Source organism: Vipera ursinii, assembly GCF_947247035.1.
Source record: "Vipera ursinii genome assembly, chromosome: W".
Taxonomy (NCBI): Eukaryota; Metazoa; Chordata; class Lepidosauria; order Squamata; family Viperidae; genus Vipera; species Vipera ursinii.
In genome coordinates, this window is record NC_139522.1 from 33,931,162 (window position 1) to 34,075,340 (window position 144,179).

The 144,179-nt window shown below is 44.1% G+C and overlaps 1 protein-coding gene across 1 annotated transcript; it reads left to right on the forward strand.

Moving 5' to 3' along the window:
* Positions 1-22,528: 22,528 nt before the first annotated feature.
* Positions 22,529-112,123, forward strand: LOC310648271 (GTP-binding protein Rheb-like). The gene is made up of 8 exons (XM_083376022.1): positions 22,529-22,725; positions 55,657-55,728; positions 68,364-68,431; positions 95,655-95,737; positions 99,790-99,846; positions 99,963-100,010; positions 108,555-108,636; positions 111,644-112,123. The coding sequence occupies exons 1-8, from the start codon at positions 22,674-22,676 to the stop codon at positions 111,734-111,736; spliced, it is 555 nt and encodes a 184-aa protein (XP_083232148.1). The 5' UTR covers positions 22,529-22,673; the 3' UTR covers positions 111,737-112,123.
* Positions 112,124-144,179: the final 32,056 nt, after the last annotated feature.

The window sequence follows — 144,179 nt, forward strand, 5'->3', positions numbered from 1 at the left end:
ATATAATGTAAGACAAATTGTTAATTTAATTGAGTATTTGGAGAAGAACAACCAAGTCCCTGCGGCATTGATATTTTTGGATGCTGAAAAAGCTTTTGATCAGTTGAATTGGCAATTTTTATTGAGGGTTGTTGACAAAATGAATTTTGGGAATAAATTTTTACATTCTCTTAGGGCTATATATCAACAACAATCGGCACAAATTATAATTAATGGAGGATTATCAGAGGCATTTAAAATTGAAAAAGGCACAAGACAGGGATGTCCCCTATCACCATTGTTGTTTGTTTTAACATTGGAGATTTTATTGATTAAAAATCGTGAATCAACTATAATAAGGGGAATAAAAATAAAACAGAATGATTATAGGTTAAGAGCTTTTGTGGATGACTTGGTTGTGACATTATCTCAACCGACTCAATCGGTTATAGACTTGATGGAAATTATAACTCAATATGGAAAAGTTTCTGGTTTTAAGGTAAATAATAATAAGACTAAAATATTATCAAAAAATATGACTATGAATGAAAAGGAAACGTTAGTAAAATTGACAGGTTATGAAATAGTGAAAAAGGTTAAATATTTGGGAGTATATATTACAGCCTCTAATGTGAAATTATATAAGAATAACTATGAGACATTATGGCTAAAAGTACAAAAGGATTTAAATAATTGGAAAAAACTACAATTATCTTTGCTGGGGAAAATTGCAGCTTTTAAAATGAATGTTTTACCAAAGTTTCTCTTTTTGTTTCAAATGATACCTATATTGAAAAAGGATGCTAATTTGGATGAATGGCAGAAGGGTATTAATAAATTTATCTGGGCGGGGAAAAAACCAAGAGTTAAACTTAAAATTTTACAAGACGCACGGGAAAGAGGAGGACTTAAGGTGCCTAATTTGAAATTATACTATGATGTGGTGGTTTTGACACTGGTTAGTGATTGGCTTAACTTAACAAATAAAAGAATACTTTATCTTGAGGGATGGGACTTATTATATGGGTGGCATGCATATTTAATTTATGATAAAAAAAGTTGACAAGGCTTTTAAATCTCATATTTTAAGAAGTGCTTTATTGCGTGTCTGGAAAAAGTATTATTATAAGTTAAATTATAAAATACCAATTTGGGGGATTCCTAGACACGTGATAGAGGGTGTATCTATGGGTGTGAGTTTGGATATGATTTCTTATAAGGAATTACTTAGATTGGTAGGGAATGATTGGCAATTAAAGTCGTTAGGTGAGCTAAAATAAGAAAATATTGTACAGTCCTGGTTCCAGTATACTCAATTGCAAGCTAGGTGGAAGTTAGATCAGAAGGTTGGCATTACATTAACGGATGAAAATTTGGTAAAACAGATTAAAGATCAAAACCGAGCGCATATAAAGAGAATTTGCAATGCTTTAATAGAATTGGATTCGGAAATGGAATTAGTTAAAGATTGTATGGTAAAGTGGGCTCAAAATATTCAAGAACCGATCCCATTGGATATATGGGAGGTAATTTGGGTTAGAAATGTAAAATTTACCCAGGCCCAAAAATTAACAGAAAATTTTTATAAAATGTTTTATAGATGGCATTTGGATCCTAAAAAGTTGTCTTGTATGTATCCTAATTTACAGCCCAAATGTTGGAGATGTGGCAGTTTGGATGCTACTTATTTTCATATGTGGTGGACTTGTAGAAATATAAAAGCTTTTTGGATTAAAATTTGGTGGAATATTCAAGATTTTTAAGAGAAAGATAAAGTTTACTCCACAACTATTTTTATTGGGTGTTATTACAGATTGTGATACTAAAGAAATTAACTTGATGTTGAACTTGATAACAGCTGCAAGGTTATTGGTAGGGCAATATTGGAAGAAGGATAGTTTGCCTACTATAGAGGAATGGACGTTTAAAGTGTCAAATTTAGCAGAAATGTCTAAGATTTCTGCTTATCTGAAGGATCATTCTCAAGAAAGATACATTTCGGTCTGGAGAAGATGGATAGATTATATTCAGAATAAATATGGGACTAAAAATTTCCATCTAGCTTATGAATAGATTTTAGATTGTTATTATTACTAGTAGATTATTATAGTGGAATTTTTATTAACTTTTATTAATTTTTATTATTTTTAGGATTAGTATTGTTTAATAACTTGGATATTAACTTGTTTATGTTTTTATTATTATTATGTCTACTTTTATTTTGCGTGTATTTATGTTAAAGGGGAGTTAAAGCGCATTATGAACTTGGTTATCTATATAGTTTGTTAATGTTAGTTAGATTATGATTATTATATTTGTAACCCTGTACTCAGCTCTAGGAAGTAGGGGAGGGAGAGGGGGGTGGTTTTGGGTGGGTTGGTTTTGGGGATTATATTGTAACTTTTATAAAACTTTTTAATAAAAAAAAAGAATGGGCTGCCATGGGTGGGGAAGAAGTTATAGATACCAGCCACCCAGAGGGTCAATTTCATGCAGCTGTGCCATGATACAAAATCAGCAGGGCATTTTGGATTTGTAAAAACTTTACATTTAATTAATTTAATTTAATTTAATTTAATTTAATAATATTTATATACCGCCCTTCTCCCTGAGGACTCAGGGTGGTTCACAGGGCAGAATAAAATACTAAATACAAACATTAAAAAGAGATTAAATGATTGCCCAAGTTAAAACAATTGGAATACAATTCTAAAAACCCCAAGATAAAATTAAGACACCAAAAGTAAAACAACCCCACCAATCCCCATCAGGCTAGGCCGGCTTGTACAAACAGAAACGTCTTGAGATCGCGACGAAAGGAGCGAAGATCGGGCGCCATCCGGAGCTCTACCGGTAGCTGATTCCACAGCTCCGGAGCGCCCACAGAGAAGGATCTCCCCCTGGGGGCCACCAATCTACATTCTCTGATCGGTGGCACCCTAAGGAGGCCCTCTCTGTGGGAACGCACAGGGCGCAGGGAGCTTGATGCCGGCAGCAGAAGTTCCCTAAGGTACTCCGGCCCCATGCCATGGAGGGCTTTGAACACCGTTACCAGTACCTTGAATCTCACCCGGAAGACAACTGGCAACCAATGCAGCTCACGGAGCAGAGGTGTAACGTGGGAGTATCGGGAGACTCCCAACACAACTCTCGCGGCTGCATTCTGTACCAGTTGGAGCTTCCGGGTGGTCCTCAAGGGCAGCCCCATGTAGAGAGCGTTGCAGTAGTCCAGACGAGAGGACACGAGCGCATGAGTGACCGTGCACAAATCATCCCGGCTAAGATAGGGCCGCACCAGGCGAACCTGGGCGAAGGCCCCCCTAGTCACAGCTCCTATATGGTCTTCCAAGGTGAGCCGTGAATCTAGGAGGACTCCCAAGTTGCGAGCCCTATCTACGGGGGGTAATAGTTCACCCCCCATAGCCAGAGGTGGAATGTCCGAATAAACCCGGGATGAAGGTATGCAAAGCCACTCAGTCTTGTCGGGGTTGAGTTGAAGTCTGTTCCTCCCCATCCAGACCCGAACCGCCTCCAGGCAACGGGACATCACGTTGAGGGCATCACTGGGGTGGTTTGGGGTCGAAAGGAAAAGTTGGGTATCATCAGCGTACTGATGATACCCAACTCCAAAGCCACGAATGATCTCACCCAGCGGTTTCATGTAGATGTTGAACAGGAGAGGCGAGAGGACCGACCCCTGAGGAACTCCACAAATGAGAGACCTCGCGGTCGACCTCTGCCCTCCTGCCAACACCGACTGCGAACGTCCCTGGAGATAGGAGGAGAACCACTGTAAGACTGTGCCTCCCACTCCCAGCCCCCTGAGACGCCGCAGCAAGATACCATGGTCGATGGTATCGAAAGCCGCTGAGAGGTCTAATAGGACTAGAACAGAGGAATATCCCCTGTCCCGAGCCCTCCAGAGATCATTCACCAGCGCGACCAATGCCGTCTCCGTGCTGTGCCCGGGCCTGAAACCCGATTGGTACGGGTCTAGATAATCCGCTTCATCCAGGACCAGAGGGAGCTGATGCGCCACCACACTCTCAACAACCTTCGCAAGAAAGCGAAGGTTGGAGACAGGACGAAAGTTGTTCAATACAGCTGGGTCCAAGGCAGGCTTCTTGAGGAGAGGCCTCACCACCGCCTCCTTCAAGACGGCGGGGAAGCTACCCTCACTCAGAGAAGCCGATATAACTGCCTGGAACCAGCTGCGTGTCCTCTCCCGGGCTGCATAGACCAGCCAGGAAGGGCACGGGTCCAATAAACATGTGGTGGTGCTCAGCCTCCCCATGATCCTGTCCACTTCCTCCGGAGTCACAGAATCAAACTCCTCCCAGGTGATATCGACAAGACCGCCCGTGTCCTGATCGTCAGACTCTGCCCAGTCAGAGTCCAGACCGGTCCGAATCCGAGCGATTTTGTCCGACAGATGTTGGTTAAACTCCTCGGCACGACCCTGCAAGGGATCCTCCCTCACCTCCTGATTTAGGAGGGAGCGAGTCACCCTAAACAGGGCGGCCGGGCGATTATCTGCGGACGCGATAAGGGTGGCGAAGTGGTTAGACCTCGCCTCCCTTATCGCAGCGAGATAAGACCTAATGTAGGCTCTTAGTCGCAATCGGTCGGATTCAGATCGGCTGGACCTCCAACCGCTCTCTAGGCCCCGTCTCCGACGCTTCATCTCCCGGAGCTCCGCAGAGAACCATGGAGCTCGACGGGATCTGCACCGGGTCAGGGGCCGCAGGGGTACAACTCGGTCAAGAGCCTCAGTGGCTGTCCTTTCCCAGGCTTCCACTAAGGCCTCTGCCGAGCTGTGAGCAAGGGAGGCAGGTGGGGACCCCAGCGCCGCCTGGAACCTCTGGGGATCCATTAAGCGTCTGGGGCGGTACCATTTAATTGGTTCCAAACACCCATGGCGGGGGGTGGCAAAACGGAAGACCAGCCGCAGGAGATGATGATCGGTCCATGACAGGGGCATAATAATTGGAGAGCCCCCACCAAGATCATATAACCACCGTCCAGATAAGAAAACTAGGTCAAGGGTGTGGCCTCCCTCATGAGTCGGTCCCGAAATTACTTGCATCAGGTCCATGGCCGTCATGGAAGCCATGAACTCCCGAGCCAACTCAGATGATCCTCCCAGCGATGGTAGATTGAAGTCCCCCAAAACTATAAGTTTCGGGAACTCAACCACCAGCCCAGAGAGGACATCGAGCAGCTCAGGCAGGGCTGCTGCTGCGTGACTAGGCGAAAGGTACACCAGCAGCAAGCCCAACTGCGCACCAGGGCCGCATCTCAAAAAGAGAGACTCACACCCGACTATCTGGGGAACGGTGGCCTCCCGTGGACACAAGGTCTCCCTCATAACAACAGCCACTCCCCCACCCCTACCCTGAGCCCGAGGCCGGTGCAGCACCCGGAAACCTGGTGGGCAAAGATCAGCCAGAGGAATACCGCCCTCTGGGCCCAGCCAAGTTTCCGTGATGCAAGCCAGGTCCGCCTGCTCACCCTCGACCAAGTCACGGATGAGAGGAGCCTTGTTGACGACCGACCTGGCATTCAAGTACACCAGCCGGAGCTCAGGGGGCTGCACATCCTCACTCCCGGGACCTCGGGGCGGAACCAGAGGGTCGGAGTGCCCCACCGCTTGTAAGCAGCGGAGAGGCCTTCCCTGAGATCGATACGGCCCTCTGTTCCTACACCTGCTGCCATTCCCTATCGTCGTGGGGATGGATAGTCCCACGACTGGCCCTGGAGCCCCAGAAGCGACCGACCCCCGCTCCTCCCCCCCGCGATCTGCCTCAGCACTGGCCTGAACAGAGGTTGTTGGACTGTCCCCCTCGTCCGAACAACCAAGAGAAAAACCCTCCCTCCTCCCTAACCCCCAAAAAAATTTCGACAAAAAGCAAACCAGGGACCTCTTGTTAGGTTTACGTCGGAGGCCCATACCCGTGCCCAGCCATCTCTCAGGATCCCAATAAATGGGCCCTTCCTCGAGATTGTACTCGGCTGGAAAGGCGGGCCGCCTCCAGGAAGGGGGAGCACCCCTGAGGGCGAGCAAGTCCGTAGAGGAGTACCTAAAACAAGGCATAAGAGCAGTCCAGATATAAGCAGTCCATAGTCAATTAATTAAGGAGGGTCCAAACAGAGAACAAATAGGTGTCCCGAGCTTCCACCCAGCCACTGCCACTCAGCTGGGTGCCACCCCAGGACAGGCCAACCACCGTCCTCTCACGACAGTTGGAAAGCCTATTCCTGGGGGAATGGTCCGAAACATCCATCCTGGGTACAGCATGTCCCCTAGAGCTCTCACCTCTAGGGGCAGCAGATGTAAGTTCAAGCCACCCTCTCACGGTGGCTAGTACCCAGGGAACTCTGAATCCTTTGGGGACGATATGTGGATGACAATAAGCAACAGTCCGAAGGCAGAGATGTGATAGTATATTACACCATCAAAGTCTGCACTACTAAATAGCCGAATCCTCCGTTGCTCTGTCTTTCTAGAAGATTGATCATGGCCAGTTCTGCAGTCATTGGGGCCTTCAAATTATCTAATTCTTTTAGGTCCAAAAATCCAATGGCACCAACCAAAGTCACAACTGGTGCCACGGAAAGCATAGATCTTTCAAGGGACCACTGGGCTCCACTGGGATCCACCGGAGTTAACTGGCTAGCCCAGGAACCTTCGAGGCCACCAACAGCAGTGAGAGTACCAGGCCATCTGGAAAGAGCAAAGCAAGCAGAGGAAAAGACAAGTTGAGTGCAGCGTCGCCGTTGAGCCGCCAGGGCCGCTGCCACCACCGGAGCGCTGCTGCAGACGCCGCCGCCATTGCTGCCGCCGCCAGGACGCTGATGGAACCAAGAATAATCCAGCCCTTCCCGCCGCCGATGGAAAACGGGCCAAAAAGGCTCAGGCGGGAACGGGCAAACGGTCAGGCAGACGACCCAGCAAACAATCGATGATAAGGAAGGCCTAGAGCGGCCCTGGAGCAACGCTGCCGCCGCCGTCACCGTCGCCATCGGAACGAGCCAAGAACGCCGCCGCCGCCACAGCCGAGGCAGACCAAGCCGACCACAGAAGCGGCCCGAAGTGGCCCGAAGCGCCTCCGCCGAGACCGCTAGCAGCCAGGGACCATCCGAGGACGCCGGCTCCGCCACCGCCGAAAACGCCGCTGCCGAAACCGCCGGCCGCCGAAACTGCCAGGTACCACGAAAACGGCCCGGAAAACGCCCGAGGCAGCGGGAAGGCGCCGCAAACATCCAGTCCGGGAAAGCAGCCGAACCGGCAGCAAACCAGCAGTCCAACACCCTTCAACTGCCAAATCGTTGCCCTCACTATCCCCCCAACCCAGAGGGTATAAACACCCCTGGGGGGCTCCTAGGACGCCTATTTTCTGAGACTTGCAGAGTCTCAGGCAATCTTGTTGGCAATCTTGTTGGCCATCCATGAAAAAGGACATAGAAAGTTACGTGGCCAGCTGCCCAATTTGTGTAGCTGCCAAGAGATTGCAAGGGAAATCGCCCAAACTGCTACAACCAGTGGCGAATCCCTCAGCCCCATGGAAGGAAATATCCATGGATTTTATAGTGGAATTACCAGAAAGCAACGGAAACACTGTCATATGGGTGATTGCGGATCTGTTCTCAAAACAAGTGCATTTTATCCCTTGCCAAAAGATCCTCACACCAAGAACTTTAGCGAAACTATTCGTGCAGCACATCTACAGACTGCATGGGGCACCCCAACGCATCATATCAGATAGGGGAGTGCAATTTACATCAAAATTCTGGAAAGAGTTTTTATCCCTCTTAGGGACCACTCAGGGGCTGTCATCTAGTCATCATCAATGTAACAGTCAGATGGAATGTTCGAACTCAGTACTTGAACAATACTTGAGATGCTTTCTTAATTTCCAGCAAACGAACTGCACAGACCAACTCCCTTTTGCAGAAGTTGCTTACAATAACGCAGTCCACTCTAGCACAGGCTACACTCCCTTTCAAGTAGCCACCGGTCAAAGTTTCAACCCTATGCCAGAACTAACCCCAAATGAACCGGCAATCCCATCACTGAAAGAATGGATAGCACAATTACAAAACACCTGGCCAGTGGTTAGGAAAGCCCTGGACAAAGCTAGACAAGCATACAAAGCACAAGTGGATAAAAAAAGAGTCGAACCTAAACCATTCATTGTAGTAGAAATGATATATTTCTCTACAAAATACCTAAAATCCCTACAGCCCTGTAAAAAACTTGGTCCAAAATACATAGGACCTTTTCCAATTAAAAGAATCATAAACCCAGTAACAGTAGAATTAGAACTACCCATGGGGCAACTCAATACCTAGTAGCCTGGGCTTCCGGTTCTGGATTTTAGTGCAGCCAGACGCGCTAGGAAATCGCTCCTCACGTCACCTGGATTTCTTCTTCAGGGGCCCCCTGTAAAGGGGTCAAAAGTCGCCCTGGAGGGGTGACAAGCGGGGGAGAGATCTCTCCAGTCAGCGGTAGAAGGGTGGCGGCCCTCCCGTTGGCTTAGAACTACTCTCCAAACTGAAGAAGAAAGGATTGGCCACTCCCATGGCCCATCATTTAGCCGTTTCCTGCCGAAGCCAAAAGCACAACACAGCACTTGAAAATTGGGTGAGAATTGCCTTCTTCTTTTCCTAATCGTATAATTTGCCTGTCAAAAGCTTTCTGAATTTGCTTCCCGTTGCAAGGAGAGAGGGAAGGGATCTTTGCTTTTTTCCCCACCCTCCTTAATAGCGGCCTTTGTCTACATTGGGAGAGAAAAGAAAAAACCCTGTACTAAATGATACTGATTAATTGGATTTACTGCCTTTTTATTTTTGGCCCCAAGTTCCTATATTCACAGAAATGGACTATTCTACCTATTAGTCTATAAATAAATAAATAAATAAATAAATAAATAAATAAATAAATAAATAAAAAAAATAAACAAAAAGACTCTGTCTGAAAAGGATTTGAAGTACTCTGGGGAAATCTAGTGGCTAAGCCTGTTACAGCAAGTGTTTACATTTTGGACTAACCTTGGCTTTGAGATAAAAACCTGAAACACCTGGAGATGAATTTGGCTTAGACTTGTGGAGGTGGACACTTACTCCACTAAGAACTATTTATAAATACTACAAAATGGAGAAGGATCAGCCACAAACCTCGCTTGACTATAACCTTATATTTGAAACAATCTATAGAGTCACTGAGATGTCTATCTCCAGATTTAATAATTTACATGCCAACCTTAATTTACAAATTGAAACCCAGACTGCAACTAAAGAATTTTCACTTCAGAATATAATAAAATTGGAAGATACTACTATTGAGACAGAGGAATATAAGGAACAACAACAAAGTACTGAAAAAACTAATATCCAAAAGCTGACTATACTCAAAGAACCTACAATTTTTAAAGTACAAGGAACTACTACTATGACAGACAATCTTAAAGACCAACAACAAACTAGGGAAAAACTTAATACTCAACTTCTGACTCTCTCTAAGGAGCCTACAATTTCAGAAGTACACTACATGCAAGATAGGGATGCCAACATAGAAGACGCCGAAGACCAAGAAAGACAACCTGTGGAAAGCTGGGACAGTCAATTACTAACTATAAAACTGGATAAGATTTTCTACTCAAAACAGATCAACCCAGATGGAAGAAGAATCCAGATTGAACTACAGACAGAGATGTTAGAGCAAATAGAGTGAAATTAACATGGCAACAATATAATGACTATAAATGGTTCAACCTTTGTATATTGCTGATGGTTGGATGGCCTCCTCTGGTGCAAATAATATGCATGCGAGTAAATGAAGACCTACTTGGCAATTTAAAGCCCTGACTGGCAAAAAAAGAAACCAAGAGTTAGATTTAAAAATTGAATTCCTAGAGAATTATTGTAGGTCATTTTGTTAGCAATTACTGACTTATTAGGACCTGAAATAGAAAATATTCGTGAGATAGAATTAAAATGTGTTTAAGTATTTATTAAGCTTATTCCAAATACTATAAATTTATATATTGATATAATGGAAATCTGGCTTATGGATCCTATGTTTGATGTTAAAATTTTGGTTATGTATAAGGATAGGGACACGGTGGCTCAGTGGGTTAGGACGCTGAGCTTGTCGATCAGAAGGTCGGCAGTTTGGCGGGTCGAATCCCGAGTGCCGCATAACAGAGTGAGCGCCAGTTACTCGTCCCAGCTTCTGCCAACCTAGCAGTTTGAAAGCACATAAAAATGCAAGTAGAAAAATAGGGACCACTACGGTGGGAAGGTAACAGCGTTCCGTGCGCCTTTGGCGTCTAGTCATGCCGGCCACATGACCACGGAGACGTCCTCGGACAAGCGCTGGCTCTTCGGCTTTGAAACGGAGATGAGCACGGGCCCCTAGAGTCGGAAACGACTAGCACGCATGTGCGGGGGAACCATTACCTTTACCTTATAAGTAGAAGTAGATGGATAAATACAGACTCTCCAATTGGTAACTTGAGATGTATTAGGATATGAAATAAACTATGTTTATTAGGTAGGAGCTGGCTATTTAACTATTGTTGTATGTTAGATGATACAATCTTTGGTGTAATAAGATAAGGGAACTTTGGGTTGTGAATACTACTTGGGATGTTAAAGGTTAAACTTGGATACTATAATTAACTTCAAAATTAGATAAAATTTAATAACAGTATATAGAGATACCCTATCGAAATTGGATTGACAAAATCTTCTCTAATCGACCATGCTATTCCTAGAAATTTTTTAGTTTAAATACGTTGTATTGAATGTTGAGGGAAATAGAGAAGGATGTTATGATAATGTAACCCAAACTATGTATTGAAAACTCTGTTACTCAATTCATGACTACCCAGGTATCATGATGCTTTCTAAATATATAGGTTGTAAATTGAAAAACTAATAAAACTTGTTTAAATACCTACAGGTGAAACTCAAAAAATTAGAATATTGTGCAAAAGTTCAAGCTGTGATTTATCATAATTGTGATGATTATGGCTTAAAGCTCATGAAAACCCCCAATCCACAATCTCAGAAAATTAGAATATTGTGAAAAGGTGCAATAGTCTAGGCTCAAAGTGTCCCACTCTAATCAGCTAATTAAGCCATAACACCTGCAAAGGCTTCCTGAGCCTTTAAATGGTCTCTCAGTCTGCTTCAGTAGGAATCACAATCATGGGGAAGACTGCTGACCTGACAGTTGTGCAGAAAACCATCATTGACACCCTCCATAAGGAGGGAAAGCCTCAAAAGGTAATTGCAAAAGAAGTCGGATGTTCCCCAAGTGCTGTATCAAAGCACATTAATAGAAAGTTACGTGGAAGGGAAAAGTGTGGAAGAAAAGGTTGCACAAGCAGCAGGGATGACCGCAGCCTGGAGAGGATTGTCAGGAAAAGGCCATTCAAAAGTGTTGGGGACTTTCACAAGGAGTGGACTGAGGCTGGAGTCAGTGCATCAAGAGCCACCACACACAGACGGATCCTGGACATGGGCTTCAAATGTCGTATTCCTCTTGTCAAGCCGCTCCTGAACAACAAACAAGGTCAGAAGCGTCTTACCTGGGCTAAAGAAAAACAGACCTGGTCTGTTGCTCAGTGGTCCAAAGTCCTCTTTTCTGATGAGAGCAACTTTTACATCTCATTTGGAAACCAAGGACCCAGAGTCTGGAGGAAGAATGGAGAGGCACACACTGCAAGATGCTTGAAGTCCAGTGTGAAGTTTCCACAGTCTGTGTTGATGTGGGGAGCCATGTCATCTGCTGGTGTTGGTCCACTGTGCTTCATTAAGTCCAGGGTCAACACAGCCGTCTACCAGGAGATTTTGGAGCACTTCATGCTTCCTTCCGCAGACGAGCTTTATGGGGATGCTGACTTCATTTTCCAGCAGGACGTGGCACCTGCCCACACTGCCAAAAGCACCAAAACCTGGTTCAATGACCGTGGGATTACTGTGCTTGATTGGCCAGCAAACTCGCCTGACCTGAACCCCATAGAGAATCTATGGGGATTGCCAAGAGAAAGATGAGAGACATGAGACCGAACAATGCAGAAGAGCTGAAGGCCGCTATTGAAGCATCCTGGTCTTCCATAACACCTCAGCAGTGCCACAGGCTGATAGCTTCCATGCCACGCCGCATTGAGGCAGTAATTGCTGCAAAAGGGGCCCAAACCAACTACTGAGTACATATGCATGCTTATACTTTTCAGAGGTCCAATATTGTTCTATGTACACTCCTTGTTTTATTGATTACATGTAATATTCTAATTTTCTGAGATTGTGGATTTGGGGTTTTCATGAGCTGTACGCCATAATCATCACAATTATGACAAATCACAGCTTGAACTATCTTGCTTTCATTCCGTGTTTAGTTTTTAAAATTTTTCTATTGTTTTATTCCCCGTGTATTCACTTCTACTCTGAAAGTAGTTGTATGTTTTTTCTTCCACAGGATTCCCATTACATTGGTTGGAAATAAGAAAGACCTGCATATGGAACGGTATTGAATATTTTCCTTAAAACAATGAAGGTTCTGCTGCAGTCCTGTTAAAATTAAAATGTTTAGTAAAGTATTAGTTTAAAGTAAAGTACAGGTGAAACTTGAAAAATTAGAATATCGTGCAAAAGTTCATTTATTTCAGTAATGCAACTTCAAAGGGGAAACTAATATATGAGATAGACTCATTACATGCAAAGCAAGATAGTTCAAGCCGTGATTTGTCATAATTGTGATGATTATGGCGTACAGCTCATGAAAACCCCAAATCCACAATCTCAGAAAATTAGAATATTACATGCAATCAATAAAACAAGGAGTGTACATAGAACAATATTGGACCTCTGAAAAGTATAAGCATGCATATGTACTCAGTAGTTGGTTTGGGCCCCTTTTGCAGCAATTACTGCCTCAATGCGGCGTGGCATGGAAGCTATCAGCCTGTGGCACTGCTGAGGTGTTATGGAAGACCAGGATGCTTCAATAGCGGCCTTCAGCTCTTCTGCATTGTTCGGTCTCATGTCTCTCATCTTTCTCTTGGCAATGCCCCATAGATTCTCTATGGGGTTCAGGTCAGGCGAGTTTGCTGGCCAATCAAGCACAGTAATCCCACGGTCATTGAACCAGGTTTTGGTGCTTTTGGCAGTGTGGGCAGGTGCCAGGTCCTGCTGGAAAATGAAGTCAGCATCCCCATAAAGCTCGTCTGCGGAAGGAAGCATGAAGTGCTCCAAAATCTCCTGGTAGACGGCTGCGTTGACCCTGGACTTAATGAAGCATAGTGGACCAACACCAGCAGATGACATGGCTCCCCAAATCAACACAGACTGTGGAAACTTCACACTGGACTTCAAGTATCTTGCAGTGTGTGCCTCTCAATTCTTCCTCCAGACTCTGGGTCCTTGGTTTCCAAATGAGATGCAAAAGTTGCTCTCATCAGAAAAGAGGACTTTGGACCACTGAGCAACAGACCAGGTCTGTTTTTCTTTAGCCCAGGTAAGACGCTTCTGACGTTGTTTGTTGTTCAGGAGCGGCTTGACAAGAGGAATACGAGATTTGAAGCCCATGTCCAGGATCCGTCTGTGTGTGGTGACTCTTGATGCACTGACTCCAGCCTCAGTCCACTCCTTGTGAAAGTCCCCAACACTTTTGAATGGCCTTTTCCTGACAATCCTCTCTAGGCTGCGGTCATCCCTGCTGCTTGTGCACCTTTTTCTTCCACACTTTTCCCTTCCACATAACTTTCTATTAATGTTAGGGAGGGGGAGGGATAGTAGGGTGGGGAGGGAATTTTTAACCGGTACTCAGTCTGGGCCTGATAGGGGTCCCGGCGGGATGGGTTTGGGGGTGGAGGCTGCTGGTTCTTGAGCTGTACGCCATAATCATCACAATTATGACAAATCACGGCTTGAACTATCTTGCTTTGCATATAATGAGTCTATCTCATATATTAGTTTCCCCTTTGAAGTTGTATTACTGAAATAAATGAACTTTTGCACGATATTCTAATTTTTCGAGTTTCACCTGTACATTTATGGCTGGAGAAAATGACCAAAAAACAAATAGACTTTAAACCAGAATTATTTTTGTTAGGAATAATAGGAGCAAATTATGAGAAAATTTGTATATATTTAATTTTACACGTACTAACTGCAGCAAGAATTGTATATGCCCAACATTGGAAAAATGAAAATTTACCAACTGAAGAAGTATGAAGAAAATTTTAGTGTGCGCAGAAATGGACAGATTGACTTTAAAGATAAAAGAGAAAGACGACTCAGTGTATTTTAGAACATGGGATAAATTCTATCAATGTCTAGAAACATGAGTTAGAGAGACAGTAATGTGATATGTAACCTGGAATATATATTATTATTAAGACTATCAAGCAATTAACATATTGTTTATGATAATTAACTATTATCTATTATTTCGGATCTTTGGTTATTCGGGTTTTTCCCCGCGTAGAACTAAAGGTGTAGGAGCGACGTTTCGACGGAATCCCATCCGTCATCATCAGGCTGGTGGCTTCTGCTTCCTTCTTCTGGGAGAAGCATGTGGCTGTTTGTTCCTCTTTTTTTAAACTGCCAGTGGGTGGAGGTGTGCTCTGATTGGGTGGGAGTTTAAGTGTGTTCTGATTGGGTGGGAGTGTGTTTTGAATGGTGGGTGTGTTCTGATTGGGTGGAGGTATGTTTTGAGTGTATGGGCTGGTCTCAGCTGCCAGCCTTAGACCTGAGCTGGTGAGTTGTGCTGCTTTTGTTTGGCTTCGTGTTTGTGGTGGTGCCATGTTTTTATAGTGGGTGTCAGTTTGCTTATTGTGTGGTTTGGAGGGGTTTAAAGTGGCTGATGTTGCAGCTGTAGTTAGGTTTCTGTTTTGTGGTTGTGCCTCGTTATCATTGTGGGTTCGGATTTGCTTTTTGAATGGTTGTGTGGTGGTGATGTCATGTGGTGTTATCATGAGTTTGGGTCTGGTATCATTCTTGGTGGTTGGGACTCGTCTGTCAATCAAGGTGGGTTTCCAAATGGTTGGTAGGCGAGAGGTGTCATCTCGTTTGTTTATGCTGTGGGGGCGTTTTTCTATCTCAATGGCTTCTCTGATTATTCTGTTGTTAAAATGTTCAATTTTGGCGATAGTTTTGGTTTTTTTAAAATCAATTTCATGTCCCGTGGGGCAGGTGGTGCATGGGATTTCGTATACTCCTTGGTTTTCTAAGCCAATTATGTCCTTGGGGTTTCTTAGGATGGTGGATATTTTTCTGTCTGTGTAGAATGCTGTTTTGATGTTGTGTTTTTGGAGGACCTTGCTGATTCTGTCTGTGGTCCCTTTTAAGTATGGGAGGAGGGCTTTGCCATTTTCTTGTTCTCTGTCTTGGGTTTTTGTGGGTGTCTCTCTTCAGATTAAGTTGGTAATCGTGTTTCTTTGGAATCCATTGGCTGTTAGTACATTAGTGAGAGTGTGTAGTTCGGTTTTTTGGTGTTGTTCGTCAGCTAGGTGTTTTGTTCTGGAGATGAGTGTCTTGGCTACGGAGTTGATCTGTGCTGGGTGGTGGTGTGAGAGTGCGTTCAGATAGCGGTTTGTGTGTGTTTTTTTATGGTAGATAGTGTGTCCTAGGGAGCCGTTGGATTTCTTGTAGACTAAGACATCAAGGAAGGGAAGTTGATTGTTAGCTTCTGTTTCCATGGTGAATTGTATTTTGGGGTGTAGGCTATTGAGGTGTGTGAGGAAGTCATCCAGTTTTTCTTTGCCGTGTGGCCAGATTACGAAGGTGTCATCTACGTATCTGAGCCAGAGTTTGGGTTTGTGGTTGGATTTTTCTAGAGCGAGGGTTTCAAAGTGTTCCATGTAGAGGTTTGCGATGACAGGTGAAAGGGGTGATCCCATGGGTGCTCCTTCCATTTGTTTGTATCTTTGTCCATTGTAGATGAAGTATGTGTTAGATAGGCAGTGGTTGGTCAGATCTAGGATGTGTTTTGGGGGATTGTATTTATTTAGGATAGCTGTCAAGGCTTCTTTGATTGGTACTTGGGTGAAGAGGGATACGACATCGAAGCTCACAAGTAGGTCGCAGGGCTGTAAGTTTAGTTTACTTATGATCTCTATGAATTGGAATGAATCTTGTACGTGTGAGGTGATGGAATTTGCGTAAGGCTGTAGTTGTTTGGCAAGAAATTTGGCTAGATTTTGTAGAGGTGAGCCTATGGAGCTGACTATGGGTCTGAGTGGGGTTCCTTCTTTGTGTATCTTGGGCAGACCATAAAGCTTAGGACATCTGGATGATTTTTCTCTGGGAATGATTGTTTTCTGGATCTCTTCACTGATGGGGGTGGCTTTTATTTTGGATTTTGTGGTTTTTTCCAGGTAGGTGGTGGGATCTGTCTTGAGGAGTTTGTATGTGGAGTCTCGGAGTAGGTTGGATAATTTGGTATGGTAGTCAGATGAGTTCATTACCACCGTGGCGTTGCCTTTGTCTGCTGGCAGAATGATTATGCTGGTGTCATTTTTTAGGTTAAGTAGTGCTGTCTGTTCCTCTTTGGGTAAGTTGCTTTTGGGTGGTTTGCTGGTGCAGAGGATGTTGGTAACTTCGAGTCTGATTTTGTTGGCGTCATCAGGGTTAATTTTGGTCAGGCTGGATTCGACTCCGCATATAATGGTTTCCGTGGGAATGTGTTTGGGAACGACTGCAAAATTAAATCCTTTAGACAGGACGTTGGTTTCGGCTTTGGTGAGAATCCTATCTGAGATGTTGTGCACAGTTTGTTTCATGTGTTGCTGTGAGAGAGGAGGGGTTTGTTTCTGGCGTTCCTTTAGTCTTCGGAGTTTATTGGTGTGTGTGTCTGTTTTGTAGGCAGTCTCTGTTTCAGCTCTCCAGGCAGCGATTTGTTTGAATTTGTCCCAAAGTGTGGGGTGGATCTTGTTGCTGAGTTTGAGGTGAAGTGTGAGGAGGTCTCTGTTGATTCGGTCCAGGAGGAATCTTTTTGTGTGGAGTTCATTTCTGATTAGGGCCAGTTCAGTTCTTATCAGGATGCGTTTGATGGCTGCAGAGTTGGAGTGGAATTTCAATTGGAAGGATGTGGGGATTAAATTTTGATCTCGGCAGTTGCGTAGGAATGTGAGGTCACACAGAATGGAAGCTCTTCGTACTTCGAGTTTTTCGTAGGTCCTAGTTAGCTGGTGGATTTCCTCCCCGTAGAGGTAAGATATTTGTTTTCTGAGGTTTTCGCGGGTGTTCATATGTGGATCTTTGGTTATTCGGGTTTTTCCCCGCGTAGAACTAAAGGTGTAGGAGCGACGTTTCGACGGAATCCCATCCGTCATCATCAGGCTGGTAGCTTCTGCTTCCTTCTTCTGGGAGAAGCATGTGGCTGTTTGTTCCTCTTTTTTAAACTGCCAGTGGGTGGAGGTGTGCTCTGATTGGGTGGGAGTTTAAGTGTGTTCTGATTGGGTGGGAGTGTGTTTTGAATGGTGGGTGTGTTCTGATTGGGTGGAGGTGTGTTTTGAGTGTATGGGCTGGTCTCAGCTGCCAGCCTTAGACCTGAGCTGGTGAGTTGTGCTGCTTTTGTTTGGCTTCGTGTTTGTGGTGGTGCCATGTTTTTATAGTGGGTGTCAGTTTGCTTATTGTGTGGTTTGGAGGGGTTTAAAGTGGCTGATGTTGCAGCTGTAGTTAGGTTTCTGTTTTGTGGTTGTGCCTCGTTATCATTGTGGGTTCGGATTTGCTTTTTGAATGGTTGTGTGGTGGTGATGTCATGTGGTGTTATCATGAGTTTGGGTCTGGTATCATTCTTGGTGGTTGGGACTCGTCTGTCAATCAAGGCGGGTTTCCAAATGGTTGGTAGGCGAGAGGTGTCATCTCGTTTGTTTATGCTGTGGGGGCGTTTTTCTATCTCAATGGCTTCTCTGATTATTCTGTTGTTAAAATGTTCAATTTTGGCGATAGTTTTGGTTTTTTTAAAATCAATTTCATGTCCCGTGGCTTCAAAGTGTTGGACCAGGGATGAAGTTTGTTCTCCCTTTCTGAGTGAGTTTTTGTGCTCTGAGTGAGTTTTTGTGTATTTGTCAAGGCTTTTTGAATGGACCTTGCTAATTGAATGAAATGAGTTCAATGAATGAAAGTTAATTAGCAAGGTCCATTCAAAAAGCCTTGACAAATATTTAAACATACATTTGCCTTGCCTTCCAGCTAATAAAAGAGAGAAAGAACCCGTGGCTCAGGAAGTTAAAACACTGCCTGATATATAATCAGCCCAGGTTCGAATCTCAGATAAAGGGTATGACTAACTGATGAGAACATAAAGAGTTCGAAATGATCATCTTAGCCTCCCAAATTCTTTATTAGCAATTTGAATAATTTGCACAAATAATGAGCTGTCATAAGTTGACTATGTCCTGTGGATAAGCCCTGAGTCGGGCCAAAACAGGAATGAAAGAGTTAATTAGCAAGGTCCATTCAAAAAGCCTTGACAAATACTTAAACATACATTTGCCTTGCCTTCCAGCTAATAAAAGAGAGAAAGAACCCGTGGCTCAGGAAGTTAAAACACTGCCTGATATATAATCAGCCCAGGTTCGAATCTCAGATAAAGGGTATGACTAACTGATGAGAACATAAAGAGTTTGAAATGATCATCTTAGCCTCCCAAATTCTTTATTAGCAATTTGAATAATTTGCACAAATAATGAGCTGTCATAAGTTGACTATGTCCTGTGGATAAGCCCTGAGTCGGGCCAAAACAGGAATGAAAGAGTTAATTAGCAAGGTCCATTCAAAAAGCCTTGACAAATACTTAAACATATATATATATGTATATATATATATATTTCTCAAAAAATAAAGGGAACAGAAAATAAGACATCCTATTAAATACAGTACATTGTGTTGTTTAAGTGTTCCCTTTATTTTTTTGAGCAGTATATATATATATATATACATATATATATATACATACATATATATATATACATACATATATATATATATATATATATATATATATATATATATATATATATACACACACATACATACATACATACATATATACACATATATATACACACACACATACATATATGCAAATCAATTTATAACTTTTTTGAAATGCGTCTATTTGGATTTTGTTATTCTGTCTCTCACTGTTAAAATAAACCTACCATTAAAATTATAGGCCTATCATTTCTTTGTCATTCGGCAAACATACAAAATCAGCAGGGGATCAAATATTTTTCCCCCTCACTGTATACTGTACTGCATTTACAATTCAGCAGAAACTAATCCCAGCAAGTAATTCATTATATTTTCAGCACATTCATTAAATCAAGAAATGAAAACAGTTTTTTTTATAAATAGAGCCTATGTTTTTACTTGCCCTGGCTTGTACAAGTGTGCTTCATCGCTGGAACTTTTCAAGAAAAGATTAGAGAACCATCTGTCTGGGTTGGTATAAGCATTCCTGCCTTGGGAGGAGTCTAAAGCATGGGTGAGAAAATGAATAGTGAAGAGAGTGGTGAGCGTGTATCTCACAAGTGCGAGGTGGGACCCCAGGAGTTGGGCATGGCAATCTTCCGACAGCACTGACGAGAACATTGACATCATGAAATTTCCAGGGTGAGTGAGTGCCTCTGTTCGGCTGTCATGACCCAGGGCCCTGCACGAAGGCAAAGCAGTCAGCTTGCAAGAGAAACAGTCCTTTAATAATTGCCAAGGTTCCCCAAGAGCTCCCACATATGCTGGCAAGCCTTCAACCAAAGCACGCGCACACACACACACAGAGTATGTTCCTTTCAGACTGAAGGCAATTTCAATACAGCCGGAGTAGTATTCAATATCCTCAAGGCCAGACAGATAACAAGAAAACAAAACAGAAACTTAATGAGTCCTTTTAAATTTCAGCTTGCTTGCAGTCTGCAGTCATAAAGCAGGAAACCAGCTAGTCTGGTATTCAAGGTGTCCAGGTTAAACAAAGACAAGAGCACAATTCACAACTGTCCCAAGATACCATGTTTGTTCCCAGCAAATGCCCCACCCCACAGCATCTCCTGCCATTTTTTCTTAATATCCCCAAGTCTCCCTCCCCCAAGCAGAAGCCAGCTCTGCAGAAATGGTAATCCATTGAGGAAGGTTGGAGGCCCCCAGCTAGAAACTTAGGAAGACAAAGACACCTAAAATGTACATACCCCTGTAAGGTTTTACACTTAGCCTCACAATTGCCCCAGCATTACTCAGGAATTTAAAAGAGTCAAAAGAAACTCCTGAGCCGAGGTTTCAGCAAACAAACAACTTTTATTTTGATGAAAATAGAGTTGGGTGGCCACATCTCTCTTCGTGGCTGGTACAGAGATGAAGGCAACAACCAGGAAAGATGTCTTCCACCTTTTATACCTTTCCAGAACAAAGAGATCTGGTCTTGGTACTAGTGTTAGACACAAAAATAGTCACAAATTGAAATCCACTCTGTTTGAGTTACAAATAGAAAAGTAGTTTATTAGACTTCACAACAAAGTCTAAAAAGTAACGGTTTGCAAAGCTTGGTGGATTCAGGAAGGCAAACAATGCAATGTAGCCAAGCACTGAACCACACCCCCAAATTCCAAAATCACATATTATACATCCTATCACGACGCCTCATTCCCTCCCCCATGGCCCCATTGGCTTAGGCTTTGGAGGTTACAATCTATCAGAAGCACCTAAACAGAATACATTATCTCTGCCCATGTTTGCTTACATTATACTAATAAGATCCCTCCCCTACTATCCTGTTTACTCAGACCATATATGTACATGCTTATCAATTCTAGAGAAGAGATGTCTCCCATCTTCTACACCTGCCAGATCAAGTAGGGGTACCAGGCACCAGAAGGTACTTAAAAACAATTCCTAGATGGTGACTCACACTGGGCCCCATGGTAACTCCTGTTCTCCCCGTCCCTCCACTTGAGGCCTGTATTTTTCCCCATATACTCAAAGCATCTACTCAGGCAATTGATTATAAAATATAAAATATGATTACATGATAATACTAAAAGCATATATATTTTTATTTTTAAATTTCCTCACTACTCCCAGTTATTTTCCACACTAGTGTGGGAAGTCATCTCCCCAGAGAAGGAAATATTAAAAGGGCAGGAAAATAAATTTCCTAAAAAGAAGTTAAAAGGCAGAAAAGCATGCCCAGGTTTTCTTAATAGCCCCAAGTCTCCCTCCCCCAAGCAGAAACCAACTCTATAGAAATGCAGATGTAAACCATTCAGGAAGGTTGAAGCTAAGAAGACTTCTGAAATCTACATACCCCAGCCCCAGGGAGGTGGGCTTGGACAGACAACCAGCAAGAATCATAGAGTGGTACACCTAGGCTCAGGACAGAATACATGACAAAGGAAATACAAAGCTTGAAACAGGAAATAACTCCAGACAATTGAGTCCAAGGGGTATAAAAACCCACTACCCACATGTGCTCAGTCCTTTTCCTGTTGGATCCATCTTTCTGTCTGCCTTTCCTCTGCAATAAACTACAACCTTCTTCCCAAAGCAGTTGCCATGTTTATTCCCCGCTTGGAGGAACCATGATGGAGACTTTTCTTCCTACACTAGGAACCAAAAGGCACAGAAAAATAATTCCTACATGATGACTCATACACAACAACCCAGGTTCCACCATAACTCCTTTTCCCCCTCCCCTTACCATGCTCTTTTCATGTAAGCAATCCTCTGTACCTAAAGCATGAAACATTTGCTTTTATAGAACTAATTTCCCAATATAAAGGACCTAGAAAGTTGCTTGAACATAAACAAAGATTATATATGATTTACAAAGTATCACTACTAATATCAATATTACTAACATCAAGCTTAAGCATAATAAAATCCCTTCACCCCAAAACTCTAAGACAGGACATAATAGGATTAACCCACAGATGCCAAAGGGGCACACTTACACTCAAGTCAAAAGTACATGACACAGGAAATACAAAGCCTCAAATAGGAACAGGAAACAACCTCAAGAGCCCCAGAGCTTATAAAAACCCACTCCTTACATGTGCTCTCTCTTTTCTTCCAGAGCCATCTTTTTGTCTGGCTCTCCTCTTCAATAAATTGCAACCTTCTTTCTAAAGCAGTCACCATGTTATTTATTCCCGGCTTGGACTGAACCACGATAAAGACTTTTTCTTCAACAGTTTTAAGTAGTTTCTCTCCTTGATTAGTTTCCATCCATTACTTCTTGTCCTGCCTTCAGGTGCTTTGGCGAATAGGTTGACCCCCCTCTTCTTTGTGGCAGCCCCTCAGACATTGGAACACTACCGTATCATGTTGCCCCTAGTCCTTTTCATTAAACCAGACACTCAATTCCTGTAACCGTTCTTCACATATTTTAGCCTTCAGTGCCCTAATCATCTTCGTTGCTCTTCTCTGCACTCTGAGTTTTGCAAACTAGTTTTGTACTTTAGTTTCCTGGGTCTTATGTACAAGTGTATGCACGCACGCGCGGAGGGCCGAGGAGGATGGCGGTTGTCACGTGAACCAAGCGGCTGCCGTCGCGTCCCTCAGACACCCTCGCGGGAGTCCCGCCCCAATCCTCGCTGCTCGTTACCAGCCTCAGCGTCCGCTCTTCTTCCCTGCTCTACCGCCGCAGCCAGAGCCCTTGATGCGGTTCGGCGCCCGGCGGGGTCAAGATGCCGCCGTCCAAGTCCCGTAAAATCGCCATCCTGGGTTACCGGAGCGTCGGTGAGTCCCGCCCTGAGGCGGCCTGGGTGCTTCACCGGCCCTTTCCTCACTTCGCGTGCCTGTCCCGCCCTATCGGCCGGTGCGGGTCGCGCATAACAAGGCCGTTTTCGAGCAGCCGGAGACGCCTCCCCCCCATCGGTCGGGTACTGAGGCCGGTGCGCTGCCGACCCCAGCCGAGCGGCATTTCCATTTCCCACCTCTGCAGAGGAGACGGAAAGGACCTTTCTAGGCGGGAGATGAGCCCGACTGAAGCAGAGATGCTTGCTCCGCTGCCCCGGAAGACACCTCCTAGGGTCTTCGTCGCTCCGTCGGGCTTCCACCTGGTGCCCCAGCTTCGCCTTTTGACTAGCGGAGTTGTGGGTGGGGTGGAGGGTTGTCTTCCGCGACTTTCGGTGTGTCAGAAAATCCAGTTGCCTTTTACAGCCACCATAAAACTTTCAGCTGAGTTGGGTGAGAGGGAATGGCCCTTTCTATGTGGATTGTGCAAACGGCGGGGAAAGGTTTAATACGGGTTATGCAACCTTTTGTTTTGCTTCCTCGAATTACCACGCACGTTGCAGCTTTGGTTTCGTGTGTGTGTGTGTGTGTTGGTGTCAAGGTGGTTTGGGCTTTTTGTCCGTTTTTTCCCTTTTTTTCGTTCATTGGTCAAAATTAAGCTGATGCTTTGAGCTGAATAAGGATCAAGATACTATGTTGATTTTCACACGGAAATACAAATGAAAGGTGACTTAAGTAGTGTTGTCCAGTTATGCAGGTATGCTTGGAATAAATGTTTTCCTGTTTCAAAACCGTGGGACAGAGATTACAGTACAAACACATGATATGTTAACAGTGTTGAGTGTGCCACAAAAGTGAAAGTGATGCTTTAGGACAGTTATTTCCAGTTTTCTGGCACCAAACACACCACGAACACCACTTGTACATTCCACTGCTTGGGTTAAATTTGGACCAGGGTTGGATTCTCTGTCTCTCAACTCAGTGGCCACTTTCATTCCATGGTCACCTGCTTGCTTGGAGGTCTGAAGTTGAATGAGGTTGTGCAGTATTGTTGTCCCTTGAAATGCACTAATACTGATGTGTGAAAAGCTGTGCAGTTGTATACAACTGGAGAAATTGAGATATCTAATCCAGGAAGACTAGGTATTCCCCTATTTGCTTTCAAAATGCTAACGTTCAGGCCAAGAAGGAATGAGGCACAATTTGTATTCTCTGAGCTACTTTTTTGTGGCCCTCATAGATTTTGATTGTTGAAAACTGACAGGAATGGCCTGCTGCTTAAAGTTAGTTTCTCTCAACCCTGACCCCTTTCTGGAAGAAAGTAAAGACTGAGCTCTTTTGGAGGATTTGTGTGTGTGGTGTCAAATGGATAGGTATAGGTGTTTTATGTTTTCATTTTTTTGTTATCTTGCTATCATGTTTTTCTCATAAATGTTGAGAGTCAAATTAGATTGCAACAGGTTAAAGAAAATTCCAATAAATGAATAATTGCAACATGAGGAGGTCTTGGAATTGCAGTACTGTTACGGTTTGGTATTTGCATTTTGACTTTTCTCCATGAAGCTAAAGTTACCATAATTAGTTTTCCTCCTTCCACCTCATTTTTATTCCTGCAATAAGCAGTAGATTAGGCTAGAAGAGAGGAACTGGTGCAAAATCACCGGAGAAATTTCCTTTCTGACTATGGGAATTTGAACTCTACCAGGACTGATCTCTAGCCAGGGGGTTGACCTATTAGGACTTGCTTGGGGAGATTACCAGGAACAGTAAGAAAGCAGTGGCAGATTATTTTTCTTGTGTTATCAAGAAAACTCTGGATATTTCCAGGAAGTCAGCAGGTAGCAAGCTCAACTAGACAGAAAATTTACATTTGTGTTGTGATTCAGGGTCAGCCTGTGGGTTCGGCAGTTGGGTCGGACGACTCAGAGGAGGAGGAGGAGGAGGAGGGGGGTGTTGAAGAGCTTGATGAGAGTTTGCCTTCAGCCTCCCACCCCTTACTATTATTATGGAGCAGCTACGTGCTGAGAATGCCCAGCTCATCCAGCAGCACAGGTGGCTCAACTGCAAGCTCAGGTCCATGCTGCACCCCCACCATCACCCCCACCCAGGAGAAAATGCCAAGTTGCGATGCCGGATAAATTTACTGGCAATCCAGAACTGTTTCCTGCTTTCCTGGGACAATGCCAGCTCTTTATCAGCGTGAGAGCAGCTGATTTCCCCACTGACCGGGATAAGGTGGGGTTTGTGTTAAGCCTTCTTTCGGGTGATGCAGCTCGTTGGGGCACGCCTCTGCTGGCTCAACCTAGTCCATTGTTGGACAACTTTGTGGGGTTTTGTGATCATATGCGTCTGATGTATGAGGACCCTATAAAGACGCAGACTGCTACTCGTCGCCTGAAAGCTCTGAGGCAGGGTCAACGCCCCCTACAGGGCTATATCAGCGATTTTCGGCTGCTTAGCCAGGATTCCGTCTAGAATGAGGCTGCGCTTGTGGATGCCTTCCAGGATGGATTGTCGGAGGAGATGTTGGATGAGCTGGCCCGTGTGGATATTCCCTCAGACCTGAATGGGCTGATCCATCTCTGCCTGCGGATCGATGCTCGGTTGCAGCAGCGAAGGAGTCGCCGTGCCACCCCACAGACCCTGCAGCCCCTGTTGTGCGTGAGCCCCCAGTTCAAAGGGAGGAGCCAATGGAGCTGGGTGCCGCCAGGTCTCATCTATCGGTGACTGAAATGAACCCTCGTCAGGGTTCGGCCGGGTGATGAGTGGAAGACGGCGTTTGGTACTCGCTATGGACATTTTGAGTACACGGTGATGCCGTTTGGCCTGACCAACGCCCCCGCTGTGTTTCAGCATTTCATGAACGACATTTTCCGGGATTTGTTGGATCAGTTTGTCGTGATCTACTTGGACGACATCCTGATCTACTCCCCGTCGCGTGAGGTGCACCATCAGCATCTCCATCAGGTCCTGCAGCGACTCCGAGAACATCAGCTGTTTGCCAAGTTGGAGAAGTGCCAGTTCTACCGGGTGACCATCGATTTCCTGGGTCACCGCATTTCTCCTGAGGGCATCGCCATGGAGCCGAGTAAGGTTGAGACTTTGCAGAGTTGGCAACCCCTGCGTCGCGTGAAGGATGTTCAGCGACTTCTTGGGTTCGCCAACTATTACCGAACTTTCATCCCTGGGTTTGCTGCCTTGACAGCCCCCCTCACCCGGCTCCTGCAGAAGAAGACTCGGTTCCAGTGGAACGCTCCAGAACAACGGGCTTTCCAGACTTTGAAGGAAGCCTTCATGAAGGAGCCCATCTTGAAGCATCCTGACCCGCAACGGCCGTTTGTCGTGGAGGCGGACGCCTCCGACATTGCCATTGGGGCGGTGTTACTCCAGGCAACGACGCCCAGCGGTACCCTCTTCCCTTGCGCGTACCATTCACGAAAACTGAACCCTTCGGAGCGCAATTATACAATCTGGGAGAAGGAGCTGCTGGCCATCAAAGTGGCGTTCGAGGCCTGGAGGCATCATCTGGAGGGAGCGCGGCATCAAATCGAGGTCCGGACGGACCATAAGAATTTGGAAAGCCTGCAGACCGCTCGGAATTTGAACCAACGCCAGATCCGGTGGTCTCTTTTCTTTGCGAGGTTCGACTTCCGAGTTCGGTACATACCTAGTGGGCACAATCAAAGAGCGGATGCTCTGTCCAGAAAGCCCGAATATTCCCGAGCGGAAGACAAGCTTCTGCCCAGGACAGTGATCCCCGTCGAGTCTTTTGCTGCGGTGCGGGAGCCGGTTGATATACGGGCTCGGATCCGGGAGGCACAGCAGCAGGAGGTGTGGGTGGCTCAGCGGAAGGAGGAGGTGGGGCCAGATTCTCCTTGGACGGTCACGGATGGACTCTTGTTTTATCGTGACCAGCTCTACGTTCCGGGAGGGCCACTCAGAGGACTCATCCTCAGCCAGTGTCACGATAACCCGGCGGCGGGGCATTTTGGCCTGTTCAAGACCCTGAACCTGGTCTCCCGTACCTTCTGGTGGCCCCGGGTCCGACACGACGTCCAGTCCTATGTCACTTCCTGCATCCCATGCAGGCAGGCCAAGTCAGCGACAGGGGCCCCGCCTGGATTACTGCAGCCCTTGCCGACACCCAAAAGACCCTGGGGGGCTGTGTCCATGGACTTTCTGATGGATTTACCCCCATCCTCTGGTTTTACGACAGCGTATGTGGTGGTGGACATGCTGACCAAGATGGCGTACTTCATCCCCTGTCGCGGCTTACCGTCAGCCCACGCCACTAGTCGTATGTTCATTCAGCAGGTGTTTGGGCTGCACGGCCTCCCTGATAGAGTCGTCTCTGATAGGGCGGCCCAGTTTACAGCCCACTTCTGGCAGGAGTTGATGCATGCGTTGGATATCAAGATTTGCCTCTCGTCCGCGCATCATCCTCAAACTGACGGGGGAACCGAGAAGGTCATCGGTATCCTGGAACAATATCTGCGCTGCTACGTTAATCTGCAGCAAAACAATTGGGTGGACTATCTGGCCATAGCTGAGTTTGCATTTAACAATTCGCAGCACACGTCTACACAGATGACACCGTTCTTGGCCAATGTGGGTTATCACCCCCGGTTTTTCCCCCTTTCTCCCATGGACTCACCGGAGTCGGCAGCGAACGACTTCATGGCAGAGTTACAGGCGATCCATCGATTGGTGCGACGTCAGTTAGAGAAGGCCAAGGCCGATTACAAAAGATTTGCTGATCGGTCAAGACAGGATACGCCTCCACTATCGGGAGATCGGGTCTGGTTGTCCACCAGGAACCTACCGTCAACACGGCCGGTGAGAAAGTTAGATCACCGATATTTAGGACCGTTCCCAGTTGAGGCTGTCATCAATCCGGTCGCCTATCGCTTAACTCTGCCACGTTCCCTGCGCGTGCACCCAGTCTTTCATCGGTCTCTGTTGGTCCCCGAGCAACTGGCCTGTCCACTCCGCTGAGCGGAACCTCCCCCATCAGGACCTCGTGATGGAGGCAGCACCCCCGAGTACGAGGTCGCCAGCATCAGGGATTCCCGTTGGCTGAAAGGTCGTTTCCAGTACCTGATTGAATGGAAAGGTTACGGACCAGAGGACTTTACCTGGGAAGACGCGACCGCCGTTCATGCCCCTGCGTTGGTGACCGCTTTTCATGAACAATTTCCATCCCGACCGCATCCGGATCGGCAGACCCGGGGGAAGGGCCCTGCGGTGCGGGATAGTGTTGTGATTCAGGGTCAGCCTGTGGGTTCGGCAGTTGGGTCGGACGACTCAGAGGAGGAGGAGGAGGGGGGTGTTGAAGAGCTTGATGAGAGCCCCCAGCCAGGCCCCTCTCATCTGGTCACGACGCAGACCCAGCTGTGTGAGCCTGACAGCGTGGATGAAGATGACCCACAGCTGGCCCTGTTCAAGGACGCCCGACGCAGGAGGCAGTCAATCAGGAGTAAACAGAGGAAGGCAATGGGGCTCCTCGGAAGGAGGCAGAGAGAAGCCATGCCCTGAACTGTATTTAAGGGGAAATGCGTGGGAGGGCTGGTTTGCTGAAGGCAACCGCTTGAATAGTTCCTGTTTCATAGCTCCTGTTTCATGGTTGGTGTCTGTTTTATGTTAATAAATTTGGCAGGCTTTATTCCAGCCTCTTGCCGTTTGTAAAGGGGTTGTCCCTGCCTTTTCTGCAGGGCCGGTAGCAGGCTGGTACAGAACAATTTGTTTATACAATCTCATAATTCCTACTGATAAACTAAGTGCAGAATCAGAAGTAAAAATAAGAACAGTAGACTAGAATATAGTCCTCTTGAATTATTTGACAATAAAGGGAGATTTGCTGAACATGGAATGTGAGATTCCTGGAGAAACCTCTCTGTAACAGCTAATAGCTGGCTGCACCATCCTTAGAAATTATGAATACTTTGCAGTTTGTCATCTTTCTCATTATTTCCAGTGAGTGTAACCGATATAACAGGTAAATATAAAGTGTGTTCTGTGCATGCAGTTTCTTAATCGGTTGTTGCATTTAAAGATACAGTTGATACTGAGTACAGGTAATCCCTGAGTTGCGAGCGTTCCCTTAGCAAACGTTTGAAGTTACATGATAAGCGCCCCCTAGTGCTTACGAGCAAATCCCAGAATTACGAATATTGCAGCACCACAGCAATCGTTCACCCTTACAAGCGACCGCAATGGCACTGCAACATTCACCCTGGTTATTTCCTCCCTCCCCACCACTGCCCCGGGTCTCCCTAGGAGCTAGGCATTCAATACTCACCCTACGAAGATCGACACCCTTCGCTTTCTTTGCTGTTCCAGGCCTTCAGTGCATTCGCAGAGAATGGAGGCCTAAAGTAATGCAAGATCGTGCAAGATCAGTGGTGCAAGATCTCATGCTATGGATCTCGCATGATCTCATGGTACTTTAGGCCTCTGTTCTCTGCAACAGAGAATGTAACCGAAGCTGGGGGACACTTCCACGGTCCTCTGGATGCCCGATCCGGGTGCTGGAGGCCTTTTCCAGGCCGTTGCCACCTGGATTTGAGGCTGGGTGTCAGAACCTATTTCATTTCTATCTATCCCCTCTGATCCAAAATCAAATCTCACCTTTCTCTGGGTTCTGCCATACTCCAAAGGGGGAGGGGGGATGTGCCCGCGGGTTTATTGCCTCTGCTTCCTCTATCAGCTACAAAGTAACATTTTGCTTTCCTGTGCTATATGTCTCTGAACTTTCTCTCCCTAAACTGTCAGCTAGAAGAAGGGAGGGAATAAGGAATGTAACCTCTGTGCCTTGTTTATTTCTACACTCAGAGGAAGGTGTGAAGAGCCTCCTGACCATCGCTGTGTGAACTGGAGACGGGCCGATGTTATCTCCCTTTTTCCCACAATGGACCTAACACCTGGGGATTGGCCGTCCCACACTGGCCAGATGAACTATGGGGTGGGGTCTTGCTTGGGGATACCTTTATCATTCTGCACGGGAAATCTCAGATCCTGTCTATTATGCCTGCTATCAACTACTCTTAATAAAACTTCCTGTTGGAAGAAATTGTTTCCAAGATTTCTGCTTTCTTAAGATGCGGGATTGAAGTGGGTCCTGACACCGGGGGACACTTTTGCGGCCCTCTGGATGCCTGATCTGGGTGCTGGAGGCCTTTTCCAGGCCGCTGCCGCCTGGATCTGAGGCTGGAGGATGCTTCCACGGCACTCCGCATGCCTGATCTGGGTGTTGGAGGCCTTTTCCAGGCTGCTGCCGCTCAGAAATGGGCCTCCAGAGGGCTGTGGAAGCGTCCCCTGGCCTCACTTCCAGGCAGCAGCGGCCTGGAAAAGGGCTCCAATGGCCTGATCTGGCCTCCGGAGGGCTGTGGAAGTGTCCCCCAGCCTCACCTCCGGGTGGTAGCGGCTTGGAAAAGGCCTCTGATGCCCAAATCGGGCCTCTGGAGGGCTGCGGAAGCATCCCCCAGCCTCATTTCCGGGTGGCAGTGGCCTGGAAAAGGCCTGTGACATGTGGATCCAGCCTCTGGAGGCATGCAGAAGCGTCCCCCAGCCTCAGATTCGAGTGGCAGAGAGGAGACAGATCTTTTCAAGGTCAGTCCAGCGCTGCATGAAGGGAGGGGGAAGCATGAAGTATCTTAGTGGGTCAGGGAGGCCTTGGGGGCCTGTTCCATCACTAGGCCCTCCATTGCCTTCCCTACCCTGAGATACCTCATGTTCACTTAACGAGCCACGTGCGTTTTAACAAGCGGAGTGATCTAGTTCAAGGTACGAGATTAACTCCGAGTTTTCGAGTTACGAATGGAATGGTGAAAGGGCAGCAGGGCAGGACTAAGGCAGGACTTCCCTCAGACCCTCCCTCTCCTTCCTTCCTTCCTTCCTTCCTTCCTTCCTTCCTTCCTTCCTTATTTGAGATGAGGGAGGGAGAAAAACAGGCAAGAAACACAGCTGCGGAAGTGCCATCCTTCGTGAGGAATGAAGAAATGCACCATCACCTGGAAGTAGCCAGCACATGGCCCTCGCCTTCTTCACATATCTGGCTTGGTGGGCTCAGGGGGAGGGGATGCCATAAGAAGCATGAGAGTTGATTTTACCTGCGCAATGCTAGTTTTGGCAGACAGCGGAGCGCTCTCCTCACAGTGCTGAGAGGCTGAACCTGGTGGCACAATTCTGAAGAGAAGCGCATCACTGCCCAGCCCCTAGCCTGCCCGAAGTAGGCAGGACCGTGTGCTGGCCAATTCCAGGCAGTGGTGCATCTCTTCATTCCTCACAAAGGGTGACACCTCCCCAGCGCGTGCCCAGGGGGCGGGGCCGATGCGGCAGGGGCCGGTCCCTCGCTGTTTCCAGGCAGCGTTGTGGAGCTAAGACTGAATGCGTTTCAGCATAGATGGCCACCACGAAATTGTACATTGGCTCACAACTGGCCGGGGCCAAGGCAGCGGGGGCCATTCCCTAACTGTTTCCAGGATGGCTTCGCGGGCACATGAAACCACTTCGCAGGCCAGATCTGGCCCCTGAGCCTTGTGTTTGACATGTCTGCCTTAACACAAGCCTTAGAATGTTGAAGGAACAAGAATGTACTATAGAAATATGGAGAGAGAGAAACATGGGAAGTAAAAGAAAGCGAGAGGTAGATATTGCATGATGGAAGATGGATGTTGAAAAGACAGAAAGAAAGGAAAAGAAAAAAGCAATAGTTATAACACAGAAGCAGCCACTATAAGGGGGTCGCAAGGGATAAATGCTGATGGTACTGAGCAATGAACACTCAACACCTCATAGGATGTGTAATAAATGAAAGACTGGTTTACATTATCAGAAACTTATGGGATTTTTGCCATGAAGAATGTGAATTTCAAATTGTGTTGGGAAAAGTGGAAATATCTGTATGATACTTGTCATTCCATTCTTCGTTCACAGTTTCATTCCTACAATAGAAACTGTGATGCAACTATTAAAAAAATGGTTGTATTTATATTTTAGTTAAACAAATCTGTGATAAATAAGTAAATAAAAAGCTTTACAAAATTTGGCGGTGAGGCCATTTCAATATAGGCCTCAATTGGAAAACTCTGTCCGTTTCAAATGATGCATGAGAGACTTTTGTTACATGAAGGTTCAAGAACATCAATGAGGAAGAGTATAAAGTTGCTCAATATTTAATCTGGCGCAGGTTTTGTCTTCTATCTCAGTACAGGCCCAGGCTGCCCTACCACCTGTCTCTGCTCATTGTTGTTCCTGGAGACTGGGTTCAGGTGAAAAGAACTGTCACCTAGAAATACCAGTCCTGACTGGTCTCAACCATGCCAAGTCCTCCTGATTTAAGGAATCAAGGCGTGAGTCCATGGAAAGTCCCATCGTTCCCTCTCCAGTGACAAGCTCCGCAGCTGGACGGCCTGAAAATGAAATTTCAACCTGCCTCGCCTGTTGAACTGTTTCCATCTACGTATGAGAAAAACCTCCAATGGATTGCACTATCCTGGAAATCGTGTTCCTGGAACCTGGGCTATGTATTGCAATATTTTTCTTCTGCTACTGTTGTTTCCCTCATACCTTCTTTGGTAGAAGGAAAGACTATGGGCCCAATATTTTATGGAAGAAAAGGGAGTTGTTTTTATAACAAGACTACGTATTCCACTTGCAAAGGGGCAACAGGGTCACTTGTTATGCTCCTGTCAATACAGTGCAGCTTTACCAACAACTTTAAATCTGGAGATATGGAGGAACATAATTACTTTTTGGGGAAGAATAACACCAGACTTATGGACAGGTGCCAAAATCTTTTTTTTTGATGCATGTAAAGCTATTGACTATAATCAAGCTAAATGGACTATGTGTGGAGACAGGCCTCCTCATTAAATGCCAAATATGTTTGCACATCCTACCCAACCTGGCATAATCAGAGGATCCCTGCAACCCGGTGTGCTTCAAGATAACCAGACCAATGGATTTTTCAGCATCATATGAGCTTGCTATCAATTGAACCAGATACAAATATGGGTCCAAGTTGATCTTCATGAACTGGAAACCACATTTGAGATTCCCTCAGTATCAAAGACATTTTTTTATTGATCTGGCCCAAAAGAATTGTTTCATTTTTAAATGTGAAGCTCGAGAGAACATCATTTCTTATTTTCATTTGACTTGGAAAGAAAAGGACTGTCCAACCAAGTGGGTCCTCTATTTCGTCATTGTGGCCATACACAGTATTATTAGACCCCAGTCCAACATTACACATAAGGAATATGTCAAAGAAGTCACTGACAATGCGAAAGTTGGCTCATGTCCCTGTCCAGACATGGACAGGAGCACTGGATGTTGGGGGATGGTTTTCGGGAATGTTTGATAATTGGAAAAGGATATTGTTCATTGTGGTTTTGGCCTTAGGAGGGTTGTTGTGTTTATCATGCCTTATCCCATTTATTTAGAGAATTGTTAGACCCACTCTATCTGGACCAACCTTTGCTGCTGCTCCTATCTGTAACGATAAACCAGCTAAAGCAATGATTTTGAAACCTTTACCTTCTGATTATATTCCCCTTTTCAAGAGTCCCTAAGCCTATTCAGCTTTTATATTAAAAAGGGAGGAATGAAGGGATTTTATTATGCTTAAGCTTGATGTTAGTAATATTGATATTAGTAGTGATACTTTGTAATCGTATATAATCTTTGTTTATGTTCAAGCAGCTTTGTAGGTCCTTTATATTGGGAAATTAGTTATATAAAAGCAAATGTTTCATGCTTTAGGTACAGGGGATTGCTTACATGAAAAGAGGATGGTGAGGGGAGGGGGAAAAGGAGTTATGGTAGAACCTGGGTTGTTGTGTATGAGTCATCATGTAGGAATTATTTTTCTGTACCTTTTGGTTCCTAGTACCAAGACCAGATCTCTTTGTTCTGGAAAGGTATAAAAGGTGGAAGACATCTTTCCTGGTTGTTGCCTTCATCTCTCTATCAGCCACGAAGAGAGATGTGGCCACCCAACTCTATTTTCATCAAAATAAAAGTTCTTTGCTTGCTGAAACCTCGGCTCAGGAGTTTCTTTTGGCTCTTTTAAATTCCTGAGTAATGCTGGGGCAATTGTGAGGCTAAATGTAAAACCTTACACTATAAAGTTTAAAACTCACCCTTAAACTTTTCTTTCCATAAAATTTATTCAAAGATAAATCTTAAATCACATCTGGTGTACTGTGCCCTAGCTTGTTGCTTTTAACTTCAATTGTTCATGTGGATGAAAATACATACAGTAGATGAACAGAAATTGATCAGTCAGAAATTGGCTATGCCTGTTTGTGAGTCCTGCCCCAACCTGGTCCCTTAGGCAAGAACAACCCCACGACTCCATTTCAGTGTGAAAGGTTTACTTTACTAAAGGCCAAGAGGATTACAGTATCACAAAGCCAGAACTCAAGTTCATGCACCAAACTTTACTGCTTAACTTTCTCCGTCCAGTTCTTCCCCAGTACCTTCCCCTTGCTGGTTCCTTATTGTCTAATTATATTTGAACAAATTGTTTTAGGAACTATCTCTTCAACAGCGGGCTGGTTGGTGAGCCATTGCATTTCATTCCCAGTACTTTGACCTTGAGATGGTGTTTCTGGAAGGGGTCTAAGACAACTCACAGCAGACAGGTGGGTGTGGCTGGGTGGGCATGGCCAGGTCGACGTGGAGGATTATGTGCAGACGGCTCGGGGTGGGTAGGTGTGGCCAGGTGGACGCAAACACATGGGTGTGGCCAGGTGCATGCTGCCAGGTGAGCATGGCCAGGTGGAGCAGAAAAAGTTGCCACCAGAAGAAAAATCACCCGGAGACATGCTGGCAAACAGGAAGCAGGGAAGCAGCAAAATTTGAAAGGCACTTGCAGAAATGCTCCATTTTTCTTTCTCCTTTATGCGGAGAGGTTTCCCTGCAAGGAAACCTTGAAGACCTCCAAGGAACCTTGAAGGTCTTTTAGTCCAACCCCCTGCTCAAGCAGGATACCCTATATGATTTTAGACAAGTTACTGTGCAGTCTCTTAGAAACAGAATGCAGGATAAGACAAGGTTTGGGTTATCGACTTCCAGATTGCCGACGCAGCCGTCATGGATGCTTGGGAGACGAGCTCTGTGTCCCTCATGCAGTTTCGTATCACTGGGGGCCCCTAAAAGGGCCAAAAAGTCACCCCGTAGAGGCGACCAGTAAGGAGGGGCTTTTGCTGGATCGCAGGAAAGCAGTCGCTCTCCCATTAGAGCCAGCGTTCCCTCCGAACCAGCGGACGAAAGACCGGCCATAGTGATATGGCTGGTCACTAGGCTGAGGACAGCCAAAGTCACACTTACCATCAGGCAACGTTAAAGCAATGTGGAAGAGACTGGGTGAGATCTACCTCTCTTAAATTCTAACTTCTTTTTTTACCTACGAAAGCTGCAAAATACTTTTCCCCTCTGTGGAGAGGGAAGGGGGATTTTACTCCTCCCTCCAGTAACAGCAGTGACTGACTATCCAGGGGAGCTTAAAACATTTGAAAAAATAATTGGATCCCAATGGGAACTTTATTTCCTAAAATTTGTGGATTAAAAAATTCTTCATTATCTATTTCTTTACTCTCTATTTTTATTGAAGATTGGGGTTTTTCCTCATAAAATAGAAGAAAAACTGAAAGGATTAAAATAACTTTGAGATTCAAAGGAAAATTTTAAACATTGGGGTGACATCTTGTGGCTAAACCTGAAACTACAATCTGTTATTTGTTAAGAGACTTAGTTGACAAATTCAGAAAATAAGATAAGATTCATGTAACCTTGAACACCAGCTGTGAGAGACTTAGCTGTGCTCTTTATCTACTGGGAAAAAACTGTAAAAGTTTTTAATTTAACTCATCATTATGGAAGAAGACCAGGAACAGACTTTTCTTATGAAGGAAAATTTGGCACAAATTCTGGATATGCTAAAAATAACTTATCAAATCCTTCTTACAGCTGGGAATGAAATTAGAGCCTTTGGAGAAAAACGAGAAAGCAGCTCAGATACACAAATCCAAACTTTGATTATAACTAAAAAATCAACTATACAGAATACTGCAGGAAAAATGGAACAATTAAATATGACAGAAGATTTAACTGCCCAACAAGTACTAATGGAAAATTCAGAAAGAAATCTGACAATATGGAAGTAGGAAAAAGCCTGCTACATAAATCAGAAGGAATCTGTGGATCAAGAAGAGGAACAGATGGAAGAAAAGATAAACATTTCAGGACAATTACGTCGAGAGGGGAAAACGAGACGACCAGCTAGACTTGACAGACATGCTAGACTGCTCAGAAAAAATGGCAACTGGATGGTGTTTTCAATATCACATAATATATATAATAATACAAGGATAACTGTTTGATGACTCAGAATCACGGACATGGAAGACGATCCGGCAAAAAAAAGAAAGCTAGAATAAGACTGAAGAAGAATGGGGTCTTGACTTACTTACGAGATTTAAAATAGAATATAGAAAATATCCAAGTAGATAAGATGTGTATTTTGAATATAAAATATTGTTATGAATTGAAGAATAGAAAAAATTTGGCTACTTAAAATCTAGAAGTACAAATATTTAACAGTTAAATTTGAATATTGAGTTGCTTATAGAGGTTAGGTAAAGGTGATTAAGATATATATATATATATATATATATATATATATATATATATATATATATATATATATATATATATATATATATATATATATATATATATATATATATATATATATATATATGTATGTTTCAAATGTTAACTATTTAGATTACCTTGCTAGGCCCCAAACATGGGGCAAATCTTTATTTCCTGTTTTCAGCCTATCTTGAAGGCTATCAAACAGGCAGTAGTCACACCGGACAATTCATATATTTGTGTAAATTACTAACAAAGAATTAAAGGGAAACTGAGATGCATTTCTGACTCCTTAGTCGTCCTCAGTCAGCTATACCCTTCTGAGATTCGAACCTGGGCTGATTGCATCCAAGGCAGTGTTATTTGCCTCTAAGCCGCAAGGTCCCTCTCGCTCTGTTAGCTTTTTTCTGCAAGGGAAGATATGTTTCAAATGTTAACTATTTAGATTACCTTGCTAGGCCCCAAACATGGGGCAAATCTTTATTTCCTGTTTTCAGCCTATCTTGAAGGCTATCAAACAGGCAGTAGTCACACCGGACAATTCATATATTTGTGTAAATTACTAACAAAGAATTAAAGGGAAACTGAGATGCATTTCTGACTCCTTAGTCGTCCTCAGTCAGCTATACCCTTCTGAGATTCGAACCTGGGCTGATTGCATCCAAGGCAGTGTTATTTGCCTCTAAGCCGCAAGGTCCCTCTCGCTCTGTTAGCTTTTTTCTGCAAGGGAAGATATGTTTCAAATGTTAACTATTTAGATTACCTTGCTAGGCCCCAAACATGGGGCAAATCTTTATTTCCTGTTTTCAGCCTATCTTGAAGGCTATCAAACAGGCAGTAGTCACACCGGACAATTCATATATTTGTGTAAATTACTAACAAAGAATTAAAGGGAAACTGAGATGCATTTCTGACTCCTTAGTCGTCCTCAGTCAGCTATACCCTTCTGAGATTCGAACCTGGGCTGATTGCATCCAAGGCAGTGTTATTTGCCTCTAAGCCACAAGGTCCCTCTCGCTCTGTTAGCTTTTTTCTGCAAGGGAAGATATGTTTCAAATGTTAACTATTTAGATTACCTTGCTAGGCCCCAAACATGGGGCAAATCTTTATTTGTATATATATCTTTATATATATACACACATACACATACAGTCATGGCCGAAATTGTTGGCACCCCAGAAATTTTTCCAGAAAATCAAGTATTTCTCACAGAAAAGTATTGCAGGAACACATGCTTTGCTATACACAGGTTTATTCCCTTTGTGTGTATTGGAACACAACAAAAAAGGGAGGAAAAAAGGCAAATTGGACATAATGTCAAACAAAACTCCAAAAATGGGCCGGACAAAATTATTGGCACCCTTAACTTAATATTTGGTTGCACACCCTTTGGAAAAAATAACTGAAATCAGTCGCTTCCTATAACCATCAATAAGCTTCTTACACCTCTCATCTGGAATTTTGGACCACTCTTCCTTTGCAAACTGCTCCAGGTCTCTCTTATTGGAAGGGCGCCTTTTCCCAATAGCAATTTTAAGATCTCTCCACAGGTATTCAATGGGATTCAGATCTGGACTCATTGCTGGCCACTTCAGAACTCTCCAGTGCTTTCTTGCCATCCATTTCTGAGTGCTTTTTGATGTATGTTTGGGGTCATTGTCCTGCTGGAAGACCCAAGATCTCGGACGCAAACCCAGCTTTCTGACACTGGGCTCTACAGTGCGACCCAAAATCCTTTGGTAATCCTCAGATTTCATGATGCCTTGCACACATTCAAGGCACCCAGTGCCAGAGGTAGCAAAACAACCCCAAAACATCATTGAACCTCCCCCATATTTCACTGTAGGTACTGTGTTCTTTTCTTTGTAGGCCTCATTTCGTTTTCGGTAAACAGTAGAATGATGTGCTTTACCAAAAAGCTCTATCTTGGTCTCATCTGTCCACAAGACGTTTTCCCAGAAGGATTTTGGCTTACTCAAGTACATTTTGGCAAACTGTAATCTTGCTTTTTTATGTCTCTGTGTCAGCAGTGGGGTCCTCCTGGGTCTCCTGCCATAGCGTTTCATTTCATTTAAATGTCGACGGATAGTTTGCACTGACACTGATGCTCCCTGAGCCTGCAGGACAGCTTGCATTTCTTTGGAACTTGTTTGGGGCTGCTTATCCACCATCCGGACTATCCTGTGTTGCAACCTTTCATCAATTTTTCTCTTCTGTCCACGACCAGGGAGATTCGCTACAGTGCCATGGGTTGCAAACTTCTTGATAATGTTGCGCACTGTGGACAAAGGCAAATCTAGATCTCTGGAGATGGACTTGTAACCTTGAGATTGTTGATATTTGTCCACAATTTTGGTTCTCAAGTCCTCAGACAGTTCTCTTCTCCTCTTTCTGTTGTCCATGCTTAGCGTGGCACACACAGACACACAATGCAAAGACTAAGTGAACTTCTCTCCTTTTTATCTGCTTTCAGGTGTGATTTTTATATTGCCCACACCTGTTACTTGCCCCAGGTGAGTTTAAAGGAGCATCACATGCTTGAAACAATCTTGTTTACCCACAATTTTGAAATTTAATTTAATTTAATTTAATAACATTTATATACCGCCCTTCTCCCTGAGGACTCAGGGCGGTTCACAGGGCAGAATAAAATAGCCAATACAAACATTAAAAAGTGATTAAACAATTGCCCTAATTAAAAACAATAGAAGTACAGTTCTAAAAAACCCCGAGATAAAATTAAAAGAGCAAAAATAAAACAACCCCACCGATCCCCATCAGGCTAGGCCAGCTTGTACAAACAAAAATGTCTTGAGATCGCGACGAAAGGAGCGAAGATCGGGCGCCATCCGGAGCTCTACCGGTAGCTGATTCCACAGCTCCGGAGCGCCCACAGAGAAGGATCTCCCCCTGGGGGCCACCAATCGACATTCTCTGATCGGTGGCACCCTGAGGAGGCCCTCTCTGTGGGAACGCACAGGGCGCAGGGAGCTTGATGCCGGCAGCAGATGTTCCCTAAGGTACTCCGGCCCCATGCCATGGAGGGCTTTAAACACTGTTACCAGTACCTTGAATCTCACCCGGAAGACAACTGGCAACCAATGCAGCTCACGGAGCAGAGGTGTAACGTGGGAGTATCGGGAGACTCCCAACACCACTCTCGCGGCTGCATTCTGTACCAGTTGGAGCTTCCGGGTGGTCCTCAAGGGCAGCCCCATGTAGAGAGCGTTGCAGTAGTCCAGACGAGAGGACACGAGCGCATGAGTGACCGTGCACAAATCATCCCGGCTAAGATAGGGCCGCAACTGGCGCACCAGGCGAACCTGGGCGAAGGCCCCCCTAGTCACAGCTCCTATGTGGTCTTCTAGGGTGAGCCGTGAATCTAGGAGGACTCCCAAGTTGCGAGCCCTATCTACGGGGGGTAATAGTTCACCCCCCATAGCCAGAGGTGGAATGTCCGAATAAACCCGGGATGAAGGTATGCAAAGCCACTCAGTCTTGTCGGGGTTGAGTTGAAGTCTGTTCCTCCCCATCCAGACCCGAACCGCCTCCAGGCAACGGGACATCACGTTGAGGGCATCACTGGGGTGGTTTGGGGTCGAAAAGAAAAGTTGGGTATCATCAGCGTACTGATGATACCCAACTCCAAAGCCACGAATGATCTCACCCAGCGGCTTCATGTAGATGTTGAACAGGAGAGGCGAGAGGACCGACCCCTGAGGAACTCCACAAATGAGAGACCTCGCGGTCGACCTCTGCCCCCCTGCCAACACCGACTGCGAACGTCCCAAGAGATAGGAGGAGAACCACTGTAAAACTGTGCCTCCCACTCCCAATCCCCTGAGACGCCGCAGCAAGATACCATGGTCGATGGTATCGAAAGCCGCCGAGAGGTCTAATAGGACTAGAACAGAGGAATGCCCTCTGTCCCGAGCCCTCCAGAGATCATTCACCAGCGCGACCAATGCCGTCTCCGTGCTGTGCCCGGGCCTGAAACCCGATTGGTAAGGGTCTAGATAATCCGCTTCATCCAGGACCAGAGGGAGCTGATGCGCCACCACACTCTCAACAACCTTCGCAAGAAAGCGGAGGTTGGAGACAGGACGAAAGTTGTTCAATACAGCTGGGTCCAGGGCAGGCTTCTTGAGGAGAGGCCTCACCACCGCCTCCTTCAAGACGGCGGGGAAGATACCCTCACTCAAAGAAGCCGATATAACTGCCTGGAACCAGCTGCGTGTCCTCTCCCGGGCTGCATAGACCAGCCAGGAAGGGCACGGGTCCAATAAACATGTGGTGGTGCTCAGCCTCCCCATGATCCTGTCCACTTCCTCCGGAGTCACAGAATCAAACTCCTCCCAGGTGATATCGACAAGACCACCCGTGTCCTGATCGTCAGACTCTGCCCAGTCAGAGTCCAGACCGGTCCGAATCCGAGCGATTTTGTCCGACAGATGTTGGTTAAACTCCTCGGCACGGCCCTGCAAGGGATCCTCCCTCACCTCCTGATTTAGGAGGGAGCGAGTCACCCTAAACAGGGCGGCCGGGCGATTATCTGCGGACGCGATAAGGGTGGCGAAGTGGTTAGACCTCGCCTCCCTTATCGCAGCGAGATAAGACCTAATGTAGGCTCTTAGTCGCAATCGGTCGGATTCGGATCGGCTGGACCTCCAACCGCTCTCTAGGCCCCGTCTCCGACGCTTCATCTCCCGAAGCTCCGCAGAGAACCATGGAGCTCGACGGGATCTGCACCGGGTCAGGGGCCGCAGGGGTACAACTCGGTCAAGAGCCTCAGTGGCCGTCCTTTCCCAGGCTTCCACTAAGGCATCTGCCGAGCTGTGAGCAAGGGAGGCAGGTGGGGACCCCAGAGCTGCCTGGAACCTCTGGGGATCCATTAAGCGTCTGGGGCGGTACCATTTAATTGGTTCCAAACACCCACGGCGGGGGGTGGCAAAACGGAAGACCAGCCGCAGGAGATGATGATCGGTCCATGACAGGGGCATAATAATTGGAGAGCCCCCACCAAGATCATCTAACCACCGTCCAGATAAGAAAACTAGGTCAAGGGTGTGGCCTCCCTCATGAGTCGGTCCCGAAATTACCTGCGTCAGGTCCATGGCCGTCATGGAAGCCATGAACTCCCGGGCCAACTCAGATGATCCTCCCAGTGATGGTAGGTTGAAGTCCCCCAAAACTATAAGTTTCGGGAACTCAACCACCAGCCCAGAGAGGACATCGAGCAGCTCAGGCAGGGCTGCTGCTGCGTGACTAGGCGAAAGGTACACCAGCAGCAAGCCCAACTGCGCACCAGGGCCGCATCTCAAAAAGAGAGACTCACACCCGACTATCTGAGGAACAGTGGCCTCCCGCGGACACAAGGTCTCCCTCATAACAACAGCCACACCCCCACCCCTACCCTGAGCCCGAGGCCGGTGCAGCACCCGGAAACCTGGTGGGCAAAGATCAACCAGAGGAATCCCGCCCTCTGGGCCCAACCAAGTCTCCGTGATGCAAGCCAGGTCCGCCTGCTCACCCTCGACCAGATCACGAACGAGAGGAGCCTTATTAGAGACGGACCTGGCGTTCAAATACACCAGCCGGAGCTCAGGGGGCTGCACACCCTCACTCCCGGGACCTTGGGGTAGAGCCAGAGGGTCGGAGTGCCTCACCGCTTGTAAGTAGCGGAGAGGCCTTCCCTGAGATCGATACGGCCCTCTGCTCCTCCATCTGCTGCCATTCCCTGATGTCGTGGGAATAGGTAGCCCCACGACCAGCCCTGGAGCCCCGGAGGTGACCGACCCCCGCTCCTCCCCCCTGCGATCTCCATCGGCCCTAGCCAGAACAGCGGTAGTTGGATAGCCCCCCTTATCCAAACAACCAAAAGAACCCTCCCGCCTCCCTAACCCCCTAAAAAATTTTGAAAGAAAAATAATCAGGGGCCTCTTATTAGGTCTACGTCGAAGGCCCCTACCCGTGCCCAGCCAACTCTCAGGGTCCCAATAAATGGGCCCTTCCTCGAGGTTATAATCGGCTGGCAAGGCGGGTCGCACCCAGGAGGGGGGAGCACCCCTGAGGGCGCACAAGTCCGTGGACGAATATTTAAAGGAAGGCATAAATAGCAGTCCGAATCGCAGGCAGTCCATAGATGATAGTCCATGAGGAGGATCTATTCGGAGAGGGAGTCCCAGGCCTCCGTCCAGCCGCTGCCACTCAGCTGGATAAGCCCCCCGGGCAGGCCTACCACCGTCCTCTCACTACGGCTACAGAGCCAATTCTCGGGGGGGGGATGGAAGTCTGGAGCAACCCCACTGGGTATGGCCTGCCCCATAGAGCTCTCACCTCTAGGGGCAGGAGATGTAAATTCGGCCATCCTCTCACAATGGCCAATACCCAGAATTCTCTGTCCTTTGGGGTATAAGGGGCAATGCGCAGTCGATTGTAAAAGCAAAAAACAAGCCATCATAGTCAATTCTGATAACAGCCAAGTCCCCCGTTGTCTCGTCATTCCTAGAGGTTGTAACTGACCACCAGTCCATAGGCCCTCAGTTCGATAATTATTGGGGCCTTCCAGGGTGCCAATAATTTTGTCCAGCCCATTTTTGGAGTTTTGTTTGACATTATGTCCAATTTGCTTTTTTCCTCCCTTTTTTTGTTGTGTTCCAATACACACAAAGGGAATAAACCTGTGTATAGCAAAACATGTGTTCCTGCAATACTTTTCTGTGAGAAATATTTGATTTTCTTGAAAAATTTCTGGGGTGCCAACAATTTCGGCCATGACTGTATATATATATATATATATATGCTAAGATTTATTGATGAAAGGTAAATAAATATGTTTTAATGTAGTGGTAAGAATGAAAACCAAAGGTTGAAATGGAAGAAATTTTGATTACCGAATTTAAGATATTTGGAAAGTATGCAAAAATAAGAATATTATATTGAATTATTAATTTGTTGATCTAGAATTGATATAGATAAGATATGTATCCTGAACATCAGATGTTGTAGGGAATGGTGACAAAGGGAATTGGGGCCATTTAAAACTTGGAAATGATTACTAATAAACTTTAAACTTAAATATTAATGGAAAATTAAAACTGGGAAATTTATAGATAAATGTAAGAAAGCTATGTTGTATCTGATTGATAGAATAAGAAATATGCCAATAAGAGACAGTACATATTATGGAGATTTGTATTAATAATATCTGTATGGAATTGAATCATTGTAACTCAGCTGCCACATTGTTTTTCAAAGATATAATTGTAACATTAGAAAATAAATAGTTTTTTTTTAAAAAGACAAGGTTTGGACTATCATTGTGGTTTTTCATATTCTTAAGATTTATGTTCTTATGCTACTCTTGCTTGTAATCTTGGCAGGATGGCCATATAAGGATCTCTTGCCTGGTAGGTCCAAAGGAATGTTGTGCATATAAAGGGACATTTGCCTAGTTTATGTTCAGGTAGACCAACAAACAAGGACACCAGGATTCTACATTTAGTTGGGATTGTTTATGACATTTTGCCTTAACTGTGGGAAACACCAATAAGGAAGACATAGACCAATAAAGTCAGGAAACTAAAGAAAACAAACTGGTACATCTCCTATGCACTGTGACTTTCCCAACACTACATGTGGAAGCAGGGCAAGAGAAATGGCTGGAATAAGAAGCAGGGAAAAAATGGTTTTTCTTAAATGCATTGTGATAATCTAAATATTTAGTACCTGGATAAACCATAGCACATGGTATATAACTAAAACTAGTTTGCCTCATATTCAAAAAAGAATATAAGAATGTACAGATGGATGTTGGTATCCAAAATCAAATTGTTAGGATATTTTTTTGGCGGGTGGGGGGTAGAGTCACAGCAAGAACTATGTCAAACTGCACTGAAAATACACAGGGAATTTTTTTTCATCCCCTACTGATTTTGTACGTTTGCCCACTGACAAAGAAGTGATCAGTCTATAATTGTAATGGTAGATTTATTTTAACAGTGAGAGACAGAATAACAACAAAAAATCCAGAAAGACGTATTTCAAAAAAGTTTTAAATTGATTTGCATTTTAATGAGTGAAATAACTATTTGACCCCTTCACAAAACATGACTTAGTACTTGGTGGCAAAACCCTTGTTGGCAATCACAGAGGCCAGAAGTTTCTTGTAGTTGGCCACCAGGTTTGCACACATCTCAGGAGGGATTTTGTCCCACTCTTTGCAGATCCTCTCCAAGTCATTAAGGTTTCGAGGGTGATGTTTGGCAGCTCGAACCTTCAGCTCCCTCCACAGATTTTGTTGGGATTAAAGTCTGGAGACTGGCTAGGCCACTCCAGGACCTTAATGTGCTTCTTCTTGAGCCACCCCTTTGTTGCCTTGGCTGTGTGTTTTGGGTCATTGCCATGCTGGAATACCCATCCACGACCCATTTTCAATGCCCTGGCTGAAGGAAGGAGGTTCTCACCCAAGATTTGACAGTACATGGCCACATCCATCGTCCCTTTGATGCGGTGAAGTTGTCCTGTCCTCTTAGCATAAAAACACCCCCAAAGCATAACGTTTCCACCTCCATGTTTGACAGTGGGGATGGTGTTCTTGGGGTCATAGGCAGCATTCCTCCTCCTCCAAACACGGTGTCAGGACCCACTTCAATCCCACATCTTAAGAAAGCAGAACTCTTGGAAGCGATTTCTTCCAGCAGGAACTTTTATTAAGAGTAGTTGATAGCAGGCATAATAGACGGGATCTGAGATTTCCCGTGCAGAACAATAGATTAAGGTATCCCCAAGCAAGACCCCACCCCATAGTCCACCCGGCTGGTATGGGACGGCCAATCCCTAGGTGTTAGGTCCATCGTGATCAGTGGCTTCTTCACACCTTCCTCTGAGACCATAGAAATAAACCAGGCACTGAGGTTACATTCCTTATTTCCTCTCGTTCTAGCTGACAGTTTAGATAAAGTTCAGAGAGAGAGATAATGCAGGAAGCAAATTGTTACATTGTAGCGGATAGAGGAAGCAGAAGCAATAAACCCACGGGCACATCCCCCTCCCCTTTGGGAGTATGGCGGAACCCAGGGAAAGGTGAGATTTGATTTTGGGTCAGAGGGGATATACAGAAATGAAATAGGAAAAGGTTCTGACATTCTGCCCCCCTTAAAAATAGCAGAGATCCACCTGTAGAGAAAACAAAACAGGTATAGATGTTAGTCTGGTTTTTTGGAATATTCTGTATGAAACGTCTTTAGCAGTTTGGGTGCTCTGACGTGACATTTGTGGACCCACTCGTTCTGTGAGGAGGGAAGGTGTTTCCACGGTACTAGGTATTGTGTTGCCCCATGATACTTCCTAGAATCTAGGATTTCTTTTATCTCGGAAGTGTTGTTCTCCTTCAACCATGATTGGAGGTGGTGGGGGAGATTTTTGGCCGTAAGGGCGACTGTTCTCGTTTCAGCAAGCTGCAGTGAAAAATTGGGTGTATTTGCCTGAGGTTCTTGGGTAGTTCTAGTTCTACTGTTACTGGGTTTATGATTCTTTTAATTGGAAAAGGTCCTATATATTTTGGACCACGTTTTTTACAGGGTTGTAGGGATTTTAGGTATTTTGTAGACAAATATACCATTTCTCCTACAGCGAATGGTTTAGTTTTGACTCTTTTTTTATCTGTTTGTGCTTTGTGTGCTTGTCTAGCTTCATCTAAGGCTTTCCTAACCACTGGCCAGGTGTTTTGTAATTGGGATGTCCATTCTTTCAGCAATGGGATTGCTGGTTCATTTGGGGTTAGTTCTGGTATAGGGTTGAAACTTTGGCCGGTGGCTACTTGAAAGGGAATGTAGCCTGTGCTGGAGTGGACTGCGTTATTGTAAGCAACTTCTGCGAAAGGGAGACTGTCCATCCAATTTGTTTGCTGGAAATTAATAAAGAACCTTTAGTATTGCTCAAGTACTGAGTTCGAACTTTCTGTCGATCCATTGATACTGAGGATGATAACTAGATGACAGTCCCTGGGTGGTTCCTAAGAGGGATAAAAATTCAATGTTTCCTTGTTTTGTTAAGTTCCATCTTTAAGTCTCTATTCTCAATTTTGTATCCACTTATCTGTTTTATCTGCTCCTTCTCTGTTGTTGTTTTCTGGGCATTTTTTTGTTGTAGAGTTAACTTGGAAATAGATTGATTTATATTTTCAAAGTTATTTTGAATTTCTTTGTGGTTTAAAATAATTGTTGTTTGAATTAGTTACAGTATACTTAATATCTCCTCCTGTGGAGTATTTATGTTTTCTTGATATGGTCTTTCTACATGTCTCTGATCCATAATGGCCAAGAATTTAAGTTTTTCTCTTCTTTTCTTTTCTCTGTAAATAGCTTTAGAGTCCCATTTAAATAGATATTTCTAATCCAAATAGTTTAAAAAAGATTACAGCTGTTCTTTGTTGTTAAAGCTTTGAAGGTCACAAACACAGATTAGCTTTTCCCAGGTTTTGCCAAGTCTTATATGAAAGTCATAGCTGTCATAGTCTTCATCCACTACTAGGTGTCAGCATCTATTTGTTTTTCAATTTCCAAAATGAACAATTGTCTTTAGAATGAGAGTCTTAACCATTTAACAATATTAGATTTATCCAGATTTAAGTTTTAAATTTCAGATTTTATATTTATTTCACTTCCATATATTTTGATCCTCCATAAAAAGATTAATTCACCGCTTCCGTTAGTATAAGGGTGGGGCGGAAATCCCCCTCCTTCCTTTTTGGAGGTATTTTGCTTCTTGGGGATCTTTTCCAGGAAATTAAATATAGAATAGAAAAGAGAAGATCAATTTCCTCACCCAATTTCAAACATGCTGTCCACAGTTGTGCTGGTTAGTACTTTTTGGACTTCGGTTGCAAGTAGCTTGGGCTGGTCGATGAAGTATGGCCAGCCTTTCTCCTGTCGGGTTAGAAGGCTTTCCCCAACTCGAACAGAACGACCACCATCGTTTCAGAATCGCTAGGGCACCCTTCCTTCTTCACCCTTCCTTCTTCACCACCTCTCCAGGGCAACTTAGACCCAATTAGGGTCCCCTGGCAGGGCGAAATTAGCTGCAGGGGTGTGGAGAATCCACAAGCCCGCAACTGGTCGCTACCGCGCAAAACCAGAAGTCTGGGACAACTTTTTCTGCACCCACCTGGTGGCACCCACCTGGCCACACTTATGTGGTTGCGTCCACCTGGCCGTGCCCACCCAGTCGCCCCGAGACATTCACAATGAACTGGCTGTACCTAATCCTCCATGTTGACTTGGCCACACCCAGCCAGCCATGCCCACCTGGTGGTGCTTAGATGGCCACGCCCACCCAGTCACGCCCATCTGGCTGCTGTGAGTCATCCCATTCTCCTCTGGAAGGAATGATGAGTCATTAGCCTTCGCCCCTCCCGTCCGGCTCCCTCTCCCCATGGTTCATGGCAGACTGGCAGCGAATGCGAAGCTCAAGCATATGATGGTAGCTCTGACACTTTTGCCTCATGGCTTGCATTCTGATCATCTCTAGTTTGATGCCAATTATGATTCTACAACCAGCTACAGGTAGTCCTCACTTACTGATTGCAGTGGGGACTGGCAACTCCATCAATAAGCAACTCAGACAAAAAATGAAATATCATATAACTACGCTGACTTATGTTAGTTCCGTCTGTGGTAATTAAGTGAATCACCAGTCGTTGTCACAAAGATTGCAAATGGCGATCATGTGACTGCAAAATGGTGCAACCATAGTAATATATTATAAATAGTCTCTAAATATTGCTGAGATTCAGAATATCTGATGTGAGGATCATTAAATAACCATTCCTTTATGCTTCAACTAAACTAAATCAAGCCATGGAAGATACGAGGGCAATTCTGAAATATACCTCCCTTTGGTTATCAATGACAGACACTCGCAGATACAGAACTTTTGTTATACACATTAGAAAACTACAACATTACATTACTTTTCAACATAATCGCCATTCAAATTGAGGCACTTGTCATGTCTTACAAGGTTTGAAATTCCTTAGTAGTAGTCACTCAGCACCAAATCTGGGCTATTGGTGGGGGGAGGGATGATAAAAAGCACCCCAACAGAACTGCTTCAAAGGTTCTTGGTGTTGTGACTCAGGGCCAGCCTGTGGGTCCGACAGCCGGCTCCGACGTATCGGAGGACTCAGATGAGGGGGAGGAGGGAGACGAACCGGCTGATGATGGTTTGGAGGCTTTGCAGAATCCTCAGCCGGGGACCTCTTCTCAGCTGCGTGAGCCCGAGAGTGCGGAGGATGATGACCCACAGCTGGCCCTGTTCAAGGACGCCCGACGCAGGAGGCAGTCGAGCAGGAACAAAGAAAGGCTATGGGACTCCTCGGGAGGAGGCACAGGGAGACCACGCCCTGAGCTCTCTATAAAAGGAGTGTTTGGGGAGGGGCTGGTTGCTGAAAGCAACTTTTCCGCTTGAGAAGACAAGCTCTAGTGTTTTTGTTAACTGCGTAATTAAATCTTGGCAGAAGCCTTTTAGCCTTGGACGCTCTCCAGTCTCTTCTTTCTGATAAGGGGTTTGTTAGAAGAGGGCTGGTTCAGAACAGTTTGCTTTCAGCCTCCCACCCCTTACAACTACGATGGAGCAGCTTCTCACCCAGCAACTCACTTTGCTGGCAGCTCAAGTGGGGCAACTACAAGCCCAGGTACATGCTGCACCCCCACCCAGGAGGAAATGTCAGATAGCTATGCCGGATAAATTTGCTGGCAATCCAGAACTGTTTCCTGCCTTCCTGGGACAATGCCAGCTTTTTATCAGCGTGAGAGCAGCTGATTTCCCCACTGACCGAGATAAGGTGGGTTTCGTGTTGAGCCTTCTGTCGGGAGATGCAGCTCGTTGGGGCACGCCTCTGTTGGCACAGCCTAGCCCTTTGTTGGATAACTTTGGGGGGTTTTGTGACCATATGCGCCTCATGTATGAGGACCCAATTAAGGCGCAGACGGCCACCCGACGCCTGAAAGCTTTGAGGCAGGGTCAGCGCCCCCTACAGGCCTACATCAGCGATTTCCGGCTGCTTAGCCAGGATTCCGCCTGGAATGAGGCTGCGCTCGTGGATGCCTTCCAGGATGGCTTGTCGGAGGAGATGTTGGATGAGCTGGCCCGCGTGGACATTCCCTCAGACCTGAATGGGCTGATCCATCTTTGTCTGCGGATCGATGCCTGGCTGCAGCAGCGAAAGAGTCGCCGTGCCACCCCACAGACCCCTGCCGCTCCTGTTGTGCGTGAGCCCCCAGTCCAGAGGGAGGAGCCAATGGAGCTGGGTGCCGCCAGGTCCCGTCTATCGGAGACGGAAATGGACAGACGACGATCGGGGGGGTTGTGTTTTTACTGTGGGGACCCTGGACATTTGGCTGCTTCTTGCCCGAAGAAGCGTCAGCGGGCGTCAGTGATCAAGCCTGCCCCGAGAAAGTCCCCTGCTTTGCTGTCGGGAAACGGCCCGAGCCCGATCTAGACGGTGTGGAAGATCGGGCGACCCACAACGACCACGCCGAGCGACGCCGTTCCGACGGTGCCTGTGAACCTCCACGGCATTTGATTCTGGAGGCACGTCTGATCCTTCCTGGCAAGCCAGAGGGGATTCCGGTCCATGCCTTAATTGACTCTGGGGCTACCACTAACTTTATGGATTCGGCCTTTGTGGCCAAATGGGCTGTTCCCCAGTGTCCAGTGGATCCGCCCATGCTTGTGGAGACCATCGATGGTCGAGTGCTCCTGTCCGGGCCTATTACGGCCGCCACGCAACCCGTGTGTATGGCCATCAGTACCCATGTGGAGGCCATTCAGTTCTACGTCACTTCGGATCTGCACTTCCCCGTGGTCTTGGGACTGGCGTGGCTCCGGGCGCATGATCCACAGATCTATTGGTCTCAGAACTTGGTCACCTTCCCAAGTTTGCAGTGCGTGGACCACACCCGCCATATCTGTGCCGGCCAGGTGGAGGGTTCCCCAGGGGTTTCCTTGCCTCCCGAACTGTCCGACTTTGCTGACGTGTTCAGCGAGTCAGAGGCGGACCAATTACCCCCGCACAGGCCCTACAACTGCTCCATTGACCTAGTCCCTGATGTGCCTCTCCCAGTGGGGCGTTTGTACTCCATGTCGGAGCCCGAGTTGGCTGCATTGCGGGACTTCCTGACAAAGAATTTGGCTCGTGGTTTCATCCGGCCCTCGTCCTCGCCAGTGTCTGCGCCCGTGCTCTTCGTCAAAAAGAAGTCGGGCGAGTTACGGCTTTGCTGTGACTACCGGAAACTCAACGCCATCACGGTGCGTAACCGCTACCCGCTGCCCCTCATCCCCGAGCTCTTGGACCGACTCCGGGAGGCTAAGATCTTCACGAAACTGGACCTGCGTGGAGCTTACAACCTCGTCAGGGTTCGGCCGGGTGATGAGTGGAAGACGGCGTTTGGTACTCGCTATGGACATTTCGAGTACACGGTGATGCCGTTTGGCTTGACCAACGCCCCTGCTGTGTTTCAGCATTTTATGAACGATATCTTTCGGGATCTGTTGGACCAGTTTGTCGTGATTTACCTGGACGACATCCTGATTTACTCCCCGTCGCGTGAAGCGCATCATCAGCATCTCCGTCAGGTCCTGCAGCGCCTCCGGGAACATCGGCTGTTTGCCAAGTTGGAGAAGTGCCAGTTCTACCAGGTGACCATCGATTTCCTGGGTCACCGCATTTCTCCTGAGGGCATCGCCATGGAGCCGAGTAAAGTCGAGTCGTTGCAGAGTTGGCAACCCCCGCGTCGCGTGAAGGACGTTCAGCGACTCCTTGGATTTGCCAACTACTATCGGACATTCATCCCTGGCTTTGCTGCCTTGACAGCCCCCCTCACCCGGCTCCTGCAGAAGAAGACTCGGTTCCAGTGGAACGCCCCCGAACAACAGGCGTTCCAGGCTTTGAAGGACGCCTTCATGAAGGAGCCCATCTTGAAACATCCCGACCCGCAATGGCCGTTTGTCGTGGAGGCGGACGCCTCCGACATTGCCATTGGGGCCGTGTTACTCCAGGCGACGACGCCCAGCGGTACCCTTTTCCCTTGCGCGTATCACTCTCGGAAATTGAACCCCTCGGAGCGCAACTATACCATCTGGGAGAAGGAGCTGCTGGCCATCAAGGCGGCGTTCGAGGCTTGGAGGCATCATCTGGAGGGGGCGCGGCATCAGATCGAGGTCCGGACGGACCACAAGAATCTGGAAAGCCTGCAGACCGCTCGGAATTTGAATCAACGCCAGATCCGGTGGTCCCTCTTCTTTGCGAGGTTTGACTTCCGGGTGCGGTACATACCAAGCGGGCACAACCAGAGAGCGGATGCTCTGTCCAGAAAGCCCGAATACACCCGAGCGGAAGACAAGCTTCCGCCCAGGACAGTGATCCCCGTCGAGTCTTTTGCTGCGGTGCGGGAGCCGGTGGATATACGGGCTCGGATCCGGGAGGCGCAGCAGCAGGAGGCGTGGGTGGCTCAGCGGAAGGAAGAGGTGGGGCCAGATTCGCCTTGGTCGGTCGCGGATGGACTCCTGTATTATCGTGACCGGCTCTATGTTCCAGGAGGGCCACTCAGGGGACTCGTCCTCAGCCAGTGTCATGCGGGGCATTTTGGCCTGTTCAAGACTCTGAACTTGGTCTCCCGTACTTTCTGGTGGCCCCGAGTCCGACACGATGTCCAGTCTTATGTCACCTCCTGCATTCCTTGCAGGCAGGCCAAGTCAGCGACAGGGGCCCCGCCTGGTTTACTGCAGCCCTTGCCAACACCCAAGAGACCCTGGGGGGCTGTGTCCATGGACTTTCTGACGGATCTACCCCCATCCTCCGGCTTCACGACAGTGTTTGTGGTGGTGGACATGCTGACCAAGATGGCGCACTTCATCCCTTGTCGCGGCTTACCGTCAGCTCGCGCCACTAGTCGCATGTTCATCCAACAGGTGTTCCGGCTGCACGGCCTTCCCGATAGAGTCGTCTCCGATAGGGGGGCCCAGTTTACAGCCCGCTTCTGGCAGGAGTTGATGCGGGCGTTGGACATTAAGGTTTGCCTCTCGTCCGCGCATCATCCACAAACCGACGGGGGTACCGAGAAGGTCATCGGCATCTTAGAGCAGTATCTGCGCTGCTACGTTAACCTGCAGCAGGACAATTGGGTGGACTATTTGGCCATAGCCGAGTTTGCCTTTAACAACTCGCAGCACACCTCCACGCAGATGACACCGTTCTTGGCCAACGTGGGTTATCACCCCCGGTTTTTCCCCCTTTCTCCCGTGGACTCATCGGAGCCGGCAGCGAACGAATTTATGACGGAGTTACAGGCGATCCATCGGTTGGTGCGACGGCAGCTGGAGAAGGCCAAGGCCGACTACAAGAGGTTCGCCGATCGGTCGAGAAGGGATACGCCTCCACTATCGGTGGGGGATCGGGTCTGGCTGTCCACCAGGAACCTACCATCCACTCGGCCGGCGAGGAAGCTGGACCACCGTTACCTTGGACCGTTCCCAGTCGAGGCCGTCATCAATCCGGTCGCCTATCGTTTAACTCTGCCACGTTCCCTGTGCGTGCACCCCGTCTTCCATCGGTCCTTGTTGGTCCCCGAACAACCGGCCTGTCCACTTCGCCAAGCGGAACCTCCCCCATCAGGAACTCGTGATGGAGGCAGCACCCCCGAGTACGAGGTCGCCAGCATCAGGGATTCCCGCTGGCTGAAAGGTCGCTTCCAGTACCTGATCGAGTGGAAAGGGTACGGGCCGGAGGACTTCACATGGGAAGACGCGACCGCCGTTCATGCCCCTGCGTTGGTGACTGCTTTTCACGAACAGTTCCCATCCCGACCGCATCCGGATCGGCAGACCCGGGGGAAGGGCCCTGCGGTGCGGGATAGTGTTGTGACTCAGGGCCAGCCTGTGGGTCCGACAGCCGGCTCCGACGTATCGGAGGACTCAGATGAGGGGGAGGAGGGAGACGAACCGGCTTATGATGGTTTGGAGGCTTTGCAGAGTCCTCAGCCGGGGACCTCTTCTCAGCTGCGTGAGCCCGAGAGTGCGGAGGATGATGACCCACAGCTGGCCCTGTTCAAGGACGCCCGACGCAGGAGGCAGTCGAGCAGGAACAAACAAAGAAAGGCTATGGGACTCCTCGGGAGGAGGCACAGGGAGACCACGCCCTGAGCTCTCTATAAAAGGAGTGTTTGGGGAGGGGCTGGTTGCTGAAAGCAACTTTTCCGCTTGAGAAGACAAGCTCTAGTGTTTTTGTTAACTGCGTAATTAAATCTTGGCAGAAGCCTTTTAGCCTTGGACGCTCTCCAGTCTCTTCTTTCTGATAAGGGGTTTGTTAGAAGAGGGCTGGTTCAGAACACTTGGGTGCATTTAGTGGTGCGTGCGTGAGCATTATCGTGAACCAACACCACACCGGAAGTGGTGCCATAGAAAATCCCACCAAATGTGAAGATGCTAAAGGAGTACTGCTAGTGAAGTTCATAGAGCATGGTTCGACCATCAATTCAGAAGTGTACTGTAAAAAGTTACGAAAACTCAGATGAGCAATCCATAACAAGCCTTGGGGCATGCTGATTTCCGGTGTGGTGTTGGTTCATGATAATGCTCACCCGCATACCGCTAGACGCACCCAAGAACCTTTGAAGCAGTTCCGTTGGGATGGTTTTTATCAGGGCTTTTCAACAGGTGGTACACGTACCACTGGTGGTACATTGGCACTTGGCAGGTGGTACGCGGCCCTGCCCAGCCTAGCCAAGTGTAGCGGGGGAGGGAACGAGCTAAAGCGGTACAGCGCAGGACTTGCCATGAGAGAGTCCTCAGGAGCTGCAGGGCTGCTGGGGTGAGACAAAAGCCCCAGGATTGGCACTTCCGGCACACCCGGAAGAGAAAGGGGCGGCAGAGACAGGAGAGTCTATAAAAGGAGGCAGTTTGGGCAGGGGAGGGAGAGAAAAAAAGACGCCAGAGAAAGAGGCAGAAGAGAAAGGGCTTTTCTCAGAGAACCAGTGAGAGAGAGAGAGAGAGGAAAGGCTTTTGGGGAGGTGTGTGCGTGAGAATGGGGAGGATTTTAGAGGGACATGTGGGTGAGAATGGGGAGGATTTTGGAGGGACGTGTGCATGAGAAAGAGAAAAGGCTTTTTGTGGAAGAAGCAGTGAGGAGAAAGGGAGAAGAGGAGAGAAGAGAAGAGAAGGAGATGGGAATTAGAGGGAAGGAAGGAGGGAAGGAGCCTAACCCTAACCCCCTCCACAGGAGACCCCCCCGGATCCCCCCACAGGTGCCTCCCCGACCTGAGCGACGTAGAGCTGGTCATACCCCCCCGCACTCCCCCACCAGTAACCACAATGCTGATATGGCCCTCAATGAAATCAAGTTCGACACCCCTGATATAAAAGGACGAGGGGGGGAGAGGAGAGGATATAAAAGAAGAAGGGGTGAGAAATTTGTTAAATGAGTTTTGCCCCATTTTACGACTTTTCTTGCCACATTTGTTAAGTGAATCACTGCAGTTGTTAAATTAGTAACACGGTTGTTAAGTGAATGTGGTTTCCCCATTGACATTGTGACCATCATAAATATGAATTAGTTGCCAAGTATGCAAATGTAAATCACATGACCCTGGGGATGCTGCAATGGTCATAAGTGTGAAAAATGGTCATAAGTCACTTTTTTCAGTGCTGTTGTAACTTTGAACAGTCACTAAGCGAACTGTTGTAAGTCGATGACTACCTGTACTTTATCACTGTTTTTCTTTTTTTTTGTCATCAAGTTTTTGACACCTTGCTAGGCAACTGGTGGTACTCGAATATTGCCATATCCTAAAAGTGGTACAATCGGTAAAAAGGTTGAAAAGCCCTGTTTTTGATCACACGCACACACACACACACACACACACACACACACCCTATAGCCTAGATTTGGCGCCGAGCGACTACTACTAAGGAATTTCAAACCTTGTAAGACGTTATGACAAGTGCCTCATTTGAATGGCGATTATGTCAAAAAGTAATGTAATGTTGTAGTTTTCAAATGTGTATAATAAAAGTTCTTTATATGCAAGTGTCTGTCATTGATAACCAAAGGGAGGTTTATTTCCGAATTGCCCTCGTATTTATGGACTGAATTGCCTATCATCTTTTCAGAACTCAGTCCATTTCTTTCAGGATGCTGTAAAACTAAAATTTGTCTGAAAGAATGTTTTTAGTTTATAGTGTGCAGCACTCTTAATACTGACTTTGCTTTCTTCATAGGGAAATCATCTTTGACAATTCAGTTTGTGGAAGGTCAATTTGTTGATTCATATGATCCTACAATAGAGAACAGTAAGTAATCTTTAACTATTACTCTGAACAAGTCAGCAGAATTCCTCCTCGACCAGTTTCATTCAGTTTCTGAATCTTGGTGTTGGTGGTTTTTTTTGGGGGGGAGGGGAGAGCTTAGAACAGTTTCCATTTAACTTTCTGTTTTTCTCCACTCTCCTTGGTTTTAGATTTGGAACATTTGCAAATACAGTGGATATAAGAAGTCCACACACCTCTGTTAAAATGCCAGGTTTTTGAGATGTAAAAAAATCAGAGCGAGATAAATCACTTCAGAATTTTTCTACCTTTAATACAGCAGGCAAGGCTGTATACTGTCGCCCTGCCTGTTTAACTTATATGCAGAGCACATCATGAGAAAGGCAGGGCTAGATGAATCAAAAGTTGGAATTAAGATTGCTGGGAGAAATATCAACAACCTAAGATATGCAGATAATACCACTCTAATAGCAGAAAGTGAAGAGGAACTAAAGAGCCTCTTGTTGCGAGTGAAGAAGGAGAGTGCAAAAGTTGGCTTGAAACTCAACATTAAGAAAACCAAGATCATGTCATCCGGCCCTCTCAATTCCTGGCAAATAGATAGGGAAAAAATGGAGGTAGTGACAGATTTTATTTTCCTAGGCTCCAAGATCACCACAGACAGGGACTGCAGCCAAGAAATTAAAAGACACTTGCTCCTGGGGAGGAAAGCCATGGCAAATCTAGACAGCACACTAAAAAGCAGAGACATCACCCTGCCAACAAAAGTGCGTATAGTCAAGGCTATGGTCTTCCCAGTTGCAATGTATGGCTGTGAAAGTTGGACCATAAGAAAGGCTTGAGCGCCAAAGAATTGAGGCCTTTGAACTATGGTGCTCGAGAAGACTCCTGTGAGTCCCTTGGACTGCAAGGTGATCACACCGGTCAGTCCTACAGGAGATCAACCCTGACTGCTCTTTAGAAGGCCAGATCCTGAAGTTGAAACTCAAATACTTTGGGCACCTAATGAGATCGAAGGACTCACTGGAGAAGAGCCTAATGCTGGGAAAGGTTGAGGGCAAGAGAAGAAGAGGACGACAAGAAAATGAGGTGGCTGGATGGAGTCACTGAAGCAGTAGGCGTGAGCCTAAATGGACTCCAGAAGATGGTAGAGGACAGGAAGGCCTGGAGGAACATTGTCCATGGGGTCGCGATGGGTCGGACACGACTTTGCAACTAACAACAACAAAATAGCTGTACAATTCAATTGGAAAACAAACTGAAATATTTTACGGGGGAAAAATAAACAGAACAGCCCAGTGCACATATAGAGAGACAAGTTCTCTGAGGATAGGCTCCAGCATGAGTCTGAAAGCTTGGAAGACTAAATCTCTGGTCTCGATGACTGACTCAGATTGGATCCTGCAACATTATTGTGAGACACATATATTTGCCTTCATTCTTGGGAAAAATAAAAATTAAAAATATAAAATAATGTGGTTGCATAATAATGTGGTTGCACACCCTTAAACTAGTACTTTGTTGAAGCACCTTTTGCTTTTATGACAGCGTTCAGTCTTTTCAGGTAGGAGCCTATCAGCATGGTACATCTTGCCTTGTGAATCTTTGACCCCTCTTCCTTGCAAAAATGCTCCAAATCTGTCACATTGCGAGGGCATCTGTGCACAGCCCTCTTCAGGTCACCCCACAGATTTTCAATTGGATTCAGGTCCAGGCTGTGGCTGGGCCATTCCAAAACTTTGATGTTCTGGTGAAGTCATTGTTTTGTTGATTTAGAGATATGCTTTGAGTTGTCCTGTTGAAGGGTGAAATTCCTCTTCATCTTCAGCATTTTAGCAGAGACCTGAAGGTTTTGTGCCAAAATTGATTGCTATTTAGAACTGTTCCTAATTCCCTCCACCTTAACTAAAGCCCCAGTTCCAGTTGAAGAAAAGCAGCCCCAAAGCATAATGGTGTCACCACCAAGTTTCACTGTGGGTATGGTGTACTTTTAGTGATATGTAGTGTTCTTTTTGCGCCAAACATACTTTTTGGAATTATGGCCAAAAAGTTCAACCTTGGTCTCATCAGACCATAACACATTTTCCCGCATGCTTTTGTCAGACTTGAGGTAGGTTTTTGTAAATGTAGGTGGACTTGGATGTTTTTCTTTGTAAGAGTCAGCTTCCATCTTGCCATCCTACCCCACAGCCCAGACCTATGAAGAATACAGGAGATTGTTGTCATGTGTAGTACACAACCAGTACTTGCCAGGAATTCCTGCAGCTATTTTAATGTTGCTGTAGGCCTCTTGGCAACCTTTTGGACCAGTTTTCGTTTTGTTTTTTAATCAATTTTGGAGGGACATCTAGTTCTTGGTAATGTCACTGTTGTGTCATATTTTCTCCACTTGTTGATGACTGTCTTCACTGTATTCCATGGTATATCCAATGCCTTGGACATTTTTTTTGTACCCTTCTCCTGACTGATACCTTCCAACAATGAGATCCCTTTGATGCATTGTAAGCTCTTTGCAGACCATGGCTTTTGCTGCAAGAGGCAACTGAGTAAATGACAGAAAAATCCTACTAGAACAGCTGAACTTATATGGGTTTGATCAGAGTCACTTTAATTGATGGCAGGTATGTAGTGACTACTATTTATCAGTTTGAATGTGATTGGTCAATGCTGAACACAGCCATATTCCTACTTATAAGAGGGTGTGCACACTTATGCAACCATGTTCTTGTATGTTTTTATTTCCCCCCTAAAAGATTTCAGTTTATTTTTCAATTGAATTATACAGCTTATACATTATATTAAAGGTGGAAAAAATTCTGAAGTGATTTATCTTGGTCTGACTTTGTTATATCTCAAAAACCTGGCATTTTAATGGGTGTGCAGACATTTTAAATCCACTGTATGATTATGAATTATATATGTCCAGAAGTAACCAAAGTGACATCCAATTGTGCAACAAAGAACCCTTGAGGGTGATAAAACAAGTCTGCAATTTGCAAAGATCAGTAGTTCTCTAGTGCAGCAAATCTACATTGGCTGTAATTAAAATATATTCTCAATTTTTTGAGACTTCATTTTGTATGTATATCATGAAACACAGAAGATTCAGTTTGATAGCTTAAAATTCAGTTTTGCAATTACTGCATGCTTCAAAATTTGGAAGGTGAACTTGATTTGAGGTCTGTTGCAAAGTACAGTATTGATAAGCTATCTTATGATGTGGTGATCTGTCTAATGCATTATGATCCCATCTGCCTGGAAGCTTCTGAGATACCAATAGAAGCAAATAATTGTAGCTCAGGGTTGAACTGTGGGGACCTTGGTGCTCTCTTGAGGTTGCTTGTTTTCTTGCAGACGTTTCCTACCATGATGTTACCTAGTTTTGTTAATGAAATGTCTGCAAGAAAACAACCAACCTCAAGAGAGCACCAAGGACCCCATAGTTTCTGAGATCTTGGTAGAAAAATTCCCCAATGTCCCTGCTTTGACTAAAGTTAGCACTTGCAGCAGGACCTTCTCTCTACAAAGTTCTTCAGAATTGTAGCTTTGGTACTGTAGCTAATTCTTCAGCAATGAATGTTTAACGTGGTGTTTATATTTCTCAGCTCTTCCGACTTTTTTATCCAAACTTACTGCTACTGATGGAATATAGTATCTAATGTTTATATTTGGAATTAGTTGGATTGCAATAGAAAAATAAGGCATAGAATATACAAATAATTTCAACATATTTTTTATAAAACAGAGTTTGATTTAGAATAACAAAATGCTGGCTTCATCAAACATTCACTGTCAGGCTTTTATTCAAATATTCCAAGCTGCATTTCTTATCTTCCATTCACTAGAACAATCTCCATCTGCATTCATGTCCTAAGCACTTTCACAAGATGATGGATATGCCAAGCTGCAGGTACTAAAATGGGGCAGGCAGCCATAGTAACAACAAATACAGTTCATGAATGGAATTTCAAGTCTAGAAACCTGCTGCTACCAAACTTAATTAACTTTAAAGATTCTGATTAGTTAAGGAAATTAAATTCATGTGTAATCAAGTACAATATACAGGTGAAACTTGAAAAATTAGAATATTGTGCAAAAGTTCATTTATTTCAGTAATGCAACTTCAAAGGGGAAACTAATATATGAGATAGACTCATTACATGCAAAGCAAGATAGTTCAAGCCGTGATTTGTCATAATTGTGATGATTATGGCGTACAGCTCATGAAATCCCCAAATCCACAATCTCAGAAAATTAGAATATTACATACAATCAATAAAACAAGGAGTGTACATAGAACAATATCGGACCTCTGAAAAGTATAAGCATGCATATGTACTCAGTAGTTGGTTTGGGCCCCTTTTGCAGCAATTACTGCCTCAATGCGGCGTGGCATGGAAGCTATCAGCCTGTGGGACTGCTGAGGTGTTATGGAAGACCAGGATGCTTCAATAGCAGCCTTCAGCTCTTCTGCATTGTTCGGTCTCATGTCTCTCATCTTTCTCTTGGCAATGCCCCATAGATGCTCTATGGGGTTCAGGTCAGGCGAGTTTGCTGGCCAATCAAGCACCGTAATCCCACGGTCATTGAACCAGGTTTTGGTGCTTTTGGCAGTGTGGGCAGGTGTCACGTCCTGCTGGAAAATGAAGTCAGCATCCCCATAAAGCTCGTCTGCGGAAGGAAGCATGAAGTGCTCCAAAATCTCCTGGTAGATGGCTGCATTGACACTGGACTTAATGAAGCACAGTGGACCAACACCAGCAGATGACATGGCTCCCCAAATCAACACAGACTGTGGAAACTTCACACTGGACTTCAAGCATCTTGCAGTGTGTGCCTCTCCATTCTTCCTCCAGACTCTGGGTCCTTAGTTTCCAAATGAGATGCAAAAGTTGCTCTCATCAGAAAAGAGGACTTTGGACCACTGAGCAACAGACCAGGTCTGTTTTTCTTTAGCCCAGGTAAGACGCTTCTGACGTTGTTTGTTGTTCAGGAGCGGCTTGACAAGAGGAATACGACATTTGAAGCCCATGTCCAGAATCCGTCTGTGTGTGGTGGCTCTTGATGCACTGACTCCAGCCTCAGTCCACTCCTTGTGAAAGTCCCCAACACTTTTGAATGGCCTTTTCCTGACAATCCTCTCCAGGCTGCGGTCATCCCTGCTGCTTGTGCACCTTTTTCTTCCACACTTTTCCCTTCCACATAACTTTCTATTAATGTGCTTTGATACAGCACTTTGGGAACATCCAACTTCTTTTGCAATTACCTTTTGAGGCTTTCCCTCCTTATGGAGGGTGTCAATGATGGTTTTCTGCACAACTGTCAGGTCAGCAGTCTTCCCCATGATTGTGATTCCTACTGAACCAGACTGAGAGACCATTTAAAGGATCAGGAAGCCTTTGCAGGTGTTATGGCTTAATTAGCTGATTAGAGTGGGACACTTTGAGCCTAGACTATTGCACCTTTTCACAATATTCTAATTTTCTGAGATTGTGGATTGGGGGTTTTCATGAGCTTTAAGCCATAATCATCACAATTATGACAAATCACGGCTTGAACTATCTTGCTTTGCATGTAATGAGTCTATCTCATATATTAGTTTCCCCTTTGAAGTTGCATTACTGAAATAAATGAACTTTTGCACGATATTCTAATTTTTCGAGTTTCAGCTGTATATAAAAGCAGATGAGTAAAATTGAAAAGCAACAGGCATATTTTCATATGAGAAACAAGCATTAGTTTGTGAATAATTTTAATTTTGTAAAGGTAAAAAGATACATTTTAGTCAGTTAAAAATAAAATTACTTGTGCCAACCCTTTATTAAATATTGTTTATAATTTCTTAGTTGAGAAGCACCATGAAGTCCTCAGATCCAAATATTCTTGAAAAGAAGGGCTATAAGTTAATCTAATGCAGTCTGCAAATTCTAAGCATTGTGTATGAGCAAATAACAGAATAAAAGAGTTGGAAGAGACCTTGGAAGTCTTCTAGTCCAACCCCATGCTCACACTGGAAACCCTACAGTGAGGGAAACAATTATTTGATCCCCTGCTGATTTTGTATGTTTGCACACTGACAAAGAAATGATCAGTCTATAATTGTAATGATAGGTTTATTTTAACAGTGAGAGACAGAATAACAACAAAAAATCCAGAAAGACGCATTTCAAAAAAGTTATAAATTGATTTGCATTTTAATGAGTGAAATAAGTATTTGACCCCTTTGCAAAACATGACTTAGTACTTGGTGGCAAAACCCTTGTTGGCAATCACAGAGGTCAGATGTTTCTTGTAGTTGGCCACCAGGTTTGCTCACATCATAGGAGGGATTTTGTCCCACTCCTCTTTGCAGATCCTCTCCAAATCATAAAGGTTTTGAGGCTGACGTTTGGCAGCTCGAACCTTCAGCTCCCTCCACAGATTTTCTATGGGATTAAGGTCTGGAGACTGGCTAGGCCACTCCAGGACCTTAATGTGCTTCTTCTTGAGCCACTCCTTTGTTGCCTTGGCTGTGTCTTTTGGGTCATTGCCATGCTGGAATACCCATCCACGACCCATTTTCAATGCCCTGGCTGAGGGAAGGAGGTTCTTGCCCAAGATTTGATGGTACATGGCCCCGTCCATCACTCCTTTGATGTGGTGAAGTTGTCCTGTCCCCTTAGCATAAAAACACCCCCAAAGCATAATGTTTCCACCTCCACGTTTGACGGTGGGCATGGTGTTCTTGGGGTCATAGGCAGCATTCCTCCTCCTCCAAACACGGTGAGTTGAGTTGATGCCAAATACAGTTGCAAGAAAAAGTATGTGAACCCTTTGGGATTACGTGGAGTTTTGCATGAATTGGCCATAAAATGCGCTCTAAACGTCATGTAAGTCACAACAATAGAAAAACACAGTCTGCTTAAAATAATACTACACAAACATTAGCTCTTGTCATGTTTTAATTGAACATAAGATGGAAACATTCACAGTGCAGGGTGGAAAAAGTATGTGAACCTTTGGACTTAATAACTGGTTGACCCTCCTTTGGCAGCAATAACCTCAACCAAACGTTTCCTGTAGTTGCAGATCAGACCTGCACAACAATCTGGAGTAATTTTGGACCACTCCTCTTCACAAAACTGTTTCAGTGTAGCAATATTCTTGGGATGTCTGGTGTGAATCGCTCTCTTAAGGTGACGCCACAGCATTTCAATCGGGTTGAGGTCAGGACTCTGACTGGGCCACTCCAGAAGGCGTATTCTGTTCTTTTGAAGCCATTGTTTTGTTGAATTACTTGTATGCTTTGGGTCATTGTCCTGTTGCATCACCCATCCTCTGCGGAGCTTCAGTTGGCGGACAGATGGTCGTACGTTTTCCTGCAAAATGTCCTGATAAACTCTGGAATTCATTTTCCCATCAATGACAACAATCCGTCCAGGCCCTGAGGCAGCAAAGCAGCCCCAAACCATGATGCTCCCTCCGCCATGTTTTACAGTGGGGATGAGGTTTTGATGTTGGTGTGCTGTGCCTTTTTTTCTCCACACATAGTGTAGTGTGTTTTTCCCAAACAACTCAATTTTGGTTTCATCTGTCCACAGTATATTTTGCCAGTAGTGCTGTGGAACATCCAGGTGCTCTTTTGCAAACTTCAAACATGCTGCAATATTTTTTTTGGACAGCAATGGCTGCCTCCGTGGTGTCCTCCCATGTACTCCATTTTTGTTTAATGTTTTCCTTATTGTAGATGTGTCAACAAAAATGTTAGCATGTGCCAGAGATTTCTGTAGGTCTTTAGCTGACACTGTAGGATTCTTCTTTATCTCATTAAGCATTATGCGCTGTGCTCTTGCAGTCATTTTTACAGGACGACCATGCCTAGGGAGACTAGCAACAGTGCTAAACTTTCTCCATTTGTAGACAGTCTGTCTTACCGTGGACACATGAACATCAAGGCTTTTGGAGATACTTTTGTAACCCTTTCCAGCTTCATGCAAGTCAACAATTCTTGATCGTAGGTCTTCTGAGAGCTCTTTTCTGCGAGGCATGGTTCACATCAGACAGTGCTTCTTGAGACCAGTAAACCCAAAACAGGTGTGTGTTTTTAAAGGGCAGGACAGCTGTCAGCAACACATCCAATATCATCACACTGATTGGAGTCAAGGTTGGCTCACTCCTGGCTCCAATTAGCTCTTGGAGAAGTCATTAGGCTAGGGGTTCACATACTTTTTCCACCCTGCACTGTGAATGTTTCCATCTTATGTTCAATTAAAACATGACAAGAGCTAATGTTTGTGTAGTATTATTTTAAGCAGACTGTGTTTTTCTATTGTTGTGACTTACATGACGTTTAGAGCGCATTTTATGGCCAATTCATGCAAAACTCCACGTAATCCCAAAGGGTTCACATACTTTTTCTTGCAACTGTAGCTCGATTTTGGTCTCATCTGACCACAACACTTTCACCCAGTTCTCCTCTGAATCATTCAGATGTTCATTGGCAAACTTCACACGGACCTGTACATGTACTTTCTTGAGCAGGGGGACCTTGCGGGCACTGCAGGATTTCAGTCCTTTACAGCATAGTGTGTTACCAATTGTTTTCTGGGTGATTATGGTCCCAGCTGCCTTGAGATCATTGACAAGATCCTCCTGTGTAGTTCTGGGCTGATTCTGCACCATTCTCATGATCATTGCAACTCCATGAGGTGAGATCTTGCATGGAGCCCCAGACCGAGGGAGATTGACAGTTATTTTGTGTTTCTTCCATTTGCAAATAATCGCACAAACTGTTGTCACCTTCTCACCAAGCTGCTTGGCCATAGTCTTGTAGCCAATTCCAGCCTTGTGTACGTCTACAATCTTTTCCCCAACATCCTAGCTCTTTGGTCTTGGCCAAGGTAGAGAGTTTGGAATCTGATTGATTGATTGCTTCTGTGGACAGGTGTCTTTTATACAGGTAACAAGCTCAGATTAGGAGCACTCTCTTTAAGATTTTGCTGATTTAAGATCTTGCTGATTGATAGGGGATCAAATACTTATTTCACTCATTAAAATGCAAATCAATTTATAACATTTTGAAATGCGTCTTTCTGGATTTTTTGTTGTTATTCTGTCTCTCACTGTTAATATAAACCTACCATTATAATTATAGACTGATCATTTCTTTGTCAGTGGGCAAACGTACAAAATCAGCAGGGGATCAAATAATTTTTCCTCTCACTGTATACCATTTCAGAAGAATGGTTGTCCAATCACTTCTTAAAAACCTCCAGTGTTAGAGCACCCACATCTTCTGGAGGCAAGTTGTTCCACTGATTAATTTTTCCAACTTTTAGGAAGATTCTCCTTAGTTCTAGGTTGCTTCTCTCTTTGGTTATTTTCCATCCATTACTTCTTTTTTTTATATTTTATATTTTATTCTTTACACACATTTGTAAATTTTCCAAACAACGTGCAAACTGAGTTCTTAATTCATTAATACATATACAAATTTCACTCTTTGGTTCTTTTTTCCAACCATTTATAAAATAAATTCCAGCTTTCATAATAATCTGTTTCTTCTTTGTCTTTTAGTCTCATAGTTAATCTGTCCATCTCTGCGCATTCCAATATTTTCTTTATTAGCTCTTCTTCTGATGGTACTTGTTCATTTTTCCAACATTGTGCATAGCTTATTCTTGCTGCAGTTATGATATGCAGAACCAAGTATGTATTTTGTTTATCAGTCTTTTCTGGTAATATACCTAATAAAAATAATTCGGGATTAAATGCTACATGTTCTCCTAATATATTTTCTAACCAAGCATGTATTTTTCTCCAATAAGCTTTTACTTTATCACATGTCCACCAAATATGATAATATGTACCTATATTATGTTTACATTTCCAACATTTGCCTGATACATTTTTAAACATTTTTGCTAATCTGGCTGGAGGTAAGTGCCATCTATAAAACATTTTATACAGATTTTCTTTATATGCAGTTGACATTGTCAATTTATAATTTCTCTCCCATAATTTTTGCCATTCTTCTAACTATAGTATAACCAAAATTCTCCGCCCATCTTGTCATTGTCCCCTTAATTTGTTCACTTTCCATCTCTAAAGTTAACAAAAAATTATACAATTTTTAATTAATTTCTCATCAGAAGTTAGTAATATCTTATCAAACACGTTTTGTTCTTTATAAAATCCATACATTTTCATATCTTTTTCATATCTATTTTGTGTTTGTAAACGTACCCACCATGACATGTTGATACCCTGATGTTCCAGTTCTTGCTTCGATTTTAATGTCCCATCAGTATTTAAAATATCTTTATATGTCCACGTTTTTTCAAAATCTAACAAGTTTACATGTGAAAAAGCTTCAATTGTTGATAACCACTCTGGAATTTTTACATATATTTTCATTTTTATTTTTTCCCATACGGTTATCAAAGCATTTCTAATACAGTGGTTTTGAAAATATCTATGAATTTTGTTTTTCCCATACCATAAAAATGCATGCCATCCCAACTGTAAGTCATGTCCCTCCAAGCATAACAACCTTTTATTCCTAAGTATTATCCATTCTTTCACCCATGTCAATACTGATGCTTGATAATACAAAGTCCACTCAGGTAAACCAAAACCACCATTTTCTTTAGTATCTTGCAAAGTTTTCTTTTTTATTCTGGCTTTTTTTCCCTGCCAAATAAACTTCAAAACTAAAGAGTCCAACTCTTTAAAAAAAATCCCCCAACTTTTATCGGAATTGTCTGAAACAAAAATAAAATCTTAGGCAATATATTCATTTTAATTGTAGCTATCCTTCCTAGTAAGGACAATTTTAAATTCCTCCATTTTTTCAGGTCTAACTTTATTTGTTTCAATAGTCTTATATAGTTGTCTTCTTTTAATGTTGAACATTTGGCTGATAAATATATACCCAAATATTTTACCTTTTTCACTATCTGTACTTCTGTCACTTCTGATATTCGATTTTTTTGCTTATCCGTAACATTTTTCACTATTATTTTAGTTTTTTCCTTATTAATTTTTAATCCCGCTACTTCACCATATTGTTCCAATTTCTTCCACAATTTTGGAATCATCTTCAAAGGATCTTCCAAAATGAATACCAAATCATCAGCAAATGCTTGTAATTTATATGTTTCATCTTTCAACTCCAAACCTCTAATTTCTGTATCTTGTCTTATATTTCGATTTAAAACTTCCAAAGTAAAAATGAATAGCAGAGGAGACAGAGGACATCCTTGCCTTGTGCCTTTCCTTATTTCAAAACTTTCAGTACAATCTCCATTCACCATTACTTTGGCAGTTTGTTTACTATATATTGTTTTTACCATATTTATGAAGTTCTGTCCGAAATCCGTTGCTTGTAGTTGATAAATTAGAAACTGCCATGAAAGATTATCAAAAGCCTTCTGAGCATCTAAAAATATTAATGTCATTTGTTTCCCTGGATGTAATTCATAGTACTCCAGTATATCTATTATCATTCTTAAGTTGTTTTTAATTTGTCTCTTTGGTAAAAAGCCGTTTTGGTCCGGGTGTATAAATTCAACCAAATATTTCTTCAATCTCTCCGCCATTATTGAAGTGAAAATTTTATAATCCACATTAAGTAGTGAAATCGGTCTGTAATTCTTGATCTGAGTCAGATCTGAATCGTCTAAATTTTCTAAATCATTGATGAAGATACTGAAGAGTACTGGGCCTAAGAGAGACCCTTGGGGTACCCCACTGCATACTTCCCTCCATGTAGATGCAGTTCCATTAAGGACTACATGTTTTATGCAGTTTGTCATTCAGTTACAAATTCATCTGGTGGTGATGCTGTCTAACTCACCTTTTTCTATCTTATCAAGTAGTAGATTGTGGTCTACTTTATCAACTGCCTTACTGAAGTCCAAGTAAATTATATCCACGGCATTTCACTAGTCCAATAATTTAGTCACTTTGTCAAAGAATGCAATAAGATTTGTCTGGCATGATCTGTTTTTAACAAAGCGATGTTGGCTTCTAGTTCTGACTTCGTCATCACTGGCCTAGGTCATGGGTAGAGAACCTTGGCTCTTTTATGACTTGTGGACTTCAACTCCCAGAATTCCTGAGTCAGCATGGCTGGTTCAGGAATTCTGGGTATTGAAGTCCACATGTCATAAAAGAGCCAAGGTTCCCTACCCCTGGCCTAGGTGTTTGCAGATTTGTTGCTTGATTATATTTTCCAGAATGGAAATGTACTGCAAAAACTAACTTTTCTGCCTCTGTGAAGTTGATTCCCTTATATCAATTGCAAACTTTTTAATGTAGTTTATTTTGGGATTTTATGATTTTTTACAAAAATAATTTTTATATATGATTTTTACAAAAATAAAAAGTGAACTAAAGGTAAATTGTTAATGTCCAGCTGGTTTTCAGTTTTGTGTTTGTATTTTCTCATTCTAATGAGGAAATTAAATGTCTTATTATGAATCTGTTCTTTCCACCATTATTATATAAATCAACCCAGAGGTGTTATAACTGACATTAGGGGGCGGAATTGTTTAATAACATAAAACATTTCTCACAAAACATAAATAATTTTACTTCAAAATTAATGCTTATCAAATGCATGATATTAATGAACTGTGCATCTGAAACATTAAAATACTATTTTCTTATTTGTCCAGCATTCACAAAGTTGATTACAGTAAATGGGCAAGAATATCATCTTCAGGTGGTTGACACAGCTGGACAGGTATGTGACTCTTAGTCTCATTTTATTGTCTTTGTTGTAGAAAGAAGAGACTCACGCCAGCTCTTCAAGAAAGGAAAGGTTTATTGTGCAGGTTCAGAAGGCTTAAACAAAGCAAAAGGTCTGAACCCCGAAGGGCTCATGAACAGACATATTTATACACCTCTAATTCCTAGTTATACATTGTTATACATTGTTACTTATGTGGTTAATATTCTACACATTCTTATCCGAAGACAGTTTACAGAAGAAAATTACTTGCAGTACGTGTAGTTTCACAGACAGGATATGGTTATCCCAATCAACATCTGCATTAAGGACAAGACTATGTTTGCTTAAACAAGGACTTTAGTACATTCCTCTTTAAGACAGTCGCTGGGGAATATGTGTAGTTACGCTAACAGGATTATGGCTTCCTCGATCAGCGTCTGTTCTAAGGACAAGAATACATTTGTTTCACAATTATTTTAGTACATTTCTTCTTTATTTCCCCCTTTTGAGTCTTATCTCAGCTTGTGACGATGAGTCTCAACAGAGGTCTTCTTTGGTTTGTAATCTTTCATATTCCCACATTGCCATTACCTGTGCAGTCGCTTTTCTTTCAGCAAGTAAAGCTAAGCTATTGGATATAGTTCTTATAAAAATAGGCAAGATACAAGGAATCAGCACACATCCTGCAGCTGTCAGTCCTATGAGAGCTACGATTGCTTGTAACCCTGGAAGTTTGGGAAACCATCCACTGAAAATCTCTTGGAAATTAAAACCCTTCCAGGTTTGATCTGCATTGTGTGTCAATTGCTTCATTTCAGTGGTTAATTGTTTGATTACCTGCCCAGTTTCATTGAGTTGAAGACAACAATTTGAAAGATTGAATTTTCCACACACTCCACCTTCTTTTGCCAATAGATAATCCAAAGCCAATCGGTTTTGATAGACAGCTGTCCGGATTTTATCAGTGGTTACAGCTAACAAATTTAAGGCTTTATCTAGGCGTTACCCTGCTAGATCCACAGCAGCCTGCAGCCTAATTATATGGTTTATCATATAGATTGGTGTTCTGTAACCATAGGTGCCATCCTCTGCCCAGGTTGCTTGGCCATACACACAAACTCTCCTCTCTGAATTCCACAAATCCCCCATTTTCTCATAATAATCGGATTCTCTACAAGGGAAATTAGAGAAGGCTGTGTCCACCTCTCTTTTTCTTCGATTTCCCATTTGATCATAGACTGGCACACCAAGCACCTGTCGTGATCGTATTGGCAAAAGAAAGAATGAGAGCTTTATCCAACCCAATACACATGATCCTTACCAATTCTTAGGTAACACCTCATAAGCAAAGGTGCCACAAATCCAGTACATGTCACTGGGGGCTACCCATTCCTCTTCTTTGTTGGAGTTCAGATAAGGCATGATAGTCATATCAAACTTTAAAGGTTCAGAGGCATTTCCCAAAGATGTCCATACCTTATACTGTTCATCCCAATCCCCCAAACAGATAAGATCTCCCACTGGCCGATCCCCTTTGCGTGTAAAGCAATTTCGACCAACCAGATTTGTTGTGAGGGTCCACACTGTGCCATATACATGCATTCTTTGGGTGATGTTACCTGCCCTTGTCATGTTATGTATTTCCGGGTTAGCTTCCATCGCCTCCTATGGCCACTGTTCCCCCATATTTGTTCCTCCACATACAAAACAATTCTTTACAGTCAGGGCTTTTGCTTTTTCCTTTGCTAACGACAGAAATAAATTGGTTGCTTTCATAGAAACCTCGAATTGGTCTTTTGATTTCTCCTTTCGGGTTAAAGTGTCATATACTGACCATCCTAGAGATTTTTGTTCTCCATTATAGAGTACCTGTTTTACGATTGTAATATAAGTCTTTGGATCCTCTCCTGTTCCATCAATTCCTATGGCATACACATATCGACTAGGCATCTCTCAGCTGACTTCTAGTACCACTTGATTACTCTGAGTCATTCGATGGACATTAGTCAAATACTTGCACCCCTTATATCCTCCCCTGGTATATTCACAAACACATTCCCACCATGAGCAGGCTGTTTTTCCACCATATCCTGCACAGGGGAGATATGTATGTCCATCTGTGATCCATGAACCCTTTTTATCACACAAATACTTATGATTGTACCAATATGTTTTTCTCCAACTGTCATTCCCACATGTTGTGGCTCTTTTCCCCAAGGGGCTCCGATCCATGGCTTGGCAGAAATCAATAGTAATCTCAGCTCTCTGGCTCCCAGTTTGTAATACCAGGGTCGAATTAAGGTAGTTGCTTGGCCCCACCTTAACCTCATAAAACATACCTGCATAGATTGAGAAGTTAAGCCTAATTGGGGTCTCAGAGTTGTAACATATCTTTTTTCCCCTCTTGTGAACACAGAGAATACATAGTCTTGTTATATAGACATGTGATCCCTTCTGGTTTACAACTGATAAGCTTTTGGGTATGATATACCAAAGTATTAATTATATGAGTCCCATGCCTTGCCTTGGTTATACAAACATCACAGGCGTCAGTTTTAGTTTCGTTCCCTTGATTACCCTTAACTTCCTTTGAAACATTGTTACATGCAGCAACAATACAATACACCCATAGCAACAGTAAACTTTTCTCCATTCTTCTCCCGTGCGTAGAAAGTCAGCTTCCGCAGTGACTTAGCAGGGGTCTTCAGTACTGTGCGTAGAGGAACCTATTGCCAGTAAGGTTCCAGCAGAGTAGCCTTTCAGCGAATAAAGCTTCTTAAATAAGTCCAGCTGCATTAACAAATCATATTTCACTTTCGTTTAAACGTTAACTTTGTAGGAACCACTGGATCTTTAGACACCACCCATTCAGGTTCAGCTGCTGCTTTGACCCTTGTCCAGTGGATCCATGATTTGGATTCTGCAATCTTGACAGCAAGAGGAGAGGACATAATAACAACATACAGTCCTTTCCATCTGCCTTCTAGCTGTTCCCGCTTCCAATGTTTCACCCAGACTCTGTCTCCAGATTTGAAGGGATGACACTTTGTTACTATTCTAGGAGGGGTTTGTTCCAGCACATAACCTCGAAGCTTTTCAACCTGTTTATTTAGTTCTTGTACCATCTCCATGTTCCACACTCCCCCCTTATGTCCCAAATCTGGCCATCCCGTCACGTTTCGTCGTAACAAAGTGGGAGGACGACCAAACATGTTTTCGCGGTGCACACCTCACAGAATACAGTGCTAAGGGCAAAGCATCTGGCCATTTCAAATGGCTCTCAGCACATATTTTAGTAATTTTCTCCTTTAAAGTGCAGTTCATTCGTTCCACCTTAGCCCCTGACTGCGGATGGAACGCACTGTGAAATCTCCATTTAGACCCTATTGCTTGAGCTATACCTTGGTTTATATGATGGACAAATTCAGGACCATTATTTGAAGAAATGAAAGACGGACTCTCAAACCTGGGAATTAGTTCTTTTAGCAGTATTCTTGCAACCTCCTTAGCCTGTCTGGTTTTTGTAGGGAATGCTTCAGGCCATCCGGTATACATGTCAACAATTACTAACATAGCCTTATATAGTCCACTCTGTGGCATATCAGTAAAATCTATCATTACAGAGTCCATTGGGAAATATGTCATCGGTATGGTTCCTGGTGGCAAGAGGGGTCCTTGCCGGGGATTGACGCTTGCACACGTTGTACACTGAGATGTTATTCGTGCTGCCATGCCTGCAAGTCCATTAATGAAATAATCCCTTCCCAATGCCATTTCTAGTCCTGTCTTCCCCATATGAGTAGCATCATGGGATGCTTGAACCAACGTCCAGGCCACAGAGGCTGGCACGAAGATGCGTTTGTCTGGTAACAGATACCAACCATTCCTAATAGTTGCTTTGAGGTCATTTACTGCCTTTATACATTCCTGCTGAGAATATGTTGGCTTTATTTCAGCAGACAACACTCCCAGATCCATGGGAGTGTATTGTACATGTGTACATGTATTGACAAATCCGGTGTAGCCCCTGTCTTCTTAGCCACACGTTTTGCTTCCAGATCTGCCTTCCTATTCCCAATAGCCACCTTATCACTTCCTCTCTGGTGTCCCTTACAGTGCATTACTGATACTTTTGTTGGTTTTTTTATTATTAAAAAGTTTTATAAAAGTTACAATATAATCCCCAAAACCAACCCCCCCAACCCCCCTCCCCCACTTCCCAGAACTGAGTACAGGTTTACAAATATAATAATCATAATCTAACTAACATTAACCAACTATATAAATAACCAAATTCATAATGCGCTTTAACTCCCCTTTAACATAAATACAAGCAAAATAAAAGTAAACATAATAATAGTAAAAACATAAGCAAATTAATATCCAAGTTATTAAACAATACAATATAGAAATAATAATACCATGTAATTAAAACTAATAAGAATTCCACTATAATAAACTATTAATAATAATAACAATCTAAAATTTACTCATAAGCTAAATGGAACTTTTTAGTCCCATATTTATTCTGAATATAATCTATCCATCTTCTCCAGACCGAAATGTATGTATCTTGTGAATGATCCTTCAGATAAGCAGAAATCTTAGCCATTTCTGCTAAATTTGACACTTTAAGCGTCCACTCTTCTATAGTAGGCAAGCTATCCTTCTTCCAATATTGCTCTACGAATAACCTTGCAGCTGTTATCAAGTTCAACATCAAGTTAGTTTCTTTAATATCACAATCTGTAATAACACCCAATAAAAATAATTGTGGAGTAAACTTTATCTTTCTCTTGAAAATCTTTTGAATGTTCCACCAAATTTTAATCCCAAAAGCTTTTATATTTCTACAAGTCCACCAAATATGAAAATAAGTAGCATCCAAACTGCCACATCTCCAACATTTGGGCTATAAATTAGGATACATACAAGACAACTTTTTAGGATCCAGATGCCATCTATAAAACATTTTATAAAAATTTTCTCTTAAATTTTGGGCCTAAGTAAATTTTACATTTCTAACACAAATTACCTCCCATGTATCCAATGGGATCGGTTCTTGAATATTTTGGGCCCACTTTACCATACAATCTTTAACTAATTCCATTTCCGAATCCAATTCTATTAAAGCATTATAAATTCTCTTTATATGCGCTCGATTTTGATCTTTAATCTGTTTTACCAAATTTTCATCCATTAATGTAATACCAACCTTCTGATCTAACTTCCACCTAGCTTGCAATTGAGTATACTGGCACCAGGACTGTACAATATTTTCTTGTTTTAACTCAGCTAATGACTAATTGCCAATCATTCCCTACCAATCTAAGTAATTCCTTATAAGAAATCATATCCAAATTCACACCCATAAATACACCCTCTATCGTGTGTCCAGGAATCCCCCAGATTGGTATTTTATAATTTAACTTATAATAATACTTTTTCCAGACACGCAATAAAGCACTTCTTAAAATATGAGATTTAAAAGCCTTATCAACTTTTTTATCATAAATTAAATATGCATGCCACCCATATAATAAGTCCCATCCCTCAAGATAAAGTGTTCTTTTATTTGTTAAATTAAGCCAATCACTAACCAGTGTTAAAACCACCGCATCATAGTATAATTTCAAATTAGGCAAATTAAGTTTAACTCTTGGTTTTTTCCCCGCCCAGATAAATTTATTAATACCCTTCTGCCATTCGTCCAAATTAGCATCTTTTTTCAAAATAGGTATCATTTGAAACAAAAAGAGAAACTTTGGTAGAACATTTATTTTAACAGCTGCAATTTTCCCCAGCACAGATAATTGTAGTTTTTTCCAATTATTTAAGTCCTTTTGTACTTTTAACCATAATATCTCATAATTATTCTTATATAATTTCACATTAGAGGCTGTAATATATACTCCCAAATATTTAACCTTTTTCACTATTTCATAACCTGTTGTAGTTTTTTCCAATTATTTAAGTCCTTTTGTACTTTTAACCATAATATCTCATAATTATTCTTATATAATTTCACATTAGAGGCTGTAATATATACTCCCAAATATTTAACCTTTTTCACTATTTCATAACCTGTCAATTTTACTAACATTTCCTTTTCATTCATGGTCATATTTTTAGATAATATTTTAGTCTTATTATTATTTACCTTAAAACCAGAAACTTTTCACATAACGCAAATTAATTGCAACCTGATCAGCCATTAACATATTAAATTGCTCTTTCAACAAATTTATGGAAACCCTTAATCTATTATCTGATGGGTTCAAAATAAAAGCTTTCTCCTTCGATTTAATCTCTTCTTCAAGCTCTTTACGTTTTTGCATCTGCTTACGCCTATATCCATTATTCATATGAATCAAAACCCCTCTCATATAAGCTTTACTAGCATCCCAAACCATTGCCATCGATGTGCCTTTATGCATATTCAAAGCAAAAAATTCTTTCAAATGTTCTCTACATTTCTGCGAAAGCACCTCATATCTGAATAAATTTTCGTTCAATCTCCAAGATCTTCTATTCCCATCTTCAACAAATAACTCCAAACATACAGGGCTATGATCCAACAATGTTCTAGGAAAGATCTTAACATTCCTGACCCTGGAGAGAAGATCAGTAGTAATTTTTAAAAAGTCAATTCTGGAAAACGATTGGTGCCTATCTGGAAAAAAAGTAAAGTCTCTATCTTCCACATTCCATTCCCGCCAAATATCTCTTAATTCCAAGTCATCTTTCAAATCAAAAAAAGCTTTAGGCAATTTAGAATGATTAGGAGAATTTTTGAAAGATCCCTTCTTGTCTTTACTTGAATCCAAAACACCATTCCAGTCACCCATCATAATAACAGATTTGTAATCCAATTGAATTAGTTTGTGATGTAAAAACTTATAAAACTTTTTTTGCTGTTGATTAGGGGCATATAATCCAATAATAAGAACTTTGTTGCCTTGTAGCACTAATTCAATAATAACATATCTTCCTTGTATATCAGATCCAATTAATCTAGCCGATAAATCTCTTCTTACATAAATAACCACTCCCCCCTTTTTATCTGGGGCAGAAGCTATAAAATGTGATCCCAACTGAGAACTAATCAAATACTTTTGATCTTTTGCAGCAATATGAGTCTCCTGTAAGCAAACAATGTCATTTTTATGTTGTTTCAGGTAGTGAAATACTTTCTTTCTTTTCTGTGGTGAATTCAGGCCCTTAACATTCCATGTCAGAAGCTTTGCCATCCTTAGTGGCCTGGAGCCTCTGGAACACTGCCTGAAGATCTGCCATTGATCTCTTCGGTCGTGCCCCTCCCACAGGCTCTGTAGTAATCGGGCCTTGTGTTATTAATCCAGAATTAGCCTTCTGCTTCTGCTCCTTTTCTTTACGTCTATACACAGCCCGAGTCATCCTCTGTTCCTTTGGATCATCCTTTAACACCAAACTCTGTTCAATAGGCTCAGCCTGCGGTAAATCTCCAACAGCCAGTGACATTGCACCTTCAACTGGTTATCTTCCAGCCTTTCTTCTATTCTCTTGAGTCGTGGAGATGGTGGTGAACCTGCTTTCAGGACATAAGTATAAAAATCTTTTGCCTTTGAAATTGTATTAAGTCTGTATCGTGTCCCTGCATAATTTACCACTATTCCAATAGGTATCTCCCATCTAAACTGGACCTGTCGGTTTTTAAGCTCCTCAGACAGAAAGGCAAAATCTTTTCTTTTTCTAAGAATTTTTGAAGGTATTTCTTTTAAAATTATAATGTTTTCATCTGCAATTTGAAATCTCTGTTTGTAAAAAGCCTGAATAATTGCATTTCGAAGTGATCTCCTGGAAAAATAAATAACCACATCTCTAGGTAATTTTTTCTGCCTTGCAATCCAGGAATTGACCCTAAATATCTTATCCATCTCTCTTGATAACTCCTCAGGTTCACATCCCAGAATAGGAGCTATAGCTTTTGCCACCTCCTCTTTCAGATCTTCTCGTGGGTCCTCCTTTAATCCTCTTATTCGCAATGCAAATTCCACATCTCTATATTGTGAGATGGTCACTTCGTCCTCTGTTGTATCAATCTTGTTTTCAACTTTGACAACTCTGCTTTCTAATTTTTCAGTATTTTCCACAACTTCATCCACCCGATCATCCAAGCGTTCAATATGTGTTGCTAACCCTTGAAGTGCAAGCAATATGTCTTCCCTCATCTCTCTATTTTTATTCTCAAGAAGGTCAGCCATCTCCTCCTTCATTTTACTGTCAAGGAGATCAGCCATCTCCTCCTTTATTTCTTGTGTTGCTTGCTTTAAAGCATCTTGAATGTCTTTAAGCGTAAATGTAGGTGGTGGGGGAGAAGGTGGAGGGGATTTAGGCTTAGCTGTAGGTTGCACTGCAGGTTGTGCTACAGGAGAGGAGATTGTACTTTTAGAAACAGCAGAATTTCCCAAACGCTTTGAAGCCATTTTCCTGCTTATAAAAATCCACTTCTTATAAGTTTCACTTTCCCCTTCAACAAAATCAGCAATTAAAGAAAAAAAAATAAAAAACAAAATCCCAGAAAAAAGCTGTAAGAATTCTTTCTTTTAAAAAAAGAAAGAAGCTCTAAATACACAAAGTCTGATACGTTGTTTAAACTTTGTTGCCAAATGTATCTCTTCCTTGACACTGTCCTTTCAAACAAAGAAACAGCATTCCGGCACCATTTTTCCCCTTTAAGTCAAATTAAAATATGGAGAAGATTGATTCTCCCAGAATTAAAGTTTCCAGCACTTGCAATTTTTACTTCTCCTGGTCAGCTCTGTCTGCTTTTAAATTACTCACAAGTCGCTTTAAATAGCAGATGTAGATGCGGCGTCTTGCTTCGCTCCTGAAGCTCGGAGCAAAGGCATCCTGGAGTGCGGAGAAAGCCTTGGGCTCCGAGGGAGCTCTCACCCTCCGACCCCCAAATAATTAAGGGTCAAGGGGAGCTCTACCTCTACCCGAGGAAAACTCTCCTCCCCCTCTTCTCCCGAGGGGGAGGTTTTCAAGCCGCGGGACAGCTGATTTTCGCTGTCTCAGCGCGCTTTTCACGCAATCCCAGGGCTGGCAGCCAGAAGAAAGCCGCCATTAGCGCGGTGTCGCCACAGGAAGTCACTTTTGTTGGTTTTTTAACGGCATCAATGAGACGCAGAATTAAATGTCCATGCTGTACTTGTTTGCCCGCCGAGTCTCTAAACCCTCTTTCCTTGTAAACAGCACCATGTGCATGTAACGTTAAGAAAGCATACTTACTATCTGTCCACACATTCAGTGTCCTTCAGCTAACTCCAGCGCTCTAATAAGTGCCCACAGTTCCGCCACCTGCGCACTATATCCATTCCCTAGAGGACCACTTTCCACGACATCATCATCATCTACAATGGCATAACCTGTAATACTTCGTCCTTCATGCATATAACTAGAGCCATCTGTATACCAATTAAGCTCAGCCTGTTGAAGAGGGATATCTGACAGATCTGGCCCACTAGCATAGACACTATCTAATACTTGCAAACAGTCATGTTCCAATTTTGTCTCTATGGGCAGGAGGGAGGCTGGATTCAATCGATTAGACACTACCAATTTAACTTGTGGATTCTTGATCATCATTGCTTGATATTTAAAAAGGCTTTGATTGCTTATCCATAAATGTCCCTTATTATCCAGAATAGACTGAACAGCATGAGGCGTATGGACGTTAACAGGACATGAGAAGGTTAGCTTGTTACAATCTTGCAAAAGGAGCGCTATAGCTGCTAAGATCTTTAAACAATGTGGCCACCCTTGCGCCACACCATCCAGCTGCTTGGACAGATAAGCCACTGGTTGCTGCCACTGCCCCAGCTGCTGTGTCAACACTCCCAATGCAACATTCTTTTTTGTATCTACATATAGATTGAAATCCTTCTTGAAATTGGGTAAAACCAAAGCTGGTGCTGCTGTAAGAGCAAGCTTAATGTCCTTAAAATCCCTTCTTTGTTCTCCTCCCCACTGAAAAGGTTCAAAGTCACCCCCCCTTTGTAGCTGTATAAAGCAGAGCTGCCATCAGTGCAAAATTAGGTATCCAAATTCTGCAAAAGCTAGCTAGCCCCAAAGAACCTCGCAGCTGCCTTCTGTTTACTGGTTCCGCAATGGCTAGAAGTGCCTGCTTCCTTTCTTGTCCTTGGGCTCTCTGACCATGCATAATATCATATCCTAAGTATCTTACTTTCTGCTGTACCAATTGTGCTTTCTTTTTGGACACCCGATAACCACATTTTAATAACAAAAGCAAAAGAGTTCTCGTATTATCCCAACACAATTCCTCTGTTTTGCCTGTGACCAAGTCATCATCTACATACTGTAAAACTATATCTCCAGGTTGTCGGGGTACATAATGCTGCAAGTCTTTTCCTAGAGCAGTACCAAACAAGGTGAGTGAGTTCTTAAACCCCTGGGGAAGTCGAGTCCATGTGTATTGCCTCTTCTGACCTGTCCCCGGGCTCTCCCACTCAAATGCAAATAATGGCTGACTAATCTTGTGGATTGGGATTGTGAAAAAGGCATCCTTTAAATCTATTACTGAGAACCACCTAACAGTTGGTGGAATCAAACTAAGGAGCGTATATGGGTTTGACACAACAGGATGTATGGTTTCTGTTATTGAATTTATAATCCTTAAATCTTGCACGGGGTGAAAATTTCCATCTGGCTTTTTGATTGGCAAAATGGGAGTGTTCCAAGGTGACTGAATGGGCACCAAAATCCCTGCTTTAAGGTATTTTTGAATACTTTCATATATCGCAGCTATGGCCTCATTAGAGCACGGGCGCTGACGAATATGAACTGGCGTAGCCAGGGGCTTCACCTCCACTATTATCAGAGGATGATGAGCTGCAAATCCAGGAGGGTTATCCTCTGCCCATATACCTGGAACCTCATATTCCCTCCATTTCTCTTTTTTTTTAATTGAAAAGTTTTACAATACATTTTATCTTTAACAATCCCTCCCCCCTCCCCCCACCCAACCCTTCCTAACCCTCCCTAACCCTCCCCCCCTTCCCCCCTCCCCCCTCCCCGACTTCCCAGAGCTAAATACAAGGTATAAAAGTAGAAAAAATCATAAACAACCATATGTTAACAACAATAAACTATTAAGTCTATCGCACTCTAGCTCATATGAAATGACTACAAGCAATACTAATATCACATAAAAAAACTTATACAAATGCTAAATGAAACTTTTTGGTCCCATATTTGTTCTGGATATAATCAATCCACTTTTTCCACTCCATAATATAACGTTGTTGCGAATGGTCTTTCAAATAAGCCGAAATCTTTGCCATTTCCGCCAGGTCAGAAACTTTTAGAGTCCATTCTTCTATAGTCGGCAGTTCCTCCTTCTTCCAATATTGACCTACTAAAAGTCTTGCTGCCGTAATTAAGTTCAGCATCAACTTGGTGTCCACAACAGTAGTATCTGTAATTATGCCCAATAAGAACAATTGCGGACAAAACTTTATCCTTTGCTTAAATATCTTCTGCATATTCCACCAAATTTTAATCCAAAAAGCTTTAACCTTTTTACAGGTCTACCATATATGAAAATACGTTGCGTCTTCGCCACCACATCTCCAACATTTAGGTTGATAGTTTGGATACATACTTGCAAGCTTTTTAGGATCTAAATGCCATCTATAAAACATTTTGTAAAAGTTCTCTCTTAAGTTTTGAGCTTGTGTAAATTTTACGTTCCTCACCCAAATCTTTTCCCAAGTGTCCATTGTGATAACTTCTTGAATATTCTGAGCCCACTTTATCATACAATCTTTAACAAGTTCTGTTTCTGAGTCAGTTTCTTTCAATGCAAGATATATCCGTTTGATATGTGCTGGACCCTGATTTCTAATTTGCTTTACCAAATTTTCATCAATCATTGAGAAACCAATTTTCTGGTCTTCTTTCCACCTGGCCCGTAATTGACCATATTGAAACCAAGTTTGAACAATCTTCTCATCTCGTAAAAAATTATACGGCTTCAAACACCATACGTTCCTCTCCAAACTTAAGATCTCCTTGTATGTAGTCACATCATGTTTGAAGCCAACATTTATGTTTTCTATTGCATGTTTTGGAATTGCCCATAAAGGTATATTGTAGTTTAGCTTATGTCTATACTTTTTCCAAACTCTCAGCAATGCCTGTCTTAAAATATGCACTTTAAACACATTATCTACCTTCTTATCATACAATAAATATGCATGCCAGCCAAATAACAAGTCGTGGCCCTCCAGATTTAATAATCTCCCTTGTGTTAAATTAATCCAATCACTTATCGCTGACAACGCAGCAGCTTCATAATATAATTTAAAGTTGGGCATTTTAAGACCACCTCTTTCACGCGTATCCTGCATAATCTTAAATTTAACTCGTGGCCTTTTCCCTGCCCATACAAATTTATTGATACCCTTTTGCCATTCCTCCAAATTTGAGTCTTTTTTAAGAATAGGTATCATTTGAAATAAAAATAGAAATTTAGGTAAAACATTCATTTTCACTGCTGCAATTCTTCCCAGTAGAGACAACTGCAATTTTTCCCAGCTCTCCAATTCTTTTTGAATTTTTCCCCATAACTTTTCATAATTATTTTTATATAACTTTGCATTTGAGGGTGACAAATACACCCCAAAATATTTAACCCTTTTAACAATCTTAAATCCAGTTAACCCTTCTAGAAGGGCTTTTTGCGATACTGTCATATTTTTGGCTAATATTTTAGTTTTTTGTATATTGACCTTAAATCCAGAAAACTTCCCATATTGCATTATTATCTCCATCAGGTCCACAACAGAATTTTTTGGCTGGGTCACCGTAACAACCAGATCGTCTGCAAACGCCCTCAGTCTATAATCCTGATCTCTAATTTGAATTCCCTTAATTTTTTTCGAATTTCGTATTTAATCAATAATATCTCCAATGTTAAGATAAATAATAAAGGTGACAACGGACACCCTTGTCTTGTGCCCTTTTCAATATTACATACTTCAGTCAAACTATTATTTACTATTATTTGGGCTGTTTGTTTTTGATATAATGCCCTAATTGGTTGTAAGAATTTATCCCCAAAATTCATTTTATCTAAAACTTTCATCAAAAATTGCCAATCCAATTGATCAAAAGCTTTTTCGGCGTCTAAAAAGATCAGCGCTGCAGGGATCTGGTTGTTCCTTTCCAAAAATTCCAACAAGTCTACTATATGCCTCACATTATTTTTCATTTGTCTACCACTGATAAACCCAGTTTGGTCCCCATGAATTATCTGTTGCAGAACCCTCATCAATCTGTTAGCTAAAACCTTAGCAAATATCTTGTAGTCCGTATTCAAAAGTGATATTGGTCTATAATTTCTTACTTGAGTGACGTCCTGATCTTCCTTCGGAATCAAAGAAATAAAGGCAGTTCTCCAAGACTGAGGCACCCTTCCTCCCCTTTGAATTGTCTGAAACAATTCCCTTAGTGGCTTTATCATCTCCAATTGTAGGTTTTTGTAGTACACCGCAGTCAGTCCATCCGTACCTGGCGCTTTATCCATCTTCAATTGTTTAATTGCTAAAAGGATTTCTTCTTCTGTTATCAGTTGATTAATCTCTTCATTTTGTTCTTGTATAAGAACCGGGATGTTAACATTCCTCAAATATACATCAATATCTGCTTCATTAATCTTATCTTTAGCATATAATTTAGAATAAAAGTCCAGAAAGGCTTCCTTGATAAGATCCTGTTGATACACAACCTTACCCTTATGTTCTATTTTATCTATGTTAGAAGCCCTTTGCTTCTTCCTTAACCTGTAAGCTAACCATCTGCCTGGTTTATTGGCATTGCAAAAAGTATTGTGCCTAGCAAACCGTAAATTAGTTGCCACCTGATCAGCCATCAACTTATCAAATTGTCCTCTTAACAGATTAATAACCTCTTTGATCTTCACATCCGATGGATTCCGAATTAGGGCCTTTTCTTTTTCTCTAATTTATTTATTTATTTATTTATTTTAATTCCATTTATATCCCGCCCTTCTCCGAAGACTCAGGGCGGCTTACAAGCTTAGCAGTAGCCTTCATTCTATGTATATGCCTGCTTATTAGGGCTTTCGCCCCCCCCCCAAGCGGCATTATTACAAAGTCAGCTTATTGCCCCCAACAATCTGGGTCCTCATTTTACCTACCTCGGAAGGATGGAAGGCTGAGTCAACCTTGAGCCTGGTGGGATGCGAACCTGCACTAATTGCAGGCAGCTGGTGTTACTTAAGGAGGCATCAGCCCACTGCTCCACCAAGGCTCTTTCATTTCATTCTCCAATTCCTTCCTCCTAAATTCCAAGTTACGTCTGTATTTGTTATTCATATATATTAACACCCCTCTCATATAAGCTTTACTAGCATCCCAGACCATATCCATAGAAGTGCCCTTATTCATGTTAGTTTCAAAAAAGTCCTTCATCTGTTTTTTACATTCTTCCACATTTCTCTGATTTCTAAACAAGTTCTCATTTAAGCGCCAAGAGCGCCTATCTCTATTATTCTTGTCAATCTCTAACCAAACTGGACTATGGTCAGACATAGTTCTTGGACAAATCTTTATCTTTTTAATCCTGGAAAAAAATCATTAGTCAATAATATAAAATCAATCCTGGAAAAAGATTGATGTCTATCAGAAAAAAAGTATAATCCTTTTCTTGTAGATGTATTTCTCTCCAAATGTCTCGCAACTCCAAATCATCCTTCATTTCAAAAAAAGATTTAGGCAATCTAGCGTGGCTCGGAATATGCCTAAAAGAGCCACCCTTGTCCAGTTGTACGTCTAAGACTCCGTTCCAATCTCCCATAAAAATAAAAGATTTATAATCCAACTGAGTAATCTTACTGTGTAATAAACTATAAAAGTCAGCTTGTTGTTGATTAGGAGCGTACAGTCCAACCAAAAGCGTTTTTTTGCCTTCTAACAGCAAATCTATTATAACAAATCTTCCTTGTTTATCTGCTTCTATTAGCTCCGCTGTCACAGTATTCTTGACATAAATAACCACTCCATTTTTCTTATTCATTGCTGAAGCACTAAATTGTGTACCCAATCTAGAGTTCAATAGGTACTTTTGGTCCATAACCCTAATATGTGTTTCTTGCAAGCAAATAACATCAGTCTTAAATTGTTTTAAGTATTGAAAAACTTTCTTTCTCTTCTGTGGTGAGTTTAAGCCATTGACATTCCAAGTTAGAAACTTAGTCGCCATCCTTAGCGGCCTGAAGCTTCTGGAGCACATCTGTCAAGAGTCCCTTAACTTCCTTAGGCCGCACCCCTCCCACAGCTTCGCTATAGGTACGCTTTGGAGGTTCCATAACTTTCTGCTGGTCTTGCTCTTGCTCTTGTCTCGCTCGTCTCAAGGTAGCATGCGTCATCCTCTGCTCTCTGGCATCTTCCGATGAAGCTGTAATTTGATCCCCTCCAGTAGCTTTCTCATCTGTCTGTGTTCCTTCAGCATCTTGAGGCTTTCCCTCGCCATTTTTCTTTGCAGATTCCAAAGGTGGTAAAGAGATTGCTTTTAAAACATTGCTATAAAAATCACGTGCCTGGATCACTGTGACCAAACGGTGTCTTATGCCTTCATGCATCACCACCATGCCCACTGGTATCTCCCATCTAAACTTGATGTCGCGTTTCTTAAGTTCCTGTGCTAGAAAAGCAAAATCTTTCCTTCTCCTTAAAATTCTTGGAGGAATCTCTTTTAAAACCAAAACTTCTTGCTCAGCAACCACAAGCTTAGTATCATAAGAAACTTGGATAACTTCATTCCTGATTGCTCTCTTTGTGAAATAAACCACCACATCTCTAGGTAGCTTCCTCTGTCTTGCAATCCATGAATTCACACGAAAGATTTTATCTATATTTCCCTCAATTTCAGCTGCTGGCTGTCCCAGTACCACTTCCAAAGCCTCAGAGACTATCTGCTTTAAATCTTCTTTAGGATTCTCTTTTAAACCTCTGATTCTGATAGCAAACTCCATCTGGTGGTACTGGACCAGAGTCAAATCACCGTCCATTTTATCCATCACATTTTCATTCTCTAACACTTTTGCTTCTAATCTGGAATTCTTCTGGCTAAGATCTTCCATTTTTTCGTCCAAGCATTGAATACATGAAGCCACACCTTGAAGTGCAGGCAAGATGTCTGCCCTCATTGCTGTAAACTTCTCTTCCAGCTTTTCCATCTTCTCCTCCAGCTTTTCCATCTTTTCATCTATAATATCTGCTATTTGTTGTGAGTGCTTTTCCAAAGCATCCTGTAAATCTTTAACCGTCAGTGCCGGAGCAGGTGCAGGAGGCAATAAGGCTTGCAGCAAGGACTGTTGCACCGGGGAAGCCCCCGCACTCCGGAGAACTTTAGAAGTTTTAGCCGCCATCTTCCCCCACTTTCACTTGCTACGCACTTTCACTTTTAAAGTCCATAAAATCCATTGAACTAGAGAACAAAAATCCACTTCACCTTGACCTCCTGTATCGCTCTGCCTGCCTCTTCACACTCCAAAGTCCTTCCTTCTGGCAGGGGTGGTTGCTAACGCTTAGTTCTGCTCCCAAAGGCACGGAGCAGAAACGCTGCGCAGCCCGGAGCAAACCCAGGCTTCGGGGGGGCTCGATCCTTCAGCCGCCCGAACTAGAAGCTCAGGCGGCCCCGGAGAGCTCAACCCCTACCTGGGGCCTCACCCCCTCCTCTTCTCCTGAGGAGGGGGCTTCCAAACCGCTGAAACAGCTGATCGGCGCTGTTTTCAGCACTTCTACTAAGCCGCGGAGCGGACAGCCCGGAGATGGCTGTCTTCAGCGTCGCATCGCCACCGGAAGTCCCTCCATTTCTCCTTATTATTTAGCTCAATAGCTGATCTAGTTACCATGAGTCTCCACATTGCTTCAGGCTGGTGTTTTATTCTAAGTTTCTGCTGGCCTTCGTCAAAAGAGATTGTGGCACCTAGTTTGCTGAGCAAATCTCTGCCTTCAGGGCATTCAGGGATGTATAAGAACTCATGTTGAATTTGCGCTCCATTAAAAATACATGTGACTGCTTTTAGGACCTGCCATCCCAATATCTGTCCTGACACACCTTGAACCTGTATTTGATGGGGTCCAGGTCCTGAAACTGGGCTATTTACGACTGACCTTCCTGCTCCCGTATCTACCAAAAACGTCGTCTTATGACCCCCTATATTCATAGTTACCAAAGGCTCAGGGGGGGCCTCCTCTAAGCCTGGTCCCCGTCAATCCGTCCAACTTGTCCCTGCCAATCCAATCCCTTCTATCTCACGTTCACTCTCCATTCTTCCTCTACCTCCTCGGTTCCCTCTTACTCTTAAAGAAAATCCAGTCTGTGCCATTCCTATAGACCTTCTCTTCCAAAATCTGTCCTTCCTCTTCCAAAATCTGTCCTTCCTCTCCAGCCTCGTCCTCTCGTCCCTAGTTTCGGACATTCCCTCTGCCAATAACAATTGATTTGGCCTCAGCGGTGTTTTCCCTTGTAAAGCTACTGCCAGCAATTCCATTTTCCTCTGCATTCGTGCTTCCCTCTTTTTCTTTTCTACTTTATCCCTATTAACATACACTTTTCTTGCCACCTCCAGCAATTCACTGGTATTCTTTCCCAGAGCTCCTTCCAACCTCTGTAACTTCTTCCTTATATCACCATAACTTTGTGCTATGAATCTCTCATTCAACATTCGTACATTGTCTGCATGTCTCGGATCTATCTGCGTATACAGCTCATAAGCCTCTATCAGCCATTGCAAAAAACTCTCCGGGCTTTCATCTGCTCCCTGCATTACCAAAGACGGCTTAGACATATTCACAGGGTGTTTTCCTGCCTTCCGAAGCACCTCTACTGTTAAATTCTGATATTCCCGCAACAATGTCCTTTGCGCTGCATCCCTAACATTCCAATCTGGATCCTGCTCTGGTGCCCTTGTCTGTATCTCTACCTGTATATTCTGCGCGTTAGAGTACCTGTCTATAACACATTTCCTAAGTGCGGCTCTCCACTTCTCCTTTTCCTCCGGAGTTAATAGTGTATTCAACAACTGCTGTACATCCTGCCATGTGGGGTTATGGGTTTGCATGATAGTCTGAAACAGGTCTGCTATCTCTGTTGGTTTAGTGGTCATAGGACCATAATGCTGCTTCCAGTTGAAGAGATCCGTTGTGGTGAACGGGACATATTGAAACATAGGGTGGAACTCCACCTGACCCTGTTGATTTATAACTTGCTGATCTGTCTCCCTTAAGGGAGCTAAGAATCCACGTTTAGCAGCCGCTGCTTTAGCTGTAGCTGACCTTGTCATTACTCCTACCGATACATCTACCCCAGCAGCTAATCCTTCCTCCTCCTCCTCCTCCTCCTCCTCATCATCATCATCATCATCACCCTCACCTATTTTGCCACTCCCAGCCACAGAATGATCCTCCTCATCCTTAGGAGCCGTGGGCTCCTTTCTCCTTTGCTTCTTTCTGACTGCTGGCTGCACTCCACTTGGCGCTGCAGCAGCTGCTGTCACTAAAGGATAAGGCAGCGGGAGCGGACGCGGTACATAAGGAGGGGGTCTAAAAGTCATTTCCTCTTCCTCAAATAGCACCTCTTTCTTGATATCAGACACATTTGTTTCGGATTTGTTCACGTCCTTAAATTTCTCTGACACAACCCCCAGCTTCTTTCCCTTAGATCTAGCAATAAAAGGCGAACCATTTCAGCCTGACATTGCAATAGGTCATCTGCCTTTTCTTCTACTGCATTCCACCACTGATCTATATACTGATATTGATTGGGGTACGTCTCCTCATTTGCTGCTATCATGGCCCGAAGGTCATTGATGAGCTGATTTTTGAATGTACCCTCTGGCGGCCACCCGACCCCCATATGTGACCACTGCTTTTCACATAGAAACCCCAGTCTCTCTTTCATCACCCTAGGATAGGGGACTTTATACTGTGTATGATTAAAATAATCATCAAAACCTTTCAACATGCATTCCAGCAGTGTGCTGGGAATACTGCTTCTCCCCCCCCCCCATTCTAAGAACCTAAAGGATCCAGACCTACAGTGCCGGACGTTCCAACGGTCACCAATAGGAACTGCAATGGCTTAAGCTCCCACACACACACAACCTAACACGGACTACTTTAGGATCGCCGTTCCGAGTCCAGGAGAGTGATCAGTCCCCCTCTTCTATCTTCAGGTGAGATAGGTACTTCACAACTTTAACATATACACAACCTAACACACAGACTAGTCCCAAGTTCAGGAGGGTGATCAGTCCCCCTCTTCTATCTTCAAATGAGGTAGGTACTTTTCCCCTTTAACACATACTCGCCTGAGGCGTCTTCACACTTCGTCCTTTCCCCGTCCTGGCCAGGATTCGCGTTCAGACCTCCTTTCCTTCCCTCAAGGGATCTTGGACTAGCCATCAGCACCGTTGGCCCCGCAGAGGTGTCACTGCTGTCTCCCAGAGTTGCTTTCCCCCGTGGCACCTGGAGAATGTTTCAGGAGTGGCCTCTCGTCGGGTCCGAGGGATCGGGCTGCCCTCAGCAAAACATCGCCTCGCAATGAAGTCCCATCTGGGTCGCCATGGAACTGTTGTAGCAAGAAGAGACTCACACCAGCTCTTCAAGAAAGGAAAGGTTTAGTGTGCAGGTTCAGAAGGCTTAAACAAAGCAAAAGGTCTGAACCCCAAAGGGCTCATGAACAGACATATTTTTACACCTCTAATTCCTAGTTATAAATTGTTATACATTGTTACTTATGTGGTTAATATTCTACACATTCTTATCCGAAAACAGTTTACAGAAGAAAATTACTTGCAGTACGTGTAGTTTCACAGACAGGATATGGTTATCCCAATCAACATCTGCATTAAGGACAAGACTATGTTTGCTTAAACAAGGACTTTAGTATATTCCCCATTAAGACAGTTGCCGGCGAATATGTGTAGTTACGCTAACAGGATTATGGCTTCCATGATCAGCGTCTGTTCTAAGAACAAGAATACATTTGTTTCACAATTATTTTAGTACATTTCCTCTTTATCTTCAAATTTCAAAATTATTTGTTGATGTGCTTGAAGAACTGGATTATGATCAAATGGGTTCAGTATTTTTAGTGTAGCCTTCTTTATATAAATTATTGTAATGTGAAGATTCCAGTGGTTAGGGGGCTAGAGTTGTGCATGCTGGTATTCCCCCCTCACCCCATCTCTTTCCATTCTTGTCTCCTGCCCCCTCATTCCCCGATCTCCTTCTGTTGAGCACAAACATCTGAACACCTGCAGTCCTGCAGCATGTGGAGTGCTGTGCTTTTGTTCAGTTAAGCATATGGACAATGCTTCTTTAGATATCCCTGCTAAATATGTGTTTGAGAATGAGAGAGGTGAGTACATAAGTGTTGAGCCTCATGTTCAGCTCAGTCTTCCCCATTAAAAACTCTCCCAAGTTCACTAGAATCCGTAAAGGACTAGTCTGATCTTGTAATGGGCAGAAGGAATAGCCTTGAGTAATAGGAGGAAGAGCCACTACCAAGACAATGGTCAGATTAAAAAAAAACCCCAAGTCCAGATCAGAAATGTAATTATAAAAATATCTCACAGAAGACCATCTGTAGTTCTCACAAAGATAAGGGTAGGGGGCATTCATAGGATGGGGGACATTCATACTTGCAAAATTCTGTAATCATAACCTTATAATAAAAGAAGTATTGGCAAAGCCTGTCCCGAATAGGCAGTCAAGAAAATACTATGGTAAATGGACATGCGTCCGAAAGATCCTTGGACTGGCTAGTAAGATGACCAAAATAGAATAACCTTAAAATTTGGTACTGTATCATAATGTTGGGAGAATTTCCCTGGCTCCCCTTTGTTCCAAGCCAGAAAAAGAGTGCAAGCAATCAGGATGCAAGGTGAGCTGCTGGAAAGGAAGTCTCTGTCTTTATTTCCAAAAACAATACAAAGTCGTTTGGGGGGGCAGCTGGCAACTGACTGACACATCAGCAAGAGTTTTACATACAGGTGAAACTCGAAAAATTAGAATATCATGCAAAAGTTCATTTATTACAGTAATGCAACTTCAAAGGGGAAACTAATATATGAGATAGACTCATTACATGCAAAGCAAGATATTTCAAGCCGTGATTTGTCATAATTGTCATTGGTCATTACCAGCACCTTAAATCTCACCCGGAAGGCAACTGGAAGCCAATGCAGCTCACGGAGCAGAGGTGTAACATGGGAGTATCGGGAGACCCCCAACACAACTCGCGCGGCTGCATTCTGCACCAGTTGGAGCCTCCGAGTGGTCCTCAAGGGCAGCCCCATGTAGAGAGCGTTGCAGTAGTCTAACCGAGAGGTCACGAGCACATGAGTGACTGTAAGCAAGGCATCCCGGTCTAGATAGGGCCGCAACTGGCGCACCAGGCGAACCTGGGCGAAGGCCCCCCTAGTCACAGTTACTATATGATCTTCTAAAGAAAGCTGTGAATCTAGGAGGACTCCCAAGTTGCGAGCCCTATCTACCTGGGGTAATAACTCACCCCCCATAGTAAGAGATGGAATGATCTGAGTTTCCCGAGATGCCGGCATGCACAGCCACTCAGTCTTGTCAAGGTTGAGCCGAAGCCTGTTCCTCCCCATCCAGACCCGGACCGCCTCCAGGCAGCGGGACATCACGTCGAGGGCATCACTGGGGTGGTTTGGGGTCGAAATGAAAAGCTGGGTATCATCAGCATACTGATGATACCCAACTCCAAAACCACGAATGATCTCGCCCAGAGGCTTCATATAGATGTTGAACAGGAGAGACGAGAGGACCGGCCCCTGAGTACATATGCATGCTTATACTTTTCAGAGGTCCGATATTGTTCTATGTACACGCCTTGTTTTATTGATTGCATGTAATATTCTAATTTTCTGAGATTGTGGATTTGGGGTTTTCATGAGCTGTACGCCATAATCATCACAATTATGACAAATCACGGCTTGAACTATCTTGCTTTGCATGTAATGAGTCTATCTCATATATTAGTTTCCCCTTTGAAGTTGCATTACTGAAATAAATGAACTTTTGCACGATATTCTAATTTTTCGAGTTTCACCTGTAAGGGACCCTCCTTCTAATAAAAGCAGGACTTCATTCAGGGATCAGGATGCTGGTTTTGTGACTGGAGGAACTTATGATTTTATGACGAGAGGAACGTAGAGGAAATATTTTGTTTGTTATCTCCTTTATCAGAAAAGATCTTCCTGGTTAGGCATATGGTTTTGTTGTCTTTTATGGTTGTGAGAAACATGGGTATAGGGCAGGGGTAGGGAACCTTGGCTCTTTTATGACTTGTGGACTTCAACTCCTAGAATTCCTGAGTCAACATGGCTGGTTCAGGAATTCTGGGTATTGAAGTCCACAAGTCATAAAAGAGCCAAGGTTCCCTACCCCTGGTATAGGGTATAGATGTTAAATTCCCATGCCTTTTAAATGAGGATTGGCTCCAGCAATAGATTCCTGCCTGTCTGCGCGCTCTTTGTATCACTGCCTTCTAGCGCTTCAAATTTATTACTTTCTCTGGTTTATCTCTGGTTGCTTGAGATGATGTATATCTCTGCTTACAGAAACATTGTATTTCTCCCGCTGTCATCAGTTAGCAGTTAAAAGGAGAAAGTAGAGATGGGACTATTTTCTTTATGGAGGATTTCTTCTTTAGGGAATTTTCTTTTGAGGGTTACATTCTAACCTTTGGATGGGGGGATTAAAAAAAACTACACAATAATAAACAGCAGGATTAAGGTTCAGATCTTTGGAACAAAGTATTGTTTGGCAAAACCTTTTGTACAGTACTATGTGTGTTCATTCTGGGAGTGACTTACTGTTAGCTATAAACTAAAGTCTGAGGGCTTTTTAAAATCTTTATAATGCAGTTGAGCATGTATAAAGTTCCTGAAATAGTTTATCTGATTTTGCATTTTTAACAGCAAAAATATAAATTTGTTAAAATGTAAATCTAGCGACATAATGGTTTATTCTAATAGTCTTCTTGATATTCAACTTTAATAGAACAACTTAGAAATTGAAACCTAAGTATTACCACATTCCAGTTTAGTATTTTATTAAAATTATTGGTTATGTGAGATTTAAAAACCCAAAATTTGATACAACCCGAAGACAAGTCTGATTAACAAAAACAAAGATTTATTGAAAAGAAAATAGAAAATAAAAAAAAGAAAAGTGATTGCAAATGCGGCCTCTTAGACACTTCCCAAATTAGATTGAGTTCAAAGAGCTCCCTGAGCAAGTTTCAAACTAGGCATTTTATACTCTTTCATGATACTGTTGTTGTTGTTAGCTGCGAAGTCGTGTCCGACCCATCGCGACCCTATGGACAACATTCCTCCAGGCCTTCCTGTCCTCTACCATCTTCTGGAGTCCATTTAAGCTCACGCCTACTGCTTCAGTGACTCCATCCAGCCACCTCATTCTCTGTCGTCCCCTTCTTCTATTGCCCTCGCTCTTCCCCAGCATTAGGCTCTTCTCCAGGGAGTCCTTCCTTCTCATTAGGTGGCCAAAGTACTTGAGTTTTAGCTTCAGGATCTGGCCTTCTAAAGAGCAGTCAGGATTGATCTCCTCTAGGACTGACCGGTTTGATCGCCTTGCAGTCCAAGGGACTCGCAGGAGTCTTCTCCAGCACCACAGTTCAAAGGCCTCAATTCTTTGGCGCTCAGCCTTTCTTATGGTCCAACTTTCACTACCATACATTGCAACTGGAAAGACCATAGCCTTGACTATACGCACTTTTGTTGACAGGGTGATGTCTCTGCTTTTTAGTGTGCTGTCTAGATTTGCCATGGCTTTCCTCCCCAGGAGCAAGCGTCTTTTAATTTCTTGGCTACAGTCCCCATCTGCAGTGATCTTGGAGCCCAGGAAAATAAAATCTGTCACTACCTCCATTTCTTCCCCATCTATTTGCCAGGAATTGAGAGGGCCAGATGCCATGATCTTGGTTTTCTTAATGTTAAGTTTCAACCCAAGTTTTGCACTCTCCTTCTTCACCTGCAACAAGAGGCTCTTTAGTTCTTCTTCACTTTCTGCCATTAGAGTGGTATCATCTGCATATCTTAGGTTGTTGATATTTCTTCCGGCAATCTTAATTCCAACTTTTGATTCATCTAGCCCTGCCTTTCTCATGATGTGCTCTGCATATAAGTTAAATAGGCAGGGTGACAGTATACAGCCTTGCCGGACTCCTTTCCCAATTTTGAACCAATCAGTGGTTCCGTGTCCAGTTCTCACTGTTGCTTCTTGACCCGCATATAGGTTTCTCAAGAGCCCAATAAGATGGTCTGGTACTCCCATCTCTTTAAGAACTTGCCACAGTTTGTTATGATCCACACAATCAAAGGCTTTAGCATAGTCAATGAAGCAGAAGTAGATGTTTTTCTGGAACTCCCTAGCTTTCTCCATGATCCAGCGTATGTTGGCAATTTGATCTCTAGTTCCTCTGCCTCTTCGAAATCCTGCCTGCACTTCTGGTAGTTCTCGATCCACATACTGCTGAAGTCTAGCTTGTAGGATTTTAAGCATGACTTTACTAGCATGAGAAATGAGTGCAATGGTGCGATAGTTTGAACATTCTTTGGCACTGCCTTTCTTAGGAATTGGAATGTAAACTGATCTTTTCCAATCCTGTGGCCACTGTTGAGTTTTCCAAATTTGCTGGCAAATTGAGTGTAGCACTTTTACTGCATTGTCTTTTAAGATTTTGAATAGCTCAGCTGGAATACTGTCACCTCCACTAGCTTTGTTGTTGCTCAGCTTTTCTAAGGCCCACTTCACTTCACATTCTAGGATGTCTGGCTCGAGGTCAGTGACCACCTCATTGTGATTATCAGGGACGTTAAGCTCATTCTTGTATAGTTCTTCTGTGTAATTTTGCCACCTCTTCTTAATCTCTTCTGCCTCTGTTAGGTCCCTGCCATTTTGGTCCTTTATCATGCCCATTTTTGCATTAAACGTTCCCTTCATTTCTCCAATTTTCTTGAAAAGATCTCTGGTCCTCCCTATTCTATTGTTTTCTTCTATTTCTTTGCACTGTTCATTTAAGAAGGCATTCTTATCTCTTCTAGCTATTCTCTGGAATTCTGCATTCAATTGGGTGTATCTTTCTTTTTCTCCCTTGCCTTTCGCTTCCCTCCTTTCCTCAGCTATTTGCAAAGCTTCCTCAGACAGCCATTTTGCTTTCTTGCATTTCTTTTTCTTTGGGATGGTTTTGGTTGCTACCTGTTGTACAATGTCACGAACCTCTGTCCATAGTTCTTCAGGCACTCTGTCTATCAGATCTAATTCCTTAAATCTATTTGTCACCTCTACTGTATATTCAACAGGGATATGATTTAATTCATACCTGACTGGCCTAGTGCTTTTCCCTACTTTCTTCAGTTTAAGCCTAAACTTTGCAAGGAGAAGCTCATGGTCTGAGCCACAGTCAGCTCCTGGTCTTGTTTTTACTGACTGTATAGAGCTTCTCCATCTTTGGCTGCAGAGCATATAGTCAATCTGATTTCTGTGTTGACCATCTGGTGATGTCCATGTGTAGAGCCGTCTCTTGGGTTGTTGGAAAAGAGTGTTTGCTATGACCATCGTATTCTCTTGACAGAATTCTATCAGCCTGTGCCCTGCTTCATTTTGCACTCCAAGGCCAAACTTGCCTGTTATTCCAGTTATCTTTTGGCTTCCTACTTTAGCATTCCAATCCCCCATGATGATAAGAACATCATTTTTTGGTGTTAGTTCTATAAGGTGCTGTAGTGCTTCATAGAACTGGTCAATTTCATCCTCTTCAGCACTGGTGGTTGGGGCATAGACTTGGACTACTGTGATATTGAATGGTTTGCCTTGGATTCGAACTGAGATCATTCTGTCATTTTGAGGATTGTATCCCAGTATTGCTTTTCCTACTCTTTTATTGACTATGAAGGCTACTCCATTTCTTCTGAAAGATTCTTGCCCACAGTAGTATACCTGATGGTCATCTGAATTAAATTCACCCATTCCTGTCCATTTTAGTTCGCTGATACCTAAGATGTCAATGTTCAGTCTTGTCATCTCTTGTTTGACCACGTCCAGTTTTCCTTGATTCATGGATCTTACATTCCAGGTTCCTATGGAGAAAAAATCTTTACAGCATCGGACTTTCCTTTCACCACCAGACACATCCACAGCTGAGCGTCCTTTCGGCTTTGGCCCAGTCGCTTCATTCTTTCTGGCGCTACTAGTACTAGCCCTCTGCTCTTCCCCAGTAGCATATTGGACGCCTTCCGACCTGAGGGGCTCATCTTCCAGCGTCATATCGTTTTGCCTTTTGGTACTGTCCATAGGGTTTTCATGGCAAAGATACTGGAGTGGGTTGCCATTTCCTTCTCCAGTGGATCACGTTTTGTCAGAACTCTCTGCTATGACCTGTCCGTCTTGGGTGGCCCTGCACGGCATAGCTCATAGCTTCATTGAATTACGCAAGCCCCTTCGCCACGACAAGGCAGTAATCCATGAAGGGGTTTCATGATACACGCCACCCCTAAGAAGCTTAAGTCATTCTTTGAAGTTGTTTCTTATTTCTAAAGGGGTCATTCTGACCATTTCCGTCTGACAATTTCCGTCCATCCATTACGATCTTATCTCGTTTACTTGTAATTTCCACCTTGGGCCGATGTTCCTGTCTCTCGGAAGCTTTTAGCAAGTCATTTCTGATTACCATTTGTGAGTCAATTTGCCTGGGCAGGAAACAGTTAGCCTCATACCTGGGTGTTACATTTTATACAATTCATTGGTGTTACATTTTATACAATTTATAAAAGAATAACCCTTATTTATTTCCTTCAGTTATAAACTTGGAATAAGTACAGTATATGGACATGCTATCTCAGTAAATGTTGCTTTTATGCCTTGTATTTTCAACTGAGTTCTTGCTGACCTTTGCACAAGCATTGAAATCTTTCAGCTATGCCTGGAATTCTGAGAGTGTAAGACAGAGCTATGAAAAGAAGGCAGTTCATGTACATTCATGTATGGTGTTTCAGTGATGTGATGATTGTGTTTAATCTTAAACATCAGCTATTTATTACCAATAAGTGTGTGTGTCTACAGAATTTTAAAATGAAGCTATCTTCCAACAGGATGAATATTCCATATTTCCTCAGACATATTCCATAGACATTAATGGCTATATTCTTGTTTATTCAGTGACATCAATAAAAAGGTAAATTATGTTCCTATCTTTGTTGTCTAATTTTGAGCTGTTAATCTATGCTTCAGTCTTTCCACAAAAGTAAATGTCTGTTTTATAGGCTGTTGTTGGCTGTTGTTGCATTGAGGAGTCACAGCACATTAGCTAAAATAAATACTATAATGAAGGCTTAGAAACAGAAATGGAAGAAGAGTTGAACTGTGTTTTGTGGACCAATAATCCTCTGCCTTTCCATCAAGTAGCCAGTTCCACCACTATTCCTCACCAGTGTCCAACTACAAGGAAAAAATATGTGATCAGAGCAATAACTTTACTATTCAATGTAGACAGTGTGTTTAGTTCTGTTAGTAATAGTTGTTCAAATCCACCTTATAATAAAAATATAGTATACAGGTGAAACTCGAAAAATTAGAATATCGTGTAAAAGTTCATTTATTTCAGTAATGCAACTTAAAAGGGGAAAGCTAATATATGAGATAGACTCGTTACATGCAAAGCAAAATAGTTCGAGCCGTGATTTGTCATAATTGTGATGATTATGGCTTACAGCTCATGAAAACCCCAAATCCACAATCTCAGAAAATTAGAATATTGTGAAAAGGTGCAATATTCTAGGCTCAAAGTGTCCCACTCTAATCAGCTAATTAAGCCATAACACCTGCAAAAGGTTCCTGAGCCTTTAAATGGTCTCTCAGTCTGGTTCAGTAGGAATCACAATCATGGGGAAGACTGCTGACCTGACAGTTGTGCAGAAAACCATCATTGACACCCTTCATAAGGAGGGAAAGCCTCAAAAGGTAATTGCAAAAGAGGTTGGATGTTCCTAAAGTGCTGTATCAAAGCACATTAATAGAATGTTATGTGGAAGGGAAAAGTGTGGAAGAAAAAGTTGCACAAGCAGCAGGGATGACCGCAGCCTGGAGAGGATTGTCAGGAAAAGGTCATTCAAAAGTGTTGGGGACTTTCACAAGGAGTGGACTGAGGCTGGAGTCAGTGCATCAAGAGTCACCACACACAGACGGATCCTGGACATGGGCTTCAAATCTAGTATTCCTCTTATCAAGCCGCTCCTGAACAACAAACAAGGTCAGAAGCATCTTACCTGGGCTAAAGAAAAACAGACCTGGTCTGTTGCTCAGTGGTCCAAAGTCCTCTTTTCTGATGAGAGCAACTTTTACATCTCATTTGGAAACCAAGGACCCAGAGTCTGGAAGAAGAATGGAGAGGCACACACTGCAAGATGCTTGAAGTCCAGTGTGAGGTTTCCACAGTCTGTGTTGATTTGGGGAGCCATGTCATCTGCTGGTGTTGGTCCACTGTGCTTCATTAAGTCCAGGGTCAACGCTGCCATCTACCAGGAGATTTTGGAGCACTTCATGCTTCCTTCCGCAGACGAGCTTTATGGGGATGCTGACTTCATTTTCCAGCAGGACTTGGCACCTGCCCACACTGCCAAAAGCACCAAAACCTGGTTCAATGACCGTGGGATTACTGTGCTTGATTGGCCAGCAAGCTCGCCTGACCTGAACCCCATAGAGAATCTATGGGGCATTGCCAAGAGAAAGATGAGAGACATGAAACCGAACAATGCAGAAGAGCTGAAGGCCGCTATTGAAGCATCCTGGTCTTCCATAACACCTCAGCAGTGACACAGGCTGATAGCTTCCATGCCACGCCGCATTGAGGCAGTAACTGCTGCAAAAGGGGCCCAAACCAAGTACTGAGTACATATGCATGCTTATACTTTTCAGAGGTCCGATATTGTTCTATGTACACTCCTTGTTTTATTGATTGCATGTAATATTCTAATTTTCTGAGATTGTGGATTTGGGGTTTTCATGAGCTGTACGCCATAATCATCACAATTATGACAAATCACGGCTTGAACTATCTTGCTTTGCATGCAATGAGTCTATCTCATATATTAGTTTCCCCTTTGAAGTTGCATTACTGAAATAAATGAACTTTTGCACGATATTCTAATTTTTTGAGTTTCACCTGTAAATTGAGCTTTTAGTACAATTATAAAGAGATTGATAGTATGTTTTTAAAGTATAGGAGTTGGATCTTCATAGAGGTAGTCTTCAACGTACGACCACAGTTGGGACCAGAATTTCTGTTGATCTGTAAGGCAGTTGTTAAGTGAGTCATACCTGATTTTATGTCCTTTTTTGCCACGGTTGTTAAGCTAATCACTGCAGTTAAGTGAATCTGGCGATTGTTAAGCTTATCTGGCTTCCCCCTTTGACTTTGCTTATCAAAAGCCAGCTGGGAAGGTCACAAATGATGATCACATGACCCCAGGATGCTGAAACCATCATAAATACATGCCAGTTGCACCTAAATTTTGATCACATGACTATGGGGTTGCTACGATGGTCGTAAGTGGGAGGGCTGGTCATAAGCCACGTTTTTCAGTGCTATTTTAACTTTGAATGGTCACTAAATGTACAGTTGTAAGTCAAGGACTACCTGTAGTGTAAACACAGGGTCTTCTAAACTGCACATGTGTGAGTTCTGAGTTCTCTGGAGGTTATCCATTAGTCAATTGCAAAAGGCAGCCTTACTAGGAACTGCTTCCATCATGCGATGATATCTATAATATCAAACATCCACATCTGCCTATCCCAGGTAAAGACTCGATAGGTAGACAAAAATGCCAATCCCGTCTGAACATCTGGCTGACTGTGCAATGAATAATAATAATAATAATAATAATAATAATAATAATAATAATAATAATAATAATAATAATAATAATAACAGCAGCAGCAAGAAAGTTGAAGAAAAACACAGAGGGGCTAATTCTGTATGCATAAGAACAAGTCTTAAGAACAAATGGATACAAAGCTAGAATTGAGAAGACAGCAACAGATAGCAAGTGCCGCCTTTGCAAAGAAACTAAAGAAACAGTGGACCACCTGGTTAGCTGCTGCAAGAAGATCACACAGACTGACTTACAAAGAACAGCATGACAATGTAGCAATAATGGTGCATTAGAAGATCTGCAAGAAATACCATTTACCTGCAAGCAAGAACTGGTGGGACCATAAAATACAGAAAGTCATAGAAAATGAAGAACTAAAGTGCTCTGAGACTTTAGAATTCAAACAGACAGGCACTTGCCACATAACACCCCAGACTTAACAATTGCCGATAAGAAAGAAAAAAAAAGTCTGGATAGTGGATGTGGCAGTGCCTGGATACAGCAGAATAAAAGAGAAGGAACTGGAGAAGATAACAAAATACAAAGACCTGCAAATAAAAATACAGTGGCTGTGATGGCAAAAGAAAGCAAAGGTAGTACCTATAGTCATAGGCGCCTTGGGTGCAATCCCAAAACAACTGGAGCACCACTTGAGCACTATCAGCGTTGACAAATTCACCACCAGTCAATTGCAAAAGGCAACTTTGATTGGAACAGCTGGCATCCTGCAACAAATACCTCTAACTCAGGGGTCTTCAAACATGGCCCTTTTATGACTTGTGGACTTCAACTCCCAGAATTCCTCAGCCAGGCTGAGGAATTCTGGGAGTTGAAGTCCACAAGTCATAAAAGGGCCAAGTTTGAAGACCCCTGCTCTAACTCCATAAAACATCAACATCTGCCTATCCCAGGTCATTGGGAAGGATTCAATAGGTGGACAAAAATGCCAAATCCAGTCTGAACATCTGGCTGACTGTGCAACAAACCATAATAATGTAGTACAGCCCCCCTTATTTTGAATATGCAATCATTGTATTTAGTTGTTACGCAATTTAACAATTTTTAACAATCAAATTCATACACAGTCCAGCTAACATTTCTTGCCTTGGATAAACTGAGTTAAAGATTAATTGATCATTTAAAAATGTACCTATACATTTCTGGAAAGACAGAATGTTCTGAGGGAAAGTGGAACATTTCAGAAACACCACCCTTATTTTACACATTTATTTCTAGGCAAATAGACACCCTAAGAGTTTAATAAAGTCATTTGATCTGTTTAAAACTGTAGACTGGGGAGAAATGTTATAAGTGCACCCTTAGTCATTGAGTATGTTGTAATCCTTTTATTTTGCAGTTTTGAAGTGATTAAAGTTATCCATGGAAAGTTATTGGATATGGTGGGAAAAGTCCAGTAAGTACCAACACAGTTGTTTCATTCCGTGTTTAGTTTTTAAAATTTTTCTATTGTTTTATTCCCCGTGTATTCACTTCTACTCTGAAAGTAGTTGTATGTTTTTTCTTCCACAGGATTCCCATTACATTGGTTGGAAATAAGAAAGACCTGCATATGGAACGGTATTGAATATTTTCCTTAAAACAATGAAGGTTCTGCTGCAGTCCTGTTAAAATTAAAATGTTTAGTAAAGTATTAGTTTAAAGTAAAGTACAGGTGAAACTTGAAAAATTAGAATATCGTGCAAAAGTTCATTTATTTCAGTAATGCAACTTCAAAGGGGAAACTAATATATGAGATAGACTCATTACATGCAAAGCAAGATAGTTCAAGCCGTGATTTGTCATAATTGTGATGATTATGGCGTACAGCTCATGAAAACCCCAAATCCACAATCTCAGAAAATTAGAATATTACATGCAATCAATAAAACAAGGAGTGTACATAGAACAATATTGGACCTCTGAAAAGTATAAGCATGCATATGTACTCAGTAGTTGGTTTGGGCCCCTTTTGCAGCAATTACTGCCTCAATGCGGCGTGGCATGGAAGCTATCAGCCTGTGGCACTGCTGAGGTGTTATGGAAGACCAGGATGCTTCAATAGCGGCCTTCAGCTCTTCTGCATTGTTCGGTCTCATGTCTCTCATCTTTCTCTTGGCAATGCCCCATAGATTCTCTATGGGGTTCAGGTCAGGCGAGTTTGCTGGCCAATCAAGCACAGTAATCCCACGGTCATTGAACCAGGTTTTGGTGCTTTTGGCAGTGTGGGCAGGTGCCAGGTCCTGCTGGAAAATGAAGTCAGCATCCCCATAAAGCTCGTCTGCGGAAGGAAGCATGAAGTGCTCCAAAATCTCCTGGTAGACGGCTGCGTTGACCCTGGACTTAATGAAGCATAGTGGACCAACACCAGCAGATGACATGGCTCCCCAAATCAACACAGACTGTGGAAACTTCACACTGGACTTCAAGTATCTTGCAGTGTGTGCCTCTCCATTCTTCCTCCAGACTCTGGGTCCTTGGTTTCCAAATGAGATGCAAAAGTTGCTCTCATCAGAAAAGAGGACTTTGGACCACTGAGCAACAGACCAGGTCTGTTTTTCTTTAGCCCAGGTAAGACGCTTCTGACGTTGTTTGTTGTTCAGGAGCAGCTTGACAAGAGGAATACGAGATTTGAAGCCCATGTCCAGGATCCGTCTGTGTGTGGTGACTCTTGATGCACTGACTCCAGCCTCAGTCCACTCCTTGTGAAAGTCCCCAACACTTTTGAATGGCCTTTTCCTGACAATCCTCTCTAGGCTGCGGTCATCCCTGCTGCTTGTGCACCTTTTTCTTCCACACTTTTCCCTTCCACATAACTTTCTATTAATGTTAGGGAGGGGGAGGGATAGTAGGGTGGGGAGGGAATTTTTAACCGGTACTCAGTCTGGGCCTGATAGGGGTCCCGGCGGGATGGGTTTGGGGGTGGAGGCTGCTGGTTCTTGAGCTGTACGCCATAATCATCACAATTATGACAAATCACGGCTTGAACTATCTTGCTTTGCATATAATGAGTCTATCTCATATATTAGTTTCCCCTTTGAAGTTGCATTACTGAAATATATGAACTTTTGCACGATATTCTAATTTTTCGAGTTTCACCTGTAAGAGAAGGAGTGGCAGTCTGGGGATGGGGTCAAAAGAGGGATTAGCCTAGCCACAAACGTACTAGATCCAACCCACCATGAATTCCGTTGACTTCTAGCAGATGCTAACCGTTAGTTGAGAATGCTAGGCATGAGCAATAAATCTGTTTAATTGGAACTTCACATGTGGTCCTGGTCTTTTGCGCCTGACAAGCATGTAGGTTAAAATGTGCAACTGTTGTGAAAATAAAGAATATTTTTCATTACACTAAGGCTTAATTAGGGATAGGTCTGGGGCAATAGTTCATTGGCAGCCATATTTGTCAGACAAATTATTCTGAGATTTTATTTTCAGTCTTTTAGCAGTGTTTTACTGCCTTTTGCTTTTCTTTCCCTTTATGTGTTTTATCAAACTTGAGGTTTCCCCTGGCATATCATTTCATGCATTGCAATCACACTTGGAAATATTCTTTGCATTTCTTGCTTCTTATTCATGTTATTCTTATGGCACCATGGCCACTGCTACCTCTACCACTACTACTGTATTGAGAATTTTGGCCAGTTTCAGGGTTATTCAAGATGTTAGCAATGACCTTACTTGGCTATCATTGAGAACATGTAGTATTTCTTCATTTGACTGATAATGTGCATTGCAACAATACAGCCACAGAGGTTTCTCCCTGTCCCAGTTGCTTTCTCTAACCTGACATTCCCCAAATGTGTTGGGTTGCAACTCCCATAACCTCTTGCTGGTACAGTTGCAAGAAAAAGTATGTGAACCCTTTGGGATTACGTGGAGTTTTGCATGAATTGGCCATAAAATACGCTCTAAACGTCATGTAAGTCACAACAATAGAAAAACATAGTCTGCTTGAAATAATACTACACAAACATTAGCTGTTGTCATGTTTTAATTGAACATAAGATTGAAACATTCACAGTGCAGGGTGGAAAAAGTATGTGAACCTTTGGACTTAACAACTGGTTGACCCTCCTTTGGCAGCAATAACCTCAACCAAACGTTTCCTGTAGTTGCAGATCAGACCTGCACAATGATCTGGAGTAATTTTGGACCACTCCTCTGCACAAAACTGTTTCAGTGTAGCAATATTCTTGGGATGTCTGGTGTGAATCGCTTTCTTAAGGTCACGCCACAGCATTTCAATCGGGTTGAGGTCAGGACTCTGACTGGGCCACTCCAGAAGGCGTATTCTGTTCTGTTGAAGCCATTGTTTTGTTGAATTACTTGTATGCTTTGGGTCATTGTCCTGTTGCATCACCCATCCTCTGCGGAGCTTCAGTTGGCGGACAGATGGTCGTACGTTTTCCTGCAAAATGTCCTGATAAACTCTGGAATTCATTTTCCCATCAATGACAACAATCCGTCCAGGCCCTGAGGCAGCAAAGCAGCCCCAAACCATGATGCTCCCTCCATGATGTTTTACAGTGGGGATGAGGTTTTGATGTTGGTGTGCTGTGCCTTTTTTTCTCCACACATAGTGTAGTGTGTTTTTCCCAAACAACTCAATTTTGGTTTCATCTGTCCACAGTATATTTTGCCAGTAGTGCTGTGGAACATCCAGGTGCTCTTTTGCAAACTTCAAACATGTTGCAATATTTTTTTTTTGGACAGCAATGGCTTCCTCCGTAGTGTCCTCCCATGTACTCCATTCTTGTTTAATGTTTTCCTTATTGTAGATGTGTCAACAAAAATGTTAGCATGTGCCAGAGATTTCTGTAGGTCTTTAGCTGACACTCTAGGATTCTTCTTTACCTCATTAAGCATTATGCGCTGTGCTCTTGCAGTCATTTTTACAGGACGAACATGCCTAGGGAGAGTAGCAACAGTGCTAAACTTTCTCCATTTGTAGACAGTCTGTCTTACCGTGGACACATGAACATCAAGGCTTTTGGAGATACTTTTGTAACCCTTTCCAGCTTCATGCAAGTCAACAATTCTTGATCGTAGGTCTTCTGAGAGCTCTTTTTTGCGAGGCATGGTTCACATCAGACAGTGCTTCTTGAGACCAGTAAACCCAAAACAGGTGTGTGTTTTTAAAGGGCAGGACAGCTGTCAGCAACACATCCAATATCATCACACTGATTGGAGTCAAGGTTGGCTCACTCCTGGCTCCAATTAGCTCTTGTGAGAGGACAGTTATGGGCTCTTTGTCTGGACCGGCTCAGGTGAGAGCAGAGCCGGATTGGCGGATTGGTGCATGAAGACATGTTCCGGATTTAACATTTTAACATCTTAATAACATCTGACCCTCCATTCATGGACAATGGCTTATACGGACATTATTATTCCATGGCTCGATTGCAATACTCTAGATCAGACTTGTACACCCTCAGGGGGGGTCTCTCCCTCCTGGATACGACCAGCCTCCCTTTCTATCATCTCCCTTGATGACGGGCCCAATTGTTGGGACCCCGAGAGGTGGCTGGGCTTAACTAGAGGCCTCTGGTGGAGACGCATTAAGAGGCCCCTGATACATTTTTAGCTGGGTATTTTAAAGGGTTAGGGAGGGGGAGGGATAGTAGGGTGGGGAGGGAATTTTTAACCGGTACTCAGTCTGGGCCTGATAGGGGTCCCGGCGGGATGGGTTTGGGGGTGGAGGCTGCTGGTTCTGTGTGTGCAGGGGTGGGGTTTCAAATCTCCACAACGATAGGGAATGGCGGCAGGTGGTTGCACGGAGGGCCGCATCAACGTCTGGGATCGCGCACCTGCTGTCTTCGCGCTCCGACCCTCTGGTTAGCACCCTTTTGCCCGGGGATGAGGGTGATCAGGTCCCTGAGCTTAGGCTGGTTTATCTTAATGCCAGATCCGTTGTTAATAAGGCTCCCCTCATTCGTGACTTGATCGAGGAGGAATGCGCGGATCTGGCATGCATTATGGAAACTTGGTTGGGCTCGGAGGGAGGGGTCCCTCTGACCGAGTTATGCCCCCCAGGTTTCCGTGTGCTACACCGGCCACGGGCTCAGGGTAGGGGTGGAGGGGTGGCGGTGGTTATTCGGGAGACTTTATGTCTGCGGGAGACCACCATTGTCCAGATTGGTGGGAGTGAGTCCCTTCTCCTGAGATGCGGCCCCCGGGCTCAGATGGGCTTGTTGCTCACATACCTGGCGCCCAGCTGTGCGGCAACAGCCCTGCCCGAGCTTCTCGACACCCTCTCAGGGTTGGCGGTGGAGTTCCCCAGGCTTATAGTTCTGGGTGACTTCAACCTGCCTTCCCTGGGAGGGTCGTCGGAGTTAGCCTGGGAGTTCATGGCTTCCATGATGGCCATGGACCTGACCCAGGTAATTCAAGGCCTGACTCATGTGGGGGGGTCACACTCTCGACCTGGTGTTCCTGTCTGGACAGTGGTTGGATGATCTGGGAGGGGGTTCGCCAGTCATTGTTCCCCTGTCATGGTCCGATCATCATCTCCTGCGGCTGGTCTTCCGTTATGCCACCCCCCGCCGCTGGGCTGCAGAACTGACCAGGTGGTTCCGCCCCAGGCGCCTAATGGACCCTGAACGGTTCCAGATGGCACTTGGGTCTATACCCATCGTTTTCACTCACAGCCCAGTTGATGCCTTGGTGGGTGCCTGGGAAAGGGCGGCCACTGAGGCACTCAACCGTGTTGTACCCTTGCGACCCCTGACCCGGCGCAGATCCCGTTGGGCTCCATGGTTTTCTGTGGAGCTCCGGGAGATGAAGCGTCGGAGACGGGGTCTAGAGAGCGGTTGGAGGTCCAGCTGTTCTGAATCTGACCGATTGCAGTGAAGAACCTTTATAAGGTCTTATCTTGCGGCGATGAGGACGGCGAAGGCTAATTACCTCGCTGGCCTCATCGTGTCCACAGATAATCGCCCGGCCACCCTTTTTAGGGTGACTCGCTCCCTCCTTAATCAGGAGGTGAGGGAGGAGCCCTTGCAGGAGCGGGCCGAGGAGTTTAGTCATCATCTGACGGACAAAAATCACTCAGATCCGGGCCGGTTTGGACTCTAACTGGGCAGAGTCTGATGTGGAGGAATCGGACAGTCTTGAGCATGTTATCTCGACTGAGTTTGATCCTGTTTCCCCTGATGATGTGGACAGGATTATGGGGAGGCTGAGTTCCACCACCTGTTTATTGGACCCGTGTCCCTCCTGGCTGATTTATGCGGCTCGGGAGGAGACACGGAGCTGGTTCCAGGCAGTAATATCTGTCTCTTTGAGTTAGGGTGTCTTCCCCGCCGCTTTGAAGGAGGCGGTGGTGAGGCCCCTTCTCAAGAAGCCTGCCCTGGACCCAGCGATTTTAAACAACTATCGTCCGGTCTCCAACTTTTGCTTTTTGGCGAAGGTTGTTGAGAGTGTGGTGGCGCATCAGCTTCCTCTGTTCCTGGAGGAAACTGATTATCTGGACCCGTACCAATCGGGTTTCAGGCCCGGGTACAGCACGAAGACGGCATTGGTTGCACTGGTGAATGATCTCTGGCGGGCTCGGGACGGGTTGTTCCTCTGTCCTAGTTCGGTTAGATCTCTCAGCGGCTTTTGATACCATCGACCATGTTATCCTACTGCGGCGTCTCAGGGGGTTGGGAGTGGGAGGCACTGTTTTGCAGTGGTTCTCCTCCTATCTCCTGGGCCACTCGCACTCGGTGTTGACGGGAGGGCAGAGGTCCGCCCCGAGGCCTCTCGTTTGTGGAGTTCCTCAGGGGTCGGTTCTCTCTCCCCTCCTGTTCAACATCTATATGAAGCCACTGGGTGAGATCATTCGTGGTTTCGGGGTGGGGTATCATCATCAACTTTTTTTCTCCACCCCGAACCAACCCAGTGATGCCCTCGCCATGATGTCCCGTTGCCTGGAGGCGGTCCGGGTCTGGATGGGGAGAAACAGGCTTCGTCTCAATCCTGCCAAGACTGAGTGGCTGTGCATACCGGCATCTCGGACTAACCAGTTCATTCCACCTTTAATGATGGGGGGTGAGGTGTTACCCCCCGTTGATAGGGCTCGCAACTTGGGTGTCCTCCTGGATTTGCGGCTCAGTTTTGAAGACCATATAGGAGCTGTGACCAGGGGGGCCTTTGCCCAGGTTTGCCTGGTGCGCCAGTTGCGGCCCTACCTGGACCGAGATGCCCTGCGCATAGTCACTCATGCCCTCCCAATTGGACTACTGCAACGCTCTCTACATGGGGCTGCCCTTGAGGACCATTCGGAGGCTTCAGCTGGTGCAGAATGCAGCCGCGCGGGTTGTGATGGGGGTTTCCCGATACTCCCATGTAATACCTCTGCTCCGCGAGCTGCATTGGCTTCCGGTTGCCCTCCGGGTGAGATTCAAGGTGCTGGTGATGACCTATAAAGCCCTAAATGGCTTGGGTCCGGGATATCTGAGGGAACACCTGCTTCCGGCATCAAGCTCCCTTCGTCCTGTGCGCTCCCACAGGGAGGGTCTTCTCAGGGTACCGCCGGTAAAAGATTTCTGGCGGATAATACCCAGGGGGATTATCCGCCAGTGCGCCTGCCCTTTGGAACCAGCTGCCCGTAGAGCTTAGGACTGCCCCTGACCTTCGCTCATTCCGCCGGGACCTGAAGACTTGGCTCTTTGAGCTTTCTGGCCTGGACTGAGAGTATTAATTGGGGTTTTAATTGGATTTTAATTGTGCTTTTATATTTATTCAAGGTCTAAATGTAATCATTTTAACTGTTCTTAATTTTTGTAATTGTTGTATTGTTATTTTAAAAACCTTGTGAACCGCCCTGAGTCCTACGGGAGAAGGGCGGTATATAAGTCTGATAAAGATAAAGATTAGGCTAGGGGTTCACATACTTTTTCCACCCTGCACTGTGAATGTTTCCATCTTATGTTCAATTAAAACATGACAACAGCTAATGTTTGTGTAGTATTATTTTAAGCAGACTGTGTTTTTCTATTGTTGTGACTTACATGATGTTTAGAGCGTATTTTATGGCCAATTCATGCAAAACTCCACGTAATCCCAAACGGTTCACATACTTTTTGTTGCAACTGTAGCTTGTTGGGTTCCATAAGAGGAATTGTCCAACAACTCTGGAGGTCACCACACCTTGGAAAATTGTGCTAGCTGGAAAAGTTGCTTACAGTTAAAGCATATTTATATTTGCTTGTGTGTGGCTTGGGGCTAGGCTATTTGAAAGACCACCTCTCCCTTAGTACCTCTACCTGGCCCACCAGGATGGGAAGGCAGGGCATGTTATGGGTCCCATTGGTTAGGGATGTATATCTGGCAGGACCATGAAAAAGGGCCTTCTTGGTGGTGGCCTATTCTTTATGGAACATATTTTCCCCAAAGTTATGGTTGGCACCCTGTTGCTTTCCCAAAAGGGCCTAAAACCTGGTTTTGTCAACACTCAGCCAATCAAGTGGCTAATTTGATTGTGTTGCTGATGCCGGGGTGGGGTGTTGAATGTTTTTTTAACATGTTGTAATCTGCCCGGAGTCACCTATGTGTGAGTTGGGCAGCTATATAAATTTATTTAATAAATAAAATAGAATATTTAACAATTGAGCTAATTATGATAGCAGACTAATTCTTTTGTTGTTGCTTCACTTTTTTGAATGTTTTAGAAGAAAGCACCTCCAAATAAAGATCCTCTCTTAGATGGCTAGCATAGCACTCTACAAAGGACATGGCATTTCCCTAATAGGCCCAATTGGCTGTTCCCAAAATAACACATAGCAGATTGCTTCTGAAGCTGTTGTAATGTGCTATTGGAGATGGTACTTAAGTTGTTGCTGCCAAACAGTTGTGATCATTTGTGAAGTTTTAATATTACTCTACTATATGAATATCCCTTTCCTTGCATATGCATATCAATAGAGTCCCATCCCTTCCCAACAATAGGCAGGTTGCATAACCTTCTATTGAAAAAGACTACAGACCTTTTCCTATACAGTGTGGTAATTCAAGGCTACAAAAATCACACACCAGGACTTCAGGGTCATGCTACCATTGTATTTCAGGTGAGTGGGTGGGTCTTTTCCTTATTATGAGTCCCTTGCACCAAATTGCTTTTTTATCACATCTCTGCTCCAGGGTGATCAGCTATGAAGAAGGGAAAGCTTTAGCAGAATCATGGAATGCAGCTTTCTTGGAATCTTCTGCTAAAGAAAACCAGGTAACAAATATATTTTAAATCCCATTTTTGAAATTGAGCAAAAGAGAGAGGGAAGAACCTCAAGGGCAGGTGTGTGAAACTCAATTTCAATGAGGGCCGCATCAGCATTCCGGTTGCCCTTGGGCTGGGTGGGTGTGGCCAGGGTGGGCACGGCCTACTGGGTGGGCGTGGCTGGAGTGCATATGGCCTACTGGGTGGGCATGGCCAGCTCTACATTGTTCGCGTCAAGGGTGCCTATGGGGGCCTGGGCAGGAGTGTGACAGATCTCAGGGTCTCTGGCAGAAGGAGATGGGACTGGGGCAAGTGCCAAAGCATGGTCCACTGGAGGAGCCTCACTGTTCCTCTCAGGCCATGCAGGGGGGGGCTGGATGGTGGAGCGGAGGTCAAATGCCCAGCCCAGCCCTCAAGCACCCGCGGCGCTAAGCCCAGCCCCACTTCCCCAAGGGGGCACCCAGCTGCACTTACCTCCTCCTCAAGGCTGCAGCTGCTGTGCTTGCTCTCCTCAGCCAGGTTGCTCATGATGGGTACGAGGGCAAAGTCAAGAGGGAGGCCCACTCCCTCTCCATGTGAGGAGACCTGGCTTTGTATCCAAAGCTTCCTTAGCAATAGGATCGGAGACCCCCCAGTTTAGGCCAGGAGGAGGGGGCAAGGGGATGGTGAAAGGGCAGCAGGGCAGGACTAAGGCAGGACTTCCCTCAGACCCTCCCCCTCCTTCCTTCCTTCCTTCCTTCCTTCCTTCCTTCCTTCCTTCCTTCCTTCCTTCCTTCCTTCCTTCCTTCTTTTGAACAGAGTGGTGGGAAAATATTTGAGGTGAGGGAGGGAGAAAAACAGGCAAGAAACACAGCTGGGGAAGTGTCATCCTTCGTGAGGAATGAAGAAATGCACCATTGCCTGGAAATGGCCAGCACATGGCCCTCGCCTACTTCACATATCCGGCTTGGTGGGCTCTGGGGGAGGGGATGCCATGAGCAGCGTGAGAGTCGATGTTACCTGCGCAATGCTGCCCAGCCCCCAGCCTGCCCGGTTTTGGCAGGTAGTGGGGCACTCTCCTCACAGTGCCGAGAGGCTGAGCCGGGTGGCACGAATCTGAAGAGAAGTGCAATGCTGCCCATCCCCTAGCCTGCCCAAAGTAGGCAGGGCCATGTGCTGGCCACTTCCAGGCAATGGTGCATTTCTTCATTCCTCACAAAGGGTGATACCTCCCTAGCGGGTGCCCAGGGTACAATGCCAACGCGGCACAGGCCGGTCCCTCGCTGTTTCCAGACGGCCTTGTGGAGCTAAGACTGAATGCATTTCAGCATAGATGACCACCACGAAATTGTACATTGGCTCCTGGCCGGCCTGGGCTGGGGCCAAGGCAGCGGGGGCCGTACCCTCACTGTTTCCAGCATGGCTTCATGGACCACATGAAATCACTTCGCAAACCGGATCCGCCCCCCGGGCCTTGTGTTTGACATGTCTGCTCAAGGGCCTATAAATATTGTAATTATTAAAACTTGTATGTCTCTCAACTCTCAACAACTCTGGACAGCAATACAGAGTCGCTTTCAATTTCATTCAGTTTTGTACAGCAATCTAGTCAAGTAGTTTATGGACATTGCAAAAGGTAAAACAATTTGTGCTTTATTTTGTTTTCATGGTAGTCATTTTACTTCTATTTTTATTTATATTAGAAGCAAATATATGCCGTGGGTTTTAAGAATATTTATTTTCCACGTAGTTCTGTTTTTCTGTTTATTGCAGCAGCATTTCTGTCTTGTCATAAACACACTTGTTTGGTTGCATTCATAATTTGATGCTATTCCACAATAGACATTTAGCTGGAATATAGAGAGAGAATCACCCATTTTAGAAATTTTGTTATATCTATGTTGTAAGTCATTTTAGTCCTTTCTGCTGTATTAATTTTGTTTTTACAGTGCCCTTGAGAAAGGAAAACATTTTCTAAACAGGCTTAAATAAGAATTTTGTCCTGACATTTGGGGTCTCTCTCCCCCCCCCTTTTCTTTTTAAATTGACTTCCATGTTCACCTTCTTCCATTATTTCTGTAGCTGGAACTGGTAGTTAAATGAAGATAGGAAAGGAATTCTCAAAGTCAGTCTTTCTGCAACCTGCTAATGACTCTTTTTCATGTGGGAAAATTCAAAATTGACATGTCTTTGACTTTCACAAATCACTACATGCTACCCATTTCAGCCACCAAGACTATTGTAAAACTGTTGCAGACATCAGAAACTGAATATAGTCACATGACTTCAGTTGGTTAAAACTGTTTTTAAAAAAGTAAAAGAGGAGGTTGGGTAAGAATCACCACAGGTAATCCTCGAGTTACAAATGTAATAGAGCCTACCAATTACATTTGTAACTCGAGTATTCGTTAATTGGATCATGTTAAATGAATGAGCCCCCTCCCTGCTTTCCCCAATGCATTCATTAATCAAATGTGCAGGTTGTTAAGTGCACATGAGGTATCTCAGGGTGGGGAAGACCATGGGGGAGGGGGTCTAGTGCTGGAACAGGCCATCTGCTTTCAACCACCCAAGACTTCCATCCACCCACTGAAATACCTCATGCTCCGCTTAAAACCCCTTGGGGTCCCCATAGTTACTTCCTGCCCCATCCTGCCCCACCAGGTCTCCACAGGCACTGGGTCTGCTTTGCTAGTCCACCGGATTCCACTTGCTTCTCCCCACCCTGTTACAGATCACTCACTTACATTTCAAAGTTCTCCAGAGTTCCAGAACAGGCTGACCCACGTAGCAAAAAAGCAGCCATCTTTTTCTTAGGCACTGGTGAAGTTGTTTTCCTTAGATCTTGCATTACAAACGCTCATTTTTGTGCATAGGATGGAATCATCCGGTGGGCTAGCAAAGCAGGCTTAGCCTTATATACATCTGATACTGAGCAAGACCTGGTCATCGTGATCATTTTTCTAACATAAAAGAAGGAACTCTGTATGATGGCCATGGGATTCTTAGTGGATCTCCCTCTTTTTCCTTCTTTTAGACTGCTGTGGATGTTTTCAGGAGGATAATTTTGGAAACAGAAAAAAATGATGGGGCATCTTCACAAGGGAAATCGTCCTGCTCAGTGATGTGATTGCACAGTGGAGGTTGAAAAGTGGGAATATGTTGTTCTTTCTAAAGAAGCAAACTGCCTGTTTGAACAGTGAAACCACACTTGTTCTTCTGTTAACTTGAACAATATATACTCAATTGGATACTTTTCTGATTATGTTAAAGTCTGACTCAGAAAGGCTTTACTTCCATTTTCAAATTTTAAGCAATCATATTTTCAATTTATATATTGTATTTCTTAATATTATGACCAAGAATTTTATTGACATTAATTTTTCAATATAATTGGATTAGAATAATCAACATGAAGCATATTGCTACACTACTACAGTATTAACTAGGGCTAGGCTTAATTATCAGTGTTTCTTTGTGTTCAATGTATACTTGTAAATAAAATACTGCAAACCTTGATGTGCCCCCTGTTGAACTGAAATTCTTTTAGGATTGCAATTCTTTCCACGTTAACAATATTTGCTTCAGTTTCCCAGGATAATACAATTCAGCATGGCATTTCTGAATTCAGTGATGGTGTACTTCAAAGAGAAAACTGTCAGAGGTAACTGAAAGAATCTGGAAGATTTTGATTGATTGATTGATTGACAGGACTTATATATCCACCTCTTTCATACAATGACTCTGGAGAGCTCACAACAATCCATTAAAAAATAGCTAAAAACAAAAGTACACTTTCCCCCAAGCACCTTCTCAACTCAATCCCCATGCTAGCCCAGTGCTTGGGGGAAGAGACAGGTCTTCACGGCCCTCTGGAAGGTTAAAAGGATAGGGATCCCTCAGATCTCATTTGGGAGTCTAGTGCCATGGGGAGCTTTAAAAGTGATAATCTGTACCCTGAGGTGCATATGGAAAGCAATTAGGAGCCAGTGTCACTGACACAGCAATAGTGTTACTCAGGTGAATTGCAGGGCACCCAAAACTGCATGCCTCTGCATTTTGGACCAGTTGCAGTTGCCAGATGGTCTTCAAGGGCAGTCCCATGTAGAATGCATTGCAGCAACATAACATGATTAATGCATGAGTGACTGAGCAAGGCCTTCTGGTCCTGGTTCCAAAAATGACATGGAAACATGTCACTTTTAGAAGACAACAACAAGCAAGAGCAAAGCCCCTACTATCTAACCCTAACCCTAGCCCACTCCAGTGAAGCCCCTTTGGAACCAAACAATCGCTTTCATAACCTCCCGCTGGAAGAAAATATGCAGACACCTATAAAAGAACAGTCATCAATAGTTTCTAAAAAAGAGGCAAAACCCAACATTCCTGTGACAGGAAGAAAAGTATCCCAGATTTCACTAGGGAAAAAAAGGTGAGTATTGGTGATAGGAGATTCAATTCTTAGGGGAACAGAAACTATAGTCTGCAGACCAGATAGTTAATCTAGGCAGGTATGTTATCTCCCTGGAGCAAAAATCAAAGATGTCACTGAGAACCTTACTAAAATAATCAAACCCACAGATTACTACCCCTTCCTTCTCCTACACTTGGGGACCAATGACACAGCAATGAATCTGAAAACAAATAATCAAACCCACAGATTACTACCCCTTCCTTCTCCTACACTTGGGGACCAATGACACAACAATGAATCTGAAAACAATAACAAGATAATGAACACTTAGGGAAGAAAGTTAAAGAATTAGAAGCACAAGTGGTGTTTTCATCTATACTTCCAACAAAAGACCAAGATCCAATGAGGAAGCAAAGGATTTTAGAAATGAACCACTGGCTTAAATCCTGGTGTCAAGAGAATTTCGGTTTCCGACTTCCGGGGCTGAGGTCACAGCAGACAAGCGGGTCCTGGAATATCTCTTCGGATCGCAGCTTGTTTTCCCGATACTGTGCGGCTCTACATAGCCATCGCCAGCTGGGGATCAGCAGGCGAAGAAGAGAGGACGCTCGGCAATTGCAGGGAACTTGCAAAATTCCTGCTTAGCAGTGAGAAATCCTCCCGTGGTGCCGGTATTGAGAGAAGGCACCTGAAGAATGGCTGCCCTGGAGCTGTGACTCAGCAATTTAGAAGGAAGGAAGCTACTGACATTCCAGGCAGAGTTAAGAGTGAATATCAAAAGAGAATGAGAAATCCCCCCCTTCGTTTGTTGATCGTTTGAGAGGTGAGCAGCGTGAAGTATTATCCAGCCTTAATTGACTAAAGCGGCAGACAACAATACAGGCTTTTAACAATAGCCGCCTTAGAGAGACTCACAGGCTGATTTGAGGATTCCAATTACTTCTTTGGTGTTCTTCTTCGATGGACAGACTCTTTAAACTTTGATAAGTGTTTTTTTTCTCCTTTTGAAATATCTGGGATCTGGATGGTGACTTGTTAATTCGTTAATGCATAACGGCCTGGAGACCCCCTTTTCTATTTGATCTGGCATCGGGTTTTTTTTCTTTCTGCTTCTTTCTTGGAGGTTTAACATCGTAACATTTGTCAGCAGAGAAGAGAAGAGGAACTGAACTGAACTGAATTGGACTGCCACGCTCCCTTGAAGAATAAGGAATTTAAATATACTGAACTGGGTTACATTCCCCTTTTTTTGAATATTGGCTTATTCATATTATTACTTATTTCCTTTCTTTTTTGCCATTGATAGGGCCTATTTACTATATTCTCTCTATATTTTTCTTTTTATGCCTTATATAATAACAACATATTTAACCCTTACTTTAATAAACTTAGAGAAGAAATTAGGTGATTAGGATAATATTGAGAGTACGAGGTGCTTGGGGAGGAGTCTTGGAGATTGAGTAAGTGTAGGCTATTTTGGAAGAGCACCAAAGAATAATAGAAATGGCGACCATAACAACTTTTGCCAAGAAGAAGACCATAGTGCCTGTGCCCATACAATCCCCGTCAACTACACCCCTGACAGCTCGCAAATTTCCGGATGAGACAGTGACAGGGAATAAAGACGCTTTATCTATACAGGGAGTTCAGGATATGTTTAAGTCACTTCAAGACTTAATGTTGAAAAATCAGGAGACTACAGCTATAGGATTTGAGGAGTTAAAGAGGGAAATGAAGGCTGAGATGGGTAACCAGGTGGAAGGTTTAAAGGGAGAAATAAGGAGTATACATACGAAGCTCCAGGAAATGCAGACAATGGTAGTGAGTCAAGAGGAACGGATCCAGGTGGTAGAAACGAGAATGGATAAGACAGATGTAAAAGTGGAAAGTATGGAACACCGGCTGGTGATAGCTAATAAACGCCTGGAGGATGAAATTATTGCCCTTGAATTAGATAAATCTGCCTTCTTCCTACGTTTACAAAACATTGAAGAGGACCGAGAGGAGCAGTTGGAAACTATTGTGACAGAGATTTTGGCTGGAGTGCTTGAGGTGAACCCACAAGAGATGTTGAGGGATATAGATGACGTATTTCGGGTTTACACTAGTTATGCACGTCGAAACAAACTCCCGAGAGAGATACATGTCCGACTGAATAAAACATCAGTGCGGGAGCAGGTCCTAAGGAAAGCAAGAGAGAAGACTATATCCAAGGAAGATCAGTAATTATTCTTAAGCAGCTACCAAGAAGAGTGAGAGATCAGAGGAAAAAATATGATTTCCTAACAAGTGAGTTTAGGAAATTTGACATTCGCTACCGATGGCTGATTCCAGAAGGATTGGCTTTTATGTGGCAGGACAAGAGATATCGTATTGATAACTTACAGGATGCCCATGTATTTTTTGAATCTCAGTTCAATCAGGAGAGTGAGGAGGAGTTAGAAGGCAAAAGCCAGGAAGAAGTTCAATTAGATTCCAAGGGGAGAAGTGGAGGATTAAAAGAAAAGAAGAGTATAGATAAGGAAGGCTCGGGCCCTCAAATGGAGACACGGTTAGCAAAAAAAATAAAGAATACAGCGAAGCAGTGACATTCAGGAAGAGGTTCGCCTTTTTTCTGTCAATATTAACGGTCTTAATGCTCCTACTAAGAGGAAAAAAACTTGGTCCAAACTTTGTAAATTAAAATATGATATAATTTGTATCCAGGAAGTCCATATTACTAAAAGTCAACAGAATGTACTAGCGTGTCCAAAATTGGGGGAAGTTTTTGTGTCCCTGGCAGATTCCAAGGGGAGAAGTGGAGGATTAAAAGAAAAGAAGAGTATAGATAAGGAAGGCTCGGGCCCTCAAATGGAGACACGGTTAGCAAAAAAAATAAAGAATACAGCGAAGCAGTGACATTCAGGAAGAGGTTCGCCTTTTTTCTGTCAATATTAACGGTCTTAATGCTCCTACTAAGAGGAAAAAAACTTGGTCCAAACTTTGTAAATTAAAATATGATATAATTTGTATCCAGGAAGTCCATATTACTAAAAGTCAACAGAATGTACTAGCGTGTCCAAAATTGGGGGAAGTTTTTGTGTCCCTGGCAGAACAAAAGAAAAGGGGAGTAGTGATTTACGTCCGGCGAAATATTGAGGCCCACTGGGTGTATTCAGATACAGAAGGTAGAGTAGTGATGGTAGAACTTCGATTGGCTCAGAAGAAGATCTTATTGGTAAATGTGTATGCACCAAATTGTAATCAGTGTGCCTTTTTTCAAGGTTTATATAAAGTAATAGCAGGGTTAGAATACGAGCATATATGCATCGTAGGAGACTTCAATGCAATAGTAGACGTTGATAAAGATTATACCCCGGGGCAACGTTTACTTAAAGGGGTAAAAAGAACATTGCCTAAGGTGTGGGATCAAGTGAGGGAGGAATTAGGTATATGTGATATATGGCGAGATTTTCACAGGGAAGAGAGGCAATATACTTATTTCTCTCCCAGGCATCATACATGGACCCAAATTGATATGATATGGGCATCCCATGAATTGAAAGAGATGGTTAGGGAAATAGAGATTACGACTAATGACTGGGCAGATCACAGCCCGTTAGTTTTCGTTTGGAAAGGAGAAAAGAAGAGGTATAGATGGACAATGAGAGCAGCTCTTTTAAAAGAAGAACAATTCAAAAACTTGTTGAACCAGGAAATGGGATACTTTTTTGAGGAGAACAGAAGGGAAGATACACCAATTCAAATTATATGGGACACTGCGAAAGCAGTGATTCGAGGGATAGCAATTAAGTATTCGGCATATAAGTGGAAGAAAGAGAGGGTTAAGAGATTGGAGTTGATGGGAATGTTGACAGAGGCCGAGGAGGCTCTTCAGAAAGACCCATCCTCAGTAATAGCGAGGGAGAGGAAAGATATTACGCGACACAAGATTTCCCTCCTGGATCAACATGAATTAGCAGAGAAAATTCAAAGGAATAAACAATTTTTTTTGAACATGCCAACAAGGCTGGAAAATGGTTGTCCTATAGGCTTAGGAAGCGAGCAATCGCGAGAAAAATAGAATGGTTACAGGATGGGATGGGAAATATGGTGGGATCAAATGATCAAAAGAAAAAGGTGATTCAGGAATTTTTTACTGCATTGTATAAGAAAGACCCAATTTTAGAAGAAAGGATTGGAAGTTACTTAGAAAGGGTGGATTTACAGGAGGTTCCTGAGAATGTAAAACAAAATTTGAATTCAGAGATCTCAGAAGGGGAAATAAAGGAGGCAATTAGGAAACAATCGAATGGGAAAACCCCAGGAACGGATGGACTCCCGGCGGAATTATATAAAGAGATGTTGTAAATGTTTAGTGGCCATTTAAAAGATTTATTTAATGAGGTTTTGAGTGAAGGGAAAATACCCCAGTCATGGACAGAGGCTTATATATCTTTGATCCCAAAGGAAGATTCAGATCATACCTTGGTTAAAAATTATAGACCCATTTCGCTATTGAATGCAGATTATAAAATTTTTTCCTCAATTCTGGCGGGCAGGCTTAAAGTTTTTTTAAGAGAATTTATACATCCAGATCAGAATGGTTTTCTTCCAAATCGGCAAATAAGAGATAATTTGAGAATAGTAATGAATACGTTGGAATATTATGAGATGCACCCTAGCAAACAGTTGGCAATGATGTTTCTTGACGCTCAGAAAGCATTTGACATGGTTAGTTGGGAATTTTTAATATGTCAGATGATTAAAATGGGATTTGGACCAAATTTTGTAAGAGCTATACAAACAATTTACACTAGGCAATCTGCCCGAGTATTATTCAATGGTGAAATGACTGGGAAAATTGATATACAAAAAGGTACGAGACAGGGATGCCCCCTTTCACCTCTACTGTTTATATTGACTTTAGAACCACTATTGATCATAATTAGGCAAAATAATAATATTAAAGGATTAAAAATAAATGATCAGCAATATAAGCTTCAAGCTTTTGCTGATGACTTAGTTTTTATTTTGGAAGACCCGTTGGAATCAGGCCCTAAATTATTGGAGGAAATTAGTGCCTTTGGAGAAGTAGCAGGTTTAAAGATTAATCGAGATAAAACTAAATTTTTGGTAAAGAATATTGGAACTGAATCCAAGGTACAATTACAAGAGGTGATGGGGATCCAAATAGTTAAAAAAGTTAAATATTTAGGTATTTGGCTATCTCCAAGGTGTCCATCTATAAAGGAATTAAATTATCAAAAATTGATGACTGAGATGGAGAAGAAATTAGACAGCTGGAAAAACATTCAACTCTCAATCCTAGGACGAATCACAGTGATTAAGACTCATATTTTGCCAGAGTGGTTATACCTATTCCAAACTGCTCCTGCAAAACTAGATAATAATTTTTTTAAAAAACTAGAACAGATGGTTGGTAGATTCATATGGAATAATCGAAAGCCGTGTATTAAAAGAAGAACGCTGCAGGAGCACAAAACAAGGGGAGGACTGGGGCCTCTGCCTCTGCCTTGGCTTGGATTAGGGACTGGGTTGTGTTATCTAGAAGGAGGGTGTTAACTATTGAAGGATATAACTTAACACAGGGATGGCATGCCTATCTCTGGCCAAGGAAGGATAGAATATATAAAGTTTTCTCTAATCATTATATTAGGGATGTATTGATAAACTCTTGGCGTATGGTGAGAGGGTGGATCTATACAAAGATACCTGGCTGGTTTACTCCTTTGGAAGCTGTAACTTATTCAACGTTACACAATCCAGGCAGAAACTATAGGTATAAAGATCTCATAGATTTGAGAGGCAATCTTAAATCCAGGGAGGAGTTACATTCTGGGGGTATAGAGTTGGATTGGTGGTCGTATTCTCAAATGAGCTCAAGGTTTAATAGGGATAAGCAGGAATTTGGAATCAATATAATCCCACAAGAATTGGACAAGATTTTATGGGGAAGTGATGCTAAATTTTTATCTAAGACCTATAATCTACTTTTGTTCCATGGGATGGAAGGGGGAACAATAAATGACGTAATGAATGCCTGGGGGAGAAATATTGGTCACACTATAGAATTAGAAGAGTGGGAACAAATTTGGAAGAAAAATATAAAATTAACGTTAGCAACGGCATTTAAAGAAAATATGTACAAAATGTTGTATAGATGGTACTTAGCCCCCGCACGAATTTCATAAATGTTTCCCAATGCAAATGACAAATGTTGGAAATGTGATTCTGCCAGGGGCACTTTCTACCATCAATGGTGGACTTGTCCAAAGGTTAGGCGTTACTGGACCAATATAAAAAATTGGTTATTTCAAATAACAGGATATGATCTTCAATTGGACCCAGCTATTTTCCTCTTGGGGATGAAGCCACAAGAAGTACCAAAAAATGTTTGGTATCTAATAATACATATTACAACAGCGGCACGTATGATTTATGCGCAATATTGGAAGACGATGGAAATCCCAACGGACTATCAAGTAATAGAGAAAGTATTACTATGCACAGAGTCAGATCGAATTACATATATTCTCAAAGGGAAAAGTGAATCACTTTTCAATAAAAGTTGGGACTCCTGGTATTCATGGTTACAAAATAGAATATTTAATCCCAACGGGGGAAATACCAGATGATTGTGTATTTTTATTTGAGGTATAGAATTTGGAGATATATACAATTATAGATTTCTAATATTTGGTAATTAAAGGTTACTTAGCCTGGGATGTACGAGAAAAAGAAATTAGGGGTAGTATTACACTCCCCGGTCCTGTCTAATGTTGTTGTTCTTGTTTTTTTTGGTGTCTAGGATGTCTTGGTGTTTTTCTATTTGATGCACTTTTCAGTACTTTGTAATAATGTTCTTGTTTTTTTTATTTAAAGTTTGTTTAATAAATTTTTTTTTAAAAAAGAGAATTTCGGTTTCCTAGACCATGGTCTGCATTACCTACATGAAGGGCTACTGGCAAGGGATGGACTGCACCTCACAAATACAGGAAAGAATATATTCGGAAAATGTCTGGCTCATCTTAGCAAAAGGGCTTTAAATTAAAATTGAGGGGGGGCAATCTTTATGACCTTTAGGACCTAATTCCAAGTAAAAACCACTAAATAACCATTCATATAATGAGGTAGGGGGTAAAGAGAAAGAAGGGGGAAAAACGATGTAGAGAGTGATGGGAAAGATGGAAAACCCAGTGTCAGAACCCATTTCTGGGGGGGGTGGTCTGTTCCTTTCAGGTTCTTTCTGTGGGTTCTGTCATTCTGGGAGGAGGGGAGAGGTTCCAGGGAATGCATCATTTCTCCTTTTGCTTAGCTACAATGTATCCTCTCTGCCTTTCCTATCTGCTTGCTCTTTGAACTGTTTCCCCTTGATGTTAACCTGGGGTGAGAAAGGAATGTGCCTCTGGCCATCTGGCTTATCTCTCGCTGCAGAAGAGAAAGGTGTGAAGACCCAACAACGTCTTCACAGGCATGGGAATGGACTCCGTTATCAGCTCCATTCCCACAGTGGACCTAACACCTAGGGATTGGCTCATTTGAACTGACCAGATGAACTATTGGGGTGGGATTTGCTTGATGCTTGTTTAACCTATTGATCTGAGCAGGAAACCCTCAGATCCTGCCCTCTATGCCTGCTGCTTCTCCTAATAAAAATTCCTTTTGGAATGGAATTGTTCCAAGAGTCCTGCTTTCTTGGGATTAGGTTTTGAAGCGGGTCCTTACACCCATGTTACAAAGTAGGAGATACAAGAAACAAACCCAAGACTCATAAAGGACTCAAATGCCAATACACTAACACTCAATGGAGGTAAGAGTTACATTATATATAAAAGATGACAACATGTCTATAGAAATGCACAAAACCAAGGATGAAAACCACCTAGAATGCATATGGGTCAATATAAAAGGAAAAAATAATGACATTGCTATAGATATATACTACAGGCCACCCAATCAAATAGATGAAATTTTTGCTAATTAACAAAAGTATGCAAGAAACACAGCACAGCAGTATTGGAAAACTTTAACTACCCTGATATCAACTGGTAGACAAACTGCAGCAAGTGGGAGATCGAAAAGATTCCTAACCAAACTAGCTGACAACTTACTCATCCAAAAGGTAGAAGAGGGATCTAGAGGGGCAGCTATACTTAATTCTTACTAATAGAGAAAAAGTGATGGAGTTGAAATCTCCGGAACTTTGGGACAGAGTGACTGCGTCATATTGGAATTCAATATAATGCGAACGCAAGCAATAGAAAATAATTCAACCAGTGTCTTAAATTTTAAAAGCCGATTTTAACAAACTCAGAGAGAACCTAGGAAATATTCCATGGATGAAAATCCTAAGGGGGAAAACAACTCAAGAACCATGGGAAACTCTGAAATATATGATCATAAAAGCTCAGTCCAGCACAATACCACTGAAAAAGAAAAACAAATTCAAGAAGAAACCAGCATGGCTGCACAAAGCTCGCTCTGACAAATTATAAAACAAAAAGGACAAGTACAAAAAATGGAAAGAGGGACACACAACTAAGGCTGATTATCAGCAGACAGCCAGAATATGCAAAGATTATGTCAAGGAAAGCAAAGGCTCAGAATGAACAAAGGCTTGCAACAGAAATCAAGGACAATAAAAAAAGTTTATTTCAACATATTAATAACAAGAAAAAAGTCAAGGAAACAGTTGGTCCCCTAGTTGGTTAGGCTGAGAATCTAAACAAAATAATTAGGCCCACAGATTACTACCCTCTCCTACTCCTCCCCCACCTGGGTATATCCGACCATCTCTCACTCCTGTTGTGCCCGAAATATGTCCCTCTCAGCACTCAGACAGTCACAAAAAGGGTTAAAAACTGGCCAGAGGGTGCTCTCAGTCAGCTGCAGGACTACTTTCAAACCACTGACTGTAGTGTATTCGAACATCAAGACCTGAATGTATACACGGATGCCGTACTCTCTTATATCAAAGCGTGCACGGATAGCGTGACAACAGAAAAGTGCATTAGGGTTTACGGGAATTGCAAACCTTGGATGACTGCAGAGAAGGGTGACCAATCTTTAGAATCTCTAGAGCACAAAACCAGTCATAAATCCCAAGAAAACAAATCAAACAAAGAGGTAAGAAGTGATGAGAAAAAAAAATCAAACAAAAATCAGAAGATCCAGGAAACACCCATGGACATACATAAAAGTCTAAAATGTTTATATACTAATGCTCAAAGCTTGGGGAACAAACAAGGTGAACTAGAAGCAATAGTACACAAGTGTGGGTATGACATAGTTGGCATTACAGAAACCTGGTGGGATGAAACCCATGCCTGGAATGGACTGATGGATGGATAGAAATTGTTCAAAAGAAACAGAAATACAAAAAGAGGAGGGGGCGTTGCAGTATATGTAAGAGAATTTGTTTTTTTGTTGTTTTGTTTTTGTTTTTAATTGAAAAGTTTTACAGCACATTTTAAGTATACTCCATCCCTCCCCCTCCCCCCCACATCCCCACCCTCCTCCCCGACTTCCCAGAGCTGAAAACAGGGTATTGCCTCTAACAAGCTTAAACTAAAATATTCTAACCAACTGTGAATACACTTTAAATCCTATCGCACTTTAACTCCCCTTATACATAGGTAAATAATAGTACATCTTATAGTTCTAATATTCATTCATATGCTAGATGAAATTTTTTAGTCCCATATTTATTCTGAATATATTCAATCCATCTTCTCCATTCCGAAATATATCTCTGTTGCAATTATTCTTTCAGGTATGCTGAAATTTTTGCCATTTCTGCCAAGTTTGAAACTTTGAAAGTCCACTCTTCTATAGTAGGCAGTTCCTCCTTCTTCCAATATTGCGAAACCAAAAGTCTTGCTGCCTTTATTAAATTCAACATCAATTTAATTTCTATAACAGTACAATCTGTAATAATACCCAACAGAAATAACTGTGGAGAAAACCTTATTTTTTTCTTAAATATTTTCTGCATATTCCACCAGATTTTAATCCAAAAAGCTTTAACCTTTTTGCAAGTCCACCATATATGATAATACGTTGCATCCTCACAACCACACCTCCAGCATTTAGGCTGATAATTTGGATACATACATGCTAATTTTTTAGGATCTAAGTGCCACCTATAAAACATTTTATAAAAATTCTCTCTTAACTTTTGAGCCTGAGTAAATTTTACATTTCTGACCCAAATTTTTCCCCAAACATCCATCATTATTGGCTCTTGAATATTCTGGGCCCATTTTATCATACAATCTTTGACAAGTTCCATTTCTGAATCTATTTCTATCAATGCATTATATATCCTTCTTATATGTGCTTGACTTTGATCTCTAATTTGTTTTACCAAATTTTCATCTGTTGTAATACCAATTTTCTGATCTTCTTTCCATCTAGCTTGTATCTGACCATACTGAAACCAAGTTTGTACTATTTTCCCTTCTTTTAAGATATTAAATGGCTTTAATTGCCATACATTCCTCTCCAGTCTAAGAATATCTTTATATGTAGTCACATTATGTTTAAATCCCAGACTTATATTTTCTATTGCATGCTTAGGTATTGCCCAAATTGGTATTTTATAATTTAACTTATATCAATATTTTTTCCAAACTCGCAACAGGGTGTACCTTAATATATGTGTCTTGAAGATATTATCCACCTTTTTATCATACAATAAATATGCATGCCAGCCATATAATAAATCATGTCCCTCAATATTCAACAATCTTCTGTTAAATTAAACCAATTACTAATTGATGATAAAACCGCAGCTTCATAATATAATTTAAAGTTGGGCAATTTAAGACCACCTCTTTCACGTATATCTTGCATTATCTTGAGTTTTACTCTCGGTCTTTTCCCTGCCCAAATAAATTTGTTAATGCCTTTCTGCCATTCTTCCAAATTTGAATCTTTTTTAAGTATAGGTATCATTTGAAACAAAAATAAAAATTTTGGTAAAACATTCATTTTAACTGCTGCAATTCTTCCCAATAAAGACAATTGTAGTTTCCTCCAACTATCTAATCCTTTTTGTATTTTTAACCATAACAATTCATAATTATTTTTATATAATTTCACATTTGAGTCTGTAAGATATACCCTCAAATATTTAATCTTTTTAGCTATTTCAAATCCTCTTAATTTTTCTAAAGCTACCTTTTGTTCCATAGTCATATTTTTAGACAAAATTTTAGTTTTTTCTCTATTAACCTTAAATAAAGGAGACCTTTATTAAGATGGCGGACGTGCAGGCGGATCTGTTAGGGTGAGCTCTGCAAGTCCCAGAAAACAGGCGTCCCAGGAGCCCCCCAGGGGTGTTCATACCCTCTGTGTTGGGGTGATAGTGATGGCAACGATCTGGCAGCTGGATGGTGTTGGACTGCTGGTCTGTTGCTGGTCTGCTGCTTTCCTGGACTGGATGTTCGCGGCGCCTCCCCGCTGCTTTGGGCATTTTCCGGGCCGTTTCTTGCGGCGTTTGGCGGTTTCGGCGGCCGGCGGCGGCGGTTTCGGCGGTGGCGGAGCCGGCGTCTTCGGATGGTCCCTGGCTGCTGCTCCTTTTCGGCCCGTTTTCCATCGGCGGCGGGAATGGCTGGATCATTCTTGGTTCCGGCGGTGTCCTGGCAGCGGCAGCAATGGCGGTGGCGTCTGCAGCAGCGCTCCGGTGGTGGTAGCGGCCTTGGTGGCTCAGCGGCGATGCTGCACTCGACTTGTCTTCTCCCCTGTTTGCTTTGCTTGTTCCAGACGGCCTGGTACCCTCACTGCTGCTGGTGGCCTCGAAGGTTCCAGGGTTAGCCGGTTAACTCCGGTGGATCCCAATGGAGCCCAGCGGTCCCTTGAAAGACCTATGCTTTCCGTGGCACCTGTTGTGATTCTGGTCGGTGCCAACGGATTTTTGGACCTAAAAGAGTTAGACTTAGTAGATTATAATCTGGAAGGCCCCAATGACTGCAGAACTGAGGGCCCATGGAGTTGTGGCCATGAACAATCTTCTGGAACGGCAGAGCAACGGAGGACTCGGCTATTTAGCAGTGCAGACTTTGATGGCGTACTACGATGGATTATTATACTATTATACTTCTGCCTTAGGACTGTTGCTTATTGTCACCCATATATCATCCCCAAAGGATTCAGAGTTCCCTGGGTACTAGCCACCGTGAGAGGGTGGCTTGAACTTACATCTGCTGCCCCTAGAGGTGAGAGCTCTAGGGGACATGCTATACCCAGGATGGGTGTTTCGGACCACTCCCCCAGGAATAGGCCTTGCGACTGTCGTGAGAGGACGGTGGTTGGCCTGTCCTGGGGGTGCACCCAGCTGAGTGGCAGTGGCTGGGTGGAGGCTCGGGACACCTATTTGTCCTCTGCTTAGACCCTCCTTATTGACTATGGACTGCCTGTATCTGGACTGCTCTTATGCCTTGTTTTAGGTATTCCTCTACGGACTTGCTCGCCCTCAGGGGTGCTCCCCCTTCCTGGGGGCGACCCGCCTTTCCAGCCGAGTACAATCTCGAGGAAGGGCCCACTTATTGGGACCCTGAGAGATGGCTGGGCACGGGTACGGGCCTCCGACGTAAACCTAACAAGAGGCCCCTGGTTTGTTTTTTGTCGAAATTTTTTCGGGGGTTAGGGAGGAGGGAGGGTTCTTCTTTTGGTTGTTTGGACAAGGGGGGCAGTCCAACAACCTCTGTTCAGGCCAGTGCCGAGGCGGATCGCGGGGGGGAGGAGCGGGGGTCGGTTGCTTCTGGGGCTCCAGGGCCAGTCGTGGGATTACCTATTCCCACGACGTTAGGGAATGGCAGCAGGTGTAGGAACAGAGGGCCATATCGATCTCAGGGAAGGTCTCTCCGCTGCTTACAAGCGGTGAGGCACTCCGACCCTCTGGTTCCGCCCCGAAGTCCCGGGAGTGAGGATGTGCAGCCTCCTGACCTCTGGCTGGTGTACTTGAATGCCAGGTTGGTCGTTAATAAAGCTCCTCTCATCCGTGACTTGGTCGAGGGTGAGCAGGCGGACCTGGCTTGCATCACGGAAACTTGGTTGGGCCCAGAGGGCGGCATTCCTCTGGTTGATCTTTGCCCACCAGGTTTCCGGGTGCTGCACCAGCCTCGGGCTCAGGGTAGGGGTGGGGGAGTGGCTGTTGTTATGAGGGAGACCTTGTGCCCACGGGAGGCCACCGTTCCCCAGATAGTCGGGTGTGAGTCTCTCTTTTTGAGATGCGGCCCTGGTGCGCAGTTGGGCTTGCTGCTGGTGTACCTTTCGCCTAGTCACGCAGCAGCAGCCCTGCCTGAGCTTCTCGATGTCCTCTCTGGGTTGGTGATTGAGTTCCCGAAACTTATAGTTTTGGGGGACTTCAATCTACCATCTCTGGGAGGATCATCTGAGTTGGCTCGGGAGTTCATGGCTTCCATGATGGCCATGGACCTGACGCAAGTAATTTCGGGACCGACTCATGAGGGAGGCCACACCCTTGACCTAGTTTTCTTATCTGGACGGTGGTTAGATGATCTTGGTGGGGGCTCCCCAATTGTTATGCCCCTGTCATGGACCGATCATCATCTCCTGCGGCTGGTCTTCCGTTTTGCCACCCCCCGCCATGGGTGTGTGGAACCTATCAAATGGTACCGCCCCAGACGCTTAATGGATCCCCAGAGGTTCCAGGCGGCTCTGGGGTCCCCACCTGCCTCCCTTGCTCACAGCTCGGCAGACGCCTTAGTGGAAGCCTGGGAAAGGGCAGCCACTGAGGCTCTTGACCGAGTTGTACCCCTGCGGCCCCTGACCCGGTGCAGATCCCGTCGAGCCCCATGGTTCTCCGTGGAGCTCCGGGAGATGAAGCGTCGGAGACGGGGCCTAGACAGCGGTTGGAGATCCAGCCGATCCGAATCCGATCGATTGCGACTAAGAACCTATACTAGGTCTTATCTCGCTGCGATAAGGGAGGCGAGGTCTAACCACTTTGCCACCCTTATCGCGTCCGCAGGTAATCGCCCGGCCGCCCTGTTTAGGGTGACTCGCTCCCTCCTGAATCAGGAGGTGAGGGAGGATCCCTTGCAGGGTCGTGCCGAGGAGTTTAACCAGCATCTGTCGGACAAAATCGCTCGGATTCGGACCGGTCTGGACTCTGACTGGGTAGAGTCTGTCGAGCAAGACACGGGTGGTCTTGTCGATATCAGCTGGGAGGAGTTTGATTCTGTGACTCCGGAGGAAGTGGACAGGATCATGGGGAGGCTGAGCACCACCACATGTTTATTGGACCCATGCCCTTCCTGGCTGGTCTATGCAGCCCGGGCGTTGTGACTCAGGGCCAGCCTGTGGGTCCGACAGTCGGCTCCGATGTATCGGATGACTCAGACGAGGGGGAGGAGGGAAACGAACCGGCTGATGATGGTTCGGAGGCTTTGCAGAGCCCTCAGCCGGGGACCTCTTCTCAGCTGCGTGAGCCCGAGAGTGCGGAGGAAGATGACCCACAGCTGGCCCTGTTCAAGGACGCCCGACGCAGGAGGCAGTCGAGCAGGAACAAACAAAGAAAGGTTGTGGGACTCCTCGGGAGGAGGCACAGGGAGACCACGCCCTGAGCTCTCTATAAAAGGAGTGTTTGGGGAGGGGCTGGTTGCTGAAAGCAACTTTTCCGCTTGAGAAGACAAGCTCTAGTGTTTTTGTTAACTGCGTAATTAAATCTTGGCAGATGCCTTTTAGCCTTGGACGCTCTCCAGTCTCTTCTTTCTGAATAGGGGTTTGCCTTACTCAAGGCCAGAAGAGGGCTGGTTCAGAACAGTTTGCTTTCAGCCACCCACCCCTTATTACTACGATGGAGCAGCTTCTTGCCGAGAATGCCCAGCTCACCCAGCAACTCACTTTGCTGGCAGCTCAGGTGGCACAACTGCAAGCTCAGGTACATGCTGCACCCCCACCCAGGAGGAAATGTCAGATAGCTATGCCGGATAAATTTGCTGGTAAACCAGAACTGTTTCCTGCCTTCCTGGGACAATGCCAGCTTTTTATCAGCGTGAGAGCAGTTGATTTCCCCACTGACCGAGATAAGGTGGGATTCGTGTTGAGCCTTCTGTCGGGAGATGCAGCTCGTTGGGGCACGCCTCTGTTGGCACAGCCTAGCCCTTTGTTGGATAACTTTGGGGGGTTTTGTGACCATATGCGCCTCATGTACGAGGACCCGATTAAGGCGCAGACTGCCACCCGACGCCTGAAAGCTTTGAGGCAGGGTCAGCGCCCTCTACAGGCCTATATCAGCGATTTCCGGCTGCTTAGCCAGGATTCCGCCTGGAATGAGGCTGCGCTCGTGGATGCCTTTCAGGATGGCTTGTCAGAGGAGATGTTGGATGAGCTGGCCCGCGTGGACATTCCCTCAGATCTGAATGGGCTGATCCATCTTTGTCTGCGGATCGATGCCCGGCTGCAGCAGCGAAAGAGTCGCCGTGCCACCCCACAGACCCCTGCCGCCCCTGTTGTGCGTGAGCCCCCAGTCCAGAGGGAGGAGCCAATGGAGCTGGGTGCCGCCAGGTCCCGTCTATCGGTGACGGAAATGGACAGACGACGATCGGAGGGGTTGTGTTTTTACTGTGGGGACCCTGGACATTTGGCTGCTTCTTGTCCAAAGAAGCGTCAGCGGGCATCAGTGACCAAGCCGGCCCCGAGAAAGTCCCCTGCTTTGCTGTCGGGAAACGGCCCGAGCCCGATCTAGTCGGTGTGATAGATCGGTCGACCCACCACGACCACGCCGAGCGACGCCATTCCGATGGTGCCTGTGAACCTCCACGGCATTTGATTTTGGAGGCACGACTGATCCTTCCTGGCAAGCCAGAGGGGATTCCGGTCCATGCCCTAATTGACTCTGGGGCTACCACTAACTTTATGGACTCGGCCTTCGTGGCCAAATGGGCTGTTCCTCAGTGTCCGGTGGATCCGCCAATGCTAGTGGAGACTATTGATGGTCGAGTGCTCCTGTCCGGGCCTATTACGGCCGCCACGCAACCAGTGAGTATGGCTATCAGTTCCCATGTGGAGGCCATTCAGTTCTACATCACTTCGGATCTGCACTTCCCCGTGGTCCTGGGACTGGCGTGGCTCCGGGCGCATGATCCACAGATCTATTGGTCTCAGAACTTGGTCACCTTCCCAAGTTTGCAGTGCGTGGACCACACCCGTCATATCTGTGCCGGCCAGGTGGAGGGCTCCTCAGGAGTTTCTTTGCCTCCCGAACTGTCCGACTTTGCTGATGTGTTCAGCGAGTCAGAGGCGGACCAATTACCCCCGCACAGGCCCTATGACTGTTCCATTGATCTAGTTCCTGATGCGCCTCTCCCAGTGGGGCGTTTGTATTCCATGTCGGAGCCCGAGTTGGCTGCATTGCGGGACTTCCTGACAAAGAATTTGGCTCGTGGTTTCATCCGGCCCTCGTCCTCGCCAGTGTCTGCGCCCGTGCTCTTCGTCAAAAAGAAGTCGGGCGAGTTACGGCTCTGCTGTGACTACCGGAAACTCAACGCCATCACGGTGTGTAACCGCTACCCGCTGCCCCTCATCCCCGAGCTCTTGGACCGACTCCGGGAGGCTAAGATCTTCACGAAACTGGACCTGCGTGGAGCTTACAACCTCGTCAGGGTTCGGCCGGGTGATGAGTGGAAGACGGCGTTTGGTACTCGCTATGGACATTTCGAGTACACGGTGATGCCGTTTGGCCTGACCAACGCCCCCGCTGTGTTTCAGCATTTTATGAACGACATCTTTCGAGATCTGTTGGACCAGTTTGTCGTGATTTACCTGGACGACATCCTGATTTACTCCCCGTTGCGTGAAGCGCATCATCAGCATCTCCGTCAGGTCTTGCAGCGCCTCCGGAAACATCGGCTGTTTGCCAAGTTGGAGAAGTGCCAGTTTTACCAGGTGACCATCGATTTCTTGGGTCACCGCATTTCTCCTGAGGGCATCGCCATGGAACCGAGTAAAGTTGAGTCGTTGCAGAGTTGGCAACCCCCACGTCGCGTGAAGGATGTTCAGCGACTTCTTGGATTTGCCAACTACTATCGAACATTCATTCCTGGCTTTGCTGCCTTGACAGCCCCCCTTACCCGGCTCCTGCAGAAGAAGACTCGGTTCCAGTGGAACGCCCCTGAACAACAGGCGTTCCAAGCTTTGAAGGACGCCTTCATGAAGGAGCCCATCTTGAAGCATCCTGACCCGCAACGGCCGTTTGTCGTGGAGGCGGACGCCTCCGACATTGCCATTGGGGCCGTGTTACTCCAGGCAGCGACGCCCAACGGTACCCTTTTCCCTTGCGCGTATCACTCTCGGAAATTGAACCCCTCGGAGCGCAACTATACCATCTGGGAGAAGGAGCTGCTGGCCATCAAGGCGGCGTTCGAGGCTTGGAGGCATCATCTGGAGGGGGCGCGGCATCAAATCGAGGTCCGGACGGACCACAAGAATCTGGAAAGCCTGCAGACCGCTCGGAATTTGAACCAACGCCAGATCCGGTGGTCCCTCTTCTTTGCGAGGTTTGACTTCCGGGTGCGGTACATACCAAGCGGGCACAACCAGAGAGCGGATGCTCTGTCCAGGAAGCCCGAGTACACCCGAGTGGAAGACAAGCTTCCGCCCAGGACAGTGATCCCCGTCGAGTCTTTTGCTGCGGTGCGGGAGCCGGTGGATATACGGGCTCGGATCCGGGAGGCGCAGCAGCAGGAGGCGTGGGTGGCTCAGCGGAAGGAAGAGGTGGGGCCAGATTCGCCTTGGTCGGTCACGGATGGACTCCTGTATTATCGTGACCGGCTCTATGTTCCAGGAGGGCCACTCAGGGGACTCGTCCTCAGCCAATGTCATGATAACCCGGCTGCGGGGCATTTTGGCCTGTTCAAGACTCTGAACCTGGTCTCCCGTACCTTCTGGTGGCCCCGAGTCCGACACGATGTCCAGTCTTATGTCACCTCCTGCGTCCCATGCAGGCAGGCCAAGTCAGCGACAGGGGCCCCGCCTGGTTTACTGCAGCCTTTGCCAACGCCCAAGAGACCCTGGGGGGCTGTGTCCATGGACTTTCTGACGGATCTACCCCCATCCTCCGGCTTCACGACAGTGTTTGTGGTGGTGGACATGTTGACCAAGATGGCGCACTTCATCCCCTGTCGCGGCTTACCGTCAGCTCGCGCCACTAGTCGCATGTTCATCCAACAGGTGTTCCGGCTGCACGGCCTTCCCGAAAGGGTCGTCTCCGATAGGGGGGCCCAGTTTACAGCCCGCTTCTGGCAGGAGTTGATGCGGGCGTTGGACATTAAGGTTTGCCTCTCGTCCGCGCATCATCCTCAGACCGACGGGGGTACCGAGAAGGTCATCGGCATCTTAGAGCAGTATCTGCGCTGCTATGTTAACCTGCAGCAGGACAATTGAGTGGACTATTTGGCCATAGCCGAGTTTGCCTTTAACAACTCGCAGCACACCTCCACGCAGATGACACCGTTCTTGGCCAACGTGGGTTATCACCCCAGGTTTTTCCCCCTTTCTCCCGTGGACTCACCGGAGCCGGCAGCAAACGAATTCATGGCGGAATTACAGGCGATCCATCGGTTGGTGCGACGGCAGCTGGAGAAGGCCAAGGCCGACTACAAGAGGTTCGCCGATCGGTTGAGAAGGGATACGCCTCCATTATCGGTGGGGGATCGGGTCTGGCTGTCCACCAGGAACCTACCATCCACTCGGCCGGCGAGGAAGCTGGACCACCGTTACCTTGGACCGTTCCCAGTCGAGGCCGTCATCAACCCGGTCGCCTATCGTTTAACTCTGCCACGTTCCCTGCGCGTGCACCCCGTCTTCCATCGGTCCTTGTTGGTCCCCGAACAACCGGCTTGTCCACTTCGCCAAGCGGAACCTCCCCCATCAGGACCTCGTGATGGCGACAGCACCCCCGAGTACGAGGTCGCCAGCATCAGGGATTCCCGCTGGCTGAAAGGTCGCTTCCAGTACCTGATCGAGTGGAAAGGGTACGGGCCGGAGGACTTCACATGGGAAGACGCGACCGCCGTTCATGCCCCTGCGTTGGTGACTGCTTTTCATGAACAGTTCCCATCCCGACCGCATCCGGATCGGCAGACCCGGGGGAAGGGCCCTGCGGTGCGGGATAGTGTTATGACTCAGGGCCAGCCTGTGGGTCCGACAGTCGGCTCCGATGTATCGGATGACTCAGACGAGGGGGAGGAGGGAAACGAACCGGCTGATGATGGTTCGGAGGCTTTGCAGAGCCCTCAGCCGGGGACCTCTTCTCAGCTGCGTGAGCCCGAGAGTGCGGAGGAAGATGACCCACAGCTGGCCCTGTTCAAGGACGCCCGACGCAGGAGGCAGTCGAGCAGGAACAAACAAAGAAAGGTTGTGGGACTCCTCGGGAGGAGGCACAGGGAGACCACGCCCTGAGCTCTCTATAAAAGGAGTGTTTGGGGAGGGGCTGGTTGCTGAAAGCAACTTTTCCGCTTGAGAAGACAAGCTCTAGTGTTTTTGTTAACTGCGTAATTAAATCTTGGCAGATGCCTTTTAGCCTTGGACGCTCTCCAGTCTCTTCTTTCTGAATAGGGGTTTGCCTTACTCAAGGCCAGAAGAGGGCTGGTTCAGAACACCGGGAGAGGACACGTAGCTGGTTCCAGGCAGTTATATCGGCCTCTTTGAGTGAGGGTAGCTTCCCCGCCGTCTTGAAAGAGGCGGTGGTGAGGCCTCTCCTCAAGAAGCCTGCCTTGGACCCAGCTATATTGAACAACTTTCGTCCTGTCTCCAACCTTCGCTTTCTTGCGAAGGTTGTTGAGAGTGTGGTGGCACATCAGCTCCCTCTGGTCCTGGATGAAGCGGATTATCTAGACCCGTACCAATCGGGTTTCAGGCCCGGGTACAGCACGGAGACGGCATTGGTCGCACTGGTGAATGATCTCTGGCGGGCTCGGGACAGGGGGCATTCCTCTGTCCTGGTCCTATTAGACCTCTCAGCGGCTTTCGATACCATCGACCATGGTATCTTGCTGCGGCGTCTCGGGGGATTGGGAGTGGGAGGCACGGTTTTACAGTGGTTCTCCTCCTATCTCCAGGGACGCTCGCAGTCGGTGTTGGCAGGAGGGCAGAGGTCGACCATGAGGTCTCTCATTTGTGGAGTTCCTCAGGGGTCGGTCCTCTCGCCTCTCCTGTTCAACATCTATATGAAACCGCTGGGTGAGATCATTCGTGGTTTTGGAGTTGGGTATCATCAGTATGCTGATGATACCCAGCTTTTCTTTTCGACCCCAAACCACCCCAGTGATGCCCTCACCGTGATGTCCCGCTGCCTGGAGGTGGTTCGGGTCTGGATGGGGAGGAACAGACTTCAACTCAACCCCGACAAGACCGAGTGGCTTTGCATACCTTCATCCCAGGTTTATTCGGACATTCCACCTCTGGCTATGGGGGGTGAATTATTACCCCCCGTAGATAGGGCTCGCAACTTGGGAGTCCTCCTAGATTCACGGCTCACCCTGGAAGACCACATAGGAGCTGTGACTAGGGGGGCTTTCGCCCAGGTTCGCCTGGTGCGCCAGTTGCGGCCCTATCTAAGTCGGGATGATCTATGCACGGTCACTCACGCGCTCGTGACCTCTCGACTAGACTACTGCAACGCTCTCTACATGGGGCTGCCCTTGAGGACCACCTGGAAGCTCCAACTGGCACAGAATGCAGCCGCGAGAGTTGTGTTGGGAGTTTCCCGATACTCCCATGTTACACCCCTGCTCCGTGAGCTGCATTGGTTGCCAGTTGTCTTCCGGGTGAGATTCAAGGTACTAGTTATGGTATTTAAAGCCCTACATGGCAGGGAGCCGGAGTACCTTAGGGAACACCTGCTGCCGGCGTCAACTTCCCTCCGCCCTGTGCGTTCCCACAGAGAGGGACTCCTCAGGGTGCCACCGGTCAGAGAATGTAGATTGGTGGCCCCCAGGGGGAGATCTTTCTCTGTGGGCGCCCCGGAGTTATGGAACCAGTTACCGGTTGAGCTCCGGACGGCGCCCGATCTTCGCTCCTTTCGCCGCGATCTGAAAACATACCTGTTCGAACAAGCCGGCCTGGCCTGAGGGGGGATTGGTGGGGTTTTTATTATCATTTTATTGGGGTTTTATTAATGTATTTATTGTTTTTATGGGCATGTATTTAATTACTTTTTAATTTTTTTTTTATTGAAAAGTTTTAAAAATACAGTTTTCCTTTAAAAAACCCCCTTCCCCCTCCCTCCTCCCCTCCCTACCTCCCCCCTTCCCCCCACCTCCCCCCCTCCCTCCTCCCCCCCACCTCCCCCCAACCCCCCTCTCCCCCCCGGACTTCCCAGAGCTAAATACAAGGTATATATATATAAAAAAGCAATCATAAACAACCATATACTAACAACTATAAATTCTAAAATCCATCACTTGCGTAAGAACCGGGATGCTAGCCTTCTCCAAATACGTATCAATATCTTTTGCATTAATGTCCTCTTTAGTATATAATTTCGAGTAAAAATCCACAAAGGCATCCTTAATAAGATTCTGTTGATACACAACCCTTCCTTTATACTCAATCTTATCTATATTAGATGCCCTTTGTTTTTTCCTCAGTCTATAAGCCAACCATCTGCCTGGCTTATTAGCATTGCAAAAAGTATTATGCCTAGCAAACCGCAGATTGGTCGCCACTTGATCAGCTATTAATTTATCAAATTGTCCTCGTAACAGTCTAATAGCCTCCTTGATCTTCACCTCCTCTGGGTTCAAAATCAAAGCCTTTTCTTTTTCCTTTATTTCATTCTCCAGTTCTTTCCTTCTAGTTTCCACTGCACGTCTATGTCTATTATTCATATATATCAACACCCCTCTCATATAGGCCTTGCTAGCATCCCAAACCATATCCATAGAAGTACCCTTATTCATATTCATCTCAAAAAAATCCTTCATCCGCTGTTTGCATTCTTCCACATTTCTCTGATTTCTAAACAAATTCTCATTTACGCGCCATGAGCGTCTATCTCCTCTTTCCTTATCAATCTCCAACCACACTGGACTGTGATCAGAGATAATTCTTGCACAGATTTTCACCTTTTTAGTTCTCAAAAGAAAATCATTAGTCAACAAAATAAAATCAATCCTCGAAAAAGATTGGTGTCTATCAGAATAAAATGTATAATCCTTCTCCTGCAAATGTCTCTCACGCCAAATATCTCGCAATTCCAGGTCATCCTTCATTTCAAAAAAAGATTTAGGCAGTCTAGCGTGACTTGGAATGCGTTTAAAGGCTCCAGCCTTATCCAACTGTACATCCATAACTCCATTCCAGTCCCCCATAAAAATAAAGGATTTATAATCCAACTGGGTAAGCTTTGTATGAAGTAAACTAAAAAAGTCAGCTTGTTGTTGATTTGGAGCATATAGTCCAACTAAAAGCGTCTTTTTACCTTCAAACAACAGCTCGATCATAACATATCTTCCATGCTTATCTGCTTCAATTAGGTCCGCTGTTAAGGCACTTTTAACATAAACAACCACTCCATTTTTCTTATTCTCTGCAGAAGCAACAAATTGCTTACCCAGCCTCGAGTTCAATAAATACTTTTGATCCAAAACTCTAATATGCGTTTCTTGCAGGCATATAACATCTATCTTAAATTGTTTTAAATATTGAAAAACTTTCTTCCTCTTCTGCGGTGAGTTTAGTCCATTAACATTCCAGGTTAAAAATTTAGTTGCCATGTATATCCCCGAAAAGCTCTTGGACCACAGCTTTGATAGGACTGGTTACTTTAGGCCGTGCTCCTCCCACAGCTTGACTATGAATGTGTTGTGAAGAATCTGAAGACTTTTGCTGATCTTGTTCTTTTATTTTCTTTGCTCGTTTTAAAGCAGCACGCGTCACTCTTTGCTCTCTAGGATCATCCAAAGAGATTGTAGCTTGATCTCCTCCAGCACCATTTTCCTCTGTTTCCTCCTCTTGTTGTTCTTCTTCTCCAGATCCCTTTCCAGCTTCCAGGAGCGTTAATGGGGTTGCTTTTAAGACATTATTGTAGAAATCACGTGCTTGTTTCACAGTAATCAGCCTATACCTTTTACCTTCATACATCACCATCAGCCCCTCTGGAATCTCCCATCTGAACCTTATATCTCTTTGCTTGAGCTCTTGCACAAGAAATGTATAGTCCTTCCTTCCCCTTAAAATCCTTGGAGGAATTTCTTTTAAAACCAAGACTTCTTGTTCAGCAATCACAACCTTAGCATCATAGGCAGCTTGTATAACTTGATCTCTAATTTCTCTTTTTGCAAAATAAACCACCACATCTCTAGGCAAATTTCTCTGTCTGGCAATCCATGAATTCACCCGAAACACTTTATCCATAGCTGCTCTTATTTCAGATGCTGGCTGGTTCAATACCCCTTCGAGAGCCTCAGAGATCAGCTGCTTTAAATCTTCTTTAACATTCTCTTTTAAGCCTCTAATTCTGACAGCAAACTGCATCTGGTAGTATTGGGCATGGCTTAACTCCCTTTCCAACTTGCCTCTTTCAATTTCATTCTCCCGTGCTTTTACTTCTAGTATAGCATTCCTTTGAGCCAAATCATCCACTTTTTCATCTAAATCTTCCACACATTCCGCCACTTTATGCACTGAAGTCAAAATGTCTACCTTCATCACGCTGTACTTCTGTTCCATCCTCTCTTCCATTCTTTCCTCAAATTTCTCCAATTTCTCCTCCATCTGTGCAAATTTATCAGCAATTGATTGATTAATTGATTCCAAAAGTACCTGGGCATGTTTATCCAAGGCATCTCGCAAATCCTTCGATGTCAGCACTTCAGGAGGGTGCAATGCCTGTAGTGATGATTGTTGCACCGGCGAGGATCCTCCACTCCGAAGAGTTTTAGAGGGAGGTTTAGCCGCCATCTTTTAATCCTCAATTATGACGCACTTTCAATTAAAGTTTAAAAAGTCCAACAAGTTAGAGAGTACAGTAAAATAGTCCTCTTCACCTTTTCCTCTTGTACCGCTCTGCCTGCTCCTTTAAATCATAGTCCTTTCTTCAGGCAGGGATGGTTCGCAGACGCCTGGCTCTGCTCCAGGAAGTTCGGAGCAGAGACGACGGCCAGCTGGGAGCAACCCAGGCTTCGGGGGAGTTCGATCCTTCAGCCGCCCAAGCTCCAAGCTCAGGCGGCCTCGGAGAACTCTACCCCTACCTGGGGCCTCACCCCCTCCTCTTCTCCCGAGGAGGGGGCTTCAATTTCACCCGAACAGCTGATCGGCGCTGTTTCGGGCGAAAAAACAAACAGCTGAGCCGCGGGCAGCCAGGGGAGGCTGTCTTCGGCGCCGCGCCGCCACCGGAAACAATTACTTTTTAATTTTTGTAACTTTGTGTTTTATTCTTTCCCTGTATACCGCCCTGAGTCCTTCGGGAGAAGGGCGGTATAGAAATATTAATAAATTAAAATTAAATTAAATTAAATCCAGAAACTTGCCCATATTGCGAAATTATTTCCATTAAATCTATAACCGAATGAGTCAATCTATAATCTTGATCTTTCATTTTAATTCCGTTTATTTTATTTGAGTCACGTATCTTAATCAATAATATTTCCAATGTTAAAACAAACAGCAATGGTGACAACGGACATCCCTGTCTTGTACCCTTTTCGATTTTACAAACTTCTGTTATACTACCATTAATTATTATTTGAGCTGTTTGCTTCTGATATAGTGCCCTAATAGGTTGTAAAAACATATCGCCAAACTCCATCTTCTCTAAAACTTTAAATAAAAAATGCCAATTCAATTGATCAAACGCCTTTTCAGCATCCAAGAAAATAAGCACTGCAGGGACTTGATTATTTCTTTCCAAATATTCTAATAGGTTTACAATATGTCTCACATTACTCTTCATTTGTCTACCACTTATAAATCCAGTTTGATCACTATAAATCATTTGCTGCATAACCTTCATTAATCTATTTGCTAAGATCTTTGCAAATATCTTATAGTCTGTATTTAAGAGCGATATAGGTCTATAATTTTTTGGTTGGGTAAGTTCTTGATTTTCCTTTGGAATCAACGATATGAATGCTGTTCTCCATGATGGAGGCACTTCCCTTCCAGATTGAATTGTCCTAAATAATTCTTTTAAAGGTTCCACCAACTCTAATTGTAAATTTTTATAATCAATAGCTGTCAAACCGTCTGTTCCAGGTGATTTACCCACTTTTAATTGTTTAATTGCTAAAATAATTTCTTCAGCAGTTATCGGTTGGTTCATCCCTTCCCTCTGCTCCTGTGTAAGTATAGGGATATTCACTTCTTCTAAATACCTGTCTATATCTAAACCTTGAGTTATATCCCTTGCATATAATTTAGAATAAAATTCACTAAAAGCCTTTTTAATAAGATTTTGCTGAAACACCTCTTTACCCTTATATTCTATCTTATCTATGTTACGTGATTTTTGTTTTTTCCTTAACAAATAAGCTAACCATCTACCTGGCTTATTAGCATTACAAAAAGTATTATGTTTGACATATCGTAAATTGGTTGCCACCTGATCTGCCATCAGCATATCAAACTGCCCTCTTAGCAAATTAATTGCTTCTTTCAACCTTTTATTAGATGAATCCAAAATAAAAGCCTTCTCTTTCATCTTTATTTCCTCCTCTAATTCTTTACGCTTATATTCCATTCTACGTCTATATTTATTATTCAAATATATTAACACTCCTCTCATATAAGCTTTACTTTCATCCCAGACCATTTCAATGGGTGTATCCTTATGCATATTTATAACAAAAAATTCCTTCATTTGTTTTTTACATTCTTCCAAATTTTCTTCATATCTAAACAAGTTTTCATTTAACCTCCAAGATCTCCTATCTCCCTTCTCCTTGTTCAATTCCATCCATACTGGACTGTGGTCTGATAAGGTTCTTGGACATATCTTGATCTTCTTAACCCTAGAAAAAAAATCATTAGTAGTTAATACAAAATCAATCCTAGAAAAGGATTGTCTATCAGAAAAAAAGTAAAATCTCTTTCATCCATGTTTCGTTCTCTCCAAACATCTCTCAGTTCCAAATCGTCTGTCATGTCAAAGAAGGATTTAGGCAATTTAACGTGATTTGGTGTACTTTTAAAAGGTCCTTTTTTATCTTTTTGTGTATCCAGCACTCCATTCCAGTCTCCCATTAAAATACACGATTTATAATCCCATTGAATTATTTTGTCATGTAAGAGTTTATAAAATTCTCCTTGCTGTTGGTTAGGTGCATATAGTCCAAATAAAAGTATTTTCTTGCCTTCTATTAAGAGTTCAATTATAACATATCTTCCTTGTTTATCTGCTTCAATTAGATTGGCTGTCAGATTCTTCTTCACATAAATAACTACACCATTTTTCTTTTCTGGAGCAGATGCAATAAACTGTAAACCCAATCTAGAGTTTATCAAATATTTTTGATCAGCTACACGAATATGCATTTCCTGCAAGCATATAATATCATTTTTAAATTGTTTCAGGTACTGAAATATTTTCTTTCTCTTTTGCGGTGAATTTAAACCATTAACATTCCATGTCAGGAACTTTGTCACCATCTTTTGCGACTTGAAGCTTTCGGAGTGTATCTTGCAGATTCACAAACATCTGCTTCTTTGGTCTTGCTCCTCCCACTGCTTCTGTATTAGTAGATTCTTGAGTTGTAATTGTAGAATATTGTTTCTGTTGTTGTTGTTGCTCCTTGCGTCTAGTCGCAGCTCTTGTCACTCTTTGAGCCCTTGGATCTTCTAATGGGACCAAGGGCTGCGCAATTTCCAAAGTTTGCTGTAATTCTTTTAAAATCAGCGAGGTGATTTCTTCATCTCGCTGTGTACCTTCCAATTGTGTCTGTCGCACTTCTTTTTCCTCTCTCCTTTTAATTTCTGGGGATGGCGGTGAGCCTGCCTTCAGTATATTGCAATAAAAGTCTCAGGCCTTAAGAACTGTATTAAGACGATACCTTGCGTTGTTGTTGTTAGCTGCGAAGTTGTGTCCAACCCATCGCGACGCTATGGACAACGTTCCTCCAGGTCTTCCTGTCCTCTACCATCTTCTGGAGTCCATTTAAGCTCACGCCTAACTGCTTCAGTGACTCCATCCAGCCACCTCATTCTCTGTCGTCCCCTTCTTCTATTGCCCTCAATCTTTCCCAGCATTAGGCTCTTCTCCAGTGAGTCCTTCCTTCTCATTAGGTGCCCAAAGTATTTTGAGTTTTAGCTTCAGGATCTGGCCTTCTAAAAAGCAGTCAGGGTTGATCTCCTCTAGGACTGACAGGTTTGATCACCTTGCTGTCCAAGTGACTTGCAGGAGTCTTCTCCAGCACCATAGTTCAAAGGCCTCAATTCTTTGGTGCTCAGCCTTTTTTATGGTCCAACTTTCACTTCTATACATTGCAACTGGGAAGACCATAGCCTTGACTATACGCACTTTTGTTGACAGGGTGATGTCTCTGCTTTTTAGTGTGCTGTCTAGATTTGCCATGGCTTTCCTCCCCAGGAGCAAGCGTCTTTTAATTTCTTGGCTACAGTCCCCATCTGCAGTGATCTTGGAGCCCAGGAAAATAAAATCTGTCACTACCTCCATTTCTTCCCCATCTATTTGCCAGGAATTGAGAGGGCCGGATGCCATGATCTTGGTTTTCTTAATGTTAAGTTTCAACCCAAGTTTTGCACTCTCCTTCTTCACCCGCAACAGGAGGCTCTTTAGTTCTTCACTTTCTGCCATTAGAGTGGTATCATCTGCATATTTTAGGTTGTTGATATTTCTCCCGGCAATCTTAATTCCAACTTTTGATTCATCTAGCCCTGCCTTTCTCATGATGTGCTCTGCATATAAGTTAAATAGGCAGGGCAACAGTATACAGCCTTGCCGGACTCCTTTCCCAATTTTGAACCAATCAGTGATTCCGTGTCCAGTTCTCACTGTTGCTTCTTGGCCCACATAGAGGTTTCTCAAGAGACAAATAAGATGGTCTGGTACGCCCATCTCTTTAAGAACTTGCTACAGTTTGTTATAATCCACACAATCAAAGGCTTTAGCATAGTCAATGAAGCAGAAGTAGATGTTTTTCTGGAACTCTCTAGCTTTCTCCATGATCCAACGTATGTTGGCAATTTGATCTCTAGTTCCTCTGCCTCTTTGAAATCCTGCCTGTACTTCTGGTAGTTCTCGATCCACATACTGCTGGAGTCTAGCTTGTAGGATTTTAAGCATAACTTTACTAGCATGAGAAATGAGTGCAATGGTGCGATAGTTTGAACATTCTTTGGCACTGCCTTTCTTTGGAATTGGAATGTAAACTGATCTTTTCCAATCCTGTGGCCACTGTTGAGTTTTCCAAATTTGTTGGCAAATTGAGTGTAGCACGTTTACTGCATCGTCTTTTAAGATTTTGAATAGCTCAGCTGGAATACTGTCACCTCCACTAGCTTTGTTGTTGCTCAGCTTTTCTAAGGCCCACTTCACATTCTAGGATGTCTGGCTCGAGGTCAGTGACCACCTGATTGTGATTGTCAGGGACGTTAAGCTCATTCTTGTATAGTTCTGCTGTGTAATTTTGCCACCTCTTCTTAATCTCTTCTGCCTCTGTTAGGTCCCTGCCATTTTGGTCCTTCATCATGCCCATTTTTGCATGAAACGTTCCCTTCATCTCTCCAATTTTCTTGAAAAGATCTCTGGTCCTCTCTATTCTATTGTTTTCTTCTATTTCTTTGCACTGTTCATTTAAGAAGGCATTCTTATCTTTTCTAGCTATTCTCTGGAATTCTGCATTCAATTGGGCGTATCTTTCTTTTTCTCACTTGCCTTTCGCTTCCCCCTTTCCTCAGCTATTTGCAAAGCTTCCTCAGACAGCCATTTTGCTTTTTTGCATTTCTTTTTCTTTGGGATGGTTTTGGTTGCTACCTGTTGTACAATGTTGCGAACCTCTGTCCATAGTTCTTCAGGCACTCTGTCTATCAGATCTAATTCCTTAAATCTATTTGTCACCTCTACTGTATATTCAACAGGGATATGATTTAATTCATACCTGACTGGCCTAGTGCTTTTCCCTACTTTCTTCAGTTTAAGCCTAAACTTTGCAATGAGAAGCTCATGGTCTGAACCACAGTCAGCTCCTGGTCTTGTTTTTACTGACTGTATAGAGCTTCTCCATCTTTGGCTGCAGAGCATATAGTCAATCTGATTTCTGTGTTGACCGTCTGGTGATGTCCATGTGTAGAGCCATCTCTTGGGTTGTTGGAAAAGAGTGTTTGCTATCACCATCGTATTCTCTTGACAAAGTTCTATCTGCCTGTGCCCTGCTTCATTTTGTACTCCAAGGCCAAACTTGCCTGTTATTCCGGTTATCTTTTGGCTTCCTACTTTAGCATTCCAATCCCCCATGATGATAAGAACATCATTTTTTGGTGTTAGTTCTATAAGGTGCTGTAGGGCTTCATAGAACTGGTCAATTTCATCCTCTTCAGCACTGGTGGTTGGGGCATAGACTTGGACTACTGTGATATTGAATGGTTTGCCTTGGATTCCAACTGAGATCATGCTGTCATTTTGAGGATTGTATCCCAGTATTGCTTTTCCTACTCTTTTATTGACTATGAAGGCTACTCCATTTCTTCTTAGGGATTCTTGCCCACAGTAGTATACCTGATGGTCATCTGAATTAAATTCACCCATTCCTGTCCATTTTAGTTCGCTGATACCTAAGAAGTCAATGTTCAGTCTTGTCATCTCTTGTTTGACCACGTCCAGCTTGCCTTGATTCATGGATCTTACATTCCAGGTTCCTATGGAGAAAAAATCTTTAGAGCATCGGACTTTCCTTTCACCAGCAGACACATCTACAGCTGAGTGTCCTTTTGGCTTTGGTCCAGTCGCTTCATTCTTTCTGGCGCTACTAGTACTAGCCCTCTGCTCTTCTCCTTCCGACTTGAGGGGCTCATCTTCCAGCGTCATATCTTTTTGCCTTTTGGTACTGTCCATAGGGTTTTCATGGCAAAGATACTGGAGTGGGTTGCCATTTCCTTCTCCAGTGGATCACGTTTTGTCAGAACTCTCTGCTATGACCTTTCCATCTTGGGTGGCCCTGCACGGCATAGCTCATAGCTTCATTGAATTACGCAAGTCCCTTCGCCACGACAAGGCAGTAATCCATGAAGGGGTGTAAGAGAATACTACATATCTACAGAAATGCACATGATCAAAGATAAAAGCCCTCCAGAATCTGTATGGGTCAATATAAAAGAGAAAAAAGTGACATTGCCATAGGGCTATACTACAGGCCACCCAGCCAATCAGAAGAAATAGATGGACTCTTTGCCAACCAGTTAACAAATGTATGTAGGAAGCATACCACAGTAGTAATGGGAGACTTCAACTACCCTGACATCAGCTGGGAGACAAACTCTGCAGCGAGCGGGAGATCAAACAGATTCCTAACCAACCTAGCCAACAACTTTGTCATGCAAAAGGTAGAGGAGGGAACTAGAAGTATAGCTTTATACTGGACCTAATTCTTACTAATAGAGAAGAAGTGATAGAGGGAGTTGAAGTTGCCGGAACCTTGGGGGAAAGTGTGACCATGTGTTAAGGAATTTGTTGTGCAGAGGTCTCCTTGTGCTACCAAAGAGTTGCACAGACAAGGAAGGGTACTGAGAGTTATGATGGGTATATTTCTTCTTTGGAAGTCCTGACCAGAGAGGAACTGACATTGACTAACATTACTGGGAGACTGCTGGAAGAGTCCAGAAGGAGGCGTGACAGAGACCAGCTGAGAGAGACACAGCCACGAGAGGAGCAGCCATTTACCACTGCTTACAACGTCAAGAAATGTTATTCTTGTGGGGCTAAAGGGCATATAGCCAAATTCTGTAGAAAGGGAAGAAAACAGAATGTGAATAGCAGTGGGAAGGCTAAGAAGGGCATTGGTTTGGCTATTTCTGGTGAACCAACATCCAGAAATAATGAATTGTGGGTTGTTGATAGTGGGGCTTCACAATGCATTACTAAAGTGCTTTTACACTGCGTTGTAAAAGCAAAAAGTATTTTACTTTGAGGTGGTGTAAAAACAAAAAATGCACAGTCAAAAATAAACAGTCCAAG

Excerpts from the sequence above, each read along its gene's own strand:
- LOC310648271 (XM_083376022.1), top strand. The coding sequence starts at position 22,674 with ATGCCGCCGTCCAAGTCCCGTAAAATCGCCATCCTGGGTTACCGGAGC. Across the intron at positions 22,726-55,656 it reads CCTGGGTTACCGGAGCGTCG|GGAAATCATCTTTGACAATT; the intron begins GTGAGTCCCGCC and ends CTTTCTTCATAG. Across the intron at positions 95,738-99,789 it reads TCAGTGACATCAATAAAAAG|TTTTGAAGTGATTAAAGTTA; the intron begins GTAAATTATGTT and ends TTTATTTTGCAG.